At 39.6% G+C, this 144,179-nt stretch overlaps 1 protein-coding gene and 1 long non-coding RNA gene across 2 annotated transcripts; one reads left to right on the top strand and one right to left on the bottom strand.

Annotated features, from left to right (window-relative positions):
- Positions 1 to 37,624: 37,624 nt before the first annotated feature.
- Positions 37,625 to 132,999, top strand: NR5A2 (nuclear receptor subfamily 5 group A member 2). Its single transcript, XM_030495715.1, has 8 exons — positions 37,625 to 37,911; positions 47,924 to 48,061; positions 50,484 to 50,602; positions 51,928 to 52,069; positions 54,837 to 55,483; positions 91,791 to 91,910; positions 102,743 to 102,890; positions 129,689 to 132,999. The coding sequence occupies exons 1-8, from the start codon at positions 37,848 to 37,850 to the stop codon at positions 129,934 to 129,936; spliced, it is 1,626 nt and encodes a 541-aa protein (XP_030351575.1). The 5' UTR covers positions 37,625 to 37,847; the 3' UTR covers positions 129,937 to 132,999.
- Positions 80,525 to 143,663, bottom strand: LOC115611971. The gene is made up of 15 exons (XR_003992806.1): positions 143,555 to 143,663; positions 139,357 to 139,450; positions 121,931 to 122,049; positions 114,845 to 115,014; positions 113,429 to 113,555; positions 109,209 to 109,339; positions 106,258 to 106,363; positions 96,748 to 96,828; positions 95,174 to 95,316; positions 90,056 to 90,248; positions 88,179 to 88,337; positions 83,302 to 83,450; positions 82,854 to 82,918; positions 81,591 to 81,734; positions 80,525 to 81,162 (listed from the first exon to the last, which is right to left on the bottom strand). It is a non-coding gene; the product is annotated as an uncharacterized LOC115611971 (long non-coding RNA).
- Positions 143,664 to 144,179: the final 516 nt, after the last annotated feature.

Here is a 144,179-nt window from a genome sequence, read left to right as displayed (position 1 = left end):
GAGTCAAAGCGGCTCCTTAAGATGTCCTCTGGCAGCACCCAGGTTTTATCACAGTCTGCACTGCAAGGGAGAAAGCAGATGAACCCCAGTCCCATAAATGCTATACTGCAAACTGCTTCATTTCTTCCACTGAAGTGTATTTATTTTGGTTGCTCTGCTTAATGTTCCTGGTCCCAGGCAAGGAGATGGCCACACTAAAAGAGAAAGGCAGTGCAGAGCCACCCCTTTAGAGCTGCATAAAGCAGCTTTCCTACTCTGGCTTGACACTGCCAAAGCTCACCCTCAGCTATGGGAGTGAAGGTAAAAGCCAAGCATTGCCAGAGGCCTGAGGGAGGGCTGAGATTGACACTCGCAGCAATGATGCAAGAGCCCGGCAGCCCCATAAGCTGAGGCTTGCCCTGCACCTCCAGTCTGGTGCTGCTGCAACAAGAGAGTGGACACTCATGCCAGAGACCCAAAACCAGAATGCTGATGGCTGTAGGAAAAATAAATAAAATCAAAAGGCAGTAACCATGCAGGAAGCACAGACTTCCAAAGTCCACCTGATCTATGATATCTAACAAAAGAACTTGTCAGGTTCCTTCAGGAAGGTAATGGTGGTTGAAATTCTGCTTTCAGGCAATGTAGAAAATTGTTCTACATAGTTTAAAACTGTGCTCTGGATAAGCATCATCAAACTCTGCCTTGACTAATCTCTCATCAAAAAGCTTTATTTCAACTGCGAGCTGGAAAGATTCAGTCACTGAAACTCAGCTAGTCTTAACCTAGTCATTATCTGACCATGGGCATTTCCATTGGAAAAAAAAAGGGGGGGGGGGGGGGGGTAGGCACATTACGGCTCCAGAAATGTAAGAATGATTTTTATATTACATAGGCTGAACCTAGGCTACAAAAAGAAGAGATATATTTAGCTATATACATGATCACTAAAGAATATTTATGAAAAGCCAAACTGGCTGAGTGGTCACACATATCTGTGGGTTTATTAACCATTTTTCATTTCCTGTGCAAAACACTGGTTGGATTATGTGTACCTGGAAATGGTGGCATTGGATACCAACAACTAGAAATTACTTTGGAGAAATAGAGAAATATATTGGAATTATATGAAAACAGACTGGTAACATTCTGATTCATGTCAGCAATCTAAGAATCAGGCATTCCATCCAAGCTATCAGCCAAACTCAATAGTTGCTAGAGAGACAAATCCTGTGTCTGAGTGATTCATCCCACCTACCACAGTGAATGACTGAATTGCTGTAACTTATTTACTGAAAGTGCCTCTCTCTCTCTCTCTCTCTCTCTCCATTGACTAGAGCAGGAGTGTAGCTGCTGAGGACAGACAACATGCCCAATTTTAGGCTGCTTAAGTTAGGGAAAATAAATCTCTGTGTCCTTTAACCTACTAAATCTGTAGGGTAAGCAACAAGAGGCTCTCCAGAGCTGACATTTCCTGCTATGGGGAAAGCCAAAGTATGAAGAAAATGGGAATTTCTCTCACATAAAAATTAAATAAAAAGGGTTCAAAGTAATTGTATTTACCCTGATAAGTATTAAACAGTAGTGCAGACAGCTTAGAACATGCAAAACTTAGCTTTAACAGCAGTGAACACATACCTAAGTACCTTACAACACTTGCAGTTTCAAGCACAGTGGTAAAGACCTAGTAAAACAAAATGAACCCCACCAAAATGTTTGCCTCATAGCCAGCCAGAGCAAATCATGCTACTGTTTCTATCTCATCTTCTCCCTTGCTGTGCTGGAGGTTAATATTTTCCTTTTCATAAGTTCAGTAGCAAAAAAACAAAAAAAAAAAAAAAAGAAAAAAGAAAAAAGAAAAAGTTTGTTTTCAACTTTCTGGTATCAGTAGGGAAACAAAGCCACGATAAAAAGTACAAACAGGAACCCCACACCTGACAACAATGAAGAATCTTGCTTTCAAACATCACACAATTGGCTGACACTAATTTTTTTTATGGGCTAGCAGCTGCATGACTCATTTATGTATGTTTTGCCTGCCTTAGCACTAAGTGGACTGATGTAAATAGGAAGTGATGAGGAAAATCAATTCAGGGCAAACACATTTTTTTCAAGGCTGTAACAGGAAGAGATAGGAAGCCCAGGAAGATACTTGATAGATATTCAACTCTGTAGAAAAGAGGAAGCAGCATGTTGAAGCACTAAGCTGGTTATTTTGAGTTGTTGAACGGAAACGGGATACAGCACAGAAAGGATGCAGATAGGATGCATTTTGTTGCGTAGCAACCCAGGGAATAGAAGCTCCTGCATATAACTGGAGACCATCTGCTAGTATGAGAGGGAGAGAAAAAAAACACGTGTTTAAAAGGGAAAAAGGAAAAAAAAAAAAAAAAAAGTGCCATACTGAAGAAGGAAGTTTAACTACACAATATGAGTCCTGGCCAATTCACCCCTGGTAAAAGTTTAAGGGATAGAAGAGCTTCAGTAGAAGTCATTGTGTAAGGTTTCCTACTACAGTACCTTTGTCCCAAGTCTGTTCTTACAGAACCAAATTAGGCTTTGCTGTAAAACAGGCAAACTGCTAGTAAAGATACTGCCAGTTAATTAATTTCCACTAACAGTAGATCACAACTTCTTTTGTTTCCTTAACAATATTTACAGTAAAACTGCATCCACTTTTAATGTCAGTATTTGCCATTGTTGTAGTACACTACCTACCCTCAGAGCACCACTCGGTTGTCAGCTTGCAGGGGAATATTATTCAGTAGAACAACTCCAACTCTTGGCACAATATTTTGTTCATGTGATTAAATGTGATATAGATATAAAATATTTACGTATTCAAATAAAAAGATCTAGACTGATTTTACTAGTTTCCCAAGTCAAACTTGTTCAGGATTTCCTCTGATGCGTTGAAAATTAATTGATGAAAAATTAGAGAAAAGGATATACTAAGAGGAAAAAAAAAAAAAAAGGGAAGAAAGAAAGAAATGCATTCTGAAGAAGAAATATCCATTAATAGGTGAGGTTAGGAAAAGAACAGAAACCTGAGCCCTGCCAGATGCTGCTGGAGCTACTGGTTTTACTGAAGAGAGACAGTTCTAGTCCCAGAGCAGATGGTACCCATAACTGTTGAATGCTGGAGGAGACCTGAAAAAAAAGAGACAGTGAGCAGGACAGAAAAAGTGAGGCTCCATTGCAGGGGCATGCCAGTTATTGAAATGCCTCTGCACACACAGTTGAGGAAGGAAGAGCCTAGTAGTCTAGAATGCCCCTTTCTCCCATCTTTGTTGCTGTATTCTTGTCCTCTTGGCACAGACCATAGGAAGAAGTGCTGGTCTCTGCCTTTTTTTGTGTGTGACTGTGGCCATGGGGAATACAATTCTCACTTCACCTCATCATTGCCCCCATTTGAGTTCATGGTACACCCTGCACGTGGTTCCCTGACACTCCAGGAGAAAGCAAAATACAGAGTTCTCATTTTTCTCATTCCAACTTTCCTTTCTTCTTCTAATATTTTATTATAAAGACATCTCAGATGAGCTCACTGTGATTTTCAGAGTCATACAGTGTGTAATTGTTGAGGAGAAAACTGTTATAACCTTCACATGAAATTTATGGCCATGTACCGTGCTGCACTGAATAGCCTCTAGTAACACTATGGTGTTCCTCGGATTGTGCTTTTCTTTATCTAGTAGTCATTCCTATGGGAGTAGCAGTGGTCTTTCATGAAACATGGGCTCTCTTCTTCTCCAGCACACTACCCGGAAGTTTTAATATGCTCCCTGACCTGCAGGAACAAGTTTCTTGTTCTCCAACAAAACAGACTTCCCTGCCCTAAAGGAAAACATCCCCTTCTTGCTGCCAGGTAAGCGTAAAGCACAAGGGGTCTAGGCCAGCACCTAACCCAGCAGTGAGGAGGCAGCAGAGGACCCTAAGTGGCACTAGACTGTCAACAGGAAGCCTGTGCTGCTCTTCTGCTGCATTAAAAATTGGGAACACTGCCTCCATTTCCCACCAACCCTTGGCGTGATTTTCTAACCCATGAGCTCTCCCAAGCAGGGTTAATTTTCCACGTTGGTTTGGTCTAGCAGCCTATGCCTGCTATGTTCCTTAATACCTATGTGTTGGATCTACTTATAACAAGGCATATGAAATTATGCTTCAGCATATATCCTGGTCTTAGTACTGCTGCTTATGCCACCAACAGGGTTCACCCCTGAGGTTGCACAAACTGATTATTGTATGCAGGTGGCAGCATAAGCATCGCTTTTGAACACACACACACACACACATCAGCATATATAAAAGTTATAAAACGAAATGACCAAGTAACAGCAATTATATGTCAGAATGAAAACAAGTACTCATTGAACTTGCACCAAAAACACTGATTTTGCTTTTAAAATTCTCTCTCCATTGCACATGCATCAGAAAACACTAAATGTTGAAAATTGGGATTATTGGTTTATTTCAGGAAAAAAAATCCTGAGTGTCCCAGAGCTGCTTGACAGGAAGGACATGCAACTCTCATCAGCTGATTAGATTCCCCTCAAGCCTGTAACCTGAGTTGCTTTACTTCATATGAAGTGTTTCTCCAGTAAAGATAAAATACCAGAAATCTTCTGCTGCTTGTAGAGGCAGCAGGACTTTGTGTCTTCTACCATACCGTGAAATGCCATGTGCCTCCCAAGTAAGCCAAACCTTCAGTAAGGCTCTCCACAGATGTACAGCCTAAATGCGTGCAAAGCTGATCCCCAGACCTTTAGCTTCCAGCAGAAAAAAGTAGAAAAGCTGTGACAAGTTTCTGTACTATTATCACATTTGAGTTCCTATTTCCACAAAAAAGCTGTCTTCCAAGCTCATTCTTTCATTCATTTTTATTATTGCTTTTGCATTGTCGGTCGATTTATAAAATGCCTTTGTCCCGCCTGCCTGCTGCACAGCCACTCTGCCAAATACAGCCACCCAGATGTGAGGATGACCTAATGAAGAGGAAAGTTATATTAAAACTCTTGCACTGAAACAAGTAATAGATCTAGTAACTTGTCTGAAGAAAGATAGACAAGAGCTGGCAATAGTTCAGTATTTAGAATATCTGGGCCTTGTTTACCTACAAGTGTTTTTGTCAGGCAGAGTTACAAAAGAGCACTCGCAGAAACCAGCTGGCAGGTCTACCAGCAAGAAATGCCTACACTCAGCAAGGCTGAGCACTGCTTTACCATGTGCTCCCCCGCCCAAAAGAAAAAAAAGAAAAGCTTTGCATGACTAGAGGAAATCATTATAATCCTGATGCTCTCAGGGTTCATATTCAGATGAGAAAGTCTTTGGAAGAGCTCAGTAATGATCCTTTGTAATGCTCAGCTGCCCTTGGGCAGTAAAACACTTCCTAAGTAACTTCTCCTGCTGTATGCTAATTATGTAATACCAGTATATATTTTTCTTCCCTCGCACACCATCAGACCGCAGATTATTCTGGTATGACAGATGGCAGGAGTCACCCTCTTGGCCAGCAGCATGTGCAAATCCCCAGTGGCCCTCAGGAAAAACCTTTACCTTCGGGAGCAGAAACCTGTAACTGGCCATAGCAGGGTGGTTTCCTGCACTCTTTGGGGAGCAGCAGGTGTTGGCCACAGCCTGAGAGAGAGACACCGTCCAGACTGAAGACTGGTCCAGTGAAGACCAACAGCTCTAATATCAGCTACTCATTCAAAAAAACCAAACAAACAAAAAACCCACACCAAATAAACCAACACACACAAAAAAACCCCACCAAACCATCAAAAAAGAAGAAACAAAACAAAACACACCACCAAAAAAATCTCAACGACCCCAAAAAATCCACCAAAAACATACACAAGAAAGAAACCCACATAACAACAATACCAGCAACATCAAAGAGAAGCATACTGGTCTGTCTGGCATTTGAAAAATGTAGGAGGCACAACATACACCAAATCAAGCAATGACACATCAGTCTATCCATGTGCACTGTCCCTTGACACTGGTCTGACTACAGAAGTAAGGAAGCTGATCTGGAACAGAAAAAGAAATTCATCAGTTCTGTGGCAACATACTGGTCCTACAGGAAAAATAGCTAGTTTGGCTTGTAAGGAAAATGTTTTCCTCCTTCAGAGCTCACATAGGATACAGAGCATGTTCAGACAAGCTTTTTATTTCATCAAATACTGCTGTCAGGCAGCCCCTATGTTACCAATACCTATGGCTGTATTGCTGTTCATCAGTGGAAGCATTCAGATCTTCCAGGAAGGACCGTGGAAAACCTTGTTGTATGAAGTGTCAGGCAAAATTAATCTTTCACCCAAATAAAGACCATAATGCAAGCAAAACACTTATTATAACTGAAGTCATGCCAAAACAATAGTGCCACACCATTACAATGGCATGATGTTTTGATTGGTTTTAATTGTTTTGAATTTAAAGTATAGGCTCCTTGTACTTTGGACTTCTTGTGACTTTCAGGGTTCAGCACAGACTTAGGTATTTTGCTGTATCAGTCATTAAAAAGAAGTTGATAAAGGTAACAGGAAAAAGGAGGCCTTCAAGCTAGAGTTCCCTCCTAGGTAGGTGTTACCCCAACCTGGTGCCAGGACAGTCCAAGTAGAACACATTTCTAAATAGAAGAGGTGGTACTTAAGTGATGAGAAGCCATGGGGTTTAGTGAAGTTGAATAGGGGGAAAATAATCCACCTGAACACATGTGAAGTCTTTTAGCTGCTGTTAAAAGGACTACATTAAAATGAGACATAGCATGCTCATGTAGACGGTATGTAAACACATTCAGAAGAGTTGTCAGTGTTTAAATAAGGTTGAATTCTCACCTCCACTAATCTCAAAGCAAATCAGGGAAACAAGCACATGTAATTGTTTTTGTAGTATAACCACACTAACTTTGCATGTTTCTGAAATCGGAATAATCTGGAAATTTTGTGATCATTAGCAAACTTTCATAGAACCAGCAAAAGAGAACCTTAGCAGAATCCACATTATGCCATCGCCTCTGTTCTCTCCTGTTCAGGTCTAATTAAACCTTGACGTTTTAGACTGATACAGAGAGTTTAATTTTTTAAGAGCGTCCATACTTCCTTTTGTCCCTAATGGGCAATGATTTGACATTCAACCTGGTTAGAGCAAGTCTCCTCATCCCCTGAAACGTTTACCTACTAAAGAAATATGCCTCTCTGTATGCCACAGATGTCCATTACATTTTTTCAAAACACGGTAGAATATTCCATGTATTGAAAGAATACAACTGCAAAATTATTCCTACTTTTGGTTTAATGGGCAAACACATTAAACACTATTATCTGTGCAAAGTGCAGTTGCATGGAAAATCTAAAAAGAAAAGTAGTGTTCACAGAAGAAACAGGGCCTATTGGATGATTGATGTTCCACAGATTATACTACTTTTCCATGTGTGTAGAATAAAGAGGGAAAAAAATGTAACCAGCAATAGGATAGTTTGAAATATTTTCTTGCTAGTATAAATCAATCTCAACTACACTTAAAGTATTTGGATTTCCAGTTGATTTTTTCCTAACCGTTCTCTTGTAAGGAATGTCTGTGAAGAGCCGCATCAGTTGCTCCATGAAGGAGCATTGAGTCACATCACAAACAGAATAAACTACATAGTACAGGTTTTGGTTGTTTTTAACTGAAAACTGAAACTCTGCTAATAAAATAGAATTCATTGCATCATAAGATAAGAACTTTGGTATCCTGTTCAGTGCTTCTCTAAGGCAAAGCTTGAGCTAATTGTCATGTACATCCATTTGATATTTGAGAACTACATTGCATGGATGCCAGTGAGAATGTTCCAGGATTATTTCTTCTTTAGCTTAATATTTTTCCATAGTATTACACTTCACCTGAGAAGGAAAAATCTACATTGTATGTTTCTCCAACATAATTAGAAACATAATGAGGGAGAATATTTAACATGTATAAGTATTAACTAGAATGCAAAAAAGAAAAAAAAAAAAACCCAAATATTCTGCCATGTTTTTCTATGCATTTAATTCATTAAGACAAATCAGTGTTCCACATCAAACTGCAGTTTTCTGGCATTGTTTTTTGTTGTCAAGTATATGTGTTCTCCTGTGCTATTTCTTGCAAAAAATTCATCTACTTAAATGAAGCTATTCAGTTTCACTGGATGAATCTTTTAGTTGTTTCCAAACATGTTTTCTCCCAAAACATCGCTAACAAGAATAAGTGGCTATAGTATTTGTACATTTTACTTACATGTATGTTTGTGAGTATGTAAAAAGACTTGTATGTATGCTTGTATATATACATATATGTTAGCACACATCAATACTTAACTGTGTATATATATTAAAATGCATTTAATATATATAAACAGAGAAAGAGCAAATACTGTTAGGCATTTTGATTTAGTGTTTGTATTGAGCACAAATATCTGTTAATAAAACACTCTTTACAAAGTTCCATGGCTATAAGACAACTAGTAAAACTAAACAAATAAGCAGCTTAACAATAAGCAAAAACAAATTCCTGAAGGTTAAGATTTGGCCTAAAACACATTTCAAAGGTTTGCTGAGTTAAAGAAGGCATATGAGCAGGACCTAAGCTTCTTTAGAGACTGTTTTGTACAGCTGAAAAGTTATTGCATATTTAGCAACTATATTAAGCCTTATTAAGATATATCAGGATGAGAACTTCTATTTTTTCCTATTAGCTTGGGAAGGTAAATCACATACCTCCATTTTGTGAAGACTTGTCAAAGGTCTAAGAACAAGTTCAGCTCCTTTGTTAAAACTGCCGATATTGGCCATATCCGCTTTAAAATAACAGGTGGCACAGAGTTTATTAGCTGCAAAAATTTCTCTTATATAACTTTACTTGCATGTTTGAATTTTTGATTTGGTCTTGAAAATAAGCTTGTGTGAATGGCTCTCTTTGGAATTGTCCAGCTTCCTTCCACCTCCTCCTTAACAGCCCCTCCTGCAGCAGGACATCCTGCATTTTAGGAATTTCAGTTTGTTATCTCAGTAGCTTTAAAAGCATTGTCTGAGTCAGGAGTTTTCTTTTTTGTCTTAAGTGTCTGGTATGCAGCTGGCATCTAACCTTATACACGTGTACACCCTCAGATCTGTTCAAGTTGATATTCAACACATCCATAGAATGCACAAAAAAGCTAAACAGGACAGACGCTGCTCCATTACAAGCAGAGTGTCTAGCATGTTCTGCAAGTTATTCTTTTTCCTAGCAATACCACTAGAGTGTCTGTTTTTCTCTCCCTTCTCCAAGTCCTCTAATGTAGGTCCTCATATTGCTAAAAAAAACCCCAACCTGTTTCACGTATCCTGTGCATAGATACACATACATGTATGAAAATATATTTACACAGAGGAACTTAATTTCACACTTCTCTCACTTGGTAATTTGTTACCCACTGTTATCTTTCTTAATTCACAGTAATACTATAGGCTGCCTTGCCTCTAACATGATCTGTTATCCTAAAGGCTAGAAAAGCTCTCCAGATCGATGACAGAGCTCAGAGATCCCACACCAGGGTTAGTCACTTCAGTGCTATTCTATTCATTGTGGTCCAAAAGTATGCATCACAGATCGTCTGCTGGGGGATTACACGGCTTTCATCTGTCAGCATTCCCTCTCTGCAGTAAATTGCTCTGGATACAGAAAAGTGTCCTTGTCTGAAAAATTCTTCCACAAATATCCAAATTGGGCTAACTGCTATTAGTCATAAAACCAGACTTGTGCCAAAATGGATTTCAAGGTAGGGCTAAAAAGGGAAATAGGAAAGACACTGCCTAGCAATGCTGCTTTTTTTGCCTTTAAATATGGTGTTAAAAGACTGTATATCTTCCATGTTTCATAAAGTCTTTATGCTTGCTTATTGAGACCTCAGCAGTAATGTTTCCAAGAATTGATCACTGGATCAGGAACCAGTACTCGAGTTTTTATTTTGACTCTGCCACAGGGTCACTGTATTATCTAAGCCAAGTCATTGAAACACTTCTCACCCTATTACACCAGTATGTGACATGACCTAGAAACCACAGTAACTTGGGGCATCAGTATGATAACTGTTCCTATCATACTTCACTTATAATAAACATTAATTAAGGAAAGTTATTTTTCTAACTCAGTTCAGCCATAACAAATATTTTTCTCCTCATTTGGAATAAATGCAATTCCTAAAAGAATAGTGTAGGTTTACAAGTAAAATCTTCAGCTATTCAATTCATGAGCTTTGTCTCTACCTTAAAGTTTAACTGAAATATTTACACTATTTGACATGAAAATTTAAGCTTCCTAAGGCTGTAAGTTGCTTTTTGGTATGGGATTTTTTTATTAATAGTCCATTTTACCTGTTACAGCTACACCCAAAGTAGTAAGCGAGCATTCAAGAGCAACATGGTCTTCACAGGAACTAGGAGTTGCACGTATTTCCTTTTAAAAATAATATAGCAAATGTTTTAAATTAAGCCCCCTTTCACATTACATTTTATTACTGTCTGTAAAGACTTTATTATCCATATCACTACTTTACAACAGTCAGAGAGATGGCTTCCTTGCTCATTGAAAGAAGCAATTTCTAGATCACTTTTACATGCCTGTTTAGATTCCATTCTTTATTCGTTCTTGGTATAAACCCAGGTTTTTGCATTTGCTTTGTGTGTTTATTTTGTAAATTTACAGATCGTACTAAAACCCAGTAAGTAGTTCTATGAATCAAGTCTTTTGTGCAACTATGGCACCTAAAGAAACTCAGCTCATTGTCACTCTAGTAATGAGATTTTCATGGTCCTGTAGGTGCTGAATAAGGATAACAGAACACTCAGCAGTAGTTGCACCCCACTTCTTCTTTGCAGGTACAAGACAAACCCAAAATGGTGTCGTCACACTAATGCCAGTGTCATTCTACCAGCAACAATAGCATTGGAAGTTCGGTAGTAGTCAGGTTTCACGTCCTTTCCTCTGAGGAATACTTTTTCCTTAGGTATGTGTAATGGTGTTAAGTTGTAAGTTATTCAAGGTAGATAATTTAGTTGAATAATTCATTAAGATGAGCTAGCCATGAAAAAGTTGGTTCTGATCTATGAAAAGTGTTTTCTGCAAAGTAGAACAGCAGTACAGCAAACTATTTGCAATGGAAACTTTATTTTTTTTTTTTTTTCCATAATGTTCTAGGATGGTTTAAGACCACAATCACAGCATTTGTTACTGTATTCAGATGTACATTATCTGGCACCTCTGTCAAACAACATCTGAAGAATAGCTACTATTATCCAAGCACTTTGTCTCACTGCTCATAAACCTTTCTATTATAACAAAAATCTAAAAAAATGTTCTAGGGATGCTATTTGCATGCATACATCAATAAAGGGAGAGATTATTTAAACACAACAACCCACACTTACTAGTAGACCAAGCACAAAGTGTTTAAGTAACAAATTGCCAGGTCCGCTGACATTATGTGGCTCACTATTGTACTAACCAACCCATAAAGGCAAGCTGACCAAAAAATGCATGGCTCAAAGGGTTCACAGTAATAGCTAGGTAAAAAGCATATTTTAGGATGCCAAGAATTTCTTATTTTTATTGGTTTTGAAAGTGGTGAGCCCTGCTTGAGCTCAATGGGTGCTTATGTACTGAGATAATTTGTTGTTCATTTGGTTTGCCCCAGCTCATCACAGTCATTTGTATACGCTCTGCAACATGGTCCAAAATTAATGCAAAGTTGGAAAACAATAGATGATCAACAAGACACTGCTTGTGTCCTCTCAAACCAGAGATGCTATGAGGTGTGACATGCAAAATAATCCATGAACTATAGATTTCTACTGGAGAAAACTAAAACCAATGAATTAGCAACTTTCACAGCTAGAGAGCTGCTGAAGACAAAACAGTGATTTGAACTCTGAAAACTAAGCCTTCTGCAAGAATACAGCATGCTAGGAAGGAAAGTTGGAAACATGCCTGTCCTTGAAAAACTGATCCCCAAGCTAAACACCTGAGATTTGCTTCTTGAAAATGTACCCAAATAGTTGTTCTGGGATATAACTTCCTGTGAATATACTTATTCTGGAATAAGAGTGCTCAAAATCTGTGGGAAGGGCACAGAAAGACAAGCAGGACAAGGGTTCTACTGAGATAAAAACTTTTCCAGGATATTCAGGATGAAAGAGTTTTGTCTTTGTTAAATTTTAGGCATTGCTGAGCTTTATCCATGATTTTAAAAATTACTGAGATCTATGATCACCATATGCTGTTCCACTGAAAATCAGATCCCATTCAGGGGTCCTAGATGCATTAAAAGACATCAATTACTAATCATTGCAATAAAGCAATGGATTAGAGATTGACCTTTATTTTATTTCACATGTGATGGATGTTCCCTCTGTCATGACATGTATCACATTAATACAGGCTGGTATTCTAGTACTTGCATTTTTGTAGCAGTCTTCATACCTGAAGGTTTGGTTTTGCATTTTGTTCTTTTTGTCTGTTTGGGGGTTTTTCTGGGGCTTGGGGTGTTGGGATTTTTTTGAGGGGGGGAGGGTGATTTGCTTTTTTCCTCTCCTTACAGGCTGCCTTGAGGCATTTTGGGGAAGATAAAGTGTAATAGTAATTCTAGTTATCAGTTCTCCTCTTTAATTCCCATACTGTCCTGGTTAAAATGTCCCTGCAATCCTGAATAAGCATGTTTCATCACACCAATGACCCATACAGCAAATCTCCACAGCCTTATGATGATCATTATATCCATGTCACATCTAAGTGCAGAGCTGCTGACATACAGGTAATAGAGGTAGGACTGCCAGCATTGCCCTGCTACTTTGTTTCTCTGCAGTTATTTCAGACTAATTATTGCATTTATTTACATAGTCCCAAAATAACGCTCCTCTATGTACTTTCCTCCCTTGCCATGTAGCATAAAGTGAGGGGAAAACGAAAATTAGAATGAGCATTTTTACAACACAAGACTACCTTATTTAGAAAGCTGTATCCCAATATGGCTCTTGGACTTCAGAGTCCTAAGCACAGGGATACGCAGTCTGAGACAGCAAGAGGAAATACTAATTCATGTGTTAAAACACAAAGGTTTGGAAAAGGAAGCATGCGGCATTACTGATAGACTCTTCTTCAGAGAATCAGGATGCTGTTCTCTGCATCAGAGAACATACGCCAGCCATATTCAGCTGCAAATGTTTTGTAATCAGAACCATGTAAAACCAGCACTGTAAGGCTGCAGTCTGTTTTGCTGCACTTTATCAGTCTTTCTTAACCACGTATCAGAATTATGTTAGCTTCTAATAAAAATGTTTCGGATAAGAAGGGTGCTTTGGAGATGAATCAAGCACTAGTACATGAAGACCAGAGCGACCAAGGCAAATGACAGAAGGGCATCAGAATAGTTTGTCCACTGCTAGAGTCAAGACAAAATACTAGTTAACAAACAGCTAGATAAGATTTTTTCCACTGTGATGTCTCCTCTGCATAGCATTGAGGAACATGCAGTTTACTTTACATTGTAGTTTTTCTCAAGGATACAGTTAAAAGGATGTTTAATTTTGATTGTAAGCTACAGGCTAAAAAGCCTCCATTGCTTCAGTTGTAATGTCTTAGTTTTATCTTATCAATATAGTCTCAAGTCTTATCAGTCCAAAGTGCAGTTAAAGAGAACTAGATCTTCCTCATGCCCTCATGAATTTTGCCCTGATCACTTACCCAAACATTTCTACATGTAATTTCTACAGATTCTGACTGCAATCACTTTCACCACAATTGGCTCATTGGCAACTATGTTCTACGCTGCCATTGAATGGCAGAGTACTTGATCTGGGTATATTTTAATGAGTTTACTAGAATCACTAAAACCCCTCAGATAAATGAGACTAGATGTTAGAGCAGATTTCCAAGGACACAACCCTCTGACCTATTTTCTTCTGAAAGACAGTGCAGTTAGGCTCAAAAACCTTTTGCATGCAACTGAAAAGTCCTCTGGAGCATTCAGATCCCTTGGACAGTTCCAAAAATCTCAGCAACTAATCCTGTCAGGAAAAATAAAATTACAGAATCATTCCAGCTGGAATGGATCTCAGAGCATCTCTGTCCAGCCTTCCACTCAAACTAGCTACAGCACTGAATCCAGACAAGATTTCTCAGGGCTTTTCCAGCTCCAGAAAGTCTCCGAGACTAATAGAACATCTTCCCCCAAAAAAACCTGTTCCACTGCTTCATTGTTCTTATAGTGACTTTTTTCTTTTAATCCACACAAAACCTGCAAATTCAATTTATGACCAGTCAATTGTTTTCCTGGCATGCACCTCAGCAACAGCCTTGCTCCATATTCTGCTGTTAGGTCCCCCCACCATCCTCCTTTCCTTCATGCTGAGCAAGTCCTGGACCCTCAATGCTTGTCTTCACAGGACCACTGCTCCAACCCCCAAGGAGCTTGATGGCCTCTGCTGAACTCACTCTAGTTTAATCCATTCCTTTCTGTACTGGGGAAGACAAAACTAGATTAAGTAATCAGATGCTCATCAGCATAGTAATATCTGCTATTATATTCAATCATAATGCACACTGTAATTGCTTACAAGGACGAATATCACCATACAAAGTTAGCCATGTCTCAGTATAATGAGACATACCACAGGCAGGTATCCATTTCTTTTTATTTCATTTTCACAACATTTTTAAACCTTTTAATTTCATTGTAACTGAGTTATAGTAAAGATTTCAAACACTTCAGAACCAATGAAGCAGGCTAAAAATTAATTGAAGTATCTTAGCTGAATATTTCTTGATGCCTAATGGACAGTGGCTGAAGTCTCCATTATGCTGAAGTTTGTGCAGACTTTTACATCAGCATAAAGTGAGTACAGGCTGCCGGTTAAATGCTGCCATTTGACTTAGTTGTATTTTTACATCCCCCCATTGTAAATGACTCTACAAGGTGATGGTCAATAGCAACTCAGACCCAGTAATCCAGTACCACTATTGTTTTACAAGCATCTTCTGTTCATTGCATTTGATGGCATCCAGTCTGAACGCTCTCAAAATATGTACAAATTTAATCAAACTGTTGATCGACGGCTTTAAAAGAAATATTGGCTTTGTGTTTGTGTCTTGGTCATAAAAACATTATTCAGTGACAAATATTCTAAAAATCCCATAAAAAACAATCCCCTAGTATAAATCAAAGAGGGTAAACCTTGCAAAGCAATATCACTGATGTATATTATCCAGATATGATTGATTAGCTGCTTACCCCAACCTCATCTAAGTGCCAATCTGCAGTGCACAATATAAGCACATTTGTTTCTAAAAATAGCAAGAAAATAAGTTGGCCAGACCAAACCTGCCACCTCTGTCCTAATAATACTTCACATGTGAATCAGGAAGTTCTTAAAAAAATATGTAAAAATGAACCAGTCGGTAACATCTACGGCTCCTACCGGGCACAAAAAAAGATGCAAAGAAAACACATTGCAATTTATAATTTCATTAATAGAAATACGAGCAAAACAACAGTGGTGGTGTTGCAGACACCATTATGTAGTTTCTGTACTAACAGAACATTGAGAAATCTGAACTCTTGACGTTTTATCTAGATAAGTAGTGTCTGATCAGTACTTTTATAGATATTTAATAGTATTAACCTATATATGTTGGGAAGGAAGGATTATCCGCACAAATAGTTTTGGTCCTGGATTATACATCAAAGTTACGCATGCTCTTTCCTAAATCTTGCATTTTATACCTCCTCAACCTCAGCTATAATTCTCAGGGATGCGCAAGCTAAAATGTGCCTTATACTTTGTTAACTGAAAAGGCATTTCAGCATCAAATTTTTTACTCTTATAAAAATTAGAAATGTTCTGTTTCACTGTATAAATATATATTTTCTTCCATTGCCGCCTACAACTTGTTATAATCTCATGGCAAATGCAATATCTTGCCACTTTCTAAAATGTAAACTTCATTCTTAAGGGAATACTTGAAGCAGACAAAAGTACAATAGATCTTTACTGAAATGAATACAAACTGCACCTCATGGATGGAACAATATTAGTATTGCTTAGAGGGTCTCATGTGGCATTTCCAGACAAACCTTCCCCAAATCCATTCCAAAAATAACAGAAGACAGCTGTATTTATGGTGAAATATCTTACAAACACAGAAGCCTTTTTTGCAGGTTTCTTTTCTACTTGTGCATTACTTCAGTGTTGTAATTAGAAATTTTGCCATATATAATTTTTTATGAAGTGCTTAGAAATGAAATATTAAGGTATTGGGCAGAGAAACCATTATTTCAGCACAGGAATAACTATATGCCATAGTTTTAGATCTGTTTCCTTGGCAGGAAACTGTTGGTCTTCCTACAATGATTTATATTTTTTTTAAAATACAAGTTATTTTCAATCAAATTTGAAAGAACAATGAAAATATGAAGGTCAGTATCAAAGCAGGGAGGAAAACAGGCACTATTAGACATCCAGAGGGGTAAGGAACAAGTGTCAAATCTTTGCTGGCAACAGGAATAAAACAACAAAAGAAACTATTACAGGACTCCATGCTTCAGTTTCAACAATACAGTTTGATTTTTGTTCTAGAGCAAACTTTTTTACTTTCGGCATCTTGCTTCCATAGTTTCACAAACAGCAATTTTCACTGCAGTCTAAGTTACTGTGTCACTAGTGGTGGTTTTGGTTAGAGTGAAGTGTAAACTGCAAGAGGAGAGGAGGCCCTCCCCTTGATTTTGCTGAGTGGCGGACCAGACCCTTCACTCCTGGTAGCCCAGTCTCAAACCTCAAGGGAAAACATAACGACCTAGTTCAAGCACATGCGATACACTTTTTAGAGTAATATTAAGCCTGAAGATACAAAAAGACAGACACCAGAATAATTCCACTTTTTTTTTTTTTTTTTTTTTTTTTTTTTTACACAAGAAGTCTAACATACACATTTAGCTCTTTACTGATCTTTATCCGCATTCTGAATCAGCTACAAATGCAAGGACCTGATTTAGAAAAGGGCTATCACATCTGCTACTTACTAAATTTCAACCAGGATTTTCCATTATTTATTTAGCCAAGTTTTTCTAAATTCAAAAATCAGAATTAGCAAAAACGACATTGGAAGCACCTTTAGAATCTTTAGAATGATAACAGTTTTAATGAAAGCAAAAAAGTAGAAACATAATATAATTGAAAAGAATAGATGAAAGCTTTTCTGGCCACCTGACCTCAGTTAATAACCTATGACTGGGCTTTTTTTCTCCTGGGGCCAAGTCTCAGATGGAAAAGAGTTAACCCAGTTTTTCACTGAATGCAAATCTGACATGGAGAGCAACCTAGTTTGTTATGAGTATGTATCAAAGAATTAAAAAAAAAAAAAAGAAAAAACAACATTTCTGAGGACAAGAGCAAAATTCACAAAATTCACACATTCACAAAATTTGGTACTTAAATCTTATAAGCTAAAATGGCACAAAATGTTTCAGATATATTGGTGACAGATCTTTTCCATTTCCTTTTTATTTAGAAGTAGGGGAAGGGGGGGGGAGAAATCATACTATCAGGATAAGGATCACTTTCAACATTTCAGGAAGGAGTGAGATAAAAGTGTTATATTATGGTAAGTTTAGGATACTTTTTTCCAGGGTAACTTTGTTGAATCTTCAAAGTGGATGAATTGCTGAAAAAAGCCTAATCTTTTTAGAGCATAAGTCATGAAACTTCAATTAAGCGCTTTCAGTCCATTCTGGTCCTCTGCAGTAGTAAGATCTGACAAGGCACTTTGGTGCAGTTACACCAGATTTTGGCATTATCGTGTAGTCGCGCTTGAATAAATCAATGGAATTTATATTTATGCTTAAAATGAAGCTAAAGTGACTTCCTAAATAAAGCCACAATGAACAGAATACTTTCAATGTGCACTAAAAAGAGTTCATATTATAAATTACTGTTTCACCTTCTACCTTATTTTTTTCCTCAATGTCTTTATGATGCGTTAAAAGTGTACAGTACTTTACCAGCCTTCATATATTAAAATGCCCTCATAAATTGTATTAATATATCTTTGTTAAGCATTCCTAATATAGTACAATACTGGTAATGCCTAACGATAGGTGATTGCCTGAATCATAAATGCTTTCCTAAACATGTTAGAATTGGCTTTTAGCCTTGGATGTTCTGGTCTGATAAGACGTTCCCGCACTGAGGCAATCAACAGAAATCAGCAATTGGCATGAAAATTACTGACAAGAAATTGTGTTGGGTTCCCCCCGCATTCTCCTTTCATTATGCCTTTGTGAACTCTATAAAACAGATTAAAGTGAAACTTCACGACTAGGAGAGACTTAGCAGGAAAATATTTCCCAGAATTAACCAGAAGTATGTTTAATTCTAAGAGAGATTTGATGCTTGAGAAACACATTCAGCTGATAATCAATGATAGTCAGACTTGAATTCACCGAATATATCCTTTGCAATGGATGCAATCTCTGCCAACCTCAGTTGTGGCATTAAACTTGTTCTGCTAATTTTTTTTTTTTTTTTTTTTTAGAAGACATGTAGAATTATTTACATACAGGACAATGTAGAAAAATTATGGTGGAGTAAGAAAAAGTTTGGGGGTTTGTTTCTTTTTTAATCCAAACCAGTTTAGGACTGTTCCATTCAAACAGTGAAACCACATATCCCAAGCAAGTTCTGAAACCCTCTGCATTGCCACAAGCAGTACTAGAACATAATACTATCAGCTTGAAGAGATTTGTGTTGTTGCATATTTACTGTTTTCAACCTTCTTGGGAGTTTGGTTTGATACCCATTTTCTTACCACTGTACAAGCTACTCTTAAGGGCATCTGTACTAAGAGTTTTGAATTCAACTATTTATACCAAATCTAAAGTGTATTTCATTTTTAATTGCCAAATTAAACCCATTCTCCCTTGTTTTCTTTCTCAGAACAGATGCACAGTGCACTTATTCTGCATGCTGACAGGTTTTTGGCTGCTTGTAAATCCTGAAAATATTGATCAGTTAAAAATATTCGGATGCTTGCATCCCTCGATTCTGCTTACCACAGCCTTTCTTCCTGGTCAGCTAGGAGAGCACCAGCAATTTTGTTATAATGATAAATGACCCTCATAGACAGGTCACTCTTTTTTACCTAAAGCCACAATTTGCTCCTTCCTTTAGGTCACAACCTGATTTTTCAGGGTGACAGATTTATTACTTTCTTTGTGTGCTAAAAACCAAATCACCAACAATTGCTCAAAATACAGTCCTGTCACAATAACTTTGAGTGCTTCCCAGCCAGAATGATGCAACACATGAGCTTTTTTTCCTGTTTTCAAAGCGGCAAAATTGCTTGTACATTTACCACAGCAGTTGTGCAGAGGCATTTGGCAAATTTCATTACATATAACATGTCCAGGGTACACCCTAAAGAATAAAATATTAAAAACATTATTAAAAAGCACTATTTAGTCTTTCATAATAAGAGATGTCACTTTAAGTGAGGGTCAAGAAAGAGCAACTTCAGACTGGCACATGACTGTGGTCATGAAGAGCAGCCTTTTGGGTTGAAGCAGTAAAACTAATGTTTGCCAGAAAACAAGTGAGCTTCATGGGCACTTCTATCACATCCCCCATATCTGGACCACTGGGGAAACTGAGGATTATTTTCCAGTAAAAGCTTTATTTTTCATTTCCTCATGCATCTCCTGGAAGACTTTTTTCTGATGGCTCTGGATAACACAATGGTCTCAGGATGCTGATTCCATGCAACGTCACAGAAACTAAAACCTCTTTTCGATTTAAGTAAAACCCACATCCTTATTCCTCAAAACCTGGGTCCAACTGCAGTTCCCCAAATGGTAAACTCATTATGACTGGAGTAGGGTAGGAAAGAAGTACTTAAGCAGAATTATATGAGGCTTGGTGCCTACTTCCCAGATTACACACTAATGGCAAAGAAAGATGTCAGCTAGAAAGCAGTGTGCCATTTGTTATGAAAATAGCCATTTTCTGGAGTAAAAGTTCTCTTGGAGTCTCACATCCATAATGGTCTTCCAAATGAAGACATCACACAAATCAAAAGAACTAAGCCATCTTCCCATCTCATTCTCATTTGGGCTTGGTAAAGTACTTAATCACTTCATAACTAGCTCCATTCAAAACTAAAGCATTATAACACTTGCTTTCACCTTTATGTCCTCAAATAATAACTTCTAAGCAAATACTAATATTCACCATACATACAATAGCTCGCAGAGCAGGGACACAGATTGGTTTGGATGCCTGGGTGCCAGCTCTATACAACTAAAACAAACTAATTGAACAGTAGAGGCAGGCACACGCCTCTATTCCCCCACATAGCTTGCAAACAAATGGGTGGTTCTCTTAACTATCTCTTCATGAATCTGCTACCAAGAGTGCTTGAATTATATTTCTCAGAGGTTTGCAACATTTGGTCATATAAGATTCATCATCTGCTTTTAGTATCCCTTTATGCAATGCTGATAAAGTTAATTGCTCTGTGAGGAAAAGCGCCAAAACATTCATCATCAACAGTTATAAAAAAGTTCAAAACACTCTAAAATACGTAATTTGGCAGAGCTGAAGTTTTATAGTGTTGCACCAGAGCTCCAAATTTGTAACCTTACACAGGCAAAACTCCAACTGAGTCCAAGGTGTTTTCCCATATAAAGAAAGGGGAAGACAGGCTGCATTTTATAGTCTGCAAATGTCCTTATACTATGCGATGTTTGAAAAATTATGCCGTTAAATACACACACTGTAAACATATACTGCTGGTTAATGCATAATTTAATAGAACAGCTTCTGATAACCTGTGCGTAATACTGTAGAGTTCATAGGTAGAAGATACAAGCACAAGGAAACGAAGCAGAACTATTTCATTTAGAAACTAGTTCATTCTTTGGAATGGCTGCCAAATAAGATCACTGGAGTGAATAGCATAGCTGAAACTTGTGTAAAAAGACTCTGCAGGAGCAAGTGATAAAAGGGGGAAAGCAAGCACTGCGAAGTCCAGAGGTAAAGCAATTAAGAAAGGCCGAGAAAGAATATCTTGGGCTAAAAGACCTGCTTCAGTGCGTCAATTTAAATATCATTAAATGTCCAAACACACTGAGCTGGAGAAAGTCCTGATTTTCAATGAATAATTGTCATTATGCCTCAGTCTTTTGGGTACAAAAGACTGTACTGCTTTGGTCCTGTACAGTTTTTTTCTACCTGTGCTTGACGTGCATATGGGGATCCCAAGGTTTCTCATGAGATCTGGCTATAATACTCACTTTGACCTACTACTTTTTTAATATGTAGTTGTTTGCAAGCATGACTTTTTTCTTGCCATTTCACAACATATTTCCCCACTCCTGAGCTTTACCTTGCAATAAATAAAAGCACCATCTAGCTGCTTTTAAGGAATTTAGATTGCTCTCCCAGCTGCAGTCTTGTACATACATATGGCTGTCTCCAGCTGGCAGTCCTCCATTTCAGAAGAGCCACATAATGAACACAAGTTATTTCCATTTGTCCCTGATGGTTCTAATGCATTTGTGTTTTCCGAGATGTCTTCAATAAAAAAAGATCACACAATCCTAAGATATGTAGGACTTCCACTAACTTCCATAAGAGGTTTGCATAACAGCATGGTCTTGAGATACAAATGCTCAGATACAGAGCTATCCGTCAAGCTAGCTACACACACCATACTTGTACTCTTTACATGAAAATACAGGTGATAAGTATGCTAAAACTGGCTACTTATCTCTACAAATATGTAATGAAAACTATTTTCTCCAAGATGCTTTTTGTATTGTTGAAAGAAATTACTACCTTTTCAAGCCTATCCCCTGAAAGAACATAAAGTTGGTGATGATTAGCCAGCTTTATTCTATTTACTGAGATAAGGTTTATAGCTCTGATATGAGACAAAATTCTCTCAAGACAGCTCACACTAGCCTTTTAGCACGGCAAGTATCAAGATACTACAAGATGCTGTCCTATCATGACAGCTGCTGCAGGATAGAGAGACTGACTAAACGAGCAAAAAGTAACTAACATAATTGTGATCTGTTGTGTCAGTTTGTTGTCACTGGGTCACAGAATACTCTTCTTGGCAGACAACTGCTTTGCAAGCTATAACAAGACACAAAGTTAAATCCACTGCTTTGATTTAACCTGTCTTGCCCGTAGTTGTACGTGGTCACATCTGCGACTAGATTGCTTTCATTTCTCACATACCTGAAAATAGGTAAAAAAGAGTCAGTTTATTAAACTCCAGATTTTTCTTTTCCTTGCCATCAGGCTAACATGTGAACACCTAAACAAGGTGCTTCAAATTAGTAAGTAAACAAGCTTTCCCACCTATAGTCACCAGAAGGAGAAAAATCTAATGACATGCAAGCTAGTTTGAACACACAAAACTGCAGGGCGCTGCTTACCAGAGTTTGAACAAGCATCTCAAAAGCTCATCTGCCAGGCCCTCTCATGATTACAAGCCGGAACATGCCCATTAGGATCACAGCAAAATAAAAATCATACTGTTGTACCAATACAGTGAGAAATGCTAAATTTCCTTGCATGGGTGCCAGCCAGCACAGCTGCTAGAACAAAAGTTAATGTTCAGAACAAAACCATCGTGCTGTGACCTCATTCTGAACATAGCTGTTTGAGTTGAAGGGATGGATAGACAGACAAGAAACGAGGAGTAGCCATGGGGGCCTGCCCTGCTTTGCTCTGGGTGAAGCAAAACAGTACCTGCTAATCCAGATTAAAGAAATTAATGCCACTACATGTATGGACAAAGTTTAAAATAGATTTTCTTAAGGTAAACTTACTTCTGTAGAATTTCAGGAATTAAAAAAAAAAAAAAACCAAACAAAAACACCACAAAAAAAACCCCAAAAAACCCTACCTAACGTAAGCAGAAATAACGCTTAGGAATCACCTAAACGCAGGATTTTACCAATTTAACTTGCTAAAGTAAAAACCTTAGAACAACTGTCATCAGGGGAAAGAAAAGTGCAACCACAGAAACCTAGAGGCAAGGAAAACTCTGTTGGCACAGTTGCATTTTTATTCGCTCCCAATGAGTCTTCCCCAAAGTTTTTTTTTCCTGTTGACTCTAATTGAGATCACTTTCTTATAAGGATGACTTTGTGTCTCTCTTTCTTTAGGAACCCAAGACAGACAAGGAAGCCCAAAGAGTATTACTCAGTTGACTTCTGAGATTGGGGATGACAAGGATTTGTTTCAGTTAATCTGTTTTTACCAAAAAAAAAAAAAAAAAAAAAAAAAAAAAAAAAGGAAAAAAAAAAATACATTTGAGACAAGACAGAAAGTTCTACTCACCTCAGTTTAACTATATCGAAATAAGGACCAACACACAAATACCACACATCTCTAAAGCATGTTTTTAACTGTATGTGTTGCTGCACTTTAAGTAAAATAGGCAATTTCTGTTTCTGCAACAGCCCTTGCAACAGGCTCAAACGCAAGGGTTTTCACTCATTCTCAGCTGTGACTGTGTGCACAGGGCTACCTAATGCTTAATGCACAGCTGCAATAACACCTAAGAACAGCTCAGCTGCTGAAAATTAACAGAGACATTTGCACCTATGAATATCAGCTGCTACTTTTGCTACAGCACACACTTCTAGCACTGTCAGTCACCAGGATCCAGCAGGACACACGCCATTTGATTGCACAAGACACCTTACATGTGCTCTGTGGGGCCAAAATGGTGAAATCCCAGCAGAGAGACTGATAAACAGCAAATGGAAACAGTAGCAGATTTAAATGCCTGCATGCATAATACGAGGCAGCTTTATCACAGAAGACAGAGGTTTTGGCAGGATACCGAAAGCGTAATACTTTCCCTGATCCCACCCTCCCCCCCCCACTTCACTTCTGTATGCCCACCCGTTAAGGACCTCAGTTGAAAACTGCTGATCTCAAACTTGGGACACAGAATCACTTTTCCTTGAAGTATCAAATCACACCAGATATCAAACCATCACATATTTGCTATTGGCTTTGTTCACACATGGAACAGTTACCATGGATCAGCAGTCACAGTTGCTTATTTCTGAGATGGTATAGTCATATATATTAGAAATTTGAATTTTGGCTTTTATTAAATAGCCTAAAATTCAAGTTCTGTGCACAGAATTTAAGTTCCTGAGATGCAGCCCAACTAAATCAAGCTAAATCAGGGTGCTTTTTCTGTGCCTAAAGCACTAGTCTGACACTAGCTCCTTTCACTTAGACTCCTTTTGGCTTTCACTGTCTCCTCACAAGTTACTGAAAGCCAGTCTCCCTTTTCCCAGGCAGCAGTAGCAGACAATATTTACGCCCCTTCAGTGTAACCCTCTCAGCCTCTTCTTGCTACAGAGTATGAGTAGACATACATAATACAGCAAGCAAGCCGTTTTGGAATAACCAAAGAGAGAAAGTGCACAAGTTACTTAAAGAACAAGCCATCCAAGATTAGCTTTCCCATACCTTGGATGGCACCAGCTGTTCAGACATAATAATATGAAGTTAGGTTTTATTCTTGGGTCTTTGAACTCCTCCCCGCCCTCCACATCAGCTCTGCAAGCACTGAAAAACTTCACATTGGGTAGCTCTCTTTTTAATTTTTACCTCCTTAAATCTTCAGTACCCATCTCTTGGCAAAATCTATTTAAACAGGGCTCACAAGTTAATGGTTAAACTTGTTGTTTGTAGTACCATTAATATAGGTCAAGCAGCACAATAGTTACAACTGCTGAGCAGGAAGGTACATAAAGACACAGTAAGCAGTTCAGGACCTTATTACAACACGTCTATCAAATGCAGGGGTACAAACAATGTGCCTGATTCATCAAAAAGATAACTTCTGCTGACAGCACACACTGTTCCCTGGAGTCTCTTACACATGGCTCAAAAATTAAAATTGGAAATGTAAACTACACAGACACATTCTTGCAAATGTGAGTATGTTTCAGCACAGTGAGCATTTCTATGCAAAATACCAGATACAGACAGTGGTATGAATTTAACCCTCATTTGCATCACTGAGCGCTGAAGAAATCAGCAACAGCTAGGACTTTACTCTGCGTTTTCTCTCATGTAACCAAGGGAAGAATTTGTCCCACCAGGCCCAAGGACACACATTTTTCACTGTGGGATGCACATGCATAATGCCTACAAGAGGGATTACCTTATGCTTTATTCAAGAATATTCAAAAGGACAGACTTCTATGCCTCAAAAAGTTAGTATTTCAGGAATACTGACAGTAAGTACTTTTTCAAAATTAATGGCACCTTCAAGCTTCACAACATTGCTTACTTATGCTCAGCACCAGTCATTCACTGCCTGCTGGTTCAAATAGACATCATTCCTGATTCGGCTCCCATGCTCCCTGGCCAAGGTTCCCAAACTGAAGTAAATTCCCAGATGCTCTACTGGAGCAAAAGCAGAAAGAATAGCCAAGCCTCAAAACTGACAGAGCCGACTACGTGTGTCACCAAGACTCCTTCCTCTTCATAATTATTTCTATCATGATAGCATGTAGAAGCATCAATCAAGTTTGCAGTGCAAAGTGCATCTTCCTCCACACCCTTGCCCCCCAACAAAACCAAACATGATAAAGCTGGCTTTTCTGACTAAGCATTTTTAAAATACAAACATCATTACAAACAGTTTCTCCCTTTTAAACTGAAATACTTATAAAATCCTTTTGTCTCAGTCTATTCATGCCAAAGATCTAGCAACTCTTAATACCAGGAGAACCAGTTCAACTATTGTCAATCTGGGGTGAAGGAATGGAGTTAAATGCAGCAGGATATTTTGCTATGTATAACGAAATACGAACCAATACCAGAAAAACAGAAGTCATTGCAGATTAAAGTTATAATGTGACTAAGAATTTCTTTCAGACTTTTGTCTCTTTTCGCTGGCAAAAATTTTAGACATTTTTCTTCCAGTTATGTCACTGATATAATATTTTGCATTTCTGTGGTACCTAATATGTCTTATTTCAATGGGCTTTATGAACCTTGGACTAGATCTTCAGCAAATGTGAATCACCTTAGCTTAATACTGACTTTAACAAAACGCTTTTGAATCACACTACCTTGAGAGCAATTAACTGATATTGCACAGTCCTGCAGACAGAGAAGCGACATGTAACAATAACATGACATTAAAACATAATAAATCTCAGGTGTAATGTTACTAATATTTCATAAGATAAAAACATCCTGTGGAATTGTGATTTTAAACACTGCTTAAAGCTCACCAAAAGCATTCTAACCACATCATACATGTTATATGCTGTTATGTGTGTTTCATCTGGGGTGTTTTCCAGTAAAACAAATCATGTCACACAACTGAAAATGCACTTTTAACACTTTTCAAAGTAACTCCAGTGCATGTTGCGTATACTACATAATAAAGACAGATCAACAAAAGACTATGCTTTCTCATTATACTCATCCTGTAGGGCAGCCCCACATGACAGTTTGGATTGTGAAATAGTGTGCTTCAACACAAATACCAGCATAATAATGGGATTTTTATGCATTCATCTGGACATTTTTCTATTCCATATTTCAGATTATCTCTAATAGCTTCATATATTGCACTTCCCTCACTAGGATGAGATGCGCTCCACTTTAGCACAGATGTACAAGAAACCACACTATAGAACAGTTCTTCCATATTAACAGAGCTGAATCCCTTTTTGCATAGCAACTGCTTATATTAATGAAAAGAGCTTTGCCTCACACTATTGTTTTTCATGAACATCAATAAAGATTTAATTCATTTGATAAATAAAAAGGAGAAATAAATTAACACAAAGGAAGAAAAAAACCCAAACCTGTCCACAGAAAATTATGAATAAGGAATGTAAGAGTCCACTGAACATAATGTAATTGCCTGTAAAAACACGTGACGTGGGAGTGAGGCTGCTTCCTTACACACTGGAAGGATCTCTCTGCCCAGTCATTCAGGAAGCACGAGGTGGAGTTGTGCCCTGCTGATGTTCAGATTTCTAAAGGAAGAAGGAAAGGGCTTAGTCTTCTCCCACCCATCTCCACCATTTCACCCTAAGAATGTAGCTGCTGGATTTCAGCTGATAACAGTTCACCCCATTTAAAGTGAGGAAATAACAAAACACTTACAAACCCAGCAGAAACTGTAAGTCAGCCAAACCAATTCTATTAGCCTTTCTAAAATGTTATTCTGATCCTGAAGATGTTATATTTCAGTGAATTTCCCCTTCTGTGATTATGACTGTCCTTTTTAAACAGGTTTAGGATGGATACAACTAAAGTTATTTATGTTGCTGAAGTACTTGGCAAACATTGATAAATCAGTTCAATTCTGCATTCAGATGTACTTCCATTGGGTTAGCCAGGATGACAACAATTCACCTGGTTTCTACTAAAACATCAATAGAAACAGATCTGCCAACAATGTAGCCCTAGTTTAACAACACACCTCTGTAAAACTGGCACAAATTTCTGCAAAAACCATTAGGCCATAATAAAAACATTGATACATCTAATGAAATCTGGTTCCTTACTAGTGAATCTGTGTGCCCCCTTATGAAGCAGGTGGATGGTCTTCACAGGCTACTGTGAAGAAATTTGGACTGTATTAGTAATGCCTTATCTAAAGGCATGTTCACACTGTGTGGGAAGGGTACTAAGTAGGCTTCATCTCCAAATTATGTACTTTATTAAGGATTCTCCTCTTGTGTGGCATGCTTGAATCATGATAAACCATTCAGAAAACTACAAGTAGCAAACTCTCTTTTACAACACTTCTGTAACAGGGTAAGACAATAGGGCCTTTGTGCTCTGGAGTGACTCTAGGACTGAATCATATCATCACAGTGCTTCAAAATTCTCTAAATGGCTTCTAAGAACAATGGTATAAAAGCAATTGAGGCTTAAGGAGAAGTACAAAGTACCATACATTGCAGACAGCTTTCAACATTGTGGGTAGTGAAATCAAAACAAGATAAAGTGAGGATCACCTCTTTCACTATCTAGCCACTTCGCTCTGTCTGCTTTAAAGATGGTTCTTTTTATCTTCTATAAGCAGAAAGCTGCAGGCTTCACAGGTCCAAGCTGTGAAACTCAGAGTTCCCCTGTGCACACAGAGGTCTCTTGTGGAAAGCTCAGGTTTCTTGGAAGTTTAATTTTAACATTTTTAACATGTATTTTCTAGTCAGCTGATCTCACAGATAGTTAGGCAGAATCAAAAACATAACCATAGAAATTCTGGGATGCTTAGATTTTGAGCAGGTTGGTCAATCCGCAATATACTGAAGTGGGATTGTAGTTGTTTTTATAGCAATCAAGGCATAGAAACTGCTTCACAGATAAGATATGATACCTTCTCATAAAGATTATATAGAACTCGGACCAATAGACCACATCCAGATATGATAAATGTGCATTCAATTTTGAAGTTATCACAGTTACCTCCCATGTATGAGTTAGACATGTTGACACGGCTGACAGTGCTGAAGCCCTTCTCAGTAAACTACCTTTTGCAATAGAATTAGCTTCAGATACCATAAGAATCTACTATAAAGGCCCAAAGCTAAAGCTTTTTAGCATTTGCTGCGATGTTTGGTGTTTTTTTCTGGTTTGTTTGGGGTTTTTTTGATTTGCTTGATTTTGGGGGGTTTTTTTGTTGTTTGGAGGTTTTTTAACATGACCTTTTTATGTGGCAGAACCACTGAGGCTGCAGCTTCACAAACTGTTCTGCTCAAAGAAAGCCCCTGTGAGATAGGTTTTCCCTGCATAGCTGCTTTCAGCATAGACCAGATCAGGAATGGGTCTCAACAGCCCCCAGCATCCAGTGTAGTCAGAGGGACTTGGGAACTGAAACAACACTGTAGAACGCAACTTTCCAGCAGAACAAAACCATGGGGAACCAAATGCCATGTTCCAATTGAGGCAAAAACTATCAAAGGAAGTGAAGAAACACATATAAGCTCAAAGCTTAAAAGCAATCCTTGCTCTTCCAAAGAGCTACAGTGCAAGAAACAGCCTTAGGCAACTAGTATTGCCTGCTATTTTAGCGTTACATATATGGATTATTTACTGTACCCTTTTTTTAAATAAAAGAATAATTTCTACTAACAGCAACAGTGCTAATACTGCAAGCAGCACAAAAACCTAACTTGGGAACATCCTCAACATCTGCATTTCAGAAGGTTCTCAGTGCAGGTGCCAAGATAAGATTTCAGATATATATGGGAAGCAGCAGCCAGAGGAAAGCTGTCCACAACAGAAGACAGTGAAGGACCAAACAGAGACAGAAAAATGAGGTCTAAAGTCAAAAGAGAGGGAAAACAAGATCAGCCAGCAACAGAAAGCAGCAGCAAGAGATAAAAATTAATGTGTTTGGAGTAACAAAGTGTACTTTTATTCATGTTGCGGAAACATTTTAAGCTACAACTTCACTGGAATCCTGCTAGTCCTTAAGTCTGCTGGTGCTATAGGATATAGAAATGCTTAACCTCCTGCCAAAATCCTAGAGTCTGTTGCAAAATTACAGAACATTTTACCAACTTTTGAAAATTCAAACAATAAGGTCTCAGCTCTTGTCCCTTCCCAACATTTTATGCAACTACAATGTCAGTGACTTCACTAAAACAGTTCTCACCAGGATAAGTTACAAAAGGATCCTAGTTCTTTCTTTCTTTTTATAAAGAAAATGATAAAACTGGTCAGAATCTCCTCCAGCTGAAGTCAGTGTCTCTCTAAATTTGCCTGAACACTGATCTTGGGTTAGAAAGAACTTCCAAGCCCATTCCATCCCTCTTCTGTCATTCATTGTTTGTAAATTGTCTCAGTGTGCTTTGGGTAAATAATTGATCCAGTACATTTATTTATTTTAAAATTAATGGGTGCTTGCTCCAAGACTGAAAATCATCACAAAAGAGTATATTTTATAAATTTCAAAACTCTGCTGCCTTTGTAGAGCATTCTATACAGCTTCTGGAGATACAAAGTAAGGATCCAGGGAAGGCAAGAAGACACTTCTTCTACAGACAAATAGGAATGTCTACACTGGCATCCTACTCTTATTATCAGATTGAGAGCCTGCCACAGTGTTAATATGAAATGAAAAATCAATAGTTATTGTTCAGTCATTACCTCCCATCAACTGATGCACAAGTGTCAAACATGGCAGTGAGTCAATGGTAACACAAAGTACAAGGGTTACTTTTCAGAAACAGACTTGAGTCACATATAACACATGTCCTGGCCCTAACTTTTCAACTGGATGAGCACTCTGTCCCCTCTCAAGGCACAAGCGAGCACCTGAGAAGACCTGTGTGTCCACCCAGCCACTACTTGGTTTGGAGCTGGTGCAAGCTCTTCACAGGTAAGACTTTGTCAAGGTGAGTGCCCTATCCAGACACCACCAAAAGGAAAGAGCATTTTCTTCTTAGCTGCCCCTCATTGTGAGCTATATGAGCAAAATTGCTCCCCCCTTTATAAAAGAAAAAAAAAAATCCCAACACATATACCTATAATGAAAACCCTAAGACAATCAGACTGCTGTTTGAAAAGCCTCCACATTCTAACTGAAAAGCACACACAAGTCCCCAGTAAGTCCCTGTGCTCATTATACAAGCAGTTATTGCCCATTCTTAGGAAGGGATAAGGAGAGTGCCTACAAAAGCTGTGAGAGAACAATGAGGGCCAACTCTCCCCTAAGAGGAGGCACACTGAGAGCTAAAGACAGTAATAACATAAACTTGGTAGGGAACTCACCAACAGAGCACAGTCCTGCAGCAGAGGAGCAGGTCAAGCAGAGTAGAGGCAAGTCTCACTGATGCTCCAGTGGTCATGGGGTGAAGGTAATAAAATCAGCTAGATCTGAGGTAAAGCCAGGAAATCCAAAGCATAATTCAGGAACAAGCCTCCATGCAGCACATCTTAGGGAAGGGGCCAAATTTCCAGCTGCAGCTTAAATGAGCCCGTGGCCCCATGGGTGGGGAGCAGGGACCCAGGTGAAGCTGATCAGGGCAATTGAAGCCTATTAGTGACCTCCCAGCCTGAAAAAAGCTTCTTTTTTTTTTTTTTTTTATCACTCTATTATTGCTCTAGTGAATACTTCTTACTGTGTGTATATATATGTGTCTATATTTTTAACAGTATTTTCCAGAGGTCTCGATCATCCTAATTGTATAGTGTTGTCGGGACCACTGAAAAACATTTCAGACTAATGGGAGGGTATGCAGTGGTGATGAGGAAAGCAAGAGTAACAGTTTGAGGATAAGAATAATGTGAGTTCACAGTTAATAAGCATACCTGAATGCCTGGTCATATTTCTTGGTGCAGTAGAAGTACGCAGAAGCCCTAGTCTGAGACAAATAACTGGGTCTAGGCATTATACAAACAGAAATGCCTGAACAGGAGGTAAAGATTTGCATGCCACTGCAGATGCATTAACAGTCTGATTTAAAGCTGCTCCCTGAAAGTCAGGACTCGTCAGAAATCCCAGGTGCTACTGCTCTCCCCAGAATATAGGCACTCTAATTACAGGGTCACCTGCATTTTTTGCTGTGGTCTAAACATACAAAATAACATAAGTATACTGCCTAACAAACTGTGGACACATTGTGTAAAAAGATATTAAAATATTAATTAATATGTTGTACTAATCTATTATTCATGTAACTGCACTAGGGAGACTATGTTCTTGAAGGAATGAAGTATTTCTCACATCTTGTCTACATGTTCCATTTTTTAATAACTGCAATATTTACCAAGAGTGGTAAATAAAGCCTAGATAACTTGGAAGACAATGAAAAAAATGTGTTTCTTCAGTGCTATATATGTTTATGAAATATATCCATTGGACAGAATATATACGGGGTTTTATTGTGAAGCTTATGTCTAAAGTAGTTACAGTTGTTTGGATTTCAGCATATGCCTTCAGAAAACAACAACTTTAAATTTTAAATTGCCAAGAGAAAGACTAATGTTCTGTTTAATTATTAGTACCATAAACCAGAGCAATATTTACCCGCCTATAACACAGCTTAGGAAAATCCACTTATCTCTCCTGGCAGGTGCTACATTTCTCACAGTTATTAATAAAACTATCAGAAATCCTTATTTCTGAATGGCCTTTACCCCACTTTCCTCTCCTGTCCAGTGTCCTTCCCAATGAAATTCAGCTTTGAAATTGGAACAAATTCTGTACTTGCTCATTGGGAAGATGGAAGGAAGTGGAAGTGCTCCTCTGCGCCAGATCTGACCCATCGCTTTAGCACGAAGCCTCTCCCTCCAGCTGGAAGGTGTCCCATCAAGCATGCATTACCTGCTGTTGTGTAGCGTATCAGCCTCCAGACATCCTTCTATTCCTGGTTCAATGAGTTTCAGTAAAGAAACCCCCTTTGCTTAGACATGAAATGCCACTCTGAACTGCTTTCTTTTGCCAGTCTTTCACCTTCGTTAGCATTCAGCTCATGCTTACTCCATGGTCTCCAGCAAAGCCGGTCTGTGTGTAGTGTAGCACACACGCAGCTTCCCTCAGGGGTAGAAATTAGTCAGAAACTCGACAGAGTACTCAGGGTCTTTCAGGATTCAGTTTCCTGAGGTAAGACTTGGTATTTCCATCCTGCCTCAAGCTAAGGTGTTGAAGGCTTTTTGGATTAGGAAAGGGTGGGGATAGTAACAGTGTCATCCCTGCACATATGTACATATCTTGAAAACAGAGCTACAAAATTCAAAAGGTATTAAGTTCCACTTAAGATCCACTTTAAGAGTTTCTTCTCTCCTTCTTCTCTCTGCCTTCCGAAGTAATATATTCCTGATATTTTATTAATAGTGCTCTAAGAAGAAACTGTTTTCTGCTCCTGAGTGCTGTGTGAGGTGATGGATGAGTTCACAACACCTGTTACTGCTGCATACGTGGAAGTAATTTCCCCCTGCCTGTTTGACAGAAATCTGTTCTTTTCTCACAAAGTCAAACACTCTGCTCCTATTTCTAGCAAATGTCTCAGAGATAAGCTTTGAAAAGATTCCGTGAGTAACTAATTAATGTAATTTATCTTTGTACACCAATGTTAGGTTATTGAAGAAAAGGAGGTGTACAAGAAATTAAAATTGAAGCTCCTTACATATATAGACAGACAGGCAGATAAAACTTGCCTAGATAGCTCTTCTCCCACCAAGAAGAAGTTTTATTTCTCCAGTGCAGAGAGCTAGCACTAAATCTGTGTCCCACCAAAGCTTATGCTACTCCTTCAGTTAAGGTCAAAAGAGGACTCTGTGATCCACAAGTGTGCTTCCTTCTGCACAGAGCCGAGATTTCCTCTTAGCCAGCCCTGAAGGTTTCCTGATTGTTCATTTAACCTAAGAAAGTACTTACAAATGTCTGCATTTACCTTCCCTTCTAGATGTTAATTTATTACCAGAAATGTTCACTGAAATAAATTTTCGGAAGTAATTATTAGGGAAAAGTCACAGGAAGCAATTTTACAATTCCTACAATACATTATTCATCTCCAAATATGGTTTCTATTAAATTCTGTTCATCCAAACAGAGAACGGAAACATAGGAGAGATTTAAATATTCTGATTAATGTAACCAGGGAAAAAAAGTTTGCATTTTGAACACCCACAAAGAATTTACCATACTGAAATGTAACTTAATGCCATTACATCCTATTACTAAGGTGATAAACATAACATGTAATATATATTTATGTAATAAAACAAAACTAACAAGACATTTAATAGTGCATACTGTAAGACCAAACAGGAATTGAGAATCAATTGATGGAAATAACTTGATTAGAACTTTACATTTCAGCACTACAATTACTTCACTGAAAAACCCAAAAGGTGAAGACCACCAGATATATCAGATTCTCTTAATTTCTTTTACAGAACTTCTGGGGAAAAAGCATAAAACTGTATTTTTAATGCCTTGGTTTTGCACATGTAAAATAATACAAAATTCATGAAGGTGGAGAAAATACACTGAAGCATTCAAAAGAATTTTAAATGCCTGTGATAGATCAGGAGGAATATTGGAATGACTGCAATGAATAAAAGTATTAAAAGAGTGATTTTCAGATCAAAGAACAGAGTTTGCAAATCTCTTTCCACCTAAGCAAACTGCCAGTTGAAACCAGCTGGACTACTCTCAGGACCAGACAGCTCATGCCTGGTAGGCACCACGCCAGGGTCGATGCCACGTTTGCCCTGGACTTTCAGTAGAATGAGGATCCTGTCCTTCATTTAATGTATGTTGTGCTGAACACTTATCTTTTCTGAGATCTATTGATAATAAAGGCAACAATACCCTGAGATGACATAGAAAGACACCAAGGAACATCCTAGATTCAGAAGAGCAACATCCAAAATGTTACAGGAAAATTAGAAAATCCTGACTGGCCTCACTAAATTTACACCAATATATACAAGTTGGGGATTAAAACTCTTTGCAAAGGTCACTGTTCATTATCAGCCCATTTCCAGAGCTTGTTTCTAAACATTCTCACATGCCCAAATGAAATGTCACTTGTGAAAATGCCCACACAAGAGGAGAAACTCCTTCTGACTCCATTTTTGTGGTAAATGGTTGCAAAATAATTTGATGTGCAAGAGCCAAATGAGGGATTGTTGCCAAGCTTTTGAAATCAGGTACACTTTCTTTGAGGGACATTTGTCTGAGGGACAAACAAGGGACAATTTCATCATACAAGAACTGGCAAAAAAAAAAGTCACTAAATGTTTTTCAATCAATTCTCTTCCTGAAAGACCTGAGACAGAAAAAAATGTGTGAAATAATAAAATTACCTTTCAAAAGCCTTGTCTCACTCTCTCAAGATGAAAAGAAGAAAAAAAAAAATGCGGGGAGAAGGGACACTGAAAACGACTGAGATAGATACAAAATGACTTTCTGATACTTCAACCACAATTAGGAAAACCTGCTCTGAGTCAGGTCAGTGGCTGCTTTACCAGGGACTTCCATGTGAAAAGCCACAGTTCATAGCAGGGGAGTTGAAACTAAATGCTCTTAAGGTCCTTTCCAACCCAAACCATTCTATGATTCTATGATTCCTGATCAAGCAAAGTATTAAGCTATAAACACCGGTACTTAGCTTTAGTGGTACAACCTATATGCCTCATTATGCACACCCTTCTGTACTTTTTTCAGCTGGGGCCCAAACGTCGCTGCTAGACATATCAAGCTGCTGGGTTGAACATCGGCTGATACAGATTGTCCTGGAGTTTCCCTATAGTTCCTTTTCCCACACTGGACTAGGTGTAAAGAGAGGCAAAGAAAGTCTGTCTAGTTACGCACCTGGCATACATTCCTCTATCCATGGAGACAAAGTATCAGAAAGGAAAAAAAGAACATTCTTCAGTGACCCTGACATTTGATACTGATGCAAAAAAAGGAAAGGAATGACAGCATTTGAAGCCAAAAGCATGAAGTTTCTTTATATTTCCTATGATTTAATATCTCTCTCCCCCACAAACTGCAGATTCCTTTACAGAGACTCTTGTATATGCGCCAGCAGTGCTCCAGCAATTCTCTGATGACACAGTGGAAAGTTTCTAACCACAGTATCACTCGCAGCATTTCTTGTTTATTTTATCCCCAGTCCCCAAAGGCATGCTTTTTCTGATGGAAAAAAATTATTGTTTTCATTATTTATGAATAGAATTGAAAATCTATTTGATGAACAAATGAATTAGAATAGACAGAGAATCAAATTCGGGTTTGTATGAAATCTGTCGTAAAAGCTGGCTTCCAGCTTTCAGTCAGTCTCACCAGATATAAAATATCAGTGACCCTGAAAAAACACTCATAGTATCTATTTAATCGGACTTATAAATTAATTTCTTTCCTGTAATAAATAAGAAGATACACTAACATAGCATGTTTTGCCTTTAAAGCATTTCATATGCATTGCAAGCCTATAATATTCATAGCATGGCTGTGAGGTAGCTTGGTACAGTTTGCTCACTTTGCAAGTATAAAAAAGAGGAGAGAAACCTGATTTCTGGAAGATTTTGGTGAACAAATCTATACAATTGTACTTGATGTATGTACCATAGACAAAATGAGTATTCATGATTGTGACTTACTAGTTGGGTAAACGAATGTCTGATTTATACACTCCAGCATGGTAAATAAAACATACAAAATGCATGTGCAGTTGTTTAATAAGAATTTGGAAAATCAGGCCTTACCTCTACAGCCTGCCGTCCTTGCTACGAGGTGCTCTACAGGGGGGCAGTGCTGCACAGACCAAGTGATAACTCAGGGTTCCTGCCTGCAAGGCTGAACCGCTGCACAGTTTGCCACATCAGCCCCATCCTCAGGCCAGCTCTCTAGCTCTCATCCTGGCCAGGAAAAGTCTGAAAAGCAGTTCAGTTTGAGCATGAACTAACCTGTCTGCCACTTTATCATCAAAGTATAACCATCATGACAAAATATATAAAAAAGTATATGCTGCTTTACAGCCCTCTGCAAATTTGAGGAGAAAAAAAACTCCCACTGACTTCAAGAGGCTTCACATCTAGCCCACAGTGGAATAACGTCACTCTACTTTTCAAGAGACTTGAAATATCAAATACCATCTGATTATTCAGGCTTGAGTCTGCTCTCACAAAGTGTATGCAGAATTAATCTACCGGGCTACAGATGCAAAGGCTGCCAGTGGCACTGCCATGGAAGGAGAAGCCACGCTGCACTCATGGTGACATGCAGCACAGTGTCACCCAGGGAGCTGGTGTGCCTCTGCATTTCCTCTCAAAGCAGAACCTGGCCCACTCACAGCTGAGCTGGAAAATCACCCAGTCATCCACACAGCTGCCCACCTTTATAATGATTATTTACAGCAAAACACCTTCAGCCATTTGATGCACCGTAAACTGGTATTGTGCCTCGCAGCCCTAGAGGTGAGCACAATACTGTCTATGTATCACAATCCTGGGATATCAATGTTTAACCATACTGTAAAGCTTGTTACTGAGAAAGTAATGTATGCTTTCGACTAAATGGCTACAACCTGGAGCTAGTCTACAGCTTGAGGACTGGGGCAATAAAATGGTTTTGTCTAACAAACCACCAACAGAGATTTGCTGGTGCTGTTACTCAGAGTGTAAAATCCCAAGCGCGTTCAGGACCCTCCTTTAAGGAATTAATGCTTGCTTGTTTTGCCATCCAAAGAGTGTTTACAGAAGCCAAAACAACCATGCTTGCTGTCCACTGTGCAAAGAGGTGATGACATCAAGAAGACAGGTCACAAGTCTGAGTTTATAGTCATTACACTTACATTGGTATGGCTTTTCATCCACTCAGTATGATCTTATGACCCCACAACTTTACAACCTTCCACTCTCTGGGCTTCACAGCACCTCACCACTCTAGGTTAATCATTTCTCTGCCATTATCTGCCAAGAGTTCTTATCTCTTTTGCTGTCACTTTATAACAGGGTCCTCTTATCAAGCTGTACAAAATCACGTGACAGTGCCAAGCCTATCACAAGTTCCAATTCTTCTGATTAGAGACTATCATGAAATGGGATACACGGTTTACAGCAGGTCACTAATGCTGGAAAAAGTACAGAGTCCACTCAGAGACATGCTTGTTGCTTTCTGAATTCTTGGATATTTTTTTTTGTTGTTGCTCATCACGCCGACTTTCACTGAAGGTTATTATAGCCTGGGCCTCAAGGCCAGAAAAGTTTACAGGCTGCACCTCTTCTGTACTCAATGCTGTTCACCTCGCACCCAAGGGTACTGTATATTTACACCTAATAATGTCTTCTGGTTCCCACACAGCCGTCATACAGGAATCTATAAAACATGGACTTACGTCAGTTGGTAAGTAACAGTTTTCTAACTGTTTTGAAGACTCTGCATAAATATATTAGACTTGGGGCTGTCCAATCTGAAAAAATCATTACAATTGGGCAGGCCAACAAAACTGATTCATCTGCACATGTATTCAGGTGAAAAAGAACTGTATGATACAGCATAAAAATGTAAGAAAACAGCTGATGATTCCATGAATAACAATTTTCTCCAGAGATAATGCGATTATCAAATACGTACTCAGATAACTAATGGTATCTTTATCTATTACAATTGCTAACAACTGTGAAATCGTGTGTGTGTGAGTGTATAAACACTTGCAAAAATTAGATTTAAACTGCTTCTGGCCTGACTATTCTTGTTGAAGAAAACCTCGGGAATGTTTTGGGGTCTTTTCTCTGACACACATGTCAAATGCAGATTATTTTTTATAGCTAGAAATGTAGATATATCATCATTCAGTGGGGGCGGGCTCGATAATAAAAGTTGGTTAAGACTTCAGAGCAGTGAGGAAGTGAATACCTTCAGTAGCATATGGGAACAGCACCCGCTCCCCATTGGAAAGCCAGGAGGCATGGGTTGCTCTGGCTTGCAGGCACAAGGGGCATTGCCCAGCAGCTGCCCCAGGCTGTCAGGACTGCAGTGGCTGTGCCGAGCACAGCAGGTGCCTGTCTCAGCCACCTCCCTGCCCTTCTCCCCACACTTCCTATCTCGGGTCATTCTGCCTCTCACCAGACACAGGGAGTGAGACACCTTTCCTTTGGTGGGGCAATAGCATCCCCTGCCCCATTAGCCTGTGCCCGGGTTGGGGCTGGAGAAGGCTTGTTAAAGGAAACCTCTCCTTCACGGGGTGGAAGGCTCTTCACAAACCAGCCCAGCAGCGCTGCAGGTTCCACATCCTGGGGTTTTGCAAGGCTGTACCTCAGCACAGCAGTTTACAGTAAGAATGAAAGAAGGGAGCTTTGGCTCGTGTGAGGGAACCAGGGCTCAGTCTCCTCTTCTGGTCTCCAAGTGCGTCATCACATGGCAGGCGAGGTGCTCACCCTGGTGCCGGGTGTGATACAGGTACCTCGCCGTCAAGGGAGGCTTTGGGACTGTAGGGATGAAACGTTCAGCAACAGCTGCAGGGAATAGACTCAAACATAGCTGAAACCTGCTCTTGATCTCCTGGGTGGAGCTGCTGCTTCTCATGGGGAAGAGAAGGGTCCCCATGGGAAAAGCTCCCACCTTGGACCTGGCCATGTCCCGGGCAGCTGGCCTCTAGGGACTCCCTTCTCACCCTCTTCACCTGCCCTATACCTCCAGCACAAGAACTGTGCCCAACACCATAGTGAGGTTTCATGAATGCAAGTGAATGGCTGGAGAACTAATGCCTTATGGCAGACCCACAACCACCTGCCTCCTGGCCAGCCGTACCTGGTGGCAGCCCCTCTCTGGGACGGGCTCTTCTTAGAGGGAGCCATGGGTCCTTCTGGCAGTGTTCACAAGTTATCCACAAGAGCCGGAGGGCACAGGGAGCTTCCAGGCTGTTGGACATGGCTGTGACTAGAGTCAAGCCACACCTGGGTCAGGAGAGCTGATCCCAGCAAAGCCACTGAGAATTCAAAGCCACAGATCTTCTGGTGCTTATCTACAGGTGTGGAGTGCTCCTTCACACAGCTCTGCCCCCAGAAACATGGAAATAGGGGTGAGTCCAGCTTCCCAGCTGGGCCCCGCTCTCTTGGGCCTTGCTCTGACTTTTGCTCTCTCTGGCTAACAGGGAGGGAGAGGTATCGAAGGAACCTCTGGTCTTCTCTTCTCAGTGTGGGTTAGTAAAATAATACATCTCAAATATCTGAAGAGTGTTCGCTCAGATAAGGTTTCTCAGGGTGAAAGGCTACATCTCAAGGGGAAGGAAAAGGACACTATCAACCAAGTAAGTGTCATTTGCATGGTTTCCAGAAGACTAGCAAGTCTGGGTTCCCCAAAATCTGTGGATAAGAGAAACAGATTGGTGGAAGACATAGGTTAGCAGAGCGCTCTTGTAACTATACCTCCAAAATGCACTTATACGTGTGCTGTATCATGGATATACTAGGACAGATTTGCAAAGCATGGCACAGAAAAAGTAGGTCTAAATCCTGTGAAACTCTAAAATCCTGTGGGCTCTGGGTCAGGGGGAGGATTCTGCCCTTGTGTGACACTGCAGAGTCAGAGCCCATGGTGGCATCCCTGAAAAGTGCATCTAACTCAGCATTGTAAACTGATCACCATGTACCTGTAAGGGTTAAACGTAACTAGCACTACCCTGAGGGCCTCTGCTTGGAGGTGGGGGAACCAAATAGGAAGGAGCTGGATTCTGTTCTTATTTGCACTTGGAGAGCAATTCTTTGGAAGAAAAAGCTGTCCTCCCAGGGTATAAGTACAACGAGCAGTCCAGGCAAGTGTTCTTAAGAGTAAATCCCATCCCTGGATCTTCACTTTTGTCCAGTCCTTCCCAGCATCTCCTTTGCTTTTTCCTCTCTAACAGGAGGCCGAGAGGGTGTGCTTGTGAGCGCCTGCTGCCACAGCTTCCACAGCTCTCACCCCACCTCAGGCCAGGGGCACTTGCTGCTGGGAGAGGTGCCCTTGTCAGGGGGCACCTGCTTTGCAAAGGTGCACCCAGTGCACTCACTCATCTGGGGATAAGTCAGGTTTTGGTATAAATCAGTGGTGCGTCACAGCAAGAATGACCTAGCTTTCTCCCAGCAAAGAAGGCCTCATCCAGGTCCCATGAATGCAGACAGGACTCCATGATTTAAATAGCAGTGGGTCTGTCCCTTGGAGATGAAACACAACCAGCCTGGAGCTGGAGTGTGAGTGGGTACTCCCTGTTGTTGATACCTGCTTTTGGGTTTACTGTCAGACAGTCAAAGAGGCAGCTGGAAATCACAAAATCTTAATAGTACATCCTATTTCCAGATGAAGAACATGATATAGACTGATGAAAATTTTTATGGAAGTGCCAGGGGATTTTTTAATCCTACCAGATTCCAGGGCAATACAAAGCTACTTGACTAGTTTCATTTTTCCTCTAATCATCCCCTTAGTGTCATCAGGGACACTATGCAATTTTTATAAGCACCAGCTATGATTATTTAACAGAAATTACTGTTTCATTAACTTGAAAAAATGGTTATATAAGAGGAAAAATAATCTACTTGTAGTTTCTTACTGTGAAATTTTTCAGCTTGTATAATGCTTACTGCCATCTTAATTTTAATGTATGTCCTCAGGCAGTGGACAGTATTATAATCAGTGCTTTTCAGTTTGCCAAGGTTTGGTTTTCCATATTAATATTATTATTAATATTATCATTATTATTATGCATATATAATGATATTTTGTATTATTAACAAAGACAGCAAATGTTATCTTTTAAAGCTTGGATTAGGATTTTGGCCAGCAATGATGCAGGCAAAGCTTCCACAGGAGTGAGCACTTTGGGCTGATTTTTTTATAACAGTGAGCTTTTATTCTCTACTTTTATCAGTTTTCTTTCCATTAAATACTTTTCCCATCGTTATACTGCCAATGCGTTCTCTACAAAAGGGGTAGTATTTACATTCACACCCGATTTTTTCCAGTTAGTCTGATTTTAAATATCCAATGCATGAGGCAAAGTAACAATGGTGATGCCTCTAGTCCCCAGAGGGAAACCTCCAATGCTGACAAAACGCCTCTAACCACTTGTCCGTGTGGGTAATTTAAAGGTCAGCTCTGAAACTTGTCTTTAAATAGGGTGAAAGGGAAGAATTATCTGCAGCAAGAGCTGTGTTTGGCTGCATTGTGAGGAAAACCATTACAACTTGTCAAGCCAAATTATTATTAATGTCTAGAGTTTACTCACATATTACACGAGTACATTAAACACATTACCTAGATATGCAACCTTATCTATTAATATGTATTAACACATTCTTATAGACAATGGACATGCATATGTACACAACCCCTATCGAGATTTCTCAATATAAACTATGCCTAGTTTATCTTCTATGGGTTTGTTTTATGATTTTATGTTTATGTGTTGAGAAATCTTACATGAGATTTCTATATATATGAGCTTAAACTTTTCTGTGATAAAGATCAGCTATTAAACTATTTTTTAAATAAAGTTTTCCAAGCTAAAAACATAATTATTAGAGGGAAGAGCGGGGAACGAACCTAAAACATCTGGGGTTTTTTTTTTTTCTCCACCAACAGATCAAGGTCAGTTGCCTCAGCAAAAAGAAATTTCATTTTTAAGCCTGTCTGTACAGCATAGAAATCAATTATCTCTTACGATACAGACACCAGCGCTCAGCCCTGACAGGAGTCCCGCTTTAGATACAAATATATTTGGAGTTCTCTTCCCAGACCAAGCTCTAGGGTTTTTAACTATGTGTTCCACACTCGGCTCCAAAAAGGCAGCACAGGCAGAAACAAAAGAGCCTCATCAGAAGAGTAACAAACTGTCTGTGTTGGAGAGGGGCGGTGGGTTCGCGGCGCAGGAGGGGAGCCCTGGCACCGCCCGCGGCGTCCCTTCGGCCCGGCCCCGCGGCGGCTCCCGCTGGCAGGGCTGCCGGCCGCGCCGCGCCGCACCGCACCGCACCGCGGAGCACAGCGCGGGGCAGCTCCTCCGCTCCTGGGCGGGCGGACGCGGAGCCCCTGCTTTCGGGTTCACCGCCTCAACTGCCGGTAAGAGGGGGGAGCCGCCTCCCCCCGCGGCAGGCAGGAGCGATCGGAATGAGCACGTTTTCAGGTCGCACCGTTAGAGGCAACAGGTCCAAGCAGTGCAGGGCTAGGAGGCGTTTTCCCTGCGGAGCTCATGTAATTTAACGGATAAACACACACACACAAATCTAACAGAGTTCCTGCTTGCGAAACTGGATCTATAAGTGTCCTAGTGGATAAAGGATAAATGCTGCCGCGTGGAAAAGGCTGCGGCTCGCTGCTGATGCCATTGACCCGGGAGCTCCCCTCCCCGCGGGCTCCGGGCAGAGCTCACCGCCTCCCCCAGGGCGCACCTCCCCGCGGCCTCAGCCCTTCCACGCCTTCCAGGTTATTCAGCAACATTCCGCCGGAAAGCTGCCGCCCCGCAGCGAGCAGTGACAGCCGTCCCTGCGCTGCCGTGTGCCGCTCCGGGCCGGGCGGTGCGCACGGGGCGCCGGGCGGGCCGAGGTGAAGTGTTACCACCCCTCACCGGTGACTCCCTTCGCAGTAAATGAAAGGCAATCACGGCGGTGCTTTACCACCCACTTGGCCCGGCTCAGTCCTCGCTCCGGAGCCTCCTGTAGTTTCGCATCACGGCGCTGCCAGGTGTTTGTAAGGCAGCAGCGCACACCGGCGTGCGGCAGCAGCTCGGCCGGGCGTGGAAAACAGCTCCTCGGGCAGTAATTGCCTGTTTGGAAATGGTTCTCTGTGTCGGCCCACAGAGGATCGACATCTCCGTAAGGCAGCAGCGAATGATTCGCAGCAGAAAAAAGGCAATAAGCTTTGGAAAGCGATCCTCTGTGACGTGTGTTTTACTACAGAAAGTATTTCAGCCTAAAGCACCCATTCTGATTCGCTGACAGTGGATCAAAAAAAAAGAAAAAAAAATAGTATTTTTGCGTTCGGGATTGATTGGATTGTTTGGGGGTTTTTTAGTTCTCTAGAGGGGCCAGTTTGGTTTTTAAAGCCTGAGTTGGAGGCACTAACAGCCTCCACTCAGAGTAATCTTTAGGAGTTAAAGCAGTATTTCCTCGGCACACTGATGAGAGAAGTCCGTTTGCTACAGGATTTGGAAGGTTTCGAGGTACTCTCCTCTTCATACCGTAGGAGTGAGCTGTTTATAACAAGGTTCGGAGGGGGGAATACATGAGACGAAAGGGAAAAGACAGAGGAGAGGAGGAAAGAAGATAAAAGGGAACAGAAAGGGGGGGCAGGGCAGAGTAGAGTAAGCTTGTGTTGGACACACTTTTCCTAGTGTACACAGTCTCGTAAAGTTGGGTGTGAGGTGCGCGGGGTGAAGCGGCAAACTCTGGTTACGAACTTTCCCCGCTGCAGAGGGGTCCCGTCCCGGCCGCGCTGCCCCGCGGCAGTGCCCGGGGCCGTACCCGCCTGTGCCCGGGGCTGTGTTCGGGGCCGCGCCAGGGCAGGCTGCGTGCCGGGGACTCCCGCTCCGCGCTCGGCTGCAGACACCGGTTGCAGTGAGCGATTGATCAGAGCAGTTCTGGGCTGGCGGCAAACGGGATTGCTCGGCAGGAGAGGAAGAGGGGTCAGGATGCGGGATTCTCTCCTTCTTAAATACTTCCCTCCAAGTCTTTTTGATCGGCTCTGGATTTAGACTTCCCATCAGAAAAGTTTCAGCCCTCCATTTATTTCTTTCTTCAGTTTGCTTCTGCGAAGTCTGTCTTGAACATTCCCCCCAAAAAGTTCTCTTTCGCCAGTTTGCTGGGAAGATAAATCAAACCTTCCCCGGGCCACTTCCCGACACAAAGCTAGAAGGGAGCGCGCTATTTGTTGCTCATGGAGCAGACCCTCCAAGTCGGAAATGTGTCTGCTTAGGGAAAAAGGCTTTGAAACTTGCCCAGGTTCTGTGGCCTCTTTGAAACTGTAAGAAATTGGAGCTTGCCTTGAAATACCATCAGCCAGATCCCTCTACCTTGAAAACAAAGAGGTGGAAGAAGCTTCAGATTATTTAAAATTAGGCAGTGGGGTTTTTAATGTAAATGTACATACATTTAAACAGGGAAGTATAAAATATTCCAGGTCTTGCTCCTTGTACTAATCAAGGCTGCTGGAGGCTCCCTGAGCCATCATCTTTTATAATTATAATTACACGCGTCAATCAAGACCTTCAGGCAAAGTCAGAACAAGGCAGGCAAACTCAGGAGAGAAATCACATTGGAAAAAAAAAAGTTTGGAGAACTTAGTAAGGAATGGAGAAGAGATTAGAAGAAAGGGTAATTAAGGTTGCTCAAGGCAATCGTGAGAGCTAGAACTCCATGTTAAATTAAATGTAGCCACAAGGGACCAGGTATCATTTATAATATGTACTGCCCTAAACTATTACTTCGGAGAAATGTGGATGTGTAATAGCCACTCCAAAGTATATTCATCCATAGCGATAGCTCGCCGAGTGGCTTTGCGATGCACAGTTTGAACTCGCTCCAAACCCTTCCCCGGCGGAATGCCATTAAGCCCATGGGTAGGAGCGAAGAGCCCCGGGAGCGATGCGAGGGCCGTGCCCGAGGGGGAGTGCTGGCCGGGAGATCCACCCCGGCCCGGGCCCGCCGCCGGCGGGGAGACGCTGCCGTCGCGGCTGTGATGCCGCGGGGGCCGCTGCGCACCCGGCCCCGGCTGCGCTCGGACGGGTTTCGTCTGCCCTGTCCGACGCGGGCTTTCCTTCCCCGGCTTTCCCTTAAAACACGGGTGCCTTTCCCGGAGCAGCAGTAACGAGCGCGGCAGCACGGAGCGCCCCGGTGGGGCGTCGTCAAGCGGCGTGACCCACCGGGCGGCGAGCGGGAGGGAAGGGACCGGCTCCTGCCCCGAAGCAGCCCAGCGGGATGCAGGACCTAGGTTCGGCGGTGTCCTGCAGATGCGTATTAAACTTCGACGGTCTGCAGTAAATGCGCTCTGACAACGCTTCTCCTGCGGGGCAGGGCTGCGAGAAGGCGAAGCTCCTCTGCGAGCTGCCCCCGGCGTCCTCTGGCCACCCGTCGGGCCAGCGGTAGGCAGAAGCGGCCGGGGTCCAGGCCTCGTGGCCCCGACCGGCTCCTGATGGAGTCCGGGGGAGCGGAGCCGCCGCTATGCTACGAGCGCCGCCGGCGCTGAGCCGTCCGGGCTCAGCTCAGGGCAATGCTAACGGCGACGTCTGCGAGAGGAGTTGCGTGTAACTAGTGTATCTGGAACCAGCTTCCCAAGCGCCGAGACGGGGTCTCGGACCGAGCTGCTTCTGCCTAGAAACGAGGCCATTCCCTTGGGATGGTTATCGGCCACCCGCCTTGGCCATCGAGCTGGCCGCTCCCGCAGCTCGCCGTGGTGCCGTCCTAAAACTTATTCGCAACCGAGCTGCTAAACTGTGAAATCATAACTTGAGAAATAAGGTGTTGATACAGATTAAGAAGAGTTCACCTGCTCGCCCTCCCGCTAGAAGGGGAATGGGAAAAAGGTGAGAATGGACGGAGCCCGAGAGGTCTGAGCCTCTCTGCACGTTGGGTCCATACCCAAAATAGCAAACCCTGCACAGAGAAGAGACACTTCCTACTCCAGTGGTGGGTTGGCTCGAGATCTGTGCTGAATTAAGCAAAGCTCCCTTCTTCCATTTACTGGATGCGAAAAGTTTGAAGTCCCTAGGAAAGAGCACGGCCGAGCCGGCTCTCTGCACGTGGAGGGCTTGTCCCACCGCTGGTCACCTCACGATCGGCAGAGGTGTTTAATAAGTTACAACAAGTGTCCGTTTTCACAAACTCTCTCCCAGCCGATGAGAAACGCTATACCCTGCCCTGGAGACAGTTCCGCGCCTCACTTTCAATCGGAAGCAATTTTCACCGTCAAATATTTTCAGCTCTTAATATACACAACGGAGATTGAAGTGTCAGAGGAGTATGGGCAGTCCGGGGCGTGGAGCTCGGATGCTTTCAAAGGTGCAAATACCACTCATCCCACACTACCGAACCTGCGCGCCGCAGCGGGAACGCCGGGGAGCCCCCAGCCGCCCTCGGCGCAGGAAGGGCAGCGGGGCCGGACAGACGCCCGGCCCCGGCCTGGCTCGCCGAGCGGCTCGCCCCCCCCTCCGGCCCCAAGCTCCCCGTCACGCCGGGCCGCGGGGCCGCCCGGCTCTCCAGGCTGAGGCACCCGCTTGCTAGAAACGAGTTCTTTGGGACAACTTGGAAACGAGTGCTGCTTGCTGCACCGTGAGCCGGGAAAGAACGGCTCTTGCCCAAGCGCCGCTTCTGCCAGGGCATTGGCTTTTGTGCAAACGATGCAAGTGGCACCGACAGATTTCGCAAGTTTAGGGGAGGGAGACCAAAACCACCAGCATAGGTACAGGGAGCTCCAGCCCGCTTTTCTCAGGCTCCAGGGCTGCGCGACGGCAACGTGGCCGCAAGGGCTGGGGTTCTCCAAGCGCTGGGGTTTCCGCCGTCTACCTCCGCCCGCCCAGAGGGAAGGCGAGGGCCGGGGTCCCCACAGCCGCCGCTGCTCGGACGGGGAGAATTGCCCTGCCGGCCCCAAGGGAGCTGGAGCGCGGCTGCCCGCCGGCAGGGAGGAACACCGCGGGCTGGTGGCCCGTCGGGCTCCGCCGGGGCGGGGAGGGGTGGCTGCAGTCCAGGCCCCCACCCCGCAGCCCGGTGTAACAACCGGGCAGGGTTGCATGCGCTGGGCAAGTCTGCGTGTTCCTGTGCATGTGCGGGGCGTGTGTATGCGCGGGGGGTGTTGCTCATCCCGCCTCTGTCTTATTGGCTGCAAGGGCGGTGCCGGACGCCCCCTTTCGCCGGAGCCCCCCGCACCCTTGCAGCCCCCGGGCTCCCGGAGCGCCTCCCCGTGGGCCCGGGGCTAGAGGTCCCGACTCGGCATCTCCGCACTTGTGGCGGGGGGAAGAGGGGGAGGAGGAGGAGGGAGGAAGGGAGGAGGGGGCCGGGGGTGGGAACCCTGTCCAGCAGCACCAGCGGCGGCAGAGCGCTCCTGTGCACTGTGCCGCTCCGCATGGATCGGGGCGCCGGGCTGCCGCCGCGCTGAACCCCGGGCGGAGCTGCTGCGGGCTCCCGGGGTTCCTCCTTCCTCCCCGGCACCCCCCGGTCTTCCTCCTCCTCCTCTCTTCTCCGCCCCCGCCGCCTGCAGCCCGACTAACGCTTCGCGGCTCCCCCAGCCGCGGGCACCCGGCGGCGCTTCCCGGTGGCCGGGGCCGCTCGGTGCTCCCGCTGTAGCAGGGCAAGGGCTGGCGTGGAGCAGAGGGAGGGAAGAGGAGGAGGAGGAGGAAGAGGCAGCGGCCGCCGAGCGCCCCTGGCTCCAGCTAAATCTGTGCTGCCGTGTCCAGGTGCTGGTGTCGCGGACGGACACGGAGCCTCCAGCCCGGCCCGCAGCCGCCTTGTCATGCTGCCCAAAGTGGAGACGGAGGCCCTGGGACTCGCACGGTCGAATGGGGAACAGGGGCAGATGCCGGAAAACATGCAAGGTAAGGGGGGAAAGGCACGGCGCTCCCCCTCCGCGCACGCTCGGGCCCCCCTCAGCAAACCGCCCCTTCGTCCTGCCAAAAAAGTTTACGCCTGTTGCCTGCGAGTTCCCCCGCCGCCGCCTCCGCCCTCCCCCGAGTCCCGCCGAGCCCCTGCCTTCGTGCGCCAACTTCCAGCGTGGCTCGGCGGGGCACCGAGGACCGGGACACCAGCGCCGAAGTGACGGCAAGGCCTCGGCCAGGAGGTTCAGTCGCGGCCGGAGAGCCGTCAAGCACCTGGCCGGCGGGAACAGACGGGGTACAGACGCCCCGCCAGACACTGCCCTGGGACACCGGCCCCGCTGCAGATCCGGGGGGCTGGGTCTCGTCCCCGGTCTGGGCAAAACTGACTTGAAGTTTACGGCAGGGGAAGTTACGCGGGGAAGTCCTGCCGAGCACCCTCGTGTGCCACACACCTCCCGAAACGGTTCTCGAGGGCTCTGTCCCGCGTGTGCGGCGCCCGCAGGCACAGCACAGGTGGCAGCGGCAGCGGAGCCAAACTTGGCAGTAGAGAGCTTTGGGTTTGCGCCCCTGCGGGGTACCCGGGAAGGCAGCGGGATGCCCGAGCTGGGATGGGGCTGGAAATGCCTCTGCGGGGCGGGACGGGGCTGTTCCCGGTGCCCTGCTCCGGGCGGCAGCGCTGCGCGGAGCGGGGCGGTGCAAACCCCGTTCCAGGGCCGCCGGAGGTGCCGGCTCCCTGCCTCGGAGCCGACCGCCCGATACGCGGGCACTGCCTGCCCTGCCCCGCCCCGCGCCTCTCCCGGTGCAGAAACTCCCGTCCCCACTGCTCTTTCGAAATTGTCGCTTCTCCTTCCCGGGAGCCTGCTGGGAAGCAGGGGCGGGGTGGGCCGGGAGCTCCGGAGGTGCTGGGGGCGGCCCGCCCGCCCCTTTCGTCGCCCGTGGAGGAGGCTCCGTACCAGGGCATGGCGCTTGGAAAACCCCTGCTTTCCCACTTGGCTTTTCCTGCGAGGAGGGGAGAACTTTGTCCCAGGTCCGGGCCCTGGAGCCGCGGATGCGGGAGCAGAGGGGAGGGCTGGGCCCTCCTCCTCCGCCTGCGGCCGCCCCACGCCGCTGGCAGGCGGCGATCCCCGTCCGCGCCGCGGTCGCTCTGGAAACGTTTTCCCGGCTGCGTGCTGGCGGATTAATGTCCCCCGCGTTCCCCGGCAGCCGCCCCAGCGCCGGGCGCAGCCCCCTTACCGTACGGAGTGGCGCCCGGTCCGGGGGCTTTGGGCGGACTCTAACCGCCCCGGTGCTCCCGAACGGCGGCACGGTGGGGTTACCGGCAAAGAGAGGACATCCTAAGCGGTGCCGCTGAGATGCCCGGCGCCTCCGGCCTTGCCCAGGAGCCCTCCGTGCTTCTAGGCTTGCCGAGCAAATCGGAGATGTAGCAGCAGGGAAGGGGTAGAAAACCGGCTCCGCGGTGAGCGGCGGGGTTTCTTTTTGGGAGTAACCAGAGCGCCTGACTGGGTTCTTTGCGGGGGAAACCCGGCTCAAGTGACCGCGCTCTGTACCTTCATTCAGCTTATTTTACCTCCCCGTCTCCCCTGAAGGCCGGCTCCTCCCCACTTTTTCCCGGAGCGGCAGAAACTTCAGGCGGCCCCGGCGCGCAGGTTCTGCCCTCCCTCAGTATCGGGGGGGGGGGGCGCCGGCTGGGCAGCCCCGACCGCATCCCCGCGGCCGGTGGCCCTGGCCCGCCACCCCTCTGCTGACCCGCGGGGAGCCGAAAAGCATCTCCCCCGCCGCCGCAGGAGCGGTGGCTGCGAACGCCGGGGGCTCCGGGCACGGAGGCTCACCATCGGCCCGGCGGCGGGAGAGCAAGCTGGCTCCGGGGGGCGGCCGTCACCCCCAGGGAACGAGTTTGGGGGCGCGGAAGGCGTTGTTTTAACCGGGTTTTGCAAGTAAGTAACTTGCATTTAACGCGGCGCAAAAGTGCTGGGTCTGTAAGATACGAGTTTAGGCTAAGTAAATATTTGCAGGCTGATGTTGAAAGAAAACTTTAAAGGAAACAAACTGAGTTACTTTAAATACACAAGTGACAATATTTTCATTCTGCTTTTTTAAAGCTTCACCCTGATCATTTTCGGATTTAAATGAATTAATTTAGGTTGCGATTCCATAAAGTAAGGACTAGGTTAAGGGCACTCAGTAAATATAAATATTTAGAACATAAAACTGAAGAGCTGAGGGGTTTTGTTCCACTTGTTAAGTATGATGCGGATTTGCCCTTGATGAAAAGTTGCATGTCTCAATGCAAGCTATGGTTTTAAAAAATAAACCCCTTTTTCCCCCCAATCTGCAGTGCTTTCTCTCTACATGAGAACAGTTGCAGAAAATTTGAGCTACTAATGTAGATTCTAATTCAGTGTGCTATTTCTCCTTTCCCCAGTGTCTCAGTTTAAAATGGTGAATTACTCTTATGATGAAGACCTTGAGGAACTGTGTCCGGTCTGTGGAGATAAAGTGTCTGGGTACCATTATGGACTTCTCACCTGTGAAAGCTGCAAGGTTCTGTACTGATTACTTCATACAAACACAAGTACAGCCCCCCCACCCCCACCCCCCAAAAAAAACCAAACCCAAAACCAAGCTTTCAAATATAAGCAGAAAAAATGATAGTTAAATAAACCAGATGTGTAATAATTTGGGTTCTTTGATACCTTTTTTGTTACATTCACATAAAAAATTAACCATGAAAAAGGTTTAGGATTTAGAAGGCTCTTGGAGAGATCTCGTCTGCACAAATAGAAACAACTTGGACTATTGTGCACTGTAGTTTTGCCATTGCTTTTCAGCATTTTGCAGTTGTGAAGTGTAGTTCTAGAACAACTTTCATTCCCAGCTGTCCCAAATATGGATTTTAGTTGATTTATACACATTCAGAGCATTTCTGTTCCTGGAGCGTAAAGTAGGAAAAGTATCTTTTTCCTACAGCTTTGTCAAATCTAATGCAGCTTTCTTAACATTTTTTCATCCTTCAATATTACAAAGTGCATTTCTGTGGCTATAATGACCATGCACTTTTGTTTCATACAAACTGTAACTGTCAGAGCTCACTTGACACACAAAGTCAAGTTACTAATGATTTGGTTTAGATTATTCACTAATTTTGAGAATTAAATATTTGTAAATGCAACTTATCATATTGGAAGATAAATATCGGCATGGTCCTATTATTCTAAAGAGTTTAAATACTTATAATTTATGGCAGGTCGAATTTGTAATGTAAAATTTTTTAAAAGTTCTTTGTGGTTATTGAAGCAATGCACTGTAAAGGAAATGCCTTCACCAAAATGATGCATTTAAAAATACCTAGTTGCATGGAAAACTTAACTTCGCACATTTTATTTCACTAAAACATAATCAATGAGAAATGAACAATAAGCACTTATTATGCCTCTAGTGTGCACCGCTGGGGTGTAGAGTAGCCAGAGGTACTCTGTATTTCTGTTATCTTTGCAACAGTGTCCCTGATATTTAATGTAAAACTCCTTTAAAGGAAAGACTTTAATCATTTTCCAATGATTGAAGAATACAAAAGGAACTGGTCAGCCTCACTATTTCTGCTACAGCTGTTAGGGGCACAGGAGACTACAGCCAGTCTAACCAAGCTTTGACATCAGTCTATAAAACACAGCACAGACACAAGATAACCTCCTCTGGAGTCTGGTGTTTTTCTCCTGGGTATATCTCACTGTAATTTAAAATAAACTATGTAACTTTGTAAGTGCTTGAGTGGTGTATGAAAAATACGTTACAACGATTTCCATAAAATTACATGCTGAAGCACACTATTCAAGCCAAACAGGCTAACTTTTCTGTCTGTCACACAGGGATTCTTTAAGCGAACAGTCCAGAATAACAAAAGGTACACGTGTATAGAAAACCAGAATTGCCAGATTGACAAAACACAGAGAAAACGATGCCCTTACTGTCGATTTCAAAAATGTCTAAGTGTCGGAATGAAATTGGAAGGTAAGAGCTACAGTCTTGCTGTATTTTCAACTATAGATTAATCTTGAAAATTATAGGATTATATATGTTATTACATGCTATTTTGCATAATAAATGCTACATATTTATCATGGGTTTGAAATGATAGTAAAAGGTGATACTGCTCAGTGAAACTGTTCCTTTATTAAAAAACTCTAAGGAGTAAATAGTAAATCACTAACAACTACTCAAAACAATAATCAACTTTTTCATAAATTTATATGATTTAATATTTTGGTTTTGGAGTTTGTGAATGAATGGACCTAGATACAGTAGCTTTGCATCTTTTTAAAAAGATTTAATTTAGATTAAACGTAACATATGTAAGAAGTGCCCAGATCAGGAAAAAAAAAGGTCATTGCTATGGAGAGCAGCTGATTTTATTTATATTTTATCTAGGGTTGTGTGTGTATATACATATATATATGTATGTATGTATGTATGCTTCTGAGAACAAGGGAAAAAAAAAACCTAAAACAAAAAACAACTGAAACAGAGAAAATGAGGGTTTTTCCTCATACCAACTCGCCTTTGAGATTAAGGAACCAAATAATCTCTAAAGTTGTGTCCTATATTTTTTGTGATGCTACACCTGAGATGCTATCACAAATGAAAGAGAATAAGGCATTTTGAAGTACGCTTTTTGACTTCATTTCACTTTCTCATGTGCAGAGAACAATGAAAAGTGTACAGTACCCTTTGAGATAACTGAAAGCAAAATTATCAACTCAAATTTGAGAATCACACAGAGTTCATTCGAACTTTGATATATAAAATATTAAAACTCAGATGTCTCAGCAAATAACATTTGTGCTGGACCAAGGACAAGCTCCTAAATTCCTTATCCTTACAATTGTACTGAAATGGCATTCACCCTAGATGCTTAACCAGGAAAAATCAGGCCAAGGAGGGAAACCATAAACCACTAAGGCAACCATAAAGGATAAGACCCAATCGCCTGAGTTTGGCAAAGAAAAGCTGTTGATAAAACTGAAGATGAACAGAAAAATCAGGCTCCTGCAGTTTGATGGATTCAATACTATTCTATTTGCCCACAGAACTGAGCTAGCACTGACACACTACACTAAACATCCTGAATCACTGCATGTTCTTCCACATTCAAATAGTACAACAAGACATTTGGAATCCTTTTCTTATCATTGCCATTCAGAATAAGGATAAAATACATTTACCTAGTCCTACTTAACTCCTCTCAATTGCTGACAACGATATAGGACCAAATTTTGTCTTCTGTTACTACATGCAGTTCACCTTAATTTCTATATGAGCTATGCAAAAGCATTTAAAGCATTTGCTAATCCAATTTGGCTCACAGAGTTTAATTGTAGAATACCTGGGGGGATACTATTTAAAGTTAAGTACATTTACTAGGATGGTGATTTAATGAATTTCCTGCATTTTGCTCAAAATCAACATTCAACAGCGATATTAGCAGCAGCGTTTTTACTATAAATTTAAGCAAAGTGCTTGTAGTTTTAAAGATACTCCAGATAATGTACTTTAGCTTCCTTATCAACACATCCATACAACTTCTTTTCCTTTGTTTAGAAAATTGGAAGAACATGTGCTTCCATAATTGTAAATACTTGTGACATTTATATGTGTATTTCCCTGATAGTGATATATATAGCCTTAAAGTCTAGTTCATAAATTACCATGGACCAGAAAAATCATTAAACGTTAAAGTCCTTATGATAATGTACAGTATTATGCGTATCTAGCATTCATAATAAATTTTTAATGTTCTACTAATCCCTAAGATAAAAAGCTCAAGAACTTAACCTCCAGCAATCTCAGCAGTCTCAACATGTCACCAGGCTGTCAAAGGTTCCTCTTTCAATCTAATTGCCGTTGGGCAAGGTGGGCTTGGTGAGAGCTCCTTGCTAGGCCATTACATACATACCATGGTGACAGACACTGCTGTGACAGAGACCACCAGTATGACTCCCAAGGCAGCTGTTGAGGTGGATTTGTTTTAATTATTTCTAATTCCAGAGATATTACAAGTCAGAACAGTGTCAGTAGTTTCTGTTTCACTTCCACCTTCTGTGTGGAAGGCAGTAAGCTGACAGCTTTCTCTCTGCACATTCCAACTGCAGCTAAACATTTCTATAGAGCTGTTCAGCTAACTAGAAATCTCAAAGTTTTACACCAACCTGAACAGAATCATCAAAAGGAAGTATTTCCTTTTAGCCAATAAAAATGCGTTCCCCTTTGTGACTACTGAACATTTCACAATTTACGTTTCAGATGTTTTGCTGCGGTGGAAGGCAGTAATGGAATGATTATTATGAGACAATGTGGTCCACTGGATACGTCTCAGACAAATTCTGGACATCAGCCCTTGTTTCTTAATGACATAGTAGCTTGACATAAAACCAAATATACATTGAGATCTCCACATGATCCTATAGCAGGTGTGAAATTCCTGTAGCCAACCATTGTGTTCGTCCCTGTGTCCTAATCAATGTAAAGAGAAGTCCTTTGATGTTAGTAATATATGCATGTGATATTTAAATTACCAGAAAAGAGTGACATTTGTTAAGTAAAAATAAACCTTTTTCTTCAGGAATAAAAGTGCAACTTTGAATTTGGGAAAAAAAAGGAAAAAAGAAAAAGGGGAGTTAGTTATATTTTTTACATTTCTGCTCTGTCCTAATGTTTGTTTCATTAAAGAATGTTGATTTCAGGTTTTAATTATGAGTTACTTCCTCCTCTCCCCTGACAGCTGTACGAGCTGACCGAATGCGTGGCGGTCGAAACAAGTTTGGACCAATGTACAAGAGAGACAGGGCACTGAAGCAGCAGAAGAAAGCTCTTATCCGAGCAAATGGACTTAAATTGGAAGCCATGACTCAGGTGATCCAAGCAATGCCGACTGACCTGACAATATCCTCTGCAATCCAGAACATCCATTCTGCCTCCAAAGGCCTACCTCTGAACCATACTGCCTTGCCTCCTACAGACTATGACAGAAGTCCCTTTGTAACCTCTCCAATTAGTATGACAATGCCACCCCATGGTAGCTTGCAAGGTTACCAAACCTATGGCCATTTTCCAAGCCGTGCTATCAAGTCCGAGTACCCCGACCCTTACACTAGTTCACCAGAGTCAATAATGGGCTACTCATACATGGATAGTTATCAAACAAGCTCACCAGCAAGTATTCCACATCTGATACTGGAACTCCTGAAATGTGAGCCAGATGAGCCACAAGTCCAAGCTAAGATCATGGCATATCTGCAGCAAGAGCAAGCGAACAGAAGCAAACACGAGAAGCTCAACACATTTGGGCTTATGTGTAAAATGGCCGACCAAACTCTCTTCTCCATTGTTGAGTGGGCTAGGAGTAGCATCTTTTTTAGAGAACTTAAGGTAGGTAACAATCTTACATTATATTATCATTCAATCAAGAAAAAGATTACCATTTGTTACAATGTTATACTTCAAGCAAAAAAATATGGTTTATCTTTTCTTCCATCTGCCCCATCTCATTGTTAATTTACTTGGCTTGAAGTAGGCAGCCTATTATGAGGAGAAACTTGGAGCTGTCTTCCACCTGAGCCTGTAATTAGCTGTAGCAAAGAGATTCAACTTTCAGTTCAGCTCTTCTGTGCTTTACTATTTATCACAACTGTTATTAACCTCCACAGGGCCTTGCATAATTTTATTCCTTCCCTGTCAGTACTGCTCGCTATCTGGCTTGCATTCAGAGTTGTAAGCATGCCTGCTACATCATTCTGCATTCATTTATGTAATTATTTCATTACTTTATTTAACATAGGGGGGAACGCGACTTCTGTCCATCTCTGTATACTCCTTAGACAGGTCCATATTTGAAATATTTACTTTCTCTATGGGATACTATTTTGTGTATTCTTGTGTGTCTAGTTAACCATGAAGGCTGAATACTAAGCAGGGTATACACAGAACAGAAAGCAAGGAGGAAGAAGAAACCTTAAAGACTCCTTTTGGTTTTCATCACCACTGGTACATGGGGGATTTGTTTAATCTAGGCTGGCTATGATGACCTTTAGGCTCTTAATTTTGTTGAAGCACCCAACAAATACCTATGCATAGAGCTCTGGTGGCCAGAAATCCCCCCATTTACATTTCTCAGATTTTTTTCTTAAGGCAATTTTGTTGTTTGTTGTGGTCAGGTCTGAAATTTTAAGCTAGAAATTTGAGATCAGACAGTAAGAGATAAATTACAGTTTTTAACCACTCTCTTGATACAGAAATTAGCTTGGGAATTAATAAAATATCTTCTGTCTCAAAACCCCCTCAAGATGAGCTCGTATCACATCTGAATTTCCCTATTATATTGCTAGTTACCAAATCTGTGTCCTACACAGATGTTCTTGCCACAACTATTTGCTGCTGAAATCTGTAAAGTTTTGTGACAACCCATAATTTCTTGCTGGCTATTGTCAAGCTAAGGGAAAATAATACAGTATCCAAATACAACAGTTACTGTAGAAGTTCACTGAGAATTGAATCTACATGAATCAAGAGCACAGAAGGGAGATCCCATTAAAAAGCTGCAGTCAGGATGCTTGCCACAACAGTATTTCTGTCATAACCATAATGATACAGACACATGAAATAAAGCCTGATTATGAAAGTATGTGTTGCACACACAGCTCCAATTTCTCTCCAGTTTTTCATGAGAATGATTGTAGGAACCATTAAACACTCAGTCTATACAAAGAGAAAGAAGGGAGAAGCTTACTGGGGGAGGGGGGTCGGAAATGGATTGGAGAGAGGAAAAGAATGTCACATCTTTGCTAAGTTGTTTACAATTTTATAGCAAGCTAAAAGCCATGCTACCCATTTTAAATAACTTAAAATAGGCTATGTTCTGAATATCAGGGAACAGATTTTTCTACCCATGCGCTGGTGAGTACTTTAGTCAAGAGTAACCACGTTAAAAATCACTGGGACTTGCAAACCAAGATACTCTTAAGTGTAAGAATTTTGAAATTATTATCTGCCTTAAAATTCCATCTCCGATTAAAGTGAGAATCTTAAAAGATATTCAAGCAACATTTACTATTTATGATTCCACGGCTTAGTCTATAGGCAGATTTTATAAGCATTCAGTACACTATACTGGGAATAGTTTCAGAGATGGTCTTCACCTCCAGCCTCAGCCTGGATATATTCTTTAACCAACATATGTTTACTAATATGGGCACAAAAAACCACAGAAATTTGTTTAAGGAAAATGCTGACCAATTTCTCCTGGCTCTGGACATATATATATACTGCCATGTACATACAGACTTCTGGAAATTCATATATTCTAGAAATTCACTACATATAGCCTTTGGCTAGTGAACTCACTTTCACACATTTTTGGAATGCATTGTTTTCATCATAGTATTTGTACCCTTTACATCTTAGAAACTTAAGAGTTCAGACAGTTTCATACCTTCTGGCATATCCAGATTATTATTACTTTTGTTTTAATTGGACAAGATCAACTAAACTGCACAGTATTCCAGAACAGTAACAAGACACTTGGAAATTCATCCACATCCAATATTTAGGGGCCAGATTACACACAATGCTAAGACCTTTAAGCTTCTCGAATTCAAAAGAGTGAGGTGCTCTAAACACATTTAGCTCACTCTACATTTTTAACAGCACCAGGTAACACCATCTCTTTGCAGCTGAGAGGATCAGAATTAAATAAAGGGTTTCCAAACCTTTCCTGAGCACAGCTCTCTTCTATCCATCCATGGTTTCAGCTCCTTCCAATTGAGGTAGCAAAAGCAGCTATTTCAGGTTGCTCCACAGAACATGAATACCTGTGGCAGAGAGAAAAAACCCAAACAACTAAGGATATGACAGAGAGATTTTAAATGCAGAAGAAAGAGAAGAAGTAATTATGATAAAGATGCAGCTAGATTTTCAGAACAGCTAACTTTGTTCCCTGCTGATACACAGCTGAAAAGCCTGTATTTGCTTGAGAAGATATTTTCCTATTATTCCTACTTGTCTAAACTTAACAACTGAATCTTGACACATCTTTCAGATAAGACAGGTGCATTAGCAGATCTCTGGGACTAAAATTTTAAATTACTTAAATAACTAAACAGTAAAGAAGTAAAAATGTGTTTTGTATGAAATTCATATTGATTTTGTCATAAAAAGTGGCGCACATTCGTCTGTGAGTTACTAAACATTCATCTTTGCAATGCTTTGCTCTATCTTTTTACTTCATTTTAAATCCTGTCTTATGCATTTGTCTCTTCAATTCATATAAAAGAGCAAACATCTTCCTTTCTGCTGCACCTAGAGATTTCTAGTTAGCAGAGTTCAGGAGGGACTGGAAAGGAGGAGGGCATGATAAAAATGTTGTCCCAGTCCATCAGTGGTTTAGGTCACATCTACCTTACAGCTAATAACAAAAACTCACGAGTTTTTAAGTTTTCTCTTTTTCTTTTCCTTTGGCTGAAAACCTGATTTTTTTTAAAGAGGTGTCAAGTAATAGCAAACATGGTTTAAAACTTTATTTCATGAAGCTTTTATCAGGTTATGCTTACCAAAGTCTTCTCACTTGTTGCTCTACAAATTGTCAATGCCTCTTTCGGAATGTGTTATATGTGTAAGCATGTAAAGGGTAAAAATATTGACTGGACATAACTACCTACAGCGTGCACTGCATTTTACAGAATTTGACCTGAGTATGAATTTAAGTACGTAACTTAAGTCTAATGCTCATCCTTGCTAAGGAGCAGATCCTCCCATCTTCCTGTTGGATATCAGAAATTAATGGAAATATGAATGTAGCAAACTAGTCAGGATTAATAACATCAGAGTAAGATCCAAATCAGCCAATAGCAACCCTCTGAATTTGAATAACTTTGAATTTAACGACATTTAATGTACCTATCTGTCTTGTGAAGTCATAACACTTTGTAATTAGTAATTGTGTCGTAAATTCTGGGATTTGACATCACATATTACTTGCTTATTCATAATGACGAATGTTTCTGTATAGTTCTTTATACACAGATGAAGTAAGAATACAGAGATAACCTCCCAGTAAACTCATGATGATACTAATAGTAATAGTAAAGAAGGCCTCTGTTTGCTATTCTGGAGTTGCTGAAAGCTCAGTAAATATAAAAGTAAGATATATCCCTCTTATCCTCAGCTAAGAAAACTCAGGAATGCCCTGGAGATGCTAGATTTGTAGCGAGCTGTCTTAGTCAGGTGAAAGGTCTTTGTACAAAGCTAAAAAGAAAATATTGCAGGAGTTTCTAAAGTCCAAAGGTTACCTGGCCCCAAGAAAGGATGCAGACAGTTCCAGTGGACTGGTGTTTCCTCATGAGCCCCATCAGGGAAAATTCAATAACTACTTCCAAAGCAAGTGTTCCTGAACCCATAAAAGACAGCAGCCTTTGCCTGGGGCAGGAAGAAAACAGGACCTGCACTGTAGAACAGTTCTCAGAATACTCTCTTCTGGCTGAGGATCAGAAAATTAACTAAATGTGGATAGTTACAGAAAAGGCAGTAAAGGACTTGTGACTCATAGAAAATACTACCTTGACTTACTTGGCTATTTTAGTGAGGATGTCATAGGTCAAAGTACTATGTGAGCGCAAACCCATTCAGTGAATTATTGCAGGAAGAGCCGGTGTACTTCATGTTAAAGAAGCTCATCCTAGAACTATTCACTCTGTTTGCAAATTTAGGCCATTCATTGATGTCAGACAGTACCAGTTCTGGGGCAGATTTTTTACTATAAGTATAAATTTGTCCGTGCTTGCATTAGCTGCAAATGCAGTCTTCAAAGAAACAATGGCTCTACCAGCTATCTCAGAAGGACCCTATCTATAGAACATCTGCTGTACATGGTAATACAGATATTTTGGTGGCTAATAAGCTAACAGATGCTTAGTTTTGTATTACATATTCCCCATAACCACAACTATAATAGCAGAGTTTCAAATTATTTCTCAAAGCAATGCAAACTTAGTGTGAATGGGATTAACAGAATTCTTGGAGTCTCTTCATTTTTTTCTGTAAAATGTATTTAGATAGATACAGTAATATAACACTCAATACAGCTTTAATTTCAAATTACAGTCTCTATGTGATTAAGTATCAAGAAATGCATATAAAGAATTACAGTACCGAAATCCAACTATTAAACTGAATTAACACAGACTAGGAAAATAAATACTTGGGGGTTCTTTGAGGAAAAAATATCAGCAGTGGAATACCTCAAAAGTTCTTCAGGGTGACGAAATGTTGATATTATTTAGACTTAAGTAATCAAAGACAATTTGATAACTTGAAGTGCTTTTGGACTTTGTAGTATGGGTTTATCAGGACAGGAAACGTAACTAACATAGCTGATAAAATAAAACTCTGCAGTGTACTTTCAGTCAGGGAAGCTGCAAGAAACTGAGGTCCAGGACTTCCCTTAGTAATCAGATTACTTAATATGTTGTCATATGTAGATGCTGATTTTTAGCCTGGCGTAAGTGTATCTGCATCTGAAAAAAGTATTTTTCAAACATTTTAAAAATGTTGGGGAAAACGAAAAGTATTTCTTTTACACAGCCAAATAATTCTTTGCTGTAGAATCAGTAATTTAATTTTCAAGCAGTAAAATCATTGCTATAGAAAGAAGCCTCAGCAGAGAAACTAGGACTTAATGAAGATTATATCTATCACCTAGCTAAAACTCTTAGGGGAACACTGTGTTAGAAGTTAATTTCCCAATCTTCTGGATCTCCTGTGAACAAAAAGGATGGGACTAAATGCTATATTTCAGCATGTGGGCATGTCATTTTGCAGCTTTTCTAAACAGTTTGTTCAGTGCTAAGCCTCTGGCACTTTTTCTAGGGGTAAGAAGAAATATGACATTCTCCTATTCCTATTCATGTCAGAGCTGGATCCTTTAGTTTCACTCTGCCATACGGCATTATCTCCTCTGATAGCAGGAGACTGAGCAGTCAATCTGAATTTAGTCATTTTTCCATCTCATACCCAATGTTAAGCATCAAGCTGAGACTAAGAACCATGCTACATGTAGGTGATTTTTGAGACTGCCACTTCTATACATCAACGGATCTGCATTCACCAGTTCACTGTAGCAAGCTTACCTAGGTTCCCATGAATAGCCGTGGTGTAATAGCAATGTTTCATTAGTTGTTATTAGAGAAAATTTGAGCAACTAACAATTCCAAAAGCTGTCCAGCCCATCCCAATGCTAGTGACAAGCAGAGATATAATTGGCTGTAGTATGGACACAAGGAATTACACTTCTGCCACATGGCCTGAAGCAGACACTGCAGCTTTGGTGGGGGGAAAAGCCACACTTGCATGTTTGTCTGTGAGTCGGAGACATTTGTTACACAAAACAGAAGTTTATCATCGCAGTTTGATTTTTTCCTTCAAAGTGTAAGTTTCCAGTTTAAGTTTGACAATTGTCAGCACTGACAGGAGAAAGATTACTTGGTCGCATTACCAAATATGTATCACATTGCTGTAGGGCAAAATAAAATAATAATGCTCTTTAGGTCTTGCATGGTGTGCCTAGTCCAAAGTGATATTAAAGTGAATACCAATAATAACTGCTGCACTGGCTAAGAAACTGAACAGTCAACGTTCATCCATGTTAACGTTACCTGTTGTATTTCCAGACTATTTTTAACTGCTGTTTTCTGCAGCAGTTAAACTTTTAATTTTTTGCTAAATGGTGGAGAGAGCATTGCACATTAAAAATTAAGTAATTCCAGTGTCTTGCAAAATTGCAGATATATTTCGTGGGTTTGCTTAAGAAAGTCACTGTTTTATTGGAGAATGACAGATCTTCACTTGCAAAGAACTCAATTTTTTGGAAGTTTCTGTCACAAACGTGCCATTTTTTTCCCCCTGCAAATTTGACATTTCTTACAACCAGGCAGTAAATTTTACTACAGGAAGAGAATGCGTTTCATTCAGATCCAGAATTTTTTCTACAATACCTGTATCATTCCAGCAGATCCAGCACTTGTGTACAATGTCTGTATGATATTTCCGTTGTATGGGATGGTTCACCATTACAATGAAAGTTTGCCTCTATAAATCTATCAAGGCTGTTCAGATTTAAGGATGTTCCTCTGTTAACCTGTAGCCTTTAGGATGACCTACAGTAAGGATGAAATCCTAGCCGTACTGAAGTCAGAGACTTCCTATCAGCCCTTGCTGGAGTCCTATAATATAAATGGGTGTTCTTCCATACTTTCAGATGTAGAGGTAAACTGCTCCAGATTAAGGGATGATCTTTCTACATACGGCACTGTGGAATCAATAGCTCACATAATCCACTCAGCAGTAGGGCTGAAAAAAAGCTGACAAATGACAAGAAAAACAGGAAAGTGTGATCAATGAAGAAAGATTAAAAAATCTGAATATTCAGAGCTCGATGGAGCAGCAAATACAACCACAGGATAGCCATGTGGAAGCACAACATCTGAACAAAACGAAGATCTTTGAGAGTGAGGAATTGTGTTCTACCTGTAGTGGCACCAATAGTATGGTTTCCACAACATTCAGTCATCAGACTGAAAAAAAAGGCGTAAAGCTGAGAGATTTCAAACTGTGCTATAAATTGTAAGATCACTCAGAACATGCTGGACACACTCTACATCTACATAGGCACAGGAACATGCTAGAGGACTCACGTCTTTTCCATTTCCAAATTTAAAATTATTATAAAGTGGAGTTTCAAAAAGAGGCAGTAAAATCAAGAGGCAGACTCCATTTAAACATCTGTCTGGTACCTCTACTTCCAGATGTTGGCCAGAATGCACTAACAAGCAGATTTTCAGACTTCTAAAATAGCACAAACATCTATTGCCAGGGAAGCATGTCATTTTATGCTAGCCAAAAACTGAGGTGTAGTTTTGTGTTTTCATTTCTGTTTTGTTTTGGGTTTGCTTTGATTTGGTTTGGGGTTTTGTTTGTTTGTTTGTTTTTTCATGCATCAAATCTAGCATGGTTTACTTTATTTCATAGTCTCAAGTTACAAGGCTACTTACAAAAGGAAGCAAAGCAAACTTTCATGTGTCGGAAATAAAATTCAGTTGCTTATTCCCCCAACCCCCGTAAGGCAAGATGTAAAAAACAGCAACTTCAAAAAAGTGTATTTTAGTACAAGATGAAATATTATTAAAAGAATTAGTTTAAACTGAAGTGCAATTCAAAATATATCCAAATGAATGATAAACATTTGGCTTGAACTCCATTACACCAAACGTGAAGATAGTGGCAATGTCCAGTATCTGGCACTCTACTGAGTGCAGTACAGATCTTTAAATAAAGTGACATACACAGCAGGTATTTAATCATTCCCAATTTTCCACACCTGGCTGGAAAGAGCAGTTAAAAACAAGCTGCAGTGTAACCACTATCTTTATGACAGCCTTTAACCTTTAATGATTTTTATTCATTTATAAATAAGAAACCTCTTAATTATAGAGTTTGCAACCATTTCAACTCTGAATAAAAATGTTTTATTCAGAGTTAAGGTTGCCTAAATCACAATAGGTTGTCTTACCACATTATAATACTGATTTGAAACATCACGATTTGAATCTCCACATGCCACAGAAACTGACCGGCACTGAAGCCCCCGCCGCCTCAGCCCGACATGGGGCCTGCCACCCCCATGGGGCAGGCCTCAGGGACACCAGCAGCATTGTCCCACCCCACCACCCTCATGAGCCCAGGAGACACCTGAAGGGACAAGGCAGAGGCATGCACAGACAGCGAGGGAGCCTTACCTGTGAGGCAGCACAGAGAGAGCTGGAACCTTGGCTGGAGCTTAAATGGCGCCGCGGGTGGGGGCCAGGTGGGGCCGTTAGGGCCTACAGGTGCCCTCAGGGCCCTGCTGCATCAGGACAAGGAGCTGGGCTTTGTGCAGGACACCAGCAAATAACTCTGTGAGCAAACCCTAAAACCGCAGCTAACTCAAGAGCCATGGCTCTGCCTCTCTCACATGTTCCTTCTCCCTGACCTGAAACTGATTCTTTGCTGGGTAAAAGAGGTAGGAAGGGAAGCTTGAGGTGCCGCACGATGCTGCACTCCGTCCCCTTGGCAGGCACTCTGCGACCTGTGTTTCTGCGCCCGTGTGGCACTCAAACCCCGCTGCAGGGCGGGGCGAGGTCTGCGGTGGGGTCCTGCCATCATCAGGAGTGGGCTGCCATGGGCTGCTCTGCCCTTCACTGGCCCCACCAGGCAACACTGCTGTGTATAAAACGGAGATACATACACAGGCATCGGGGCACCAGCGTACTCAACGGGCTGCAGCTGCCTGGGTTTGTCCTCTGCAGGGGTGCAGTGCGCTTACTTCAGCCCGTGTGTGTCTGGATGGATGGCAGCTACCAGGGAAGGAGAAAACATTTCTGCTGAAAGGCGAACCGCCAGTTAGTCTCATGCTTTGCTTTAACATTTCCCCAAATCTAACAGCTTTCAGTAGAGTCAAAAGACATGCACCAAATTTTCCCCTAAAATGCTCTTTGTTTGCTGTTTTGAAATAGGGACTGAAAGTTGCTGCTATTGGCATCACTACAGGCACGTTTGTAGAGCAACTGCAGAAGACATAAAAGCACAGATTTAAGAAGGAATTAAGGAAAACTAAGAGATAGAATATGGTACCAGTAGGAAAGTGAAGCTATAATTTCAGGTGGACATCCTCAATGTCTTTTTTCCAGTTCAGTAACTGGTAGAAGTTCAGTTATAAGTGGTTAGGTAAACATCGGGGCAAACAAATATTTAACACTGTGTCTTGAAAACACCCCAGTCATTAAAAGCAACCGTTAAAGACAAAAAAAGGTACAATAAATTAGTAAAATAAGATCTCAAATAATCAATTGTGAAAAAAAGAAATTTCATTTTGTCTAATTCTGGAATCATCTGTCATACCTATCACTTGGAGAGGGAAAAATAATAAACCTGTTTTCATAAATTCAGAAATAGAAAAATCCTTTTTACATCTAAATACAGCTCTTGCATTTGTTGAAAGAAAAGTTACTTTGATATTTGTTGCTAAATAAAATCTTGGATCAAGTAAATTTAATTAAAAAAATTAGTTAAGGCAACAATGAACACAGGAAATATACATGAATAAAGTGTTCTAAAAGCCAGGCAACTCTTTTAAGACTATAAATACCACCTAAGCAAGGCCTCTATAATTAGCAAAGGGTGAACAAAAGAAGACATCCAGAAATAGATGGGGAGGGGGGAGGTTGTGAGGGTGAAATGTCTTGGTTAACCTTATTCGAGTGTTCTTTCCATAGCATAGGAAATGGTTCCAGCTAGCTCATGAGTTCTGTTGGTATTAACTGATTTTTAAAAGGACATTTCCATGTTGTCTGTATGCCAAGGAAATTCTTTTACTGGCATGTTTGCTGAATACAGGAAACATCACCCTGGCTAAGTGACACTGGATATGACGAAAAATTGTATCTTTATTCTGGTGTTACAGTCAGCACTGTCTGGTTGTTTCATCTGGATACCTTTTGGTATTTATTGGGGAACACTTACTGCAATCTTGCAATTTGTCCTGAGTAATGAGCAAACATAGTGACTGTGGTGCTGAGTCATAATCCCTCACCACTCAAGAAGCAGCTTGCTGCAGCCCTTGTGCACCAGATGGTTAGTCTGAGGGCTGATCCAACACTTCAGGGAGGTAAGGACAGGGCTACCTAGTCACCCCTAATCTACTTCATCTTTCTTTAAGGTATGGGCAGAAAAGATTTACAGAGTTCTGGGAACCATCCTCATCTTCATGCTACAGCCAGAATTTCTTGTACAATGAAACAAATGTGTACCTACAACTACTTACTCTCCTAAATAGCTGAACAAGTCAGTCTTGCATGTAGTAATTTTCAGTGTAAGTCAGCTTGTGTTTATAGGCTCAGTCCCATACTGCTTATCAGAAGAAAACTTTACTAAAGCCAGTGAGAATTTGTCCAAATAAGGAGTGCAAGTTAAGATCTTGAATACTGTATTTCCAGTTTCACTCACAGCATCTGCCAGTTTCCTGTTCTCCTCTGTAAAGCTGCCTGTGACAAGTGTTTAAGTTTCATTTGCTACGTGTTATTTCTAAATGCCTTTTTTGTTATTTATTTCCTGTTTGTTTCCTTTCTCTTTCTTGGGAATTGTGTTAGTACCACAGCCACTACATAGGAGGCAGTAACTACAGTTACTTGTGACTCCACTGACCTATCCCACAAAGATGTTCAACAACAGTCAGTGTGTTTCAGTGACAGCCCCTTAAGCTCCTTGTGCACCCGTTTGGGAAAAGGTGGAAATCTTTGAGAAAAAGGTTCAGAGTGAGTGGGTTGGGCAAGCCAGCAGTCTCCTTTCCATCTTGCTATTCCCAGAGCTCAGTAAAAATCACAATAAAACCACAAAGATTGTTAATCTAAACTATTATTTTCCCTTCAGCAAAAAAACCAGCAAAAACCTGTAGGGACAACAGGCAACAATTACCCAAAGTCTCTGGTTCTACTCCCATTTGTCTGTGCAGTAGTAGGGCATAAGGACCCCGTGGGAGATGGTAGGAATGTAGTGGACAGTCTGCCGGAGGCATGAGACTAAATTAGGTGGTGGTACAAATCAGCTAGTGTGCAAGTGTAATGTGTAGCTCATACCGAGGTCACCACAGTGTAAAATAGTTTCAGCTTCTTTTATAACCACAACCACTGGTCTTCCTTCTATCTACATATAGAGAGAAGGGAGTGAGATAGGAAGCAAGCTACCCACAAACAAATACTGTTGGAGTATGGTTTCGGGTAACATATATTACACTCATTAAAAGCATCATCAGACAATTTTCTGCATTTGAGGATGAGACCTAGAATCTCCTAACAGTATTTTGAATATTGGCCATATTGCTAGGATTTTACCCAGACTTTTTAGTTTGAGAAATCCAAAATTGCTATAAGGAGTAACATCAAAAAACTGTCTTTCTGATGCAGGACTGGGAAAACAATGGTTCTTGTTTACAGTACAGTGAATAAACCACAAGCATATTAACAACAGCAATAATAATTATAACAACTTGAAGTAGAAATAAACACATGGCAGTTACTTTGGTTTGGACCTGTTGCTCACAAGATAGGGTCTCATTCTGCAAGTGTGGTGAAGGACAGTGCTCTCTCCTGACTCAGAATGAACTTTCAGGGGGAGTGTTCCCAGTAGGAAGGGTTAGACCTCAATGTCAGTGTTTATATGACTAGCTCATTTGGTAACATTGAACAGCATTTATTTTTAATTTGCATGCCTCTCCTTTAAGGCATACCCTTCTCTGCTTGACTTTAGTGGGAGCTCCACATGTTTTGCCTTTGATTTCACTGCATGCTGGCAACTCTAATTAGTGTTAATAGGAGTTTCAGTGGACTTTTTCTCTCTCTTTCTCTGCAAGAGAGGATAATTTTCAGTAGTTTATCCCGTAATGACGGGTGGTTTTACAGTTCAGGAGTTGGAGCTTTATCAAACTGGCACATGGTGCCTATCAAGTATGTATCTTAATTTCTTCTCTGTCCCTGCCAAAGTATAACTTTACCTTTTTCTCCAGGCTGAATAACAAATGGTGAGAAAACTGACATTGATCATTCTAACAAACTCCCCTCAGTTTTTAAAAGATTTCTTAGTATTGTCTTTGGGATTTTTAACAGTAATAATTTTAGCTAGTTAACGCAGCCTTTCTCAATGATTTGCTATCATAGCAACTCGGTGCAATAAACATGAGTTAGAAAAGATCAGTTCTTTCTTTGAGGCTGATTCTAGGGCTAGATCCTGCAACCCATACTAAACCTCAGCCTGCTCTGCCCTACAGAAACTGTTTTCAGACTTATTTTGTATAGGGACACAATACTACATATTGAGCAGCAAGACTGGGAGAATCTGGTCCTTTTTTTGCAGTGCTGCTGTTTTTATTAAAAATACCCTCCCCATCCCGCACCTCTCACCATCAAACCTTGCATGTTGAAAACAGAAATACTGTTCCATTTTGAGATTTTCATCTCAGACTTGCATACCTGCATGTACTGCTAGACACAATGAACAGGAGCTGCTTTCCTCCTTCATAAGAACTATGGCATGTGGCTTTCTGTGCTAACATAACCCTCTTTCCAAAATTTCAAAAGACACAGACCTTCCCAGAATGATGATAAAGTTTTCCTGTGTTCCAATAATAAAAGTAGAACGCACCAGTAATTTCCAGTTCCTCTGTGGTCAGGCAGCCTGTGAAGACTAAATCTGAAGTACCCAACCTGCAATATCAGTGTGGGAGTCGGAAACAGATGTTCACTGGACAATACAATTTGTTGTCACTGTCGATACTATATGGCACTTTTCCCAACAGAAATTGTCTGTAGCTGGAAAAGAATGTAAGGAATTATTCATGCCCCAAATTATTATTCTTATTTTCAAATGTTAAATACTCCTTGGTTTTTTTTGTTTTGAATGACTGAATCAGGGAGGCGTAAAATATACAATGTTTAAAAATTCTAAAACTCTAAAATTACAATTTTAGAATAAAATAATAAATAATTTTAAAAAATATAAAAATAAATAATTTTTTAAAAAATTTAAAACTCTAAAAAATATAATTAACTGGACTTGTAGTGCCTGTGTAGTATATCAACCAATTAATTCAAGGCTTTTTCGTCAAGACAAGACATTATGTTATATGAAAATCAACAAGAGTCAAATTCTATTCTTTAGAATCAGGAGGCTGTAACCTTTAATCTTAAAAAATATTTGATGCTCAGTAGCTATTTATACAAAAAGTGCATGGTGGGAGGTAAATAGGACAAATCATTTAATGTGTATCTGAGTGTGCATTTATAAAGATTATGATTTATTATATTCATATAATAGCATTATTATACATATAATAACATTTTAAGTAGTTTCTTTATGCATTAGAAATTCTAATAGGCCATTTGGGCATTCAAAACTGATCAAACACTCAAATTAACAAAATCCTCTATTAGACTAGCATATGATGCCTAGCCTTGATTTCCAAATTTCATTAATATTACAAAAGCAGATGCACTAGATCATACTTACTATAAAAGGCATTAGATTGGGCTAGGTACTCTTTAAATTAAATATTAATTTTTTAAGGGATACATTGAATATATTAAAAAAAAAAAGAAAAGAGAGAAAATCTAAATGAAATCAGACCTAAATACAAATTAATGTATACAGTTAGAGTGTCAAAGAGAGCTAAAGATCTGACTGCGAGAACTCTTGGATATATCACCTATATTTTACATGAAAAAGTAACACTCTAGGTATTTTCAAAAATGAAGACATCTGGGATTTGAATTGGAGTTCACTGAAACCAGTGACAAAACTTGCATGTAGTTGATGACTGCTGTAACTCTGGCAGGCTTTCTTTAGAGATATTAAAAAGAGGAAAATGTGGTTGTAATCACATGGCCTGAACAAGAGCAAAAGATTTTAGCACTGTAAAATCAAACAACTGTCTTATTTTTACAAATGCCTGTAGTAACACTTCACAGTAATCTTTCTGCAATATCAATTTTGCATTTACTGTGTTTACTCTTGCAGTCTTCTGCAACAGTCATTTAATCCCATTGACTAAAACCTGCCCTGCATCAGGTTTTAGTCAGTGGGAAACGTGAAATGATTTTGAGTTGTTTGTTTCTTTATAACCACTGCATAATTTAGCATTAAGTTCTATCCATAGTTCAATTTCTTCTATGCTTTTAGATTTAGTGAACTTAGATATATTTCCATAGTGGAACACTACCTGTTCGGATGATTTTGGATAAGAGCTTGAACTCCACAAAATTTTCAAAGTCAGCATGTAATGAAACAGAATGAAATAGGTAATGGGATAATGTTTAGCACACTTGTAAGCGATGTGCTGAATTTGTATATGTGTATCTATATATGTGTATTTTTATATACACTCAGGGGTTAAACTGACTTTTTCATTAACTAGGTGTTGGCAAGTGCCAAAGTGATTTAGGATTAGAATGGGATTTAGGCTGATCTAGCTACAGTTGTATTTCTCATTTCATCGTCATGCCAGGGATACTGTGACAGTTGTGGGGTTTTTTTTAATTTATGAAATAGACAAAATTAAATGTCCATACCAGACGTACCGTTAGGTTATGGGGAGTGAAAGAGAAGCACTGCATTAGGCCTTGTTCTTTTGTCTGCACCCAGCAGAGACGTCCTGAATGTACAAAACAGCTGGGAAACTTCCTATGTAGCACACAGCTTGAAAAATGAATTCAAGATTTAAAAAAAAAAAAAAAATCTATCTGATTAGACTTTATTTCAAATGACTGTTGTTCTGGTCCTGTAGTATATCTCCTTGTAAAATATGAATCAGTACAGATTTGTGTTATCTGTCTGCATTACATCATTTTTAATACTAACTCTACTCTCTTTTTAACCGTCATGACAGCTGAATCCCTATAAATGTTTTAGACTTCGAAGACTTCTCATTGCAATACCAGAAACATGTGCTCATACAAAGTTTTAGTATTACTCAGCATTTCAAAAATTATTGGATTAAACCAGACCAATTTGCAAAAGTGACTATCATTTTCAATGATACTGCTTTTTATATGTTAATTTTTTCTGCTGAATGATGTTTTGCTGCCTCTTCTTGTCGATTTAAATGCCTTTTTCAAAAAAGCAATGCTTCAGGAGGAGTCAAATTTTGACATTCATGTTACAGGAAAGATTTCCAAAGAGATAAGAGGAAAAAGAGATTACTGAAATTATCAGGAGCACGGCCCACCCGTTAGCAAGCGGAGCAGGCAGTATTTGAAAGAGAGGAAACCCTTGGCCGCTGTGTAGCGCGGCTGTGTACACCAGAGTTAGAGTGCTCTGAATCTCATCTTTTGATCTTGGGCGATATTTTTCTCTGTTATGTCACAGAGGTCACCTGGCTCATGTGTGACAAACTGCCTGCATAAGTCACAGTGCCAGTGGCAGAGATTTGTAACCATGTCCCTGGTCCATTGCCTTTGAATTATTTCGCAGGCCCTCTGCTTTACATTTACACTCTGTCGGAAGATGAACAGGGGAAGGGAGTAAAATCAAGGGCAGGGTCTCATCCTGAAGGACAAGGGGAAACAGGTGGAAGGTTAATGGCCCTGGAGCGTATCCACAAGCCTCTCAGGCTTGATATATGGGCCTCAGGCCTAAAACGGGCATTGGCTTTCAAAGATATATTATTTCATTTGAGGAGAGACATTCTGGAGTTCCTGCATTTGTCTGCTGATAGATGATCCTCTGTCCACAATTGGTTATGGCGTGTGAGTTTTCCTTGGGCCTGCTCCCGTACATAAAAATTTTGCTGAGCTCTCCAACCTTTCGCATGCCTGTGAGAATGGGACGTGTGCGGGCCTTTTGGCAGGCGGCTGGATTTTTGTTGCTGCTATTTTTGTAGTTCCTTTTGAAGCGCCAGGCAAATGGGGGATGAAAGGCGCTTCTGTTCATTCATACGTGGCTGGGCAGGGGCAGCCTCGCAGGGATGAAAATGGGAGAGAAGAAGATGTCAGGGATCCATCATGCATACATGTGTCTGCAGCCCAGGCGGAAGTCACTCCGTCTAATTCCATATTTTATACCAGCACATGCCTGCAGACAGATAAAAATGGGGAAATGATTTGCATAATTTTTACGACCTCTCTGCTGCTAGTGTATTTTGGTTCTGATAGGTTTTTTCATGTGCTCCAGCTTGTGGGGAAAAAAACGGACAGATTACATTTATTGGGGCCCTAATCAGAACAGTTACCTCAAGCACCCCATAAAAATGAGACACTACTGCCTACATCTTAGCAAAGCACCAGAAGACCCAGAACCAAATCATGCTTTCACAAGCATCAAAAAAATGTCTAACTGGCTCAAATGAGTAGGGTTAGATACAGAGGTTTAATTCTGTCAAGTGCAATAGGATTGCACTGCAGGCAGGGCAGAGCGTTGGTAGGATCTGGCCCGAGCTTCGTTTGCTGTGCCTGGCTGGAGGAGGCATCGAGGCATGCACAGAGGAGCCTGGTGGCAAAGGTCTTGCTCCAGAGAGGGCGCAAGTCCTGGATTCACTGCCACACTGGCATTCCCACAGCATCTTCTGTCATTGCACAACTGTCATAAATCATGGGAAAGTCTGTTTAAAAAACAATTAAAACCCCTTAATATATATTATGGTTTAATGTAGCCTACTTAACAGCTTGTTAAGTTGTTATCTTAATTTTAAAAATATACTTGTAGTAACTGTTACAGTATTGAGTTCTTAAGACCTATTACTCTATGACAGCACAATTTAAGGAGAATAAGATGTATATTTTTACTATACAAAGCATATTCATTTAGATTTGTTTTAATAACAAATAACTTCAGTTTCAGGGGATAGATTTTGCCTGAAAGAATTCACATTAATTATGCTTAAGTATCTCCCAGTTCTACCTTTTTTTATTTTTCCTATGCTACTAAAAAAGCAAAGTAAGCACAATATATATGTCATAAGTTTCAATATAGTTTGTTTGCTTTGCTTTTGTTAGAGTAAAATTTGTAGTTATATAAATAGATTAGTAGCTTAGTGGATTCAATTTAAACCTAACTCATGTCTCAATCTGAACTTTTAATTGAACCGTTATATTAGTACTGTGTTATTTGAGTAATTAGGATCTGGTATTACTGTCACTGAACTCAACTGCTAAACTCTCAGCACTCTAGTGTGTGGAAGGATCAGGCTCATTCTGCATTTCAGTCAGTTTCTGCAGAAAATGTCCTGTTGTAATGCAATTATTCTCTCTTCCTTCAGTGTCCTGCAGAGTTTAAGTTAGACAAGTGAGCTGAAGACCTGAGAGACATATTTAGTGTCTCCTGCAGCAGTAGGAAGGAAATCTGAGGACTTGCTAAAAGGAAAGATTTAGAAGCAGAAATTCTACAGAGAGAACTGAACAGAGTGTTAGCAGGCAGGAGGATCTGCTTTTCCACTTGTTGCTTTGATAACAGATAAAAGGCTGTCATGAACTGCAGGCTACCAGCTGGGAGCAGATAGAATAATCCTGACAGAGGGCTGGCCTCAAACTACACAGGCATTCTTTTAAATCTTTGAGACTGTAGGAAAGTTGGTTTTCCTCTACCATTGTCATCATTATTCATGATGATGTTTTCGACTCCAGTTTAACATGTTGGTCTAGTAAATCTACTTAAAAATACTTTTCTGCTTGAAACAAGCAAATACCACATCGACAAAGACATTTCAGCTATTTCATCCAACTGCTTAAAGATTCCCAAAATAAATTCCAGAGAACTGGCTCAGACATAAAATTCCCGTGCCGTAAGAAATTTCTCTTGGTTGATTGTAAAGGTATATTGCGCCCGATGTGCAGATAATCACAGAAACAATTTGTAATGTATGTCTTCCTTGTAATCAACACACTTGATAAATGAAACCTAGAGGATATGTTACTTGTAAGAGAATAGCAACAGAATGTCATTTGTTAGAAAACAAGCTGAAGTGACCTCTGTATGGTACAAACAAGTGCAAACAGAATGACAGACAAAGCCCAGCACACCCATGCATGTCTAGCTTCGCTGGTGTGCATCATGCCACCAAGGTCATGTTACCAACATGCTTAGGCACATGCAGGATTGGGCCAACAGCATTTGTTAGCATGTGCACAGATGCTTGATGAGCTGTGTTGTTTTAACCTGCGTTATTACAAAGAAAGAAAAATAGTACTTAAAGATCTGTTTGTCATGCTATACAGTTCATTTTAATGATATATTTAGGGGCCTAGCTTACTTTGTATTCTTATGTGCAATTACCCATATAAAAAAACACCACTCATTAGTGTTCTGTTCCACTGACTTAATTATACTCCTTAATTAAATCTTGACTAACTGGGGGTCACTGCAGTGTCAGTGGGATTTGTCATTGTTTGTCAGCAGGTGTCTGGTCACATCTATTTCTGGTTTCCCTGTTGCTGTATTCTGTTTAAGAGCCTGGTCTCTCCTAAATGCAAAGGACAATTATGCATTACCTTTTTCTCGCAAATTAAATAAAACACCAGTGAATCCGTTCTAGCACTCTCCCAATCTTGACATACAGGAGTTGGGGAATGTAGCAAATATAAACCTTTTCAAAACATAGTTCATTATCTCTTCATTACCTCACTTGTGCCCCTTTTTGAAGGCTTATTTTTCCTACACTCAAAAGCCATTGTCTTATTAATTTATCAGATAATCTTGTGTTCAACAGGCGTAAAAATATATTGCAAATATCAATCCAGGGATACTTCTCCTTTCCCTTACTCCTAAACATGAAATGAATTTGAAACATGACCGGCAAGAACAAGCTAAATCAATATTACATGCATAACAAATACTACATGGCATGTGCTGCTATTGCTCTGTTGCTCAGAGTCAGAAGACCGAGGCTCCTGGTACAGTGTTTCCTGAATAATTCAGTGGGAGTTCTGCCTGTGCAATAAGTGCATAATAGTACCATTTCTTTCTAGTTCAAATTTGCATGTTTTGGGTTTGTTATTTTAAAAAGTTACTTAGGGGAAATATAATTCCCGTGTTTACGCATTTAATAGGCACCTAATGTTCATCTGAATAATTGATTAGTCAAGTCAGGCTTTCCTAATTAGCTATTGGCTTTCCCGTATAAGCCCACAAAACACTTGTCAATCTACAGACATTTTTAATTTATTAATATATATCTTATCAAAAGAGCTGCAGTAGTTACCTAGAAAGCATTTATTATTTATCCTGTCAAGGCTGAGGAAGCATTTCGATTCAAGACATGTATTTTCAATCTGTTGTAACTTTCCCAGAAGATTACCTTTTTGTTCTGAAAGTTTTCATGAACATTCTCGGCCTGTAATTTCCACTTGCTTACAGTGGAAATTGGAAAGAAGTTTGTTTTGAAAAAAAAAAACCCCGCAGCCATTCGTGAGTTACACAGAAGCTAGTGACATGATTTGTTGATTATAAATACTGTGTATCACTTATTTGTACTCGGAAACCTAAAACCCATCTAAATAGATGCCCCTAGCAGATACCCCTAATGCAGCCATAGATTCTGTGACCAGACGGATGCAGCTAGCATGTGCATTGATAGCATGTGCGACAGTGATAGTGCAGATACGAGTTGTGAAGCTGTGTGGTAAACTGCAGAGTTATAAGATAAATTGCATTATCATTAAATTCATCAGCTCATTTAAACTCTGCCACTAATCCATTTTTGCTTTCTCATACTCCTGACCAGTTTTCAAGTGGTTGTTGTTAAAGGAAAAAACACAGCCCTTACTCCAGAAACTGCATTTTGAGCCCATGATATGAAGTTCATAAAGCAAGACATTTGATAGCAAAATCCAGAATTAAAATTGTTCAATCATTACTAGAAGTAAGTTAAAGACTGAACATCTGATAAAACAATGGGACTAGAAATTTTGTGGTTTATTTTGTCAGCAAAGAAATTTCACATTTCCATTGGGAGGCAGCATTTACTTCTAGCACTTGTTGAGTGTGAAACACCAAAATTAAAAAAAGATATTATTATTTATGGAAAAGATATGTTAGTTCTATATATGCTATAAGTTTACTTTCCCTTGCCCCTGTTCAGAAGAATCACCTTGATTTTAGTGAAAATATATAAGCGTCTGCTTCCCATCACTGAGATCAGGAGAAATGCTTCGATGGATATGTAAAGTTCTTTCCTGAATCAAAGCCCTTCTGAAGCCTGTACTGTTGGATGTGTATGAAATTCCTTGCTTTATAAGTGGAAAGATACAAATATGATATCAGAATTCTAAAACCCTTTTAAATCTAAAACACTTCTATTGTAGAATAGCTGGTTTAGTTTGTTTGGAAAGAACATGATGTAAAAACCACATCATAGCGGTAGAAGAAATGTATGCCCATTTTGGTGGTGTGATTTATTTAATTGTGGTTCACCATTATGAATTATGTGGTCTCACAAAATTCACACAAGTCCTTGAGCAACACTACAGCATGCTGTGTACCATACACATGTATGTATTATACATACTTACTCAGTTTCTGCTTAAAGATAGAAGAAATGTTAGAATTCTTCTCTTTAAAAGAAGTTTGATAACATATCTCCCATTGAATAATGCAAATACATTTCTAAGGGTGTCATTATAAAGTCCCTCCTCCACAACACACGTATCGTCTACTAATATAAAATTCCTTTATCTGTTTTTGTATCTATTGCAAAATAATAAAAGTTAGATGCTACATTGCAAAGAACACAATATCTGTGTAGGATTCAGAGCCAAGCTTGCAGCTGCTGTTCTCATTTTCTATATAATATTTTCTGCAGTATCAAAATTTCAATCAATGTTATACTAATATAAGGATTTTCTATTGGGATATTTTTAAGCATAGGAGGTTCTACCTGGAAAGTATTTATAATTTAGGCTGGTGTGCTAATTAAGGATTCGAACTGTGTGAGCATTAAAATGTTCACATTCTCACTATTAACATACAAAGTTCTCACCAGTGCCCCTATCTATTAACCTAAGGGCTCGGAAACATTTCCCAGTGGTATTGTATGGCTAGCTCCGTTCTTCCATTTAGACTTTGAAAGAGCATTGTTTTAAAAACTGTTTTACAACTGGAAATAGATGTATCTGCTAAAGAGATTCATATTTTCATGATTAGACAGGTGATCTGATCACAAAGCGGAAGAGAGTTCATATACATAAACAATGAATTAAAAACCCTGAATAGGATTGTTAAGTCTGTTTTTCTAGGTTACAGCTAAATGAGAGCCATTATGTGGGCTTTCAGATAAATTCACAAAGCTCTTATCTGTATAAACCTGATAGATCTGCCATTATTCTTAGTGACTAACAGAAGTTATATCATTTAGTTTCATTAAAAATACATTAATATTTTTTTAGTAACCTTCTTCTAATTCATTGATTCAATTATACAATGAACAATAAAAATGTTTGGTATAATAAAAACACAGTATTAAAATGTGTTATATACATAAATATTTCATTGCAATGAGATTATTCAGTGTTTTAAAAATATTAACAATATTAATATTATGCTCTTAGACAACACACTGCATGTTTTCTTCAGCATATCTGTAACTATATATAAAAAAACTTAGTCTTTAAAATGACAGGCCTGAAATGGCTGCATGTAGTATTACTTGTGGTCATGGACAGATTTCCTGTAAAGTTGGTGACACTCACTAGCATAGGTTGATTATGGGACAGGAAACTTTTTATAGATGTATGCACAAATTGCTCCTAAATATTGTGAAGGCAGGCTCCTCTAATGAGATCAATTTACCCCAAAGTTGCTGGCCTTTGGCCTAAATGAAAACAGACTAAGACTCCCAGGTTGGACCTTGAGCTGCTGCAAGTCTTGGGAACATTTTGCTTGGCGGGTGGTGTGCTCAGTACATGGCAGCATTGCGAGCAACTTCCACAGCAGTGGCAGCTGCTGCGATCCCACTTACACCAGCTAAATAATTCAGATCACCAGGACGCCAGTATAGGTCTTGATCTGGCAGTTCACATGAACTGATTGGAGTAATTCACCCAAGACTTTAATCGATTTTGACAAATGTAGTACTTTTTATCATTTGGCATACAGTTATTTTTATTAATTTTTGTGTCAGGAGAGCAAAATACGATTGGTTGCATTATACATGTTACCTCAAATACCAGTAGCCAAGCACGGCTGAACAGGTTTCTCTGTGAGACATTTGATGTTGCTGGTTGCTGTGAAAAGCTGGTGCAATTTCTGCAAGCACTCCTAGACTAGAGGAGAAGAAAGCACTTCATATTTTCATCAGTCATCCTGTTACAGATTTACTTTTAATTCTTTCAGCAAAGCAGATTATTAAAAGCAATGACCTGAGGTCTTCATTCAGATATCAGACTTGCAATCCTGTATAATGTGCGCCGCAGGGCAGAGGTCACACTGACGAGTCTGTTAATGTAGTCACTCTGGGATAAGATCAATCTCCATACTTCACCATATTGATCTAATAGCTCATTGGCACTTCCCTCTTTGAATTGATTAGCTCATGTGTGAAAAGAGATTGATGGGTTTCTGACCCTGAGGAGTCTGTCAGGGGCACACCCATGGCAGGGGAAGTGGATGTTTTCACTGCTTCATTTGGGTGGCTCATTATGTGGATGTCTCACGGGGAATAAGGGTCATAACATTGTTTTATGAATTATTTACAACAAAATAGCAGGGTTTTGCTTCATTTGATGCTCTACCTTTACTGAATCCATTCTAAACAGAGCATGAAGAAATACACATGAATGGCCAAATGTACCAAATATTTGCGTAGAGGGAACCACCGCATATAAGTGACCTTAAAAAAGCAATTTTACTAATATAAGGTAATCATAATAGATATGAGGGTAGGAATAGACTTCATGGGTCATCTAGTCCATTCCCCTTATGCAATGACAGAATATTGATGATATCTAGAAATGAATTACATTTTAATTGCATGTTCTGGATAAGTACTTACAGTGAATCTACTTCAGACATTTCATGGAACTTCACAGTGCACATTGCACCGTAGAAAGAAGAAATTTGCATGCAACATGTGAGCTAGAAAATAAACTATGCACATTTCTCAGTTGTTAAAAGTACCCTAAAAAAAAAAAACCAGATTCAACTCCATTTATCAAATAGTCACATATTTGCACAATGCACATATTTGACACAGTAGATTGGATTCTGGTGCTGTGTCTGCTCATGCAAGAGGAAATGTAAAAGAAGCTGTTGCTAGAAGCTGAATTTAGAAGTTGGCTTATGTTAGGTTGCACTTAAAAAATGTGTGCATTATCAGAGCCTTCACAGATGTAAAGTAATAAAACTAACGACTGGCTCCTTGAAGTCTTCTGTTGAAGCCCGGGAGTTTTTGTATTTCTGTCTGCATATGAATTTTAGAATCAGTCTCAAAGATACTTATAATGAAATAATTTCTTATAGATTGTCCAAGCTCAGGATATTGTATAATGCCATGTGTTACATAGCAAGTCAGGTTATATGTGTTACATAGCAAGTCAGGTTATATGTTTATACCATGGTACAAAAAACAGTAAGCAAAATATTCTCATGGTGGTGTTAAACTGATGCTTATATTTATGTAAGGAGACAGTGTGTTTCACTAATATCTTGTATTATTTAACTGGACATTCTGGGTTTATTTAGGAGGCTGGCAGTTTAAACTGAAAAACAGATAATTTTATTTACAGAGAAGTGTCCATGTATGCTCTATGCAGTCAAGCAACCCTTTTCAACTAGTAGATTTATGGTAGCATAAACAGGTACTGCATAAAAACATAGTAATATGCAGTCCCTTCCCTAAAGACCTTATGTTCTAGAAGAAACAGACCCTCAGGCAGATTAGTTAAAAAAAGAGCCAAGGAGAGAATTCAATCCATTACCTGTTAGTGAAATGATGCTGAATATTTGTATAATCTTACATTCATTTATAAGTATAAATCATTCAAGCTATTTTATGTACCAGGAAAATTGCCCTGGTATAGACTTATGTAACCATATTACCAAAGTTTCAATACACCTCAGAAAAACTTACCAGAGGCAGAGTCATGGTGCAGTTTGATAAGTCTGGGATAAATCTGAGATCCATAAATAAGTCTTCTTACATTTTGGTATTGAAGTAATATTTTAGTCATGGTAAATTTTAAAAAATAAAACTCATATTAAACATAATTACAAACCAAAATAACTAATACTCAGATGTAGATTAATAGTAGATTGCCAGACACTTGAACACAAGGTGTACAAAAAATGATTGTTTGAAGAAAATGTTGCCATTTTATTAGAAGCTCTTGCCCAATGACCAAGTTTGTGCATGTGGGTGAACACTAAGGAATCAGAGCAACCTGATTTTGTTGCTCATCACCTCTGCTGTATTCAGAAATGAGCTAAGAAAAAACTAATTAGATGTACAGAATGTGTCACTTTTTCCTAAGTTCACAGCTAATCTTCTATCGTATACAGATATATAGGAATCCAATTTAGAGACCGAAATTTTGATACCTGCGTTCAGCTGTGACACCAGAGAAAACCAGAGGCTGAGCTGTCACAGTCCAGAGTAATTTTTACCTGTGAGGTTCCTGCTCAGTCTGTGTTTTGTACTGCAAAAGTTCCTCTCACCAACATAAAAAGCAGCCCAAATGAGAAGTTTCTTCAAGAATATTTTTAAACATTAATATTAATCTTAACTGCAGAGCTAATGTCTGTGTGGGACCTGGGCAGAGTTCTTACAACTTTATTTTAATGATACTTCAGAGATTTCCAAATTAGAATACAGGAAACAGGAAGTGGGAATAAATGAAACAAAGCCAAATGAAAGGATAAATGGAAAAAACATTTTAATACACAGTTGCCTATTCCTTAAACATTCATTCAATCAACACTTCCTGTGATTTTTTTAATAGCATATCTCTGTTTGCTCTTTTACACTTGACTTTGTCAGGAAAGGAGCTAATTTTTTTGAAGATTATGTTCATAGTTGAAAGGATTTAGCTAGATGGTGGTTGCTGCATGCTGAGAGCCTCCTGCAACGCTTTTAAGATGTAAAGAGAAGTACTAAGTCTTTTGGATTATTCCCATATACAGTAACTCACTAGATCATGCATCACTGGTTCTCACTATCTCTCCACAACCTTCTTGCATGACTTTGACTTCCTTTGGTGGTGTTTTTAAGCAATTTTTTCTATCGCGTTGTGTAGATACTGGTTTAAATCATGACAACCCCCATTCATAATGCTGAATTTTCTTTCACTTTCTCCCTTACCATTGGGTCTTCTTTCTCATTTAATCTTTGTCCCAGTGACTCACTGTTACTGCTGCAGCCCTTGGGATGCAAGACAACTTTCTGTATTTTTTCTTCGCCAGAATACCATCTCTTTTCACAACTTGACTGAAGATACTGTTTCTCATGTTTTCTTACCACTTTTGCTGTGGCTTGGGTTTGGGTTTTTTTTTCTGTTCTATTACAAAACAGAGGAAAACACAGTGGAATACATTTGTATAGTGAGTGTAGAGTTTTACAGTAATGCCAGCCTCTATTGCCAAAGGTGCATTACAGGTGACTTTGTCCTGTTCAGCACACTATAGATCCCAGTCTTGAGACTTCAGATCCATATATTTCAGTGATTCAAGTATGATCAGAGGAAATATCTGCCCTTACATAGTTGGATGTTTGTCAAAACTATTAAGATGATTATGAAAAGTAAAATATAAACCAATGTATTTTAATTCCCAAAAAAGACTGCAATGCTGTGCAATCAAAAGATAAAGAACATTTAAAATACAAAACTGCTGATTTGGCGATACCTAGAAATGGTATGGAACATCCAATGTGTTAGATTTTCGTGTGGTTTGTCAGTGTCCAACCCTGGCTATCAGTAATACTTACTTGGAAAATTATTCTTTCATTGACACCATTGTAAAGGAGTAACTCCTTTTTAGTTGTGGCATCAGATTATTTGCATTTTCCCATTGGTATAGCTGCGAATATAGTCCAATGCTGTATACACAGACCAACCTTTGTAGGTGTAATCTGTTAAAAGAGTAAGGTTATACTTTTCTTATGGTTTGCCCTTTTCCCAAACTCCACACCCCCTTGAATAGCTGTACTGGAAATAAACACAAATCCTACTAAACAGAAGAGTAACAACATAGTGTAATTTAAACAAGAGCCAATATAAGTACCTCTAGTGTTAATACATGCAAAAACCAGTGTTCTGGGGCATGCAGCCCTTGAAAGAACAGGACCCTAAGTGTGTTGAAAGATTACTCTGCCTGCCTGTTACCATATTAAAGAGCCTTTCCAAAATTAGCATGTCTCTTGTGTCACAAGTTAAAAATACTTTCCATATTATACTTAGTTGATTGAGTTTTAACAGAATATTTATTTTGTGGAAAATAAATTTAGTTCTTACTAGGACTTTGGTTTTAATATTAACAATCCACCCCTGTGTGTTGTATTGATCTCTGTCAAAATTTGACGTTGCTGTTTTCTATGAAATTTTACAAATTAGATCTAATGGAGGAGGTAAAGTTTACCTATAGACTCTTAGAATAAGTGTCAGCTGGAAAAATGGTGTAGCTGTAAGAAAAATGAAATCATAATTTATCCAATAAATCACCAAACAGGAAAGGAACATTGCGTATTAGAAATCCTTTCATATAATACTAAAATATGTGTGACTTAGAGAAGACCACAGAGACTTCAGTTAAAGGCTGCTGTACAACAGAGTGAAACTACTTATTCAGTATATTTTAAATAAATTCACCAGCAGTACCATAAAATTTACTAGACTCAGTCTTGTCTTCTGATTCCCTGGAGGATGTCATTCTGCATCCTAAAAAACAGATCAGACCTAACAAGTCTAACAAGGAATTGAGTGGGCCTAATTTTGATTTTGTTCATGTGGAAGTCAAAGCAGTTGTGTTCACGCAAGTTAAGAGTTAAGAATATGGCCCGGCACACTTTTGCAGTTAGTTTGTTGGCATCAGAAAAAACAGGTGTATTTCCAGAATAATTCAAGGGAACCGAACAGCTTTAATACTAAAATTGCTACACAAACTACATAGCATTATCTGATTTTTTATTTTTAAATTCTAGGCCCAACTACACATAAACTTATGCTGTACTAACATCAGTAGAGATACTCACAGGAGTAGGATTTTGAAGTACAATTCTATGGGTTCAGTCCTGAAGAAGGCACCTCCTTCTTCACCCTGCGAAACAGGTGCTAAGAAGAATTAATTTCCTCTTTACTTCTCTTTGCATTCACTTTGACAGGGAAGAAACAATGCATTGTAAGCAAAATTTTCAGTTGGGACTAAAAAGAAATCTTTTTCTTATTTTCAGTTAAAATAACCCACCCAAAAAAGAACCTAAGGAAAACACATTTATAATTCATCAGAAATAATGCTGACTGCGAAATATTAAGTCATTTTCATGCAGTTTGCACAGATATAAATGTGAGGAAAAGGAGAAAAAATAGGAGTGTTACATGTTTGATTTGACACACTATATAATAGCCATATATATACACACACAGAGTTTATTGCAACAGCTCTTTCATCTAATCTTTGAAGAACTGAGATTTGTCATTTACTTTCTCCTTAATGGATGGGGAATACTCTCTGGAGCCCAAAGATCCATAAAAGAGAGGTCTTATTCTTTAGCAGGATCACCATCTGCTGCTTGCCCATACTCCCTTCAGCAATCTGAGGCCTCTAGACTCATGCTTCTTGTGTTATTTTCCTGCAAGAAAACAGGATGAGTGTGAACTAATGCTCAAGACTGCTTTTATTTAAAGTATTTTGACATAATGGAAGATTAGCACTGAAACTGGGAAAAGGTTGGCCACTGCTGCTTTGACCCCTCTTCTACAGTGATCTTCCACATAGCTGTCCAGTGGCATGCAAGGGGAAAACCTGTTACAAAGCCATCTTTCTCCCCGTGTGCGTTTGCTAAGCAGGAAGCACAACACCCCACTCAGAGCATGGGCAACACATATTCACATTTTGGAACGGTGGGGATTTTTAAAGCTACGATGTTGCTTTGTGCTATAAATTCCTTATTTATGTCCTATAAAAAACTGAAAAGTGGCTTGATATTCCAAGTACTAATGGCTGCATGAGCAGGAACTTAATGAAGCATTTTAGTCCTCTTTTCCTCTCTCAGTTCTCTGCTGTTGAATACAGGGTGAGCATATTAGTCTTTCTTTCAGCGTGGTACACAGCAGTTAGTTTCTTTTATCTGGATACTGATTCACACAAGGCATATAGGAACTTAGTATCTTGGGTAGATGAACTCCCCGTTGAAATAAGCTGACAGTGACTGATGGATTCAGAAGTCATTGAAGGAAGAGGTATACACACATACATACACAGGCATACATCAAAATAATTGCACCCTTGTAACAACCTCTTTACATGCTGAAAAGGAGCAGGAAAAGGCAAACACTGAAGTATTTCTATATTTTCTTTCATTTTTAAATCATGAAAGAAAGCAAAATGCTACCAAACTTGGAAAGATCTTATACTCACTTCACATTAGAGCTAGATGGCAACAGGGCTGTCATCAAACCCAACATGGGCTTTTAAAGACCACTCCCTGCCTTTGTCTAGAAATTGTATATAACACACAGGTTTCTAGTTTACTAGAGCTGGAACAATCATAGTTAATATTAAATCATTTTTTCTTGAACTTTGTATCATTTTATTAGTGAGGTTATAGGTAGCAATCACATTTTATTAGGGCATTCACTGATTCTGAAAGTTACGTGCCTTTACTTTTAAAACTGCATTGGCTGTTAGGTGCAGCTTTTTGATAGCAACCTTGCACAGGAGGTTTCCCACTATTAGCAGCAACCCATCTGGAGAGTCCAAATCCTTCTCTACCTATGTAATGATTTGGAAACCACATATGCATTCAGGAGTAAAAATTAGGCTCTGGAGTGCACTTGTCTTATAAAAGTGCATTTGATTTGGGGCTATTTGCTTCACTATAGCATAAGAAAATGGAGTAACAACTCAAGCTATATGTCTGCAATGACTTGTGAGTGATCTCCTAACTACATTTGAAAGAAAGTTCAAGCATCCCTTGAACCTGTATGCTTCAGGCTGAACAATTCAGACAGATGTTTAATCACTTCATATTCACTAGGAAATAGCTATTCAATGGCCGTAGAATTTAAAAGTGGCACTATGAGATGAATGCTTCGTGTTATTTCTATATTGGCATTCCCTTTTAGAAGCATAAGTAAAAACAATTCAGCTGAATCCAACACAGTGTTATCACATAAGTTTCCATTATCATTTTGGGGTTTTTTTTAATCATTAGATACCCTTTTAAATTTTTAGTAGCAGGAAAGCCCAAAGCTGTAGTGTAAGTTGATGCAAATGAAAAGAGATGAAAAAGGATTCTCCAGCTTCTCAGAAAGGGAGGTGTACACTAGGCGAAAGGTGAGTGCATTGTTTAACTGAATCTGCAGCAATAATTATAAGGAAAATATTTAACTTAGAGCAACTCAAAAACCCTATGACCCTGAAACTTTTAACAGGTAATTCATCAAGCGTCAGGCTGAAAATACCTCTTCAGAAGAAAAATTGTAATAAATCTGCAGTTGTTGGTTACAGTATGCTAAATATTGTGAAACACTTTCCTAAAAGAAAGACACAGTTTTGATAAGATTAAGGTGCATTTCAGCAAAGTATACACATTATTCTTCATTTTACTGTTTGGCAATTTCAGTGTTCTTTTTCAGAGAAAACAAAAGTTTATAATGATTAACATTCTGTGCTGTGGGAAGCATACACTCTACAACAATACTACTCTTGTGTCCCACTAGTCTTTCTCATCTATAACATAAGCACAAATAGTTTTTCAGATGAGTAACCAGCATTTCTGAGATAAGTCCTTCCTTTAACTACAATTGATAATGCGTGATTGTGTACTTCAGTGTTGACAGAGGCCTCGGCGAGCCTGACAAACTTCCACTGAGCCCCGTACCAAAAGCTCAGGGCCCACCTCAGTGGGACTCTAGGGTTAGCAGGCAAATGTGACATTTTCATCCCCGTCCCAGACCCCGGTTTTGTCCTGCCAAGATATAGTGTGTTGCCACAGTACTCAGGATTAGACCTTTACACTTCAAATTGAATCTGTTTCCTCCACTCCTGGAAATAACCTATATGGCTTGCATTGTACCTGTAAGATAAATGATGCAAACTAATAATTGCATCTAAATGTATTCTCATGCATGCCTGTTTTCTAATCCTTGTTAGCAGAGAACTCAGAAAAGTGATTTAAACTCATTTTATAATTCCAGCTGGCAGTGGAGGAATTTGGGCATGCAGCCAGGGAATTCTGTGTTCAAACCTGTGTTCAGATATTTAGCAGTATGAAGTTCCCTGTTCAGATAAGCAATACCACGTGAATCTTTCACAGTGAACACAAAGAAGTGTCACAGTTCTAGCAGGCTCCATGGTTCTATTAAACCCCTGGGAAAAAAGGTCAATGGACTCAGTGGAGGGGGTACATCTTTGTCTCTCTATTTTCACAAATCTGATTTATTAAAGGTTTTAAATGGGGAACACTAGTTTGTAGTGAAATTGAAGAGTAAGCTGATATAGGGAGCACAGTGACCCTCCCAGGCTTGGGGCATAGACTCTCGTACTGCACTGTGACCCACCTTCATCCATTCCTATCCCAAGACACATGAACTCCTCCTGACCCAGCCATATGGTAGTTCTGCTCTGGTGCTTTACTGAGAAGACCTGGGATGGCCAATGGCAGAGACAACAAGGGGAGTGTGCAGGCTGCAGCCAGACCTTCCCCAGTGCTGCAGCACATAGGCTGTGCAAGCAGGGATTCCCTCCTGGGTGGGGGAGAAAGAGAGAAAGTGCACCACAGGTTTCTTTCACAGCGGTCAAAGTACTGAAATATCATCAATTAATACTGATACTCTGCACATTTCTACCACGAGGTTACTAAAGATATGTTTCTAGGTCAACATGGGAAGGGCAAAATCTTAAAACCTTATCAGAATATAGTGCAGTGCATCCTGCCATCTGCCTGTACATAAAACACCCGTCAGTGGATATTGCATGGGCAAAGTGACTGCACAGTGTCTCATTCGCCATGCTGATCTGTTTATGTATCAGCACTCCTGATGCTGGGAGACTCTTTTTGCATAATGAGTTATGCTCTTATATTAGTTTATTCTGGCTAGGCTGGTAGTTGGCAGCACAGTGGGGTGGTGATGGGTGATCGCATCAATGACCATTTGTCTTCCAGCTTATGACAAGGGGAATATGGTACAAGTAGTCCAAACGGCATGAGGTACAAGGTTATGAATGACTCCAAATTCTGACATGCTTCTTTTGTCCTTGCTGTAAGCATAGGTAAATAGGATGATGGTACAGGAAATAAGATTTACCTATTGCCATGTATTAACACTATCAGAAAGCTATCCCTTGCTCCGTCTTTGTATCCATACTGTTTGAGAAAGTAGACAATGCACATGCCTGGTATTTCTCCTCTGGGATTTCATCTCTGTGATTTCTCCTGCCTGTGGCTAGTGACAACTGACATCCTCTGCTTCTCCAAATAAAAAGTACTTGCTCCTTCTCTGTGCCAGCAGCATCACTTACTGTCACACAAACCCTTTAAGTCTGTATCTCATCCAATCTCATCATCCTCACCTTCAAGGTTTTTACCTGGCATTCAACTCCCTTTATGTCTTCTCTCACTGCACTGCCTCCCCATTCGCTTCCTTCAAAGCCTCCTCCTAAGCACAATCTTTGCTTCCCTTGTCACTTAGCAGTTTTACAAGTGTGATGTTTTACTCTTTTCACAGTCATAACATTATTACTCTTTCATGCCACCCTGCATGCTGGAAATGATCTCCTATTTCTTTTGAGTCACACACCCTCTCTTAGCATGCTCCAGATCTTAAAAGACATTTCTTCAGCAACAGTTTCCAGTTATGCTATCCCCACTGGTGTGTCTTCATCTGAATGCCACTGGCCAGAGAGGACCTAAATTTAACCATCTAGGCACAGTATTCAGTCATGTTTTTGCTTGAGGCTAGGTAGCTGTCAAATGAGTATCTCATTTGACAACTTGCTTAGGTAAAACACGGGTTACATTATCCTTATGTCAACTTTCTGTTACAGCAGGGAGCAGCTGCAAGTTTGGGTAACGTTCTTGCAGCAACTGGTTGTTGACTGTATGATGGTTAACTTTTAGTTAAAGCATTCTCTATAGTTGAGACAAAGGGCACTTTTTTCTTGTTGTTAAAACATTGATAATACTGATAAAGACCTCCACAAACTGAAAAACCTCAAAGTTTAGCCAACAGTTCAAGTTTATGAGCTTGTTCTAATTGAATGTATACCACAGGTGAAAATTATATTGATTATAGGTAAGACCCAGGCTGGAGCTAAGTTGTCTTCGTGACAGAATCTTACCTTTTCTGCTGCTTACCTTGTTAATGGTGGATTGGAATGCTTTGACTTTGGAGTTAGAAAACTGAAGTCCGCAGGGTGCTTTTTCTGCAGAGGACCTTCCTCTTCAGAACTCACTCTCCACTTCAGCCACCAAAACTTAAGCCTCTTTGCCTTCAGGATCAGTTTAAGTCACATCCTTGTTTTGGTGAAAGGATGATTTTTTTAGTTTTGCCAGATAATTTGCTTCTGCAACTCATTTATTGACATGCCACGGAAACACAAAGGTGTGCCTGTTCTGGCTGAAGTTACACACGTTGTAAGGTTTACCAGCTCATTCTAACAGAAGAAGTGATGTGTTACCATTTTTGTTCTTTATGATCTACATTGTTTTCTATTTTTCATTTCATTTATATTAGCAGAGATAAAGTATGTGTTTTTCCTCATCTACATGCCTTTCAGAAGTAGGCTGGAATTGATCACTTGCCCTACAATTTAGTAACCCATGACCCTCCTTAAAGTCATCTTTATTTCTTCCTAGTGCAAACTGGGAAGCATTCTGCTGCCCCACCAGCTTTTGTAAAATGGCAAAAGCAGCTGGATCTAATAGTCTTCTGAAGGCAACACTGTGTTTCGGATGTGTATTGTGCTTTTTATGCTATCCGTTTTACAGGCTTTCAGTGGTTAAATTACAGTGAATGCAGAGGAGCAGATTTTGTGAACCACTAGCAGATGTTCGCTGTTGCTAGTTTTATGAGTCTTGTCAAACAGCAGGAACAGACTATGTGCAAAATATTTTTTCTATGATTTTGCCATCTCATACTGTTCTCACAGCATTGGCTCGGTAATGATATGATAAAGCTTGGGAGGTAAGCTTTGATTGCAGACTAGCTGCTGTTGGGGCCTTCAGAAAGCCTGACCTGTAAAGTGCTGTTTGTTTTCAAAAGCCTATGGCTGAGGCAGATGGGTTAGCTGGAAATATGTCATTTATAATATAATCAAATGCTTGACCTCTTATTCAGGTATTAGTTGTTATGACATGGATGCTGAATGTTTAAACTGTCTCACAGTTTGTTTCATTCAGATGGAAGCTGTGACAGCTTTGCGTGAAATGCTAATTTTGGATGAAATTATCATATTAGAATGATTTATTTGATTTTTGTAACACCTTGTTGTACAAAGGAGAAAATTATCACAGAACAGTTTCATGTAAAAAGCAAGAGTATTAGAATCTATAAGTTTCAAATATTTTCTTCAAATAATGCCTTATTTTAAACCTGTCCCAAGTTTGGTTGACACACTATCAATATGGAAATTTACTGTCCTTTCTTGAGCTAACAAGTCACTTCGTTGAAATGGTTTTGTAGTTAAATACATGCTGTGGCGAGAGAAAGAGATCTTTAATACAGAATCAGCCTTGCTCTGTGATCTGAACAGAAATGAATTATCATGGGCACAGACAGCATAGGGATGGAGCAAGGCTTGAGTCTGTGATAGCACTAGCTTTATTTTGACGTAGTAACATATCCATCTACAGAGTCCACACCTCTTTCTTTCCTCCATCTCTATTGCCAATGGATATGTAGCTTATAGGAGTTATCTGAGCATACATGTATTAAAGGTGACTGTAGGCAGCTGTGATAGAAGATTATTCTTTATACGGGGAAGCCAAAGCATGCAAAGCATTTAAAGTATCAGAATTGAGAGTGTTTGCACAATACTAATTCAGCCTTTTTGTGTCTCTGCATTAAAAGCTGTTACTAAAAAATGCAGATTTTTTTTTCTTTTTTTTTTAAGAGCAAAGGTGGGGATTTTAAAATAAAACTAAAACAAAACCAAACCCCATGAAAATTATATCATCCTGTAGGTAAAGCAGTAGTGGAGGGAACAAGTTGTACAGTTTTCCAGCACAGATACCTGTTGCAGTCATGGAGCAGGCAAAAGCAAGAACTGAGGGTCCTAGTGCAGGCTGTGCAGGAGGGTGTGATCTGCTGCACACAGGTTCTTCTGCCCTTTTCTCCCCACCAGCTTTTCGCCCTTTCTCTCCTGATTTCGTTTGCTTGCATAGTCCAGCAAGAGGGAGTAATTTGAGACAGTTACCTAAGGGAAACTGGGACAAGAACAGTTGAGAGAAGATTGTGAGTGGAGAGAAGTTAACATGAATGAAGGAGGCAAAAAGAGACTTCAGTGTTTAAGATGTTAAAGTCTGAGCTATATGGCAGGTGACTGGAAAGATGGAGACAATACTAGGTAACTTTCAGAGGTGACACTACAAAAATCTGTTAGTAACAAACATTACTTCCTTCTCTACCACACAACCAGAAAACAAGCTTGAAAGAACAAAGTTCAAAAATTCGTTAGGTCATAGCTGATAAAATTTGACAATGTCTATTGCATTATCTAATTCAGCTCATGCAAGTCTGCGTTATAATGCGGTTTCCTCTGCATTATGAAATCTAGTTCTAAAGCAATTGAAATTAGAAACCCCTGAAAAATCAATCTTAATAGTTCCATGTCCCAGAAATTTAATTTCTCCACTTTAAATACTCTCTTTGCTAATTTATTATTTAATTTTATACATTTTAATTTATAGCATTTTTAATCTGTTCAGCAGTTGCTATCTATGTGGGTTCTTAGAGGCTTTTAACTATATACATGCTATTAACACATCTGCACCAGACACTTAATTGTAGAAAGGCTAATGTACGCATCTCTTAACTCTTTCAGGACACATCTGAAGTCAAAGATATTGTTTGATTTTAGGAAGAAATCAGTAAGTTCAGTAAGGTCCAGAGGACACTGATGCTTAAATGGTGACTTAAATTCATAGTCTGCCTTCCATGGAAATGGTAGAAAAAAATATCACAAATTAGTGGAAATCTTAATTATTTTTCAGTCTTTAAAGGGAATAAAACTGGAGACAACCTAGTTGCAATAGCAGTCAGTTTAGTTATATACTTTGTTGTTCTATAATATGTGCCAAATAATGTATCCCAAATAACATTGCACAAAAACTTAATGTAGGTTGCTTGTGCTGAGTGCCCTGTATGTTCCTTCTATAACCAAATGCAGTCAGTGATATGTATTATTGCTCACTACTGCTTTACCCCACTGGTGACACCTGAAGATGCCCAGCTTCTGTTTATGAAGAAGTTCTCTTCTTTTTTCATAGCATCACAACCATCTCTCTTCACTTTTTCCTTTGAAAGGGACCCATCTCTGGCATGGACTTGTTGCAGCAATAATGCTCTTGAACCTGCAGATACCTTACTATTTCCAGAAGCTGATGTTCCAGGATAGGGATTATGGGAAATTCCACATTGGCATTATTCCTGTTCTTGTTTTGGGTAAAATAATATCCCATTTTCATAAGCATCGCATAAATATACTGTTATTACTATTACTTTGCATAACAGTGCTGTAGTTCTGCTTTCCTAGAATGTAATCAGCAGTAAATATTCTTTATATTTTATGGATAAGGGTTTCAAGCAGTGCCCTATTTATTCAGCTGAGAATAGCAATTCTGTGAATGAATCATTTTTGATAGCATTTCTGTTCTCATGATGTTAACCAGATGAAGGACTGACTCCCATAGCATAATGTAAGACTTAATCTCTGAGTGATGCCACCAACATTCATGTTTGCTTTACAGGTTGATGACCAAATGAAGTTGCTTCAGAACTGCTGGAGTGAACTCTTAATTCTAGATCACATTTACCGGCAAGTGGTACATGGGAAAGAAGGCTCCATCCTTCTGGTTACCGGGCAACAAGTGAGTATGTGGTCTCAGAGAAGTATTGATGGCTTTTCAGTAATCATTTTCAAAATAGCAGGAGTTTAACTAGGTCAGAAGCACTCCTGTGTTCTCAGAGATCCTCCACAAATAATGTAGATAAAATGACTTGTGCACTCTGTTCCTAGTCTGCTGATTACAGTTAAACTTATAAAAGCAGATATAATCATAAGCACTTTGCTTCTCAAATATACTTGTATATCTCAGTGATTGAAAAATAGCAGATGAGAAGTGTTTCTCAAGAAGTTGTATTTCCTTGGGGCTAAAATGGTTTCTGACAGCAACAAGAACACTCCCAAACCTGATGTTTTAGGTCTAAGCAATTATCACTTATTTTCTGTTCACAATTGTGGTTTACTCAAAAGAAACAGTACGTATTTCAGAAACTTAGAGAACCTGCAACTACTACCTCAGAAATATCTTGCTTTTAGAGAAATATGCACATGTATGAGAAACTGGGCAGCTGAGACATCTAATCCCAGGAAAATTATTCAGTCCATAGGGTATAGATGCAGGTGTTGCCTCAGGAGCTGTCAGGGTATGCAGCCTGCAGTTTCTGTACAGCTTTCCAAGGGTTAATTTTCTTCAGGTGTCAGATGCATAGATATCTCAAAATGCAAGAGCAATAATGTGAAAAATTCTAGGAAAACTGTGAGAAACCCCAAAGGAAACAGAGAGTTTTGTCTCCTTCATACTTTCCAAAGCACAAAGAACAGGTTCAAAGTGAAAACACACGATGGCCCATGGGTACTTAAGTAGCTGCAAACTGAACTGCCTCAATTTATACAGACATGGGAAGGATCTCCTTTTTCTAAGATGTATCATTTGTGTCTGCATGATGTGGAATCTGCTTACAGCTTTAGTTACAATTTTAAAACTGAAGCTGTTTCTTAACACTAAGAACAAGTGTTCACAAGAATCAGAAGCAGAAACAACTGTTTGCATTTATGATTAAAAGGTGTACAGTAGAGAGGAGAAATTATTGACTTGTCCAAGAAAAGGAGTGAGAAAATTTAAATTCTGACTATAGGACTTATTCCTGCACCTTTGTAGTAAGTCACTAACCTATCTGAGATAAAGTTGTACTGCCTAATTATATGAGGAAAAACTAGTGCATTACTCTTCATCTATATTTGTGCTATTTAGAAAATGCCTGATTCCCCTTCCATTTCATCATCTCCAAAACATGGACAATTGTCCTGGCAATTATTTTATTTACCACACAGGGTGCTTGCTTATTCCTTTGTTTCTAAAGCTATAAGTATATTAACAGTTTTGTGTTCCTGAGAGAACTGCTAAATTAGTGTTATGTGATCATCATTTGTTATGTGATTAGCTAGTTTTTCAAGGTACTGAGTGCCTAAGGCCCACTGAAATCATTAGAGACATCTAAATACCCTTAAAATCTAGCCATTGTCCCCGTTTTTCCACAGTAACAATTCTTACCTCATTAGCCACTTTTATCTTTTGTTGCAAAAAAAAACCCCCAGCTGTACATGATCGTGCATGATCTCAAGGCAAAGCAGAGCATTTCGTCACTGTTGAACAACAGGTAGCAGGATGCTTATTAAATGTACTGCTTGCAAATCATCAGCTAGTTTTGGAAGCTGTATATTTCCAGGCAGAATTAAAGTCTCAAACTACATTAAACCTCGCTAAATTGGACTGATTGCATCCATTTTTGCCCCAGGTTTGTCATATCCTCCCTTCAATCCAGTTTCACTTTCCTGTGCCATTTCCATACATCTGCATTTCCCTTGAGCCATTGGCTTATGAGATTTACCCAGTGTCAATCCACTGTTCCCACTTTGATGAGGAAAAAGTGCAGTCAGCAACAAAGTAGTAAGCATTGGCCCTTGCACTGAAAAAAAGGACTATTTTATTTTGTTATTTATTTGGTTGGAGTTTCATAAATGAAGCTCTTTTGTGTGTATGTGTTTCAAGAAAGCACTTTTTTTCAGATCATTACAATTCCTCAGCAATTCCTCAGAAACAAGTTCTTCCCTATGCTGCAGACTTCGTTTTCTGCACTAAGTACTGCCCCTCAGCAGTAGCAATTACCATTTCAAAAGGAAATAAAGTAGCACAAATGCATTTTACAACTCTCCAAATTTCATAATAGAAAACAGCTAAGGAGTGATTTGCAATGTGGTGGTTAATTGTAAGTCATTGCCAATATGCTCTCCACATGCCAAGATTTGTAGGCTTGCCACGTGGCATGTAATTTTAACATCCCATTTCTAATTATAGAACTTTAATTCCTCTAACTTGAGCACTTTCCTTTTGTGTCTTCTACACCCGCAACACAAGCTTCCAAGCTTCCAAGCCAGCTTCCAAGATCCAGCACACACAGGATACAGACTAAAGCTCTGTACAGAATATCATTGTTCATGCAGCAGTCAACACACAACACATGAATTGTAGCCTTGGCTGCCCAGACACAAGCTGCTCATTTTGTTCATGCCTACATTGTTGCCAAATCTTCCCTCTGCTGAGTTTAGTCAAAGCCTTTCAGATTAAAAAGGCTGTTCAAAACCGTGCTTAAGTTTCAGATTTTTTTGAGATTGTTGAAACTACTGATTTAAAGTCATCACAAATATACATCTTTCCACCTGGATTTGTATTCTGAAGCATAGCACCAAAGAAGAGCATGAGAGATAACCAAGATCTTGACAGTATTGTGTTTTGAAGCAAATAAAAAATTAATTTCAATTTAGATCAGAACTTTGTGGCTTGAACCTCTCCCCTAGATGAGATACTTTGTAGATCTTTCTGCTGTACCTTATTGAAAGGTGGTGATGTGTGGCCTGGGGAATTTTCTGTGGCAGTGTAATCTATGTTAGAATTACCCACTTCAAAGAAGGCTTCCAGTATCCCAATGTAGGTGTATTTGGAGAATCTCTTGTCGGAACAGACTTGAAAGTTCAAGGAAACCTTGCCACTGAAAAGATTCTCAAGAGGCAGCTGAACTTTCAAACTGGGGGCTACAGATGACTGTATCACAAAGAAAGATCACCCCTGCAGAAGAATCACTGTTTACAAAAAGTTATGAGTATTAGTCAAAGGAGTGTCTCTGAAGGACAAGAGAAAGGAGCTGGAAAACAAAAGATAAGGAAACAGGGAGTTTTGTTCATCCTAAGAAATTACTAAAAAAACATACGCTATTCATAGGCATAGAAGGAAAATGGGTAGCTAATGGAAAGACATTTTGGCATTTGGGGTCCAAATCTAGAAGTCCTTACACAGGGAGAGGACTCGATTCAAGGTGGATACAAACGAGGTCAAGCAATCATCATTCTGCTGTCAAGCAGCTGTCTCATACGCAGGTTTGGAGCAGTTGTCTTGTACCCAGGTTTGCACAGTTCATCACTCTGGTGGTTTCTGTCTGAAGGAAAAGAAAACAAAGTCATGCTAAGTTGTCGAAAGTGCCTCACGCCTTATGAAGATGTTATGCTAGCTGCTTTTTGGGGCTGAACCTGATGTTCTCAGTTAAACTAGGTAAAACATATCAAAATCAAAATTTATTAATCATGAAGTGCCCAATTCAGGTTTGTCCAAATAGTAAAAACATTTTGAGCCTTCCAAGTGTGGACACACCTGTGAACAAACATATCCCAATTTACATTTGCTTTGCTATTTTGCCACAAAAAACATCATAGCATTATGGTTTTAAGTCTTAAATTCCCATTCCAGTAAAAAGTCATGGAGAGTGCCCCCAACATGAATCCTTGCACACCAGAACTGTTCTGTTTCCCACATGCTAACTCTGTTGTGTTCATAGGAAACACATTTCTTTTATATTCTGTACACATTGCTCCCATAAGAGAACAAAAGCTATTTGCCTGGGGTCTGGTACCATTTCTTCAAGGCTGTGAGTCCTCCAAACAAGTGAACTAATTTCTCCATATAAATTCATGTCGAGTCCCGCATTTGATTTTAAGCTTGCTCACATAAGGGACAAGTTGTTCAGAGACCAAACTCAAAGCAGAAAGCACTACATCAGCCTGTCCCAACCACCTATTGGAGTAGTGATACTGATGGGATTCAAGATGAACACATCCAGTCTTCCACTGATAGGAAAGGATTTAAAATAGTAAAGTAGAAATCTGTATAAGAGGGTAATAAGGGAACATAAACCCGCATGGTCAAAAGCTCCTGAAGAAACAGTCTGAGTTAGCACAGCCTTTGTGATGTTATCTAAACATTCACAAAAAAATCTCTAATAATGGTCTATCTTCCAATAAAGTTTATGGATATTCAAAATCAGCAGTGATTCCATACCATCTCATTTCTATATTAAAAAAAAGTGCATTGCACTTTAGTATAGAAATGTATTCTAGGTTACCATGTACTCTAGGTCAGTTATGTTCTGCAAATTACTTTAATGTCTTCATAATAATAATTTGGAGAACCCAATAGGCACCATTACTAGAGTGGAAGACTTGAGGGTATTGAGTAAAATAGCTATCTGCATGAAACTTAACAATACTTTTATCAATATGGGTTTTATAACATAAATATATCACTATAAATGAATCTATATCTGATCAACTACAGGGCATCTAATTTTTCCAGTCTTGATGTACTAATTTTTCTGAAACTAAGTTAGACAAAGTAAATGCAGTGCTTTGGAGTGTTACTATTTGCATATTATACCTAATTAGCAAACACAATAACATCATCCTAGGGGAAAGGTCCATTGGCAACTTAATTCATTATCTTCTATTAATGTGTATCATGTTAAAATGACAAGCATCTTATGCTGTATAAGTCATCACGATTTTAATTAATATATCCAAAACTTATATAAGCATACCTGGCGGTTTTGTCTGTGCTGAGTCTTCTTCAATTTTTGTATATAGGCATTTCTTCAAAGTGTTTTTTCCATGTTCTTTTACTTAGAGACATAACACAAATACTGTTTTAAATGTTTTTAATGGAAGTATTAATATATGAAAAGCTCAAAATGAGTTTAATAACCACCATAGTTGCCACTGAAATATATATTTCAGGAAACAGTGGAAAAGTAAATATGCTTGTGATAGTAAATTAACTTTTTTGATATATAGTGTGCTGAATGTATCCTTCTGAGAGAAAGGCTCATTCACCCACATAACCATACACTAGAGGCAACTCACAGGATCTCACCAGGGTCAGGACTTCAAAATCCAGGGCAGGCCATTGTGGACCACTCTACAGGCTTTCAGTGCAATTAGTAACTGAGGAGGGAGCAGTGGGGGTGCAGCTGGCCAGGGTTGCGTGCAGCAGAGCAGGGAGGAGCAGGATGGTCCCTTTGCTGCACCTAGGCATGCACTGCCTTCTTCATGTTCGTGCCCTAAACACACAGTGATCTAATTTACTAAATTAAATATTAAATCAATCTTTCACTAACTTGAACTACCTTAGTCTGCTAGAATATTTGTTCATTGTACAGGTACTGTATACAGCCACAGCAGGAGCTTTATTCCTCACTTGCACAATTCCTGTACTGGCTGAAAGGAACGGCATTCAGTGATAGCCAGTACCTCCTAACAGACATCAACAAGTAAAATCACTCTAATCCTATATTCTGGAGATTGTTTCAGGCTTGTTGAAGTATTGAAAAGGGACGGGACAGTTCCACACAAAGCTTCCACATGCCGTATGACCCCACTGTCATATCCTAGAAATCAAACACAATTTAATTTAGAAGAAGAAAGGAACCTGATTCCAAGATTAAAAGTTAGGCTCTGTTTTGTGGGCAGAGAGAGGAGTTAATACCAGAGGCGACCACCTGACTCCACCAGAGTTTCCATCTGAGCCCAGTGAAACCAGGGATTTGGCTTCAAGAATCATTCATTACCATGACAAATCATTTGCAAAGCAAAAAAGCACAAGTGCTCACTGCATTTCTGGCCTTCAGCCTCAGCATTTATTTAGCCCAGGGTATAGTTTCATGTTGTAAAAAAGGTTTGTCTTTTGTTCCACCTTGAACAACATCTCACTGTGTTAAATGAAACCTTCATGTGAGAAAAAACCTGCAGAATTAGTCACTTCCATCTCTCCTACCTCTCTATCAGTTGCGAAATTCTTTGATGTCTGAATATCTAAATGCTGCTGAACTCCAAGTACTTTACTATGATATATTGTTTTAAAGTAGTATTTTCATAAAAATTCAGCACTGCCCTAACTTGCTTTCACTGACATTAAAGGGATTTGGACTTTTAAGTCACTCTCAACTGTATCAATAAAAGGATTTAGAAAAAATACACAGCATTGCCATGTCTTTCTGCAGTCCCATTTAAGTTATGACCCTTTTACTAATACTACTATCTTCTTTATTTCTTTTCTCTGCTGATAGCGCCTCTGTACTGCCCTGCCCTCTCGCAGAGCCTGCAGCCTCATCCACCCAGCCTGTACCTCTGCAACGCAGCAAGCAGGGAAGGCCAGCAGCAAACTAGGTGGCAACTATTAAGAGGTAGCCTTGAGAAACACTGAGGAGAGAGGCATGACATGAATGCTGCTTTTCCAATGTGTATTTTTCTACTTGGGATTCCCAGCTGGAAGTTCCCTCCTAGAGTTAAACACCAACCAAATCCTTCCTCTCCAAACCAAGCCAAATGTCCCCCTCTTTCTGCCCGATACTCATGATCAGAAGATATCTACAAGATGTGATTCATTTACCTGGAGAAACTTGGTGTTTCTTACTTTCTCTTTCAGAAAGATACCCAATTGCCATGCTATAGCCTTATTTATTTATTTATTTATTTGACCCTGGATTTCTCATACCTGAGTGGTCCCAGCCACTGGCCTGCTGAAGAAATCCTGCCTTAGGCATTTTTGCTGCCTTAGGTAGAGGAAAGCCACACAGCCCATAAATCTAAGAATTGCTGTATCATGAGCTGGGGACACAGTTGTTGACCTTTTTCATGACTTGGGTAGTCCTGGCCATGCCTAGAGGCATTTAGTTTGGCACCTAAAGGCTATTAGAAGGTGGAGTTGTGAGGACTTGAAGCACCAAATTAGGTGGCAGCAGAGCAGAGGTTTTGAATACCTAATTTTAGATTTAGGGACTTCAGCTAGCAGATAGTATACTACAGCACAGGCTGCAGTATAGCCTATATAGCAATGTCTGTACTAATCTTAAACATGCCAGTTTAAGCACAAAAATGGCGAGAACAGGCAGCAGTGTAAATTATTCAGTGCTGTTCTGTCTGCATTGCTTTGGTACCAAGCTAATCCAATTAAGCCTCTATCATTACTTCTTCATCATTACTATATTCATCATGCGATATAGCACTGTGTACTGGTACACGAGGAATTCACACTTCCATTTGTCTGTGCATCCGTAACTTTATGCCTGTCATTTTACTTCCAAATTAGGTTATGTGGAAGCTTCACCAAAGCTTCTGATTTCAAAATGCCAGTCAACATACCATCTTCAACATCAGAAACAACTGTGAAATGTAATACTATTAATTGGAAAGGAAGACTAATTTATTTCAGTTGTGGATTTGATTTTACCAAATGAAATTAATGGTACAATATAAAGTAAATGTCAAGACTTCAGTGTGCAATTAAGCATTTTGCTCAAGATTCAGATTGTTTTAATCTTTGTCCTTTAAAAGTATTTTTAGTCATGAATTGGAGGGTAAAATAATTAATACACCTTTTAGTATCAGTTTTTGCATAGAGAACCAAGCAAGCAGGAGAGCATACTCTTTAATGTGACCACTTTTTCAGAATATACATTAACTGAGGCTTTTTCATGCACAGTTGATTTAGTATAAACTGATTGACACCTTTGGGGGTCATCTTTCCACTGACTTATAAATTTGCTCACTCTAGAAAAAAGCCTTCTGCACACCCAGTATTCTCTAGTTAAAGCTGAAAATTCAACTCATCATATTTACACAATAAAAAAAAAAAATCCATTCTGCGTCGGTTTTAATTGCAAATCCTACTCAAGGGACCAATTCTCCTGCTTAGGAGGCAGCCCTGTGCCTTCTCCTAGAGAACCAACTGCAGTCAATTATGGTAATGAAATGTCAATAAATATAAAAATTTAATACAGGCTGCTCTTGGTGAGTGGCAGATGAGGACTTGCCTCACAGACAAATTTGCTGGTGCTGCAAATATTAAATGCACCTGAAAGAGTAGCAGGTTGCCTGAGAGCTCTCCAGTAGAGGGATGGTGGGAGATCCAGGCATCTACTGGGTTTTACCATTATGGCATAATCACTGCACTAAAGCCACTGATATTCCTGACATCCAGACATCTTAACTTCTTATTATGAAGTGAGTAGCATATTTCCCCCACAAAATGGAATCTCAGTGAGGGATTTTGAGATTTCCCACCCTGCCCTGAACAATTACAAAAGGGAAATTAAGTTGTGAAAGCTGATATTTTTATGTGACCAGTTTCTCAACATGAATTAGTTGAATCAGTCACTATATTAAACTGCTCTTTGAATAAAAAGTATTTGAGGTATGTTACTTTACTTTTTCTTATTACTTAAATAAGTGTATATATATACACATATATATAAAGAAATATGTATAAGTATATAGACGGAAAGAGAGAGAAATAACAGGTGAACTAGAAAGTAGTTTATGAAAGATGGTTTGCGGGGATTTCGAAAGACCAGATCCTAGTTTTGTCACAGATTTCTTTGGCCCTGAGTAAGCGATTTAATGTCACTACTTCAGTTTTCCCAGGTGTAAGAGAGAGCAATAAAACCTACCTCACAGGACACTTAAGCATAATCCATTGACTTAATTGAAACATAAGCACAATCTTAAATACTTTGCAGAGCTGGTGCAGTATTATTCTTAACATCCATACAAAAAGTGTAACTTCAGTTTTCTTATGCAGTTGTCTTAGCTCAATGTCTTGGGAGCACTAAGATTACATATAAATAAAATATCTTATTAAAAGTCAGTAACCTATTGATTATATTAAGGTCATCACTAGGAGAAGTTATATTTAGTTCCCTTTAGTTATCTCCCTGTCTTTTCTGGCTGGAATTTTGTCAGGTTTAGTGTCTTTCAGGTTTGGGGTTTTTTCTTGCTTTACTGCTGTTTATACTTCTGCAAAATCAATTCAATAGTTTTAAAATCAAAAAGCATATTTCTAAATACATGTTTCTTATCAGTTTTTTATAAAAATAAATTTTAAGGGATCAGTGCCTAGAAAAACAAAATTTTACAGTATTGGTCTGTTTCCTCTGGTCATTCTTTATTAACTACCTTATTATAGGAGAGCTTAAAGATGGGATTATAGCACTGATACTTTTAAACAAGTCATTAACCCCAAGAGTGCACTTGCCATTGTGCTTAGTCTTCGTTTAAAGCCAGACTTCACTTGCATGTGCTTACACGGAGTCTGGTTAGCAATTTCCGTGTTGTTATGGAGGCTCCTAAAAGAGAAAGGTGTTGGTAATATTAGAGCAGCCAGGCAAGAAAAGGCATTTTGAAAATGTGTCAGTAACCAACTTAGGTCTCAGCCAGTTGGCCAGGGGTGGTTCATCACAGAAGCAAGCAACACACCTGGCCCTTTCCTTGGGAGAGTGGCACTTGTAGGGTAGCACTCTGGTGAAAAGAGGGCTAACTGAAGGTATTTCAGCTGAAGCAGTTGCTCAGATCACTGCTCCACACTGCAGTCACTGTCCTGGAGCTGCCCGGTCTCACATCCACCAGCCCTGTCTCTGAGCCAGCTCACCCCAGCCTCTGCCCTTCACCTTCACGTCACAGCATCCCCCTATGCTGCTGTACTCAAGCACCTCACTGGTCACCCTCCCATGACAAAGCACGCACATCTTCAGAGTGGCAGAGGCTGGTACTGCCATCTGCATGAAAACATCCCTTAATGGAATAGCATTAGCCAGAAAAGCTTCAGCAGTGGGGAGGCTGCCCGAGATCCAAGGCTTCCTGGGGATGTGTCAGCGACGACAGGCTTTAAGCAGGCTTTGCTTGGAAATATTAACTTTTTCAATGCAGTGTATTAATTCTAGCTTTCTTTTGGATATCTATGTACAAGTATCACTTCGGAAAGCTCATAGACAGGTCAGCCTACCCCTGAAAACAAATGAGCCCATGACATGGGCAGCAGACCCCCAGAACAGTCCTGATTTTTTCGATGCCTCAGAGAAAGCAGTTCCATGTGCTGCGGTTGCTGCTCGGGACAAGGCAAGTGCAGCTGGCCTGTGTCATGCACCTGCCTGCTCCTCCTCTGCTAGCAGGGGAGGACGCGCCAGAACAAGCCCATTGGAATCAACTCCAACGAATACCAGGATTTTGTGTAGCTAAGGAGAACAGAAACCACCCACACAATGCCTCTGTTTCCTGTGGGAATACACCGACATTTCTGGGCTTGAATAGATGTTTCTGGCCAAGTTATGGACACTGGACCGTTTCTCATGAATACCGTTATGTCCCTCTGGACTAATACACCCAGTGTAGGCACAAAGCTCACTTCATCAGTGTTTCTTTGCAAGATCATACGATTACAATGAGAACAAGAGACACCAAATAAATAAAACAAGCAGATATGGGGACAGCTACCTGTGATATAAAGCTTTTAAAATAAGCTAATACAGAGAAACCAGCATTGACAGTGATGTGACATACCATTAAGATATATGGTTTAATAATATTTTCAGTATATGCCACTGTGCTAAAATCAGTTTATATATAAAATCATCTTAATAACATCGTTATACTGAGAATGATTCTTTTATTCAGGAGTATCCTGGTTGTATGTGATTGCTCAAAATATCCTAAAGTGGTTCTGTGGGTGTGACAACCAGACAGAAATACAATTCTCTTTTACAGGTGGATTATTCCATAATAGCATCCCAAGCTGGAGCAACCCTCAACAATCTTATGAGCCATGCACAAGAACTAGTAGCAAAGCTTCGTTCCCTGCAGTTTGATCTACGAGAATTTGTATGTCTCAAATTCCTGGTGCTGTTTAGTTTAGGTAGGTACACTCTACTCTTCATACTTGAAAGTGTTACTATTTTTTTCTAAAACATTTGCAATATTTTTCTTTTCTTGCCTTTTTTTTTTTTTAATGAAAAACACAATTTTGAAATATATTTCATGAGCTTCACAGTAATCTGAGGATTATTTTTTAATTATCACTTGCAGGAAAATTATGTATAAAGATTAAAAGTAGGTTTCTATGGAAATTACTCCTAAAACCTAGAGAATTTCATAGAGTATTACAAGCTTTCTGTATTTCTGTATGTGATTTCTGAATATGCCAGAACAAGAATAAAATTCTATTAGAAATTCTAGAGAACAGGAGAAAATACAGATTGCCATGGTTTACTATGATACTTAATATAGTTACGTAAAGCAGATGGAGTGGGGATATGGTTGAAATACCCCTCTTTTTCAGCAGCATCTGTGGTAAGTATAAACAATCTTCTTTGCATATGATGGCTGTCACATCATAACCCATAAATCAGGAATGTATCTCATAGGTTTTTAAAAGTGAAAGGAACTCTAAAAGTGAAAACTAATGATAATAGCTTTATGACAGATCTAGCTAGGAAATAACCTTTAAAGGGAAGATTGTCTTGTACTAGTGGAGAGGACAGAATGGGAGATACCTATGCAAGACAAATTAGTTAAACCAGTGCCCTCCAATGAGTCAGTCAAGAAAAATCACCGGTGCCAGGAACAAAAAAGGGCTTAGGGAGATGGATTCCTATTGACTTCATAGGAACAGATTTTTCTGCTTGTCCTCTGTTTCAGGTTTGCACTTTGTTGACTTAAAACTCGTCTAAATAAACTTTGGCCGAGTGAATTTTTATTTACTGGCAGACAGTTGAAAGGAGAGACTTAAAAACATAAATAAGGTCAGATCCAGTCTGATCTCCTCCAGAGCCAAAACTCCTGTTGTGGAGGAGCCAAAATACTCAAAAGGTATTTTGTCTACAGAGAGTGATCAGTTGAGCCAAGCACAACAATGAAAGAAACATCAGCAATGCTGACATTTAGTAATGTTTTTCTTTCATTTTTCAGGTTTTAAAAAAATCTTCAGCAAAGGAATAAAATTCTGTAAATTAATAACTGTAATACAATTGCAATTAGACTCAAGGGAACAGTTTTGGTTACACTGTAACACATCAGTTGCTTTCTTAAATATGTCCCTCCATGTGGTGTTTATAGAATTTGAACCTGCTTTGGTTTTGCTTTCTTTATATACAGGAAGCATAAAAGATCAATACTTCAGAGGTATAGAACACAGAACATGTAGGGAAAAAAAAGAATTGTTTTTAAAAACAGAACAATGCTAACAGAATTGACTGTTATGAAGTATGTACATTCTGAATCCTAGGAAGAGATGATGGATTTCTCTGGTAGCTATTAACATTTTGTATTCAGGGCTTCATTGCTTTCTGTCTCTAGATTCAGAGAAGGAAAAGCAAGCCATCTGCTGCAGAAAATATGTTTTATGAATTAATCTGATGAATAACAAGAATTCAGATTTCCTAATTCCTAATAAGTAGGTTTTTCAGTCATTAGACAGTGGCACAGAAATATTTAAAGAGCCTGCAGCTTTCCTCTGACAAAATATTTAGAGAATTCATCCCCGTTCAGTGATATTTTAAATTAGCTGAATAAGTGAAGTGCATTTGGAAAATTCTCAGTTTTAGGTGGCCTTTCTGTTTGATGGCTTTCATCGTCTCTTCTAGTACTTTGCAGTGATTTAGGAATTGTTCTTACACCTGTAGATCTTCCAATTCTGTCAGGTAGTGTGCTCTGCTTCTGAAGCAGTTGGGCAGGAACACCTTGCAAGCATGTACCCAGCCAGGTTATCCAGTTTTTCTCTCATTTATGCTACTATAAGAAGAGCTAATTCTGCTGCTAATAGGAGCCTTGTATTTACATCCCTTGCATATAAAAGTTGAGGTAACTAAGAAAGCTTCAACACCTTTGAAACCAATTAGTTCACTATTTAGAGCTAGATGTTATTCTGCAAAGAGTAAAATGTAAAGATGTTACCACTTATTCCACAGGACTGAGGCAAATATTTAATAAGGATGATGACAAAACTGAAATGAAAAACACAGATACCCTTTCCAGCTAAAAGTACTTAAGTTTGCATCCAAAAGTATGAATGAATTATCAGGCTGAAGTTAATAAGATGCCTCACATCCTAAAAATGAGTCAGGTTTTTGAAGACATTGAAGCACAAAACAACACTGGCAGGCACTCAGTAGGGCTGTCAAAACTAGCTAAGCATCAAATTCTACATAAATAACTCGGTGCAATTATTGTACCTAAGTATTTAGGTGTATTTGACACATATCTAGATCTCTTAAGCATCTCAAAAGAAAACTGGTCTTAATGCCAAAAATATATTACTTAATCAAAATATTTCAAAAAACTCATCTGGCTCTAGCTGGAAATCTGGCCCTGTAATGTTTAATGGAATAAAAAGCACTTTGATACATACCGGCCTTTTGACATATCTAAGGATGTTCACGCCAGTATTAACCAAACCAATAAAAACTTATGCTATTTTTCTTCAGTATAGTGCTTGATTGAAAAATAAATGTCTAATATAAAGCCTCTCACAGGCAACACGAAGTCAATAATCTGCAGAATTAATTTCATAAGAAGAAGCTGTTTGTTTTTTATAACTGTACAGATACAAGGCTGCCTTGTAAAGCTGTTTGTTATTCATGGCTGTACCATATTGTCTGTCTCTTCACAAGATGGCAATCTCCTTCAGGGCAAAGAACTTTGCCTCTGCCTTTTTTCCTGACATTTCAGAAGTGATTATCACAGTAAACTAACAGTGAAATAGTGTTCGAAACCCGAAACACAATAATTTTTCAAAACAGAATGAAATCATAAGTTTTGCTCACTAGATTTTAAATGAGAGAGGTAATTTTTTGTTACCTACTTGTCAGAGGTACCAAAGGGTTTAAACAGGAAAATGCTTTTGATTGATGGTAGCATTAAAGCAGATGCTGTTGAAGCTTAGACAGATGCATATTTTTTGTAGTCTTTGCAGCTAGCAGTGAACAGCTCTTCATGCAGTCAAACTGCATATACCCACCCACCGCAGTGAGTGATATGCCCAGGTACAGGAGCTTTCTCAAGTGGGCAATCTAGTCTATCTAGTCTGTCTAATACTGCCAAGTATATAATGGTACAGGTGACCCAGCAGTTATTCAGTAAGCCAGAATAGTTTGGTAACTAGTTTCTTAACTGTGACATCTTTAGTTTAGTTCTATATAGTATTAGTATATGTAGCATTATGTAACTTTTAAATTCCCTCCACCGGATATAAAAAGCAAATGTCTTTACAGCTAGGTAGTTCTTACCTCTCTGTATATAAGCCGCCTTTACTGTCCATGGATCTTCATACTCCAGTGATTGTCTGTCTATCAGCGGTTCCTCATGCCATCCTTCAGTCCAGTCACTGCCAAACTTTGGAAAGGAGCAAGTCCATCACACCTATTGCTCTCAGCAGACAACTATTTCAGCTGAATCGGTCCTTCAGCATTTGTGCTCCCACAGGTTAAGAAGCCAGAGAACAAATCAGCGCTTACAACCAGCACGATCATCATGAGCACACTGGAGATTACCATCTTGTGCGTGGTTCAGACTCAGCTGTATTTTAGATTAACAAGAGCCTTGACTCATAAGGCCATTAAAGCACTATCAGAGACCCTTTCCTTCACAGCTTCATTACACCATCAGTGGTCAGTCAGTTACTCTGTCAGGACATAGAAAGTTTGGCATAATTTAAATTCTATCACATTACTCTGATCTACTTAGACGATCTACTGCATTAGTCCACCAGGGTTCCCTTAAAGAATCACAATATTTCCATAAGTCAGTCCTCTGTGGCAAGGGAATTCCCTTGCTGCCTACCTCCTCACTACACATAAGCAAACATATGTTGCTTTTCTCTATTCCTGCAGACCAGAACAGCATTACACCGCTGAACCAGCATAATTGACACCTGAGATCACAGTAAATCAAACAGAAACAGATCTGGTGATCAAAATTGCCCTTCACAGTTTTTGGTTGTGTAGCCTGGTATAACTGCTAAGCCATTTTCTAAATCGCTTCTTCCCCTACTTGACCTCTGATGGACATGTCTGAATTCTGTACCAATATCTGTCTTTGCTGCAAATGGTACACTAGATGCTGATTAAATGTTTTATTTGAAGATGAGCTGGACTGCTGAAGCTGAAGCATTTTATTGGAAAGGAGCAATCCATCTACCATCATGATTTATTTGAAAGAAGTCTTCTGTTTAGGTGGCCTAGAAGTAGCAATTTCTGTTATCAATCTCCATTTCAATTATCTTGAGCTATTATCTTGCTTTGAAGTGAATCAAGACACCAGTTCTGACAGCAGTTATCCTTGCTTACCTTTCTTTGACCTACATCATATTTGCAAACTCCAAAACATGAGTTTTCACATGTAGAAGTGTTCTCTCCTTAATTCTAACTAAAGGAATGAATCATAGAATCATCATAGAATGGTTTGTGTTTTAAGGGACCTTAAAGATCATCTACTTTCCACCCCTCTGCCATGGGCAGGAACACCTTCCACTAGACCAGGTTGCTCAAAGCCCCATCCAGCCTGGCCTGAATGAAGGTAATCAGCATGCCAAAACACAATTTAACTCAGGTATATCAGCCATTCTTTCCCCCACAATCTGAAGATATATGAATAAAAAAATCAGTAGCTCAAGAGATATGTAAACCTGGATTTTCTTGACTACTTAGTTGCATTTGGCAGGTTTCTTTCAAGCAAAAAGAACCAAAACAGAGCCATGGCAATTCAACAACTGTAATAACACAGTCGATGGAAAGTTAGTGGCCAGGCATATGTTGCAAAACTGTGAAAGAATAAAGAAAACTTTGACAGATTGGAGTGTTAAACCTATTTTTAACGCTGCTTTATGAACTCATGTTCAAAATATGGAAAGAGCACATCTGAGAAAGATGCTGGTCACGTAGCTGTATAACTGCTCATCAAATTTACCACTAAAGGAAAATAAACTTATCTGGCTTTCCCAAAGCTAGCCAAATTGAGAATAATGCAATTTCTTTAACCTAATCCCAGAGTAATAATACACCTAATTTTTCTATAGCATATAACCGGTAAAGTCCACAGAACCCATTATCAGAAAGTAGTTTTAAAAATAAATATAAATTGTTTCTTTGTCTTAATAAATGCTGGTTTGAATCAAGAAACACTGCAGACAGAAAAAGCAAATGTGTCAGTTTATCACCCTTTTTGAATTTTCACTACTAAATTTGACATTAGTTTGGAAACTCCTTTCTTAGCCATAAATCAGAATTAGAAATTGAAAACAAAACAAAACAAAAACAATCAGCAAAATCAAACTCCCCCAAAATGTGCTGTTAAATTGTCTAATTCTGGGGCTGAAATGGATTGGCATGCTCCACTGGGCTGAAATCTTGGCCTCACTAGAGACAAAGAGAATTCTAGACTGTTTTTACTGGAGCCAAAATTTGTCTCACTGTTTCTTTTATTTGCTTCCTATCACAGAATAAAGTTCAGATCAATTTTTCAGCAATTAAATGTGCTAAATGACTACATTTAAATGACGCTTGAAGAACCAAATGAGTACCTTACACAGGATATTTTCTATCATCTTCTGATGCAACAGATCTCTTCATTTTACCATCCGGTAGCTTTACAGACTGGTCACTTAACCTGAAATCAGCTACTGTTTTCTCTTTATCAAAACTTCCCATTTGTCCTGCTAGTTTTTATTATCTGAACTCAGCAAGGCTGATTTGTCAGATCTCCCATCAGAGCAGTTTGTAAAGTGAAATGCCAATACGAAGAAAGTTAGACATCATTTGACCCATGTCCAGGCACTTGTCTGCCTCTGGAGCTAAATGCTAGACGAGGCAGCAGCTGACTGGTACCGCTCCCTTATCATTGTCAGGACATAGATAAATGTACTTCATTTAAGAAATGAAGGCTTTACCAATGTACAAATAATTGCAGAGCCACTATTGATCTCACATCTCACTTAACATAAGACAAGAGGGTTCTGTAGAAATGGTAAACATTTAATCGCTCTGGATGGCAAACAATGGGCTCTTGCTTAAGCAACAAGAAATAAAAAAGCAACTCAGTTTTCAAAACACAGCCGTACTTAAGGGTTCAGCAGAAATCCATCTAGATCTGCAACATTCCATTCCAATTTCTGTTGAATAAGAGGAATATTAACAAATTGATCTTTCCTTGCATTTAGGATTCGTAAAGTGTCAGAGCTTACCATTCACAGGACTAGAAGGAGTTTCCCTTTATCAAACACACCCCCAAAGAGTAGCTGCACAAAGCCTGCCTGTGCTCTGTTTCACCTGGTTCCAGTAACTCACGTCAATGCAGTTATGCAACATTTTGGAGCTGAAGGGAAAAAAAAAATTAGCTATTGTACTTTCTAATGTATTTCCTATAACATCATTGGTCTATTACATTTACAGACTAGCCAGAATTTCTGCCTCAGTGAGCTTGCAATCTAAATACACAGAAAAGATAAGAAAAGCAGCAGCAAATGATGATGAAACATTGGGCTGTACACATCTTCAGTTTTTGCTGAGGGTTCAATTTGGGGCATTGTATATTCGGATAGGAAAATAAGTATATACGCGTCAATGGGAAGTAATATAACAAAGAATCTTGATTAAGTTTTTGTAGTACTTATGATGCTGAAGGGCACACAAACAAAAAGAAGGAAATAAAGGAATTAGTGAGGCAGGAGGTTTTATCAGACCAAAAGAAAAACAGAACAAGACTGGAAAATCAAAAAAGAGCCAATGCATGCAGGATTATAGATGCCTAAGTGCAGTACAGACATAAAGGCATAACATAGCAAATTTTGGCATGTAGATCTCTATTGCAGCCTTCCTAATAATGACGTTATACTTTCAACAAATACAGATCTGTCTTTTGCACTCTCTGTTTTAATAAGACAGACTGCACTAGCTTTTCAAAGCACAGTCCATGAAATGTGGAAGCTTACTAAGAACAAAAATTAGCCAAAAATCTTCTTCTTCCTCCACTATTCTGATATTTTAGTATCAGAACAAAACTAATTAAACTAGCAGGTGACTGGCTCAAAATGCAAAAATTCATTCTTCAATACAGCATATTATCCAGCTCTGGCACTCCTTGCTCCAAGATGTAGACGATGCTGAAAGTTTCTGTGGTTACAAAAGTCACCTGGAGAACTTAACAGAAGGAAAATCCATTGAAAGTTATAAAATACAAAAAAATGCTGCTTCTGGCTATTGCTAATTTCCAGCTGCTGGACCCCAAGTGACTGCTCCTGGAACATATCTTCTTCTTACACTGTTCCCTAGGGCATCTGCTCCTGGTCACTGTCAAAGGTAGGACAGTGGTCTAGATGACCCAGAGTGCCAGCACAGCATTTCTCATGCTCTCATTGGGTAGGTACAGGCCATTTGTAGGTTTCAGGGATGCTATTCTCCTTCCTGTAAAGTGGGCCTAGTGGTTATTTGGCAGGATACCAAGGAGCTTATAGACAACACTACTTTGTCTTCACAAAGCACCTTCAGTCCCAGGAGCTGAAGTAGGTGTTGTGAATTTGAAGTAAAAATTATCACATGGCAGTCTTCCTTGGCAAGCCAATGCAAGCCAGTCACGGAGCACTTATCCAGTGATGGACTTGTCATGAAAAATGTGTTCACTGCTTACTCGCAGTGACAAACAGTACTTAGGGTGCATGCAGTCTTCTTCAAAAGTGGTCACTCTGTCTGTTTTTACTTTTTGCAGTTTTTAAATATATAACTACTTTTACATATTCTTTTATATATATGCTATTTATAATTCATATATATATGTGGGCTGTTATTATAAGGTGGTTTCGTTAAATCAGTTTTCTTATATTCATCCATTCTGTTACCCAAGTGTACTTGTAAGATTGTGTACATGGTCAACACCAGTGAGTAGTCAAGGGGTTCTATTCAGCCAGGGCTTTCAGGCTTCCCCACATTACTTTTGAATTTAGAAAAATACTTACTGCATGCTTGCCAAATCCAGTCTCATATCTCAACACTAATGTCTAACTACAGCAAGCATTGGAGTATAATACTGGCAAAGAAACATTTCCTAAACTTTATGTAATCATTTGGAATTCAGGAAGGATTGATTAGTATTCAGGAGATGTGACTGCTCAGTATTTATACCATAGAGACTTGGCAGAAGCAAATAATGGTACATAAAGCTGATGCTTGTCTTAATTAAATGCAGTATAATAGGTGTTAGGGATTTTTTTTCTTAGTGAAGAGAGCAGTTTAGCAATGACCAGATATAACTCATTCTGAAGTTTGGAGTTTAAAACTAATCAATATATATTTATAACAAGGGAGGGACTGAATACAATTTATTATTAGCTGACAGCTGACTAATAGATAAAGCCAAGATTTATTTAAGTATGTTTTTCCACATACTGATTTCTAACAAAATATTTGCCCCCCTGGATTCTTGATTATTTTTTGCTGTACTAGCAATATTTCAAATAGACTTTTTGAAATGAACATCTGATCTGCAGATAGGCTGGGAATAAAATCAGAGAAGGCAGAATGAGACCCCTAGCTGGGATGATCCTTTCGCTGTGACAAACTTATTAAAAGTAACATTTCCAAGTTCCCTAATGGCAAGTGATATTTTAAAATGCTCCTTTAAAGTATACAATCTATATATGTGATGATGTTGACTGGTGTTGACTAGCAGACAATACAAAGATGACAAGCACTATTCCAGCACACCTACAGCCCTGGGCTTGTCTGAAATTTCACAGCAAAAAGTTTTGAGAGGGAATATGAAAGAAGGTGGCTAAATAGATCTGACATATTAAACACAAGCAGCAGAGCAGAGAAAGCAGGAAAGTACTTTGTTGGGAAAGGGGGTGAGAGTGGGAAATGGAGATGGCATTGCAGGCAAGCCAGAGGTAGGGGATGACCTTGTGATGCTGAATGATTGATGATAGAAGACTTTGAAAATGAACACAGTTTATATCTGATGTACGTAGGAAAAAGAGAAGATGCAAAAAGATAGGGAAACAACGAGCTCAGAAGGGTATCTTGGCAGCACCATTTACCAAGGCAAAAGGAAGAAACGCTGTGTAATTGAGAAGTAATATGATGAGGCAACATGGTATTTGCTAAAAGTTTAATCTAGTAAACAATGGCTCCTGTGCACATCTCATGAAAGTCATTGAGAATACATGTGCAGGATTAGCTATTTAATATTAGTTTGGGATTAATTATATTGGACATAGACAAATTTAAAGGTGAAGATCACTGTCTTTTTGGAAGACCTCACCTCTGGATATGAGGGAGGCTCTGTTTCTTGGAATCTGAGATCAAGATGAGCACTTCTTTAAATTAGCAGGATACAGCTAGGTCAAAAATTATAGACTTGATGTACAACTGCTGGATGATATCTATGGCTTGCATTGAGCAGAAGGCTGAAGGAGGAAATGATGATGATTATATGGGTCCTTTCTTGTACCCAAATCAGTGAGAGTAAATTTCATTGGAAAGTTTAGCATAACTCTCCTAATTTCACAGTTTTCACAAATGTTTCTCCATTTGCCAAGTTTGCATTTGATAACTTTTAATGTGAGCAGTTGTCAGCAATTTATATAGTCCCTTGCTGCTGCATGTCCCACATTGCCTTGGAAACTAGGGATAAATCTCTTATTAAAGATGAGGGCCAGGAGAATAGTTAAATAGCCACTCTGCTCCTGGAACATTTAACTCTTCTCTGGCTCTCAAGCAAAGCAGCCAGGCTACTCCACTCTGCCACTAGAAGAGCTAATCCACTTTTCTACTGTAGTCCTCTGGGAAAGCAAAGCAAATGAATATGGACAAAACCTCATTTCAGAATCATCTCATGAGGGATGCTCTTCTTTCATGGAGCCAGCATTGCCCAACAGAGAAATCAACGCTCTTGTCTCTAATTCTGCTTCTGACTCCATTACTAACTATAGAGCTTTGAAGTCTCTTAAATGATATCTCAACGACCCTATCTGGTAAATGAAAACAATAGTTATCTGTCTTTGTAAATAGTGGTGAAATCCAGAGTATTAAAGATACTACAACCAAATTGAGTTGTTTGAAATATCTACTGATAACATAAAGACCATTGTTAAAAAGAATCTGATTTAAAATATCTTAAATAGATTTTGAAAAAATTTGATCCTTTCCTTTATAAATTACTCAACTTCAAAGTAGTCCCTTGGTATATTTTCATATAAGGTCTAATAATTTGCAAAAGATTTTAAAATTCATTTTTGAGACACTATTTTTAGAAGTGAATTTTAGCACATGTAACAAAGTAGATTTTCACCCTATTCTTCAATTTCTCCGCTTTTTCTGATTTATTTCTAGAGAAATGAAAGCAGGCATATTCCCTTCCCCTTATCTCAAAACCCACAGCAAAGCCAAACAATTAAAAATCAGTCCTTACATTTCTTATAGATGCTAAATGATGAGGTATGGAGTGACGACCTTGATAAACAACCCTGTTCTCCTGAGAACACTTTTCAGTGAGCTGACAAGTTTTTGTCCAGACTTCCACTCAGGTTCCACACATCCTGCAGGCAGTATGAAAGAAAATAGGACAGTGTCTATCTTACAGGTATCCATCTGCATGAAATCTCCAATCAATTATTTCTGTGGAAAAAACAAACAAACAAACAAACAATCCCCCCCACATAATATAAAAAGAATAAAATACAAATGCTTTTAACATCTAAATCTTTAATCATTCATCTCAGCCCTGGGTGTAGGAGTCATGAATGATAAAGTTCTTGCAGGAATTCCAGAGGCAGTCATCTGTTTCACGGCTGATTGGGTTTTTTGCATAAACTACACTAAATTATAGGGGAAATTTAATAATCACTGTTGATTTGTCCTGATTTTATTTCATAAAATGCAATGAATATTGCAAATTCATCTCTAATGTAACTGTTGAGTACAATGGTATTATTCAAGGCACGGATTTGATCCAATCTGATCATTACTGGTTACGTTTTCTGCTTGTCTGACAGCTGCGAGCCATGGAGGAAAAAAAAGCTTCCCCATCTTCAGCAAGTACTTCTTCTTTTCATGTTGTTTTTTTCTAAAACGCATATTTTACAAGGTTTCGAAATAACAATAGGATTAGATGCTTGAGAGAAAATTAGGTCATATATTTGTTAGATACAAATCTCACAAGTAATTAGAAACATGGGTATCAAACAATATTTGTATTCTGTACTGCTGCCTTTGTGTGGAGACAGTGGGGATTTCAGAATAACCCAATCAGTGTGCTCTGCACTTTTCCCCTCTCTAATGTGTTTATAGAGTGCTAGTATGTAAGGCTTTTAAACAGCTCCTGTAGCAGAGAAAAATTACCTGAAAATAACCCACATTTATATGTGTCTCTACTTTTGGAATACTTTTACAACTTCTATCTCGTTTTTAATATACACTTTAGACATTTAAGGTGCAAGTTTGAATGTATTATATATCTAACAGAGGAAGCCTGTGATTATACAGAATTTTTTTACCTGCTATTGGCAGAAATGTTTAACATCAGTGGCTACTCCTGTTACGAAAGTTTCCCAGCATAACATGGGAATAAATGGCTATATATTAAGATATAGATACATGAATTAATATCCTTAATCTTGGAGCCAGTAAGGCCACCCTATGATCTTAATTTGAACGTCTGTTGAAAAGCTTCAGTGCATGAAGAACATGCGAAAGGAATATAATGGCTAAATCCACTTTGTAGTTGTAACAGACAACTTATTAAATACATTTTAAGCCAGAATGTACAGAGTAAAAACTGCACTTCGTGTATTTCTACTTAAAAAAACCACATTGCAGAGACTCTTACGTGAAAGTTTTTATATGCATGACTGCTGGCCATTTATTGAAGACACACTGTAGACTAGGCCAAATTCCCCTCCTTCTCTTCTCACTTTGCTGCTTATGCAAGATTGGACACTGGAGGAGAAACAAAAGCGATGTCTGTCTCTGAGGGAGTTAAAATAGGGAGATGAAATCCTGTAAAGAAACAATGACAAGAAATAGCAGGAGAATTAAACAGGAGGCCAGGGAGAAAGACAGGATCTGCAAGAGTGATGGGAAAATGAGTGGCAGAGAAGAGGATATGTGGGCAGGCAGAGCAGGAGCCAGGAGTGGTAAATGAAAACAAGGGATAGCAGTGTTATGGATCAGAGGAACAGAGAGACACTGGAGGGCTTGAGATAGGAAAGGAGTCAAGAAAACAGGGGGAAAAGGCCAGGAAGGAAAGAGAAACCATGGAACTGTGATCAAAGCCAAGCCAGAGGTGGAGAGGGAGGAAATAGAAGCAAACAGGAAAGAAACAATGAAGGAAAATTCAGAAAAAAACTTTATGGCCCAGCCTTGAACACAGCTGTGGTCGTGAATTGGGAGGCAGAAGGGGACTGTGCAGAAACACTCTTTCCCAAGCTCATGGCTTGGATTGTGTCCCTATGACTTCTGCTGGCAGGAAAGGGGAGGGAAGTGAAAACTGCAACTCCTTAGGCTCTGTGTTGCTCTGGTCCTGTGCAGAGCCATCAAGCATGGGACAAACTGATAAGTACCAAAACAGTCCATATGGCTGGCAAAAGTTTAATATGCACATGGCCATCCTTCTAAGGATATTTTAAGAGTTCTTCTTTATAAGATTATTCAAAGATTAATAAGGAAACTCCTACATTTAAAATCATCTCCAGTATTGGGAGTGATTGATGTGTATTCTAAACATATTGCACCACACCTCTGCTTGCCAGGAGAAGGAAAGTTTCATCTCCAGAAAGATTTCAACATTTCAACAAGAATGGGGAATGACACTACAACAGCATCTTTCCTCTCTTCCAACAATAAAAATTGTAATAGAGATCAGTGAACTGCTCAAGACATGACAGACGATGCTATCCAGTCTTTCACCAGGGGAAACCCCACAGCCTAGCAGAACAAATGATGCAGACTGTTCTCTTCTTTAGAGAATGGAGTCACCAACAAGGTTGTAAAGGACAGTTATCAGACTCGCATCCCCTGAAGAAGTTATGGAAAACAATATTGCGCAATGAAAACATTCTTTCAGAGAGGAACACTGCTAAGAGGTTACTGTGGGAGTGGTGTCATCTAGACCACACGCTGTTCTCCAGCTAGCCAGCTTTTACCTGCATTTCTTCCTCCCTTTCCTTTTTGAGACAGGGAAGAAAGACCCTTACAATTAATTAAAGCCACAGATAAAACTACCAGAGATGAGCCAGGGAGTAAAGAGGGAATAAAGCAATTAGAACATTCCTGCTAAAAATTCACTAGACATACTGTAAAATTCAGAGATCGTTGTGCCTCTCAAAAATGCAGCAGAGAGAAACAGATACTTAAAAGAGCTTTCAATTACTTACGTGCCTTTGGCTCCCTTTCAGGATGCCGTGGAACTGGAAACAGCCATGGTAAATGTATTTTCTCTGCATTTGCCTTTCTTGACAAAACAGCTCCAATATTTTGATCTCAAGAATAATCAGCTCTTTTGCATTTCCTTTTCAACTAACTGCAGACTTTTGCAAGTTAAAAATTAATGACAACTTCTCTTCCTCTTTCTTTCTTTTTTTTTTTTTTTTTTTAAACAAAAACCTTCTGTGCTCTTTTCTGGAAAAGAAAAAATATTCTTTTTCCTACAACCTTTAAGCACTAGTCTAAATAGCACCCCAACCACTCTTTCTCCCTCCTTCTACAGTAACACACAAAACGAATTCCACCACAACAAAACAACCTGGCTCGTGGAAACCATTATTTCGAAGATGAAACATTGTGTTGTGTCCTTTACCACTATTACAGGCAGGCAGTCTGTTAGAACATATTGGGCGATTATAGGCTAGTCTTTTCAGAGAAAGCCATGGGTTTCAAGTTAGCAGTAACCATCTATCAATTCTTGAGATTATGCCATGATTTACTGTAACAGCATCATGTATTCTCTGATTTTCTGCCTCCTGTGAAACATTGTGCTTTCCTTTTCTATTGATGTATCAACTATAATAGTTACAAGCAGCCACAGAAAAATCAATAGCAAACTTTCATTACTGCGCACATAAAGAGTACCCTGCTGTGAGAGCACCTCGCTGTTAAATAGTCACCAGCACTAAGGTACACTATAAATGTCTGTTATTTTGGTCTAAATGAAGAATGTCTGAATTTGAAACAACAAATATGTAGGATTTTTGACACCACTGGATTCTATGTCAAGTTTTTCCAGCATGTGATTTTTTTTCCAGGTGTCAGGTTTGATTTGTATTTTCTGTACTGGGATCTGTGTGGTTTTTTTTAAACCTGAAGCTGACCCAGGAAATAAATATCAAAATAAATCAAGTATTGCTGGGCTGTGCTTAACTATAGGCTCTCATTAGGCTTGGTTGGACAGAAGTGGTAAGAATTTTGTTAATCTTTATTGAACTAGTCTATATCTTACTAGTCGAAGTAAAGTGATTAAGGTGAACAGACCGATAATCTCTGTGTGCAAAGAATAGAGGTTAAAGACGTACTACAGTTTTACTGCAGACTCAGAGGTGCTCCTAGAACGGTGCACTAGGAGAAGCACTGAGTTGCTTTCCAACACAGTTTGGAAAAAATAGTGTATTTTTTCATTTAAATATACTTTTTTGCTTCTGGGAACACATTAACTTCCAGTTAGTTAATATAAACGAAGAAAGGCAAGAACAACAGCTCATTTATAGCTATAAATGCATTGTTTATTGCTGAATACCTTAGATTTGAAAGCCTGTGAATTTCCATGAAACTAAAGCACAAGGATGCCCATGTGTAATTATATGAATTGTATCCTGCCAATGCATATCCCACTGTTTGCTGCTGCAGCAAGGTTACAGGAAAGCCCTGTTTCTTGGCCTGGGCATAACTTTCAGGAAAATTAACCTTTAAAGTAAGAAATCCAAATTTTTTTTACAATTTTCAGAGTACTAATGCATATAACTTTTACCATAAAATGAAAAATAGAAAAGAAATCCCATTCCAAATCGCAATTCACAGTCCTGTCTGTAAAAAAAAAATACATATAGGTGGAGAAACACCCCTATAAACAAATATCTTTGAAGATTACAGTGAGATCTAGCTAGAGCCAGCCTTAATCCAGTGAGTGTTGATTTAGGTGGAGGCAGAGCCAGAATTAAAAATCCTTCCAGATTTTCAGCAATAAAGGTAAAATCCACAGTCTAATTCAATAAAGAAAGCATTTAGGGACTTGGCAGAGCATTGCTGGGACCCTGAGATTATATATGTCACTGGTACAGCAAGCCTGGCCAGGGCAGGAAAAGTGGAAACCTCAGTTTGCAGGAGGCTGAGCTCCCTTGTGTTCCTAAGCCCCTCTGTGGACCATTGCAGGAGACACTGTGCACTGCCAGAGGCGTGCTCACTTCCGTCCTCTGGCTTGTGGCATCAGGGGATCAAACTACCCCTGCCCCTGTGCAGGGAACATGAGTTTTTTGACATTGTGTTAGGGACAGCTCCAGCCAGAGGCTAATGGGGACTTGAAGACCCTTTATTCATGCACCTCATGTTAAACCTACTACTACGGTGTCTATGGAAACATCCATATCTGACCAAACATTTGAGCCTGAGCTGAGCAGTGAGCACAGATCTGAAGTTTACCAGACTTATTTCTGCTCTTTCTTACTGAGCAAGTGAAATGTTACAAATGTGCTGGGGCACTACCTTATCTGAGAGCATCCTGTCCTTTCCGATCAGGGTTTCTTATCAAAAAATCAGAGGCAGCTGAGAAATAAAACTCTCTTCTAAGAGAGTTTTCATTCATTCATATTTGAAATGCATGTGTTAAGAATATTTTCTTTATTCCGCGCTTCTCTACCTTGTTTAACTGATGAGTAACGATGTTGACAAAGGGACTTTCAGGTGGGCTTTTCTTTAGCTTTCATATTTGTATGTTTAAAAGTGTAAGCAATGAGGACAAAGATCACTGGTATACACATGAGTTATTTGGGAAAAGAGTCCAAACTCTGACACACATCTGGGTGCCTGTCCAGCGTTTCCTGCGTGCCAGCCCTGACACTTGCAAAGTGCCAGTGTAGTTGGAGATGTCCCCATTTTCTGTCACTCTCATTTGCCAAACCACTTCCACAACTAAGCACAGACATATGTCTCAGTAAAAAATTAAATTTGCAACTTCCACTCACATCAATAGGCAATGTCAGAAACAGTATGTTTTGAAATACCACAGCAGAAAATTACTTCGTTGTGTTTACTGTCCGTGAAAACATGACTGAAAGTACAGGAGAACAAAGTATTTCTTTTCACCCCCACCTAGCAGGAGGCCCAGCAGCGGGGGCCAGCCAGAGGGATAGGGGGGACAGGGCAGGAGCCCTGTCTCAGGGCCACCAGTTCTGCTGTCACTCAGTGAGGAGCTCCAGTGCACGATGCATTGCATTTAAGCAAATTCATGGGCTGTTGCAGTGAAGTGTGGTAATGATCTTATGACGATGGGACCAAACTCAACAGCACTTTTCATCTAAGCCAGCAAATTTTTTGTCAATGCTAATTTGGTAGGGAATTGAAACAGCTGAGAGACAACGACTTCAATATACCATCGATGGTCTTGTGAGCTGTCTGAGTTACATTTACATAGCAAATAATTGTAACTGCCCAAAGTAGAGTCTAACTCTTCTAAAAAATAGTAGTAAAATTCAGATGTTTGGCTAATAGGAGTCATATATTTGTTTCTGCTGTAGTTCTACTGATGTGCTTTCAGCACTAAACAATTAAATGAATGCATTTTGCTTTATATTATTCCAACACAATTATATAAGTAAACAGGTTTTTTTACTGATTTCTATTTCCCACGCCTTAAACAGGCAAAGATGATTATCTTTTTCATGGTATTTCTAAACTAGAATCAGCTTCCACTGACACAACTTCAGAGAAAAAAGAAAACCAACTCTGTTAGTGCAAATATTGACACATAGAACTAGTAAAATCATGATTTTAAAAGTCTCAAAAAAAGAGGAAAAACAGGTTTTTGAAATCAAAATGTCTGAAAGACGGTTGGTTGATTGTCTCACACTAAGCCTTGTCTCAAAATAGCACAGAAGACTTAAAACTCTGAATTATTTGTCAATTACACTGACAGCAAGTCATTGTGGAGTAGTGTTCCTCTTAGATCAGCGTATCACTAAAACACCTTTGCTTAACTATATTTCATTCTTTTAAAGAGAATATATTGTAATAAGTTTTGCAGCTGTGGGACTTTGGATCTAAACAAAAGGATAAAGCCAAACAAAATTCACCAAGTAATAAAAAAGTTGTATGAAGTTCTACCCTTCTCTGGAAACCGCTATAATGCTATAACTGGCTGGTCTAATATTTTTAACCAAGTTCAAAAAGTTTGAAATACAATAATTAAATGCAAATACAGTCCTGATCCCAAAGACCAGAAGAATGCCTTTAAGCTAGTATTTATAACAAGAGCTATTCGACTGAGCTCTCTTGTAAATTTTATCATACCTGAGGCAGTTTTCCTCAGTCGATTAGCTGGAAAGCTGAATATATCCTGAGGCAAACCAGACATCTAGTACAGGCTAAATTCAACTACTGGAGCTTAAATTTGGCTTAATATATCCCCACTTGGATCTGCCTGTTTAATTCTCTTTCATATGATAACGTTGGTTTATTCATAGTCTGGACTTGCCACCTGAATAAACGGTACCTCATATCTCGTTCTAATGGAATAAGAAAACTTTGCAAAAACCACAAAAGTTCTTGACTGAAAATCTAATGCAAATTTGGGATTAAAAACTGTTTTGTAAAGTGACTACAAGATTAATACAGAGAGATTTTCCCCTGAGGAGTACTGCTTTTTATGATCATGCATTTTTTATACTCTGCAGAGACAGATGGGCTTTATAAAAGGATACAGCCTGATGCTCAAAAGGGTTTCAGTGGCAGCTGCACTTCTGTGTTTTAACCACAGTAGAAATTTATATTCAATATTTTTCCAGAAAATATTTATATTTCTTCTTTTAGGACTATATTACCCACTAGTGTAGTTGCAGTGGCAGCAGTAAAAATACCTCTGAGATTAATTTGTCCATTATTCCCATTTTTAAACAGTACTTGAGTAGTAGGAGAGGGATAGAAAGGGAAAGAATAGATAATGTGCAAGCTTCTCCTGAGTGCAATAAATCCGATCACTCAGAAAAGTCGCAAATATCTAAGTGAAAGCAGAGCAAATATTTTCCAGATAAAACCAAATCTTTCAAAATTTCCCTTCCTTTTTTTTTTTCTAAACATTCAGCTTCTTTTCAGCTAAATAATAGATTGTTTCTTGCTCCTCTCTACATTATACCAAACTGTCTGTTATTACAAGTTGCATATAACACCCTTTCTGCCTCAGTTCATAACTTCAAGGATTTCATATGATGTCCCTATCACCATTCCCAGGAACTTCATAAATATTTATGACATCTTAAACTATTCACACCCTACAAATTGTAGACAGTGACGGCCAATTCCCCTAAAACATCAACAATCCTGTATTGTTCATGTGCTATTGAAGATTAAAATGATGTTTCAGAAATTAACTAGGGAAAACTTTAGGCTCAATAAATTTACTATTTATTCTTTTTTTTTTTTTTTTTTTAAACTCTTATCAGAAGCCTAGATTCTGCTTTATTCGATTGTGATACTTTTTTCTGGTAACTCTAAGTCTGATATAAACTAGGGCTATGGCTGTATATTTGCCTGCATTTAAGCACATACATATATATATATATAGAAGCCTGCTGACAGCATGGTAATTAATATATTAGTTTTCTTATCTATGCTTATTCCAACTGAATATTTGGAAGACAAACATTTCTAGCCCAGACATATAATATGAACCTGGGATTAGGTGAGGAGTGAGGAAAAATGAGTTTTGACTCACGTTCTTTCTCAGTTTATCTGTGAGACCTTCCCTAAATCACTTCTGCCCACATTTATCAACGTGTGCTGGCATACAAATATGACCATGGCTCCAGAGAATAGTGGTTACACAATCTTCCCCTGAAAAAGAGAGACTTGGATTGAGACGGTTTTTCTAGGATCAGTCTGCCACTTACCTTAAGTGGTCACTAGGTCAAATATATAAACAAACATGGAAGCAGGAACCAGAAACCCATGTTAGCCCACCTTACCAGTCCCTTACCATCAGACTACAAAGGCAAACTATAAATCTGGGCTTTAATCACTGTGGGTTATTTTTCAGAATGCACCAGCAGAGCTTCAACCCAGACACGAGAGCCCACTCAGGAGAACAGCCTGTAGCTAGCAATAGCTAAGACCACACACTAGCATGGTGGGAGACTTTTCAGTTGTTTGGGGAATTTCCTTGAAGACACATCAGAGCAAGTGCTGTTCAAATTCCTGTTTCTGTCATATCTTCAAAGAAAGCAGCAGCTACGCTCTAATGTGAAACCTAATCCTATCACTGAATGCTTAAGCATGGATTAAAATACCTACGGAATAAGCCGTGAGGCAGTGGACAGGCTGTCCTGCGTCCCAAATGAGTAAGAGACAAGCAGCATGTTGCATTGCTCACTCAAAGCAGGAGCAAACCTGGGACATCAGCAGGGGCATAACTCCAGTCATGGAGGAAGCTTTAGAAATTGATAAAAGTTAGGTGGTACTAGAGTTTAGGCATGGCTAAGATGAAGTGCCAGCCACGGAACCACTGCATGGAACGTAGTACCTGTGGTCTGTCCCAGCATCTTCTGACCTGGGCCAGAGTTTCATCAACCAGCTATCCCAACTGGTTCCCCACACCCCTGGCTCTGTGGCTGTGCCTGCCCATGCTTTTCCCTCATGAGTCTCAGTGAGAACCACTGGACTTTGTATTTAAGGGCGTAGCTGGCTGTGGACTTTGGGCCAGGACTTGCAAGCAGCTCTTCCTCCAAAGAAGCCTGGCTGCATCTTGTTTTATTGTGTTTCAATGATCACCATATCACATATTGCCTCATTTTGGTTTGCCAGGACAAGAAGCGGGTGGAGATTTTGTTTGTTTGTTTAACTTTCGAGTCAGTAAATTCAGGCTGAGCTGTTGAAAGTCAGGCTGGTTTATTTTCCTAAGTGATGACTCAGTAATTTCACCAGTCATAAAGATTCAAGAAATAAATTAGGCTTTGCCCTTTGTCTATACTGGCAGTGCAAGAAAAGAGTCGCACAAGAAGAGGAATGCAGCTTATTTCCCCATGTCTCCCTTTCCACTGCAGAGCTAACAGTAGCAGAAGCAGCTATAAAATTCTTCACAAAAGTCAATAAGCATGGTTCTTAATATACATCAGGACGTGATTTTCTCAGTAAGAATCTTTTTGGAAGAGAAAAATATATTTCAATATTTTAAATAGCAACAGAAAGAAGCCTACTACTATAAAACAACAACAAAATATGTTTTAGTTGAGTCTGAGTTGTTGTGAAACAAACCAAAGGTCCACCAGGATCGAATATGGAGGGAATGAAATAGGATTCAGACTAATAATTACAGCTTTTTCTCTCATAAGTATCTTATTCTCACTTTAAAAAACGTATATAATTTTGCCTAATACTTAGGCATGAATGAAATAGATTCCTATAGAAGAATTTAATCAAGATTTTTAAAACAATGTGCCCATTATCTGATGCTATGTTCAACTGAAAATGAAAATTACTTTATGACCCTAATAAACAGTCAGAGATTGATCATTGCAGTGTTACACATAGCTTAACCACTGCCAAAACATAATCCTTCTAAAGACAGGAAAAGTTTTCTATGCATTCAATTTGGACTTGGAAGTCTTAAGAAAAGTGGTTTCTGTTGTTATAACACAAAGGTTTTTCAGGGTTTGGAAAGTGCTAAATATAGTGCCTTACTGGTGATTAACAAACACATCTATGAAGAATTGTTTCCCATGACTTCTAAGTGAATAATATTCAGCACAACCCTGCTGTAATAAAATTGAGGGGAATTTTGCGGTAAGGAGCTTATCTTTACCATAAATCTTCCTTCATTATAGCATTTTGTCCGTCAAAGCTTAGCTATAGAATGGCATATATCTGCCTTTGTGACAGATGTGCTATATGGAACCACTGTTGTTGCTATTAGTTTCAATGAAGGAGAATTGTGGGTAATTTTCAGAGATTGGCACTTTATCAACCATTACTACTCTTGCCGTCAAAAAATTTTTTATCACATGTCAAAAATCTACCTGTGTTTTAAGTCCTGTAACCTGCAGGATTTGCAGGACTAGCAGAAAGCGGTGGTGGTGGGGTGAAATAGGAAAAAGCTGTGTTTAAATATAGGAAGGTTTGGTAATGTCACCTAGTCCTGGGCAGTCCCCTTCTTTGAACTACTCTGAGGGAAAAGCCTTCCTCAGAATTAACATACTCTATCTTCAAGGTCAAATGGGAATGACCTCACACCAAAGCCACTGATGGGAACCCCAGCTTTGGTCTGAGGAGGCAAGTTGTATCTTTCCCTGGTAAAAGAGCATGTTTCTAAGCAGAGGAAATGCTGCTTGTTAGGCCATGTGGAAAGAATAGACGAACCTTTTGGATGGTGAGCCTGAAGGCCATCCTGGCCAAAAATAACATCACTAGGGTTTGGAAGACAACATATTTTACCTACAAGTTTAACAGTCATTTCAAAGAGCTGCCAAGTGTTGGGGCCCATTGGATTTTGATGAAGTCCTTAAATGATGGGGCTCATCAGCCCATTCTGGGTGAGAAAGCTCAACCCTGGGCTGGTATCGTGTACTATTTACTGCAGTATCTGCAGCAAGACTGTTTCCAGCCTTGTGAAAGGGAGAAATTTTTCGCCACAGAGAAGCCTAAACACAACCTTATTTCATCCTTGCAATATCAGGACTTGCAGTGGTGCAAAACGCAGAGAGGCAGCCGAGCCGTCCGTCTATGTGCCTCTTCATTGCTTCATATAGAAAGAGTATCTGATAAAAGATGCGAGCAGTAAAACTGAACCAGCTTTCTTTGGGAAATATTTACGCTGCTCCTAAGGAGTTACTGTTTTTCAAATTTAAATCTCTCATTCCGTTTCATTTTTCTTTTCAAAATCCCCAGACCAAGGGAAGCTCTCTACAGATTAGTACATCACCAAATTTTTAGTATTTCATGTTTGGAATATAAGAGGGAAAAAATCTCTCTGAAACCTAAATATTTTCCCCCTCTAAAGACCAGACCCATTTTGGGGGAAAATATGCAAAAGTGTTCTCTTCAGGCTGAACGTTGTTTGCAGTTTCAGCTTAATGCACAGTTTTATAGCAGATGTAGAAAATAATCAAAATGGGGGGATTTCTGGGAATACTGGCAGATCTTTACTGTGACTGCAGAGCAGATCCTGACACACTGTAGTACTGGTTTTGTCTTAATCGTCAAAAGTAAGCTATAGAGAACAAAAATTCTTTGTTTGACAGAAAAGCAATTGCTATTTCTTGTAAAACATATAATATATTCCAGAAGACCTAAGGGTTTACTTTCCAATAAGGATAGAAAAAGATGTGCGCCCCACTGTGAGCCCAGAGTAAGGCTGTTTCATGTAAAAAGTTGGTAATTAGTCCCTGAGTGAATAAAGTAGAAGAGCTAAGAGACTGATACTTACTGTAGCAACACAAAACCCTTTTTCTAGCTGCTAGGTTTTAAAGGGTGTGTGGGTGGGAGGGGGGGAACCCATTCCTACTCATTTAATTTACAAGCATCTAATAATTTACAAGCATCTAAACCTCGCAAAATGATTTCTTGCATTAAGCTTAAACATGTGTACTTTAAATTGTTACTAACCGATGTAAAGATTGATAAGAGACATTCCCATTCTAAACAGCTGACAGGAATGAAGAATTCTATGAAAGCGTGAAAGACTGTTGTGCTGTACACATCAGTAGCAGCTTTCGCGCTCATTGTACACCACTGCCTTCAGCAGACTTACACAAGCATTGCTTGATGTTTTACCAAGTTAACTCCTCAGCATTCAAAGGATCTTTATCAAAAAGGAAATACTTGGAAAACAAAATCGCGTAGCTTTAGCCGGTTATATAATAAATACTGAGAACAAAACCAAACCCAAACCACAGGAAAATCATCTACTTATAAACCTGAGTTATTATTTAATAACATTTCTATCTCTATCAGCTAAATGCAAAGTACCAGAAGTGAAAACTGTATAGCTTTTCTTGTTCTATCTGCAGAAATTGGAGCGACTGGAAATAACTTAATATTCACATGTTTTCTTTTGTTGTTATTCATCCATATTAGAGCCAGACTTTTTGATTCTCTCTCAAAAATAACTATGTAATTTATAGAGCAATTATGTGTTTGGCAAACCTCTTTTTTAACAATATACAAAATATCATAGATTGAGACATGACAATGAAGCTTTACAGCACATATGCTTTGAGTTCCATCTCTCTGTTCAATTTGTCTTGTTTGCTTTACTGTAGCATTTAGTGTTAATGCACATGAGATGAGAGCACTCATTAAAAGTCATATCCAAAAATCTTGGTTATTTCAAGACGACTCACTCCAAAATACATAACCTGTCACCAGGTTGTTTCTACCTCCCTCCTATTATGACTGCAGTACTCGAGAGATCTACACAACAGATGAATTGTATAGCGGTGTCCTAAACTATGATCATTTGGATTATGAGTATCTGGTTCAGTATAGAAACAGTAAGGAAAATTCTATTATTTTCACTAGTTACCTAATAATACCTTGTTTACAAGCACTGAACCTCACCACAAATATCAAGATTTTGCATAGTGGAAATACATTACAAGTACTTCCTCAGGCTCTAGATGTGGTATAGAAGCCCCAGAACTACTTTTTGTTTGCTGTTAATTGGACTTGTTTTTACATCTGACTTCAGAGCTTATATTGCCACATATAAGTATTTAAAGAACTGTCCACTGAGATGAGAAAAAAACCCACAAACACAGACCTTCTTCCCCCATAGTTCTGCAGCATCCATGCAATTCAGCCAGGCCACGCAGCTGACAAGCATATAGGAACACACCTACTGCCAGAAGCCACGGATCCTGTATATGGGGGTAATACAGATAAAATATTACACCTCCTTTTGAATTGGAGTATGGTATCGATACAGCTGAAGAAAGAATGCATATCTAAAACATACGTTGAATTCACCACTTGTGCAGGAAAATACAGAAACTCTGCCATTCTCAGATTTCATTTCTTCTTCAGCTTTGTTAAAATTGATTTTGTGAGTTGCCAGTAAGCATATATTTCATGCAGTAACATTTAGACAAAAAGCAAAAATGAGAATGAACCTGGTTTTTCAGGAAGTCAGCACAATTTCATCTCATGGCACAATTCAAAACAGAGACAGCAACACAAAGATGCCCTTTGAATTTAAAGGGGGTTGAATCAAGCAACAGTTTCTAAAATTTTCTGATGTTTAGTTATTTTTAACAGAGGAAAAAAGTTCAAAATACTGATTCTGAAATCATTATACATTTTATCTTGTTGTTTAACACAGTTTAATCTCCAGCATAGTCCCTGTTTTCTGTGGGAATTTCTTATGTTCTAACAATTCATTCATGACTGCATTTTGCATCTGAAAGCAACCTATTTAAAATAACTGTGATAGTTGATAATGTGCCTTCACTTTATAAAAATATGCTTAGAATACCCAATTTATAAACCAGGTTACACGCTACAAAATACCTTGGGAGTTTTATGCAGGTATGGAAAATAATAAACAGCTATATTTTGTGTGAGAAAATGCCCAGTGTATACATGAAAACATGATTATCCAAAAGATCTCCAGAGACACTAGCAAAGAGACTTTGGATAAATGAGTTTGAATAGCTAAGGGACCAGGCATAGCAGCTTTGAAGTTTCCAGTTCTCCTCACTTTGGATAATGCAAAGTTCAGACGATTCTTGCTGGACAGCCATCAGAATTTAAGTATTGCTAGTGAGTTCCTTAAGCCAGCTAGCAAAATTCAGGTGGAGGTCATGTCCCCAGCTCCCACACAAGCAGCACAAATCCAAGAGCTACTTGTTTCATTTCCACAGTGAAACTGGGAAAGGAAAGAGGCAGGCAGTAATGAGCACAGCAGGAAACACTCACCGCAGCTCCTGCAAGGGTGAACATGAAGTGCACCCGGCAGCCAGCATGCTTCAGAGCAGCCTCTGCTTTAAGATGTAACTCAAGCCCTGGAGGCTGTGCATGCTACCCTGGGCTGCCATTGGGATCCTTCCTATCCTCTTGCCCTGAAGAAAATGTTTGCCTCCTCCAACCATTTCCCTCATCTTCCAGCACAGTTATGTGCAGGAGCCAGTATTTGCTCTGTTTAAAGCACTTCTAGGAAAAGGTGCTGTGAGACCAAATTTACACAGCCTCCCAGGCTGCTGATGGATTGAGGGACTAACGTGTGTCCGTTTTGCAAAGGAAAACACTCATTTCCCCTCCAAAGGCTGGCATTTACAATGAATCAAATTCTGCCAAATTCCCCATCTCCTGTGCTCCAAGAACATCCATAGAAGTACAGATTCATCTCTAGCCAAAGCGGATCATCAGCATAGCTATGCTCAGTATCACCATGCTTTAGCATTACAAGAAACTACAAGTTGCAGTACACTACTGATGGTATAAATGATCAAACACCAACCAAAACAAGTTCTCCCAGCAAGAGCACTTTGATGGCTTCACTCTTTCTGCATTATAGCAGCACTCTATAAAGCAAGCTTTAGAATAGCTTCTGCATTCTCCATACAGGTCAAAAGATGATGCCATCAGAGTAATTTTTACACAGGGAAGCAAATAATGAGGAGTTAATATACTGGCATTTATCTATGACCAACATTGCCAGAGCTTGAACTTGCTGTATAGGAACAGAAGATAATCAAACAGAGGCAAAGTGAACAAACTGTACCTGCCTTACTGATGTAAATGCCCCCGATGTCCAATACCAAAAAAAAAAGTCTGTGTTGGATTTCAGAAACCATATTCAGGTTAAAGGGCACCATTCTTATCTGGTATTCCACCCAAAGGACAATGATTTCATTTTATAAAGATCATTAGTCAGTGAAATATATATTTTAGAGAGTTTCTAGTAGGGAAGATTATTTTGGCAGTCACTGGAGTGTACCAGATGGTTCATTAACATAGGCTAGACAAGTCAAAGGCTTTCAGAATCATTTAGAAAATGTCAAACAGAAACAAGAACCCTGTCACTTTTTATTAGAATTAACTACATCATACCCTGGACACAGATTTCACCTTGGGTCAGAAAAATTAATACAGAATTATATGAATTGTGTAACATACTAGGTTAAAGATAGGGCTTCCTCTTGGGACTCATTTGCTAGCAATATATTATGGTCTTCTACTTTAGGAATCCTCAACCTTTCTTTTTGTAAGCTATGAAAAGAGCTGACCTTGCTCAGACTCCATTGGTGTCTAATTGATTTGAGGTATATGCAGAATTTCAACAAGACACTCTGCTAAAGCTCTTTTGTGATCATTTTCCTAGGAAAGTTGGCAAAAGGGTTCACTGAATATTCAGCAGCTTGTAAAGTATGCTTTTGTCAGGAGGAAAAAAACCACATCCATTTAGTGAAACACTGCCTCCATAAACAGGAATTAAAATGCAACTGAATTGTTACCTTTTTTTTTTTCTTTTTTAATCACTCAGATGTCAAAAATCTTGAGAACTTCCAGCTTGTGGAAGGTGTTCAGGAACAAGTGAACGCTGCTCTGCTGGACTACACAATGTGTAATTACCCACAGCAAACAGAAAAATTTGGGCAGCTTCTCCTGCGACTACCCGAAATCCGGGCCATCAGTATGCAGGCCGAAGAATACCTCTATTACAAACACCTGAACGGGGATGTGCCATGTAATAACCTTCTCATTGAAATGCTGCATGCAAAGAGAGCATAAATTATACCCATTAGAGCTTTTGCTTTCAAGGAAAAAAATATAAATATATATATATATTCTGAACTGCTCCAAGCAACACTAATTAAAATGTGGTTTTAAGACTTCGCAAAATGGTATAATAATCAAATACTAATAGTAAATAAGTGATGTATCAGGGTATTTGTATTGCAAACTGTGAATCATATGCTACACATACATCCCCAAAGGAATCCATATAGGACTTTATACTGGAGTGAAGTGAACTTACCAAGTGGATACTCTCACCAGTGTCAACATAGAAGAGGACAGAATGATTCTTGTATATTTAACTCTGCTGATTGCCAAGATGAAGAAACTTAGGAGAAAAAAAAACCTGATCTGTATTATCAAGCTAAGATAGTGGGGAATTTGAGTGCACTAAATTCCTTCACTGTATAGCAGGACTTCTAAAACAGTTATAACAGATGCAAAGCTGCACCTATAGCATCTTTTGTCATCCTTCCAAGGACCCAACACTTACTACTTCTGTGATAAATGATGTGGCATCCATTCAACAATCTGTAAGAGAGAGCTGGCATAGGCCATGTGCTATGCAGTATCGCCACCAAATCCTAAGAGGCTGCTTTTGACTGTCAGTCTCTCAGGCCTGCAAATCACTAATATGAAAAGTCTGTTATCCAGTTAGCTTGACATTCTTAAGTATGTTCTGAAGTTTGTTTTGTCATGTGTTCATGTTGTTCTATTAGGCAGTATCCCTCTTCTACTACCATTATGAGATAGCTATTAAATAGCTAAGATAAAGACTAAAAAAAAATTTAGCCAATTCAACTATATACTCAACCAGGGCAGTGGCTAAAACATGGCTTTGCTGTGTATTTATGGCCATTTCAAATAAAGGAAATGGAGATATTTTAGCCATCACAAAGAACAGTTTCTTTGACAGAAAAATAGAAAATAAAAAATTAAGACAGCAAATACTGATGTTAAAAAAAAACCACAATAGAATTAAAAATGCATTTAGTGATGCAAGAATACACAAATGAATTCTATGACCTGATAATACATGGAGCTTATTAAGAAATTATCTTTAAAATTGCCAGCAATTAAGAAACTAAATTTCAACTCAAACATCCAATATCTAATGACACTTTTCCCTTTTAAAGTTAGGTAATACACATCTTTTACGCAAAGAAAGAAGAGTGATACTGCTATGTCTATGTAGGCCAAAGTCTGCTGCAGAACAAATATTAGAGAAGAACAAACAATTCTCTCTCTGTTCAAATGAAGATATCAGTATTAACATGTAGTGCCACAGTTAAAAGTCTTGCCTTATTTCATTATCCTTAAAGGTAACTGTGCAGGTGTGGATCAACATACGTTTTAAATAAAGTATTAATCTCTAACATTAACAAAAACATAGTGTTTACATTCTTTAGGTCCTGTGGGAAAAAAACTGTGATAAAATTGCAGAGCAGTGATTTCCTTATTATTTCTTTTAAATTGGTAATTATTTTACCAGTACTTAATTACTGTATGTCGTGAGACACTAAAATCAATAGGGGTATTTCATTTTGACTTTAATTTTTGAGATTATTGGCTGCACAATCACTTGTAGAAACTGTATAAAATCCTAATCCTTTAATTTTTTCGTGAAGATTGCTGGCTTTTGAATAGTTTATTTATATTGTATATGATAGTTTTCACTGTAGACAATTATGATGCTAATTTATTGTTCTTTGGTTTCATCTTTATATAAGATATAGCCAGAATGAAGAAGCCAAATATATGTGTTTACTGTAGCATGTCTTCAAGTTAGTGGAACATAGTTCAGGGACACACAAGGGTCTTTACAAATTAAAATCATTCACTTGATTAAATGTCTGTAAATCTTCATAATCTTATATGTAGTTTATTTAAATCTATTGTAAATTATGTGAGTTCTAGCTTTTTCTGTTTCATGTGAACTTGAAAAGGTCCATTTCTCTTTTCTCCAACCATTCATACATTATATACCAAAGACATCAGTTATTACATATGCATTAGTACAAAGCACACTATTTTAATCACCTGTATTAATCAGCTCTAATATTCTGTCCATGCATAGGGTACAAACACAGCAAAGCCTAGTGTCTGCGACTTCCAGATTCCTGTCTTGTATCACAGAACACACGTACTGTCGCGTGGACTAAAAGCAAACCAAGCATCGCTCCCTTAGTCATCCCACACGGCAGACATGCAAGCGTTATTTAAATAACAGCATTCTACTTCAAAAGACCTAGATTAACAGAAAGCAAGGTGCAGGTGGCGATTGATGATGGCTGTGAAATACATTTACCCATGTGTACAAGATAAGCATGGTCATTCTTTCCTTTTTGAAACAAAGCATATTTCAAGCATTTGCATTCTGTATTTTCTCTTTCTTTCCTGCTGAGATGCTACAGTGAATCTCACTGAATATTAAGAAAAAGCTTTAAAAAAATGTTGCTAACTGTATTCACAGCACCATTATCTATGTACAGGACAAAAGAATTAAAATAAGGATGTAGAAGAAAGGAACAACTTCCCATACAGTTTAATGGAAACAATCTCAGATAAACTAACACGTATTTGCCCACATCTGTGGTTCCAAGAATCCCACCAGATTGCCCAAAGTACGCAAAATAAAAAATAAAAAATAAAACAACAGAAAAATCACCAAACCACCGCTCCCCCGCCATGTTAATTGTTAACTACTTTGTAACCAGACATTTACTTCTGACTGCCTTATTGATTACAGGACATGTTAGTAAAAGCAGACTAAAATTCTAAGGGTTTGGCTTTGGCTGGTTTATTATAGTTGTTCTGTGTTTGTAAACAGACAATCTGTAAAGTCTGACTATTTGTATTACAGATGTTCTGCAGCTGCCTTGGATTTAAATCCATGCAACTCTTAGAATGTGCAGTGAGTTACTTGTTGAAGTTGAAGTTCTCTTACTGTATCGGTGAAATACATATTGTCATGTCAGTTCTTGCCAGGAGTTTCTCATCGCCAATGGAATTTTTTTTTTTTCAGTATTTCAATAAATATTGATATGCCCGTGCTGATTACTTTATAATTGTCTTTATAACAACATCATTCCACTGAAATGAAGCACCAGTCAAAAATCTGTGACTCGGAAGAGGAGAGTAAAATGCAGGAGAAATAAAGAGCACCAAGGAGAATTCGATGCAAAGCAGAAGACACATACGTTGAGAACAGCACCTTCAAAAGCTCAGACAGAGATGGTGAAATTGCCTAGGACAAAGCCAAATAAATACAGCTAAACAGATTAGAAAAAGCTGAATCTCTAATCAAAGAGGAATTTACCAGCTAATATTTTCAAATTAGTACCTTCCATCTCATACTGCACACTTAATTTTTGCTTTACATGTCACCCATAAAGAGTTAAGTTACCAAAGCATCAGAGAGGGAAAATGACAGAACAAAAGAAAATCAGGTAACAGGATCCAGCGAAGCTCAGGATAACCTCTCAGCAATGTAAATATGTGGCAGGGCCACAGGCAAACCCACAGCTTCCAACACAAGTGCCAGCAGAGGCTGCCAAGGAGGCAGATGTTACTGCTACTAGAGAAAAATATTTTCCTAAAGTTGCCCTCTGGCTCATCTGATTGCCATTTCCAGAGACGGAGCTGAAGTGGTCCAAGAGAGCTTGTCAGCGGTACCCTACTGTTTTGAGACTGAGTCCACCGCTTCCCCTCAACTGTCTGGTAGTTGAAAAGGGGCTGTTCTCAGAGGTGCCAAATGTTAATGCTTCCAGGGGAAAAAACAGGGCTATAATTAGTTATTTACAAATCCTGCACTTGAATGAAGCAAAGCTGGTTCAGTGTTGCAATAAAAACAGAGTAAAACAAATAGGATTAGAAGGCTTACAAGTGAGGAAAGATTATTTTAACTTTTAAGAATCATAACTGAAAACTATGGTTTTGCCTAAGACCCAGGGGAGATTTCAGGGTTGATGTTTTCTAGATAGTTTTCCTTATGAGAGAGATATTTTGGGGTGATATATTTAGCATATACACTACACTTTTAAATAATGAGAGGATTTATTTTTAACTGAGTTTGACACTGGTTCTGGAACAATCTGCTGTGTGTTTTTATTGGAAACATGGAAAGAGTGAGTTCAATGTAACACAGGTCAAGTCAGTACAATACTTAGTGATCTTGGCAATTTCCTGGAATACTGAAAAACACTTTTTATTAACCCCTAATTTGAAGCCCATAATCTAGATACATCACAAAAGTTCTAAAGATATTTCTACCTTCTCCAATATAGTCGCTGTTGTTTTCGAGGGAAATTCTCTATAGGTGCATCTGCCGGAATTTGGAATGTCAGATACAGAGCATGAAACTAACAGCAAGCCAAGAAAATTACAGAAAAACTTCTAGGAGCATCAGATCCTAGAGCTATATAACCCTGTGATGCTGGCATAAGCCCAAATATTTCTGTGCCAGTCCAGTTGCCTGCAAGCCTGTAGAGAAAAGATTCATTTTCTAAGGGCAATTTGCCAGCAGTATGAAAAACCTTTGCTAAACGATAAAGGCAGAAGAAGGCCTGACCCTCAGATGCAGCAGACATGCCTACCTTAATGTCAGTGGACCCAAGCTGAAGAGATCAATGCTAGAAGCTACTTGATAGTTACAATCTGATCCAGCACACATCAGTGGGATAAGACAAAGCTTCCCTTCATCAAACATACTTTCCAAAACTCTTATTCTTGCTCCTCTGCAGAGCAATACCCTCTACAATTTATGGACAGTCTTGAAGTCTGGCATGCAAGCTTGGACTTGCAATACTAAGTGAGTTTTCACCATTGCCCCAGGAAGGTTCTGACCACTATTTCCTACCCTGTAAATTCCTTTAGTCCTTGATTGACTATTAGGCTTATGGCAGTTTCTGCTGTAAACATCCTCTGCACACCCAGGTGGATAATTCAGGCACAAGATAAAGCAAGATGGTGGAATACAGACTCCTGGTGCTGCCTGTATTCATGGTGGCTCAGCTGTAGTGCCTTGCTCAGACCACTGGTGCCCTGCCTCAGTAAGGACTACAGATGTTAACTTTAGTTAGTAATAAAACAGAGGCTGAAACAAACAGCAGAAAAACCTAGTGTTGGAGTCACAGTTTTGCCTATTCACATCTTGCACTTCCTGTGCTTCAGAATCAGTAAACTCCCTGTAAAAGGGTGAAGTCAGTCTCAGTTTGAGATGCAGGATGTTAGGGCCCTTCCAGTGACACCAGTTGCTTGTCCAGCTGCTGCAAACCAAAACCTTCACAGAGCAAGAGCCTCCCGGTGCAGCATTCACGTCAATCATGCCGTGACTGATGCTGCTGAATGTTTGCTGGATATTACCAATCCAGGCTGTCAGTTGTAATTACATAGTAAAACAGGGACTCTGCACCAGAGGGAATAAAGTGTATTTGTGGGAAGGACCCCAAACAAGCTACTGTTTGTAGAACAGAAACTGCTGATGGCCATTTAGTAGCTGCTGGCAAGCCTACAGACACATGCACACATGCCACTGATGGGAATTCCTAACGCACATTCAAACACCCAGTACTTCTGTTCCCATATAAAATATTTCATGAGGCACTGCTCCCCAGGAGACACCAAGCTTCAGTCATCCACATGGCTCGATTCCTGTTTTGCAGTGACATCCTTCCACTCGTGTAAGCAGAAAAGTGAGGCAAGCCTTTCTAATCAATACTGTGGTGTTTATATCTTGCACTACATCACTATAGCTGTCCTGCTCTTTACAACTTGATCTCAACCTACATGTATCAAAGAAGGGAAGTTCTTCCTATAGCAAAGCAGCACATTACAACTGCATGTTAAGAGAAGGACTGCCTGCATTTGAATTCCACAGTATGGAGTATTGTAAATGTCTATTATCATCAGCCCATAAACCACAGCAGAAAGTAAAAGAGATAACAGGGAAGGAATAGCTCCAAAATAAAACAAAAAGTACATGGACATGGAGGAGACAGGAGGATATTTATGTCTCATGAATATTTAATCTTGATTAACTTTTAATCTAAAGGAAAGAAATCAATAAAATATGATGGATTATTATCATTGCTTTAAAGTATTAACAAAGCCTGAATAAATTATTATTTATGTATTTTAGAGACCTGCCACAGTAAGTGATACTGGTTTTAATTTTCATTTAATAAACATAGTTTTGTTTTACAATGTATATATATTTCAGATAAAATTCATGGCATGAAATAATTGATTGAATATGTTTAATCAATTCAACTCATGCTGTGAAAAAGGAAGCTTATTATTGGAGTATGTTTTTATTTAAAATCAAACACTATAGCTGCCTCACAAATCATGTCAAATTGTTTCTCACTTTAGCAATTCAGTTGAAATATTCTACAGCAATGTCCTACTCTTCCTAAGAAGACCTTCCTATGAGTCCCACAATACCTGGATTTGCTGTTGCAACCTCCCCCCAAGCCCTGCATGTCTTTGCATACAGAACCTCAGCTGCTGAAGCTGAGGGTGCTGACCATGAGAAGGTGGGGCTGGGGCGCATCTCATGATTTTTGTTTCTTTCTTTTAGTCCTCCTCCTCTACTCACTCACATTACTGAAAACCCAGCAGACCTCCCCAGTGACAGCCCTCGTGCTTCATGTGAGCCTCTTGCTACCATTCCAATCCTTTCATAACACTCAGATTCCCTTCACCCCTGTTCATGCTACACATTTCTGCTTTAATTTTCCTTTTCTTTCTATCACAAAGAAAACTCACAGGTCAACTTTACCCAAGGCATCAAGATTTTTGGGAGAGTTACCAACATGCTGGGGAGGGGGAACAGTCAAGGACACGGTATTGTCTGCATGTTTTGAAGCAGCAAAGTGACCATGAATGTCAAAACAGGAAAGCACTTGGACCTGGTCAGACCAAGCTGAAGAAACCTAGCCAAAAGCAAGACAAGGTCACCAGTTAGTCCATTATGTGTTAGCTTACAATGACCAGCTCTACAGACCTAAATAATCAACAATTCTTTACAAACATTGTTTTCAGTGGAAAAATAGGAAACATCCAAAAATTTTAGTTCAAGAAGAGCACATAAATATTAACAGTGAAATCTAAATAGAGGAGCAGCATCAGGGCTAGGATTAATTTTTTTAAGACAATTTTGCTCCAACACCACACTTCACAATACTCAACCAAGAAAACAGCCTTTGCCAAGAAGAGAAAAGGGAACAAAATCTTTATTTTTTTTTCTTTCTTGGCTCATAGGAGTTTTTTAATGTATCAGACTTGGACCCAACTTTACCTGTTGTGCATCCTTCAGGGAAAAAGAAAACTAAAAAGAAAACCCACTGCACTTTCTCAGTGACAGATTTAAGACACCTTTCCTTGCTGTCAGAAAAACTGGCTGGTACCTCACCTGTTGTGCCAGGATCCTGAGGAAGTCTGGTGGAGCACCATCAACAGTGTCTCAGTAATGTTTTGCTCAGGATGGAGCAACAACTCCAAGGAGGCAACAGGGGCACTTGCTGCAAGTGCGTGCTGCACAGCCCAACTGCTCTGTGTGTGATGACACAGGGGTTGCCTGTCTGTGAATAGATCGAGTCAGGTTTAGTGAGATTGCCTGCTGCTCTAGGACTATGTTCCCCTGTTTGTATTCTTGGAAGTAATTAATAATGCAGAATCATTGTCCATTTATTGAGCATGGGAGTTGTGAATATACAGCAGAATTTTAATAACAGATATTTTCAAATATTTAGACTCTAATTGATTTATGAAAGGATCAGTGCACTGATGCTATAAGCTTTACCCAGACTTACCTCTCACCTAATTTGTTAAATTTACAATTTGGCACTGTTCAGAGGTTGATTTCATGTGAACAACTACACACAGAAATAATATACACAAAACAAGAAAAAAGCTACAGAAAGGAAGTGATCACTTTAGGGTGATAAAAATCGAGGCCAAGGACATTAGAAAAGCCCTGTTTTCTTCCTGGTAGTCACTTTGTAGTTGTTCTTCTTTGTTTTAATGCCTTCTCATGAAAGCCGTAAGTCATACAATACACACTAGTGTAGCCAGGAAGAAAATGATAATTTGCTTGTAGTTTAAAGAATTAATTTAGAAAAAAATTTTATGTACAGACATACATACATATTCCAGGAGACAGATAAAAGAGTAAAAATTCTCACTCTATTAAAAAAAATCTGTTCTATTTCAATAGGTCTGTTAGTCATGAGGTATTTGAGGCTCAGATCAGTAATACAGCTTGTATTAAAGATGCTTCCTGGAGATCCAGAGCAGACAACCCAGGAATCCCTAATTCTTTTCAGTCACAAACTCCTCTGTAATCCTGGAAAATCCCCAGGATGCGTTGCCTTGATCTTCCCACCTACAACACACAGCCAAGGCTGACCTACATCCTGCGCTGTTCCAGAAACATGATTACTTGTCACAACAACATTTAAAACCCATAATAAACACGAGAAATAGTTGATAAGTGCCATAAGGACATGAGGCGTTACTGGTGTATCCACCCTGGAGGGAGACTGGCTTCCTCAAGAGCACCCAGAGGGGCAGCCTTGCAAGGCTGGATTTAACAGGCAGAAGGCAGCTTTTGTGCAGATCTCCTGCATTCACAAATAAAGCCTGGCTTTGGGGATGGTGTTTTATTGACAGACTCCCCCTGTCCCAAGGTACTGAGGAAGGAAAGAGAAAGAACCGAAGAACGAGGCAAGCTCTCCTGGGAAGAAAAGCAAAAGAGGACAAATTCCCTCTTTCAGTTTCAAAGGATTTTTCTTCAAGTTATTTGATATCATTTCAATCAAACGCAAGCAGAGATTTCACCATGTTTCTTCTGAGAGTATTAGCCTCTCTAACAACTCTCTCGGTCTCTCTCTCCCCTCTGATTTCCCCAAACATATGATATGCAGTCATCGGCATGCTAAGTTAAGTGTTCCTCCCTTAGGTCATTATTTCCACTTTTTAATTGTTCTTTCAGCCTTCTGTAGTATTATTGTTATCCAGATTGTGTTGGTGCTGCTTTCCAAACACAGATGAGTAACAGTTCCTGCCCTTAAGAGTGTATATTCTCAAAATAAATCTTTCAGATTCTCCACCAAGACAAAACACACCAATTACAGCTGTAATGGTCTTCAAAGGTTTTTCAAACTCTCTGAATTCCTATTTCTGACATGAAGCCAAATACACATCTTTTATTAACATAAAACTAAGTGGGGCCTTTTCCAAGGAACTGATCTTGCATTACAAAACTGATTTTAAGGATCTGATGTTCCCCAGAAATAAAAATCTTGAGTATTGGATCTTTGCCATGCCTCATTGCTGTAAACACTGTATACCTTGGAAACTACAAAAGGATCACTGTGCCCCAGCCCAGGTTGGTTTATAAGCAGCACTTACGTGGCACACGTATGATGGGAACAGCCAACAATACACTGCTGATGGAAATCATCCTCCTCTTACAGGCTGAGCTGTTAAAAGGTAGCTAGCAGACCTGTTGCGCAGATAAGAGAGAATGGAAAAGTTAAAAGGAAAGGCTTTTGGAGAAGCCATGCAAAGCCACAACAGAAATGCAAAGAAATTCATTCAAATTAGAGCAAAGAAAGAAGCTGAAAATGACTGAGGATTTTCAATTCACTTTATTACACAAAAGATTTTTTTCCACAGCCCATTCACATAACTTAGGGGTTTTTTTGTTTCTGGTCACTCTAACAAAGCAAAATGTAAACTCCACAAGCAAAATGTAAACTCAATCCAAGAGTGTGTTTTTCTGCAAAAGCTAGGAGGGAGAAAGATTGCATGAATTCATTAAAAAGAAAACAAACAAAAAAAGAAAGGGGGGGGTGAGGTGGGGAAAGAAAAGCAGCCCAGGTAGGGCTGAATTTAAGAGATCACCTCCAAATATAAAACTTAACTGTTAGTTTTGGAATTAGTCTCATTCTGTATTTGCTGTTGAAGTTGTGCTTGGTAATAAGGACACTGCAAAACACCTCTCCTGAGCACACTGATCTTTGATTAATACCTGTAGGTTTGTAGCCACTGATTCTCATGATGTGTTTTGCTACCGTGTAATTTCTGCTATGCTACACTATATATATACATAAAAAAAAGCCTACTCAAGTCATGGGAGGACATTTTCAACAGCACTTGATGTGTAGAAAGTTTTACTGCTGAGCTTTCGGAGGCATTTAGCTCATCATGCAGATACTCAGTCTACTAAGTTGCTGAACTGTAATAAAAGACATCATTAAGTGAAACATTTGATGGAGGTACTTGGCTCATTGGGTCAGTGGTTATAGTTATAAGGAACTCCTTGTGAAGCTAATAGATAAAAAAGTGAGCTCTTTCGATTTCCAAGACCAGCCTCTCTTTTTAAAGAGGGATACATGGCAGTTTCTAGCAATACACGTAACAACTTAAGGCATTTTCAGGAAGACCACATGCTGCCATTGTCAGAGATGCAATAATACTTAGGCATTGGCATGTACAACCAGCATAGGCATCAATAAATTTATGTTACAAAACTTGCCAGGACCTGCATCGTACTATTGTGATGACAGTGCTGAGAGTTTCACCGATTTTTAAGAATTCACTCTGCAAATCCACTGCCTCCTTGCAGTGGAGTCAGGCAAATCCATTGAAACATACCAGTTACACAATTTATTTCCTAAAGTGAGATAATATCCCCTATAAAGTTACCAGAAGTTTGTGCTTTCCACTCTTCCTCTAACCTTTGTCCTATTCATTCCCCACCTATCTGCACCCCAGACCTCAAACCTAGCTCAGGCCTAACTCAGCAGCCAGCAACATCACTTTGCTTTGATTTTCAAGCTTTACATGGAACGTAGACGGCACTAGTAAATTGAGTATTAGCTGGCCAATGTGCAAGCCCCAGTGCAAGTTGCTGACTAGCTATTTCATCACTACAGGTACATCTCCAAGTAAGTAGCCACAAAGGCCACCAGACAGTTCCCCCTGGCCCACCTCCTCTGCTCTGTAACTTCCCCTCAGAGGACTGGCTGCCCTTGCCAGCGCTGGTCAGGACAGTGAGCAGGACATGACTGCACCTAGCTGCATCCAAGAGTCATGGGTGGCAAGGAAGTCACCACGCAGCAAATGTTTTAGAAACATTAAGCCTGTGAAACCAGAATGAACAGTGATGGGTTGGTTAACAATATTTAAAAAAAGGTGTTGACAATGTAGCAACTAAATCCAGCTGCAGGAGAAGATGCAGGGTCCTGGAACACAACTTCCAACTTTCCTTGGAGAAAGGAGACTAATCTGGAAATATATCCCTAAGAAAATTCTGCTTTGGACCTCCTAGATCAGCCACGGGTAAGAATGAGTCTCCTTTCTTCCCTGACACTGCCTGAGTTTCCTGGTGAACTAAGCTGTCGGTGATGGAGCAAACTGCAGAACTCCCGGGGAGGGTCCCCACATGCTTTACATTTATTACTTCCTCACAGAGGAATCTCCGTTTCAGAGGAACACTTGACATTTCAGATACACCTCTATGGGCTGGATTGACCTGACTGGTGGTGTATCATTTAGTAAAGGGTAAAGCAACAGAGCACAGCTCCTACAGCTCAATTATTACTTTTTTTCCCCTCAAAGTAGTGAATTTCAAATACTAAGAACAGTGCACTCACACTCCAACTTTGGCTGATGCAGCACATAGTAAGTACATTAAGAGTGAAGAAGTAACGTGCAATGTCAAACCATTCCCAAACCTTGCCATAGCAGTGAATGTTTTTGTGTTCAGACAGGTTGAAATGCAGCATGCTGCAATGGGGATGTACTGCTTTCTAATAATATCACTGATGTTATCTATATGATAGTGGTGTTTTATTTTTTAAATATCAAATTTCATTCACTGCACAGGAAGCTGTGTGTTTAGCATGACAAATCCCTGACCTGACTGAATACTTAGCTACTACCAACACATGTGTTTGAAAAGGTTTAATGCTTAACAAAGGAACAGCAAGCAAGACACAGCTCTCATATTTCTCTGCTACTACCCATATGAAAGTGTTCAGTTGCTTCATTGCCCCTCAGTTTTTCAGGCTCTGCTACTTTCATTCTTATGCCACCTCCTGCCCTAATTTTAATCAGCAAAAGCTAAATAATAATCACAAAATAAAAAAACAGTTTTCTGAGAATCCATTTACTCATCTGCTCCAAGTTTGGTGCCATATCAGTAAACCATCATTAAAATAATTTCCTCTAATAGCAGGTTATAAATGACTCCCCAGTCAAAGACTACAGCTACTTGTATAAAACACACTGCTATATTGGAGGAACACAAACACTGTTTCTTAAACAATTCATTTGCTCTCTATGACATGTAAATCCCACAAATAATGCAAACATCCACACATTTCAAGAAGGGGATTTTGTTTCTACTACTGATCTCACCCTGCTCTATTACAAAGCACAAATGGCTTTCACAGCCATCAGAAAGAAAAAAAAAAAAACCCAAACTGAATCAGTTGGTGGAAGTAAACTTTTATTATCATTGAATGGTTTGGGTCAGAAGGGACCTTTAAAGAATGTCTAGGGCACCTCTCAGGAGATGCTGAGTTCCCATGCAGAGAGTGAGGTAGTTACTTGATATCAGTCGACATGAAGCTCTGAAATGGAAACGACACACACGCAGCAGCAGACCTTCCCAAGTATGCAGAGACTAGCAAGGCAACATCTGTTAGGTCTAAGAACTGCTTCTTGTCACAAAATATGCCAAAATGTCGAATCACCTGTGACCTATCACAGCCACCGCTGCTGCACTACTTTAGTTGCCATCAAAGCCAACGAGGCACACAGAGCCATCATGACTGAAGAAACCATTGGAAAAGGTTTGGGGTTTGCTTGTTTGTGTGTTTTCATTTCTGCATCAGTAACAGTCAAACCTAGCAGCAAAAACCTGTCCTAGGACTTTCACCCAATGAAATGCTCCTCAAGTATTGCACAGGTTAGTGAAAAACTCTCGCTATTTCCCAAACTAAATACAAACAAGCCTGTGGTAGAAATTCCCCTTCTGCTTAAGGGAGGAGGGCGTGAGGCCCATGTACCACCCAGCTTCCCAGTCCTGAAGCTGGAGCACAACACTGGAACACCAATTTCAAAAATATCAAAAGCGTCACAGGCGAAAAAGAATTAGAACCATTTTTTAAACATAACTTTCCTCATCATATTTTTTTCCTAGAGAAATTACTTCTCACAACCAGCTTCCCAATATTCTCTTTAATCTCTCCATCAAGGCTTTCATAAATAAGACAAAAGTGTTAGGCAAGCCAAAGTATGGTCTTAACTCTGGGTACTTGACAGTTTTCTCATCTGGCTGGGCTTCTGGAATGGCAGGAAGGAAGATGAGGGCCACTGAAGGGAGGAGGTTTGAGCATCCTCCGTCTCCTCCCCACTTACACTAACAATGTCAATGCCATCTAGTGGCCAAGATAACTGTGATGTAAAAAACTGGATAAAGTTATGCAAATATTGACTGTGGAACCAGAGAAATGCAACTTTTTATACTGGATACTTTACACCTCTCATCATAAAGAACAAAAGAGCAATTTATACTAGAAAGGTGGTTTTTCAGTACCTGGAAATGTTCCTGAACTTCGCTCTCAGGAGGTTCAGCAAAGAATGGTGTATTACATGCACCTCTGCATCCTTCTGTTTTTAAACATCGTAGAGGAAAAAATATACGAATAATGGGCAAACCTTGCACCCAGCTGTATGAATGTCAAAAAAGAGATTAATTAGATCAAACACCAATATTTAGATTTAGTAAATATGTACCATTGTAAGACTGGAGCATTTGTGAGCTGGATTTTCAAGGATTTTAACAAAATCAGGCAATAAATACAGTCCATTCAAGGACACACATGCAGACAATAACATCTATAACATCTATCACATTAAAGTGCACTTAAAGAAGGTGAGAAATAGAAAGTTCATAAGGATAAACACACACTTAACACCCAAAGTCTTTTTGTTAGAAAACAAGGAGATGAATATTTAACATCATCAGTATTTAACATGTTTTGTAATGCCTTTTGCTCAAGTCTGATATCTAGATCAGGGTGAGGGGGATTTTTTAGTTTGCTTCAGGACACTTCTCCAAAGTTCATCCAAAACTGGGTATGCCTGGAAATGTAGTAAAAACAAACCTTGCTGAAAGAAAGCCACTCCTTGCCAGAACCTACCCTACTTTCCTTTTTGAA

This window comes from Strigops habroptila, chromosome 8, assembly GCF_004027225.2.
Source record: "Strigops habroptila isolate Jane chromosome 8, bStrHab1.2.pri, whole genome shotgun sequence".
Taxonomy (NCBI): domain Eukaryota; kingdom Metazoa; phylum Chordata; class Aves; order Psittaciformes; family Psittacidae; genus Strigops; species Strigops habroptila.
Note: the sequence above shows the minus strand (reverse complement) of the source record. Positions and strands in the feature narration are given on the sequence as shown.

What these genes read in the sequence shown, in the direction of transcription:
- NR5A2 (XM_030495715.1), top strand. Translation starts at nt 37,848, where the DNA reads ATGTCTTCTGGTTCCCACACAGCCGTCATACAGGAATCTATAAAACAT. An exon ending in TCTTTTTTAGAGAACTTAAG is followed by an intron (nt 55,484 to 91,790) that starts GTAGGTAACAAT and finishes TTTGCTTTACAG; the next exon opens with GTTGATGACCAAATGAAGTT. An exon ending in TTCTGGTTACCGGGCAACAA is followed by an intron (nt 91,911 to 102,742) that starts GTGAGTATGTGG and finishes TCTCTTTTACAG; the next exon opens with GTGGATTATTCCATAATAGC.